This window comes from Lonchura striata, chromosome 3, assembly GCF_046129695.1.
Source record: "Lonchura striata isolate bLonStr1 chromosome 3, bLonStr1.mat, whole genome shotgun sequence".
NCBI lineage: Eukaryota > Metazoa > Chordata > Aves > Passeriformes > Estrildidae > Lonchura > Lonchura striata.
This window is the reverse complement of record NC_134605.1, coordinates 15,363,714-15,507,892: the sequence shown is the minus strand read 5'-3', so window position 1 is coordinate 15,507,892 and position 144,179 is coordinate 15,363,714. Positions and strand designations below refer to the sequence as shown.

General features: G+C 36.8%; 1 protein-coding gene across 2 annotated transcripts; it reads left to right on the top strand.

Annotated features, from left to right (window-relative positions):
* The first annotated feature begins 53,218 nt into the window (after nucleotides 1-53,218).
* LRPPRC (leucine rich pentatricopeptide repeat containing) lies at nucleotides 53,219-138,667 on the top strand. 2 transcript variants are annotated; one of them, XM_021526450.2, is made up of 38 exons: nucleotides 53,219-53,355; nucleotides 63,413-63,621; nucleotides 65,810-65,932; nucleotides 66,629-66,750; nucleotides 66,840-66,898; nucleotides 67,468-67,554; nucleotides 68,043-68,169; nucleotides 69,197-69,341; nucleotides 70,105-70,247; nucleotides 70,533-70,638; nucleotides 70,720-70,827; nucleotides 76,537-76,655; nucleotides 77,251-77,344; nucleotides 80,584-80,653; nucleotides 83,764-83,791; nucleotides 86,026-86,083; nucleotides 87,203-87,309; nucleotides 87,520-87,597; nucleotides 87,928-87,981; nucleotides 88,693-88,806; nucleotides 90,022-90,152; nucleotides 91,579-91,664; nucleotides 93,301-93,505; nucleotides 101,141-101,265; nucleotides 101,890-101,996; nucleotides 113,130-113,198; nucleotides 113,447-113,537; nucleotides 115,802-115,944; nucleotides 116,056-116,137; nucleotides 119,982-120,105; nucleotides 123,769-123,857; nucleotides 127,077-127,281; nucleotides 129,263-129,402; nucleotides 129,565-129,680; nucleotides 132,485-132,559; nucleotides 134,130-134,214; nucleotides 136,747-136,889; nucleotides 138,162-138,667. In XM_021526450.2, the coding sequence occupies exons 1-38, from the start codon at nucleotides 53,237-53,239 to the stop codon at nucleotides 138,216-138,218; spliced, it is 4,143 nt and encodes a 1,380-aa protein (XP_021382125.1). In that variant the 5' UTR covers nucleotides 53,219-53,236; the 3' UTR covers nucleotides 138,219-138,667. The 2 variants fall into 2 exon arrangements, with proteins under 2 accessions (XP_021382125.1, XP_021382126.1); XM_021526451.2 differs by having other exon boundaries at nucleotides 53,327-53,355; nucleotides 63,410-63,621.
* The last annotated feature ends 5,512 nt before the right edge of the window (nucleotides 138,668-144,179 follow it).

Here is a 144,179-nt window from a genome sequence, read left to right as displayed (position 1 = left end):
GAATATCTTCCTAAATATAGACTATCTAATCTGAACTTTCCCTCTGTCAGTTTAAAGCCATTTTTATTCATTCTATCACTACCTGCCTATGGAAAAAGCCCTTCCCCACATCTCTTGTAGCCTCCTTTTGGTACTAGAAGGTGCTATAAGGTCTTCCTGGAGCCTTTTCTACTCCAGGCTGAACAACCCCAGCTCTCTCAACCTGTCTTCATATGAGAGGTGCTCCAATATTGAGAAATTTTACTGTGCTATAAAGTACTTATTTGTACAAGCATCCTACTTGCATTATGTGAAATTTTCAGCTAAACACATTGGGTTTTGCAGAGCATTTAAAATATGTGAATGTAGGTGAGTTGGAAATGAAGACCATTTGGTGTTAATTATATCCTATGTTCTTTCTCTACATATTTTAGTAATGTAATATACATGTAAAAGAATAAAATTAACTGGCATTGCTTTCCTTAAGACAAGGAAGTCCTCTTTCCAGCAGCTCTCAATCTGGCCCTGCAGCTTTGGCTGTCTGCCAGACAAGTTAGTGCTGGTATCATGTAGGCTAATGCAACTCTTGAATCACTCGACTATATTTAGATGCTTGTCTCAGAATTGTCTCCAAACATTTAAATAAACCTCACAAAGATGCTTTTCAGGTTTTGTGGGGTTTTGTTTTTTAAATCAGGCACACGTTTTAATTTGGCTTTTAAAATTTCCTCAGTAAAATTGAATTAATATTCATAGTTACTCATTCAAAAAAAAAAAATTCTAAATAATGCTTTCCTAGCATGGTGTGCATTCAGCAATGTAGATGTTTGAGTGCCTGGGTGCAGGAGCAACATGCAGAGCCGGTAGTTCTGGCAGCCCCCAGAAGAAACACACACAGCAAAAACTGTGCAACTCAGCATTATATAACCCCAAACACAATGGCTGTGGAGGTATTGTCTCTTCAGGGCAGAGATCTACTCATCTGGAAAGGGACTTCAGACCCAAGGGAAATCAAAGGCACCAATCTGTGTTATCTTCTCTCTATCCTTTCCTTCCTCAAAGTGAAGGATGTGTGGGAAGTAGGAAGAGGCCAGCAAAGCAGGTTTGCAGGTCTCACCTCCTTTTTCAGTGACCCCACACTTGGTGTTTGAGCTGCCTTACTGAGTAGTTGATGGTATGGTTGTGTTATGGTTGTGTTATTTGTTATGTGATGAGCTATAACTGTGGACAAGTCAGCCGTGAGGGGTGGATCCCAGGCAGAAATATCCCGATTCACTTTTAGGTGGCAGTCAGGTCCAGTGACACATCTGACAAGCAGAGATTGAAGCTTGATTGGCACAACCCACTCACTGTTGGGAAACTGTGGGCTCACAGAAAGTCCAAAAGACTCACATGAAACACCAGGGAAAGGACATGACTCCAAGGCATTTCTGAACCTCTGGTAAGGAAATCCCATTTTCTGAGCTGAACCCCACACCAGTGATAGTTCTTTAAAGGATATTGAGAGAAAGCTGTCCAACAGAGGGTAAGCTCATGGATGTTTTGGAGTTCATATATGCTGTAAATATTGGTATCTGATTATCAGTGTATAGAAATTCCCCTGCTGCAGAGCTTCAGAAACTGAAAGCAAAGACTATAACTGGTGTGTTTGAGAAACACCACAGAGAAGAATTGGGTAAGCAACCAGTCGAACAAGATTTATGAGAATACATATGAATGCTTCAGTTGTAAACAGCTGAGACAAACAACCCCACAGTTTAATTAGTGTCAGGGATGTGCAGTCCCTGCTGCCATACTGAAGAAAATGATGTGTTTGTGTGAGAAGCAGAAAGTTTGGAGTGAGCTAGAGACTGTGTTGACCTCCTCACACTCCATACATCACTTGGGGTGGCAACAGCTGACTCCACTCATGTTTTGTCTTACAATGGATTGTTAATATTCACTCAGTAACTGTAGCAGCTAAGTTTGGTTTATGCTATATAATTAACGAGTTTGTTCCAGAAATACATACTGCAGCATCCTTTAAATTTTTCTCTGAAGCATCTGATATTGGCCAGGGTCAGATCCTAGATTATTTTGGACCAGCTTGGAAATTCTTCCTTGTTTTATTAAACAAAGTCATAACATTTTCCTTGCATATGGCAAATAGCCACATTTGAAGCTTAGAAAACAGTATGCTAGCAGCATGTACTCCAAAAGAATCTGAACAAACTGGATCTTACAATTCTACATATACATACAGATGTCTATGTTCATAAATATATAACTATATATTAAAAAATATATATGTACATAAATATCTATCTACAGGAACCAGTGTATGAAATCCTGCATGAGGTCGCTAAGGAAAAGCACAGAAACTGTCTCGTGCAAAACTCACTCCATAGCAACAGAAGGAAGGGAAATTTTGACAAACTGCTACAAAAACAGGGTTCCCATTGGTAGCTCCCATGCACAGCATCTCCCCTGCATCAGGCCTCAGCTGAGAGTGTGCAACACTCCACAGAGCAGCACTCCTAAATGGGTGCCTTGGAGCTGAGAAGGGCTGAATTTGCAACAGAAGACTGAAGTGTTCATTCATAGCCAAAAGATATGGAAAGTTTGCAATGAAAGGCATCCAGTGGAAGATGGGGAAACAAGGATCTGCTGAGTCCAAAAGAACAAAACTAAGCCCAGAGCTGTCTGACAAACTGATGTCTCAAATCTGCTGATGTCCATCAGTGCAACACCTGGGTTTTCTGGGTACTGACAAGATCTCAGTGATGTGGCACTCAGTTCAGGGAAAGAGAGGTGAAATGGGTTACTCAGGATAAAGCACTGGGTTTGACAGAGAACAGAGCATTCAGGCACCTTGTGTGAAAACAGCCAGACTTCAAAGACAATCACAGCCATTGGCTGTCTCTGTTTAACTCTATTCATTCTTTATTACATAATTCACTATCTTCCTCCTTTCGGGAAGGAAGGACATTTAGCTATAGTTGAATGCGAACTTGCACCTAATTTTGAAAACATATGTTATCAAAAAGTGTTAATTTCAGTTTGGATCTCAATTTTACTTCTGATCACTTTAGCATTTAAAATTATTTATCTGGAAGAAAGTCCTTCACAATTGGGAATGTTTACCTGTGCATCTGAATTTAAAAGCAAAACTGATGTGAACCCATAATCTATGTATACACCACACAATTACACTTTCAGAGAGATGTAGACTTTCATTTCCCCATGTGGTCTGTGCCCAAGACTACAGCAAAATATTTTCCACATGCCAGAATTCAATTGTCAGCTTTAATAGTATTTTCACCAGGAAAATCATTACACTGTCCAATGTCATTCATGGTTAATTTCTACCATGACATTCTATCTCAGATTGAAGTTGATTACCTCTAGCTTTTTTGACAAAGGGGGAAAAAACCCACACTTAGATAATACTGCAATATGAAAGCTTGCTGAAGCACAGTCATTTTTTGTTCTTCCTGTAAAGTCCATCTCTTTCAGTATCATAAATATCTCTATAGCATGGTTTGAGATTACCTGTATCAGCCAAAGTCACTATTGAAATTAGCCTTTATTCAGTTAGTGTCAGGGGGCATTCAATTCTAATTTTAATACCCTTCATCTCTATGCCTCAGAGACAGCCAAAGGAGTCCAAAGAATGACCTAAAAATCCTTGTTTCAGAGGTGAGAAGGATTCCTGCTGAGCAGGAACTGGAGGGACTACTGTAGGTGTTGTTTGGTGACCTTTCACAAAGTCAGCAGTAGAAGGCATAGAATTGCACTGCTGATGATTGGAGACAGGCATATTACTCTAATTAAGCTGCTTTTCTGGCAGTAGCCCAAAATTAAGAGGGCATAAAATTGGAATTCCTGCAAAGCAAGGTAGAAATGAGACAAAAAATCCTTTATGATATACTTCCCTTTAAGAACAATTACAATTAACTAAAGATGAGAGCAAGAGACTAGACACTAGACATATTCTTTAAATTTGAGTACATTTCCTCACAGTGTTTTTTCTCCTGAACTTCATTCTCTACTGTTCATAAGCCAGGAAACAGTGATCTCCTCATAGACCTTTCTTAGTATCAGTTTCCAGGGAGTGGCTCAGCCTATGAGCTATTATTCCACTCTGTGCTGCCATTTGCTGTCCTTTCCTTGAAGATTAGTCAAAACACCTGCCCTAGCAGTTTGAATTACCTGACTTTGGAAGATACTGCTGTGTACACAGCATCAAGTTCCCCCTTTGGAGAGCACATTGAGAATGAACAACTCACTATCTCGCAGAATATGATGCACAGGCCAGTTATTGTTGGTGAAGGGATCTCACAATTTTTCTTTTCAATGGCAGAGTGTTTTAAGGGAAGATTGAAAGAGATGAATGATCCTTACAATCTGCAAAGTAGTGGCCTGTTCTCAGCAGAAGTGTGATATGAAAAGAAGTGCAAGTCACAAGTGGGAGAAGATGACAAAAGAAGTAGGCAGCAGAAAATGCACGGAACAGATCAGGACTGACTCATACAGCTTTCAAGTCTGTGTATTTCTTTGGAGGACTACTAGAAATCTACTTGCCTCATGGACAATTGCTGCACACAGCCTTGCTTTCCAGTTTTCTGCCATTCTGCAGGTATAAACATCCTTCCTCATATGCAAGGTCTATAGAACAAGCTGGAAATGTGAGGGGAATAAAAAGGGTAATTTTATATTCCCTGATCTGCAGGAAATTGGAATGACCACTCCATCCTTGTACTTCCCTATCCTTTAACTGTATTGATGTCAGTGTTCTCCTCACCTTTCCAATATTTCTTTGCTATTGAGAATAAAGTTCCTAGAGCACACAGAGCTGGCTGGATCCATATAAAAGAAGCAGGGAAAGGATAATCCTCTGCATTTTAGAGCCTTTCAGGGCAACTACTCACCAAACACATGCTGGAAAACCAGATACCTTAGATGCCTCTATGATATCACATGGAGTAAGTGTGGGTAGAGTTCAGGACTTAGGTAGCTAAAAGCAAAAAGAGCTTTCAGCAGAGCACTTGGACTAAACTTTTTACAGCCTGGAAACTTTGACATTTGCAGAATGCAATGCTTAGTTATTCAGCCTCTGTTTACATCTCCTTCAGATCAAGCCATCTGCTACACTTCAGCTGTTGTGTTTTGATGCCAACCTCTCTGTAAGCAGGCTTGCATTGATTAGATTCCATCTAGCAGTGGAGCTGTTTCTCTGAGAAAGCCTAGCTTAGTAGTGCCTTTTTTACTTCAGCTTGGACAAGAGAATATTGCTTTCTCATCGGAATCAAACTGACATATCACACATCTACTAGCTGCCCACATCCATTCTTGCAAGTCCATTCATTCACCAGAAATTCCTATGATGTTACTTCACATTGCACTGCTGCAAAGGAGGAAAGCAGACCTATCCCATACATGAATGGATATCACAGATTTAGCAGTTAGATGTTCACTTTCTTGCACCTTTCACTGGCAGCTATTACATCCTAAGCAAAAGTGGGTCATTTTTAGAGGCTGAGTTGGCTGAGATGCAAAGATTTACTTACACCTTATTTTTTTCTCTGCTTTTATACTATTTCTTCCTCTGCTTTTTTACTTTTTGTTATCCTTAAATCTTGGATAGTAGAGGAACCATTCAGTAAGCTACTAAATCATAGCCATGCAGTGGAGTCTGAGTGGGAAGAGAAAGGATAGAAAACCCCAAAAAAACTGAGACAAGTATAATAGGTATAGATCAGTGGGAGTGAAAATTTTGTCATTCTAAGACAGTAATGATGCCTTCAGAAAGTAATTTTTAAGGTGAGGTTCTGAGTTTCTCACTGCATACCTAGAAACTGTTATTCTTTCATACAGTCAGAAATATTCTGCAATTGTTTCTGCCAGAGCAAAAGGAAAAGTAGGTATTGGAAGACTAGAGATGTGTCTAGCTTTATTTTCACATTTTATCTGCCTTCTTCCCTTACCCTTCATACCCCATTTCATACCTTTTCCAACCATCATACTTTGTGGAAGGGGCTGTGCCTTCTAAGGACAGCATTTAGGACACTTGAGCACACTGGTAACACCAGCAATCAGTAATAATTCTACCCCTGAGCAGTCAGTCAGCAAAGTACGTCCTGCAGCTCAGCCATAGTAGACATAGGATCTGAATTCTGAAAATATTTCACCAAAGTTGTTTTACATAAATCAGCCAGAAAGTCCATGTTGCAAAGTGCAGCACATACATATGAGCTTTTAGGATTAAGGCCCAGGAGCAACATAAATTTTTCATAGAAGGAGAAGGACAAAAGGATTTATTCAGGCTATTTCCTTTACAAAAAAACCCCAGGAATTACAATGCGTATTTTAAACATTGTGATTGGAATCTAGGATTTTGTTATAAAGCAAATATAGTTCAATATGCACTTCTTCCTCCATCTGCCAAAAGCTTGTTAGATGTACCAATCAATCAAACTTGCTGTTAAACATACAATGGGTAATACCCACTTGTTCCCAAGTAAATTCACCAGATTCTGAAAATACCATTTTTATTGGGTGGAGAGTGAAACCCATGGTATTAATTTGGGGATTAGTAGTAATGCTCAGTGATTCTCGGTGAGTACAGAACCTAACCCTCCAGCATCCTGGGTGGCAATCTCTTCTCATGGATTCCCTCAGGGATTATTGTTCAAGTCAGAGGTCCCACATGCTGCCTCTGTATTATTTCCCTCAACTGTTCCATCACAGCTCATGCTAAATTATTATTTTTCAGCATGGCACTATTTGCAGAAATATCCAGTGTTGTCTAAGGAATCTTTATTTAAATTGGGCTTTTTCAGCTCAGGGTATGCTAGGCAAAATTTGCCCCTGTTCATCTGCAGTGAAGAGTTCTGGCCATCTCTTGTTGCAACACCACATGCAGACAGGAAGCTCCTTTCACAGTAATTTGAGATCTCTGCAATTGCACCTATGAGAAGGCAACATTTTTGAGGGAGAGGTGATATACCTTACCAAATCAAGCAGACCAGGTTTTGGTCCCACAGGGTCTGATCCCAGAAGTCTCATACAGATAGAATAAATTTTGTGCTAAGCACAGATTAAGCTATATCAATGTCACATAACAGGATGGGCACACAGAAATTTGAACATTTCTTGCAGACTGCTACAGCTTAAAAAAACAAACAAACAAAAAAACCCTAATAATTTTTAATGCGTTATACCCCAGATTTTATCTACATGGAGGAGACATTTAAGAGTTACAAAACACAAGATATTTTGAACTGAATATGTGCTTATGATGCTACCCATCTTTCAAAGTAAAACCTTTTTCCTAGTTTTGTGTTACTCAGATTGTTTCACATCATTCATAGGTACACAGATGAGGTTTTGCTATGATGAATCAGCTACTCAAGGCAGAGCATAGTTTTGGCATGGGATAGCCAGGTTCTTTGGTCCTGCAATGAGGATAATTTCATTTAATCTCTTACAACACTTGAATTAAGTATAACCAGATTCTTTCCTGTGGTTTATAAAATGATAGCCAATGCAAATAATATTATCTCAGTTTCTTCCTATAGTTCACTGATATTCTCAGTTTCTTTCTACAGTTCATTGATACAGATCAGTGAGGTATTCATTGATGTCTTCTCCCAAATGATATAGAAATTCTATGGAGAACTTCCCACAGAAAAATATTTCTTTACAACTTTGTCGAGAAAAGCTGACCTCTCAGAGAGTAGGATTTTGAAGACAACTGTGGAAAGTCATAAAAGGAAACACCAAGGAAGCCTTTTTTTTCTACAGACTGCTTCTGTTGATCATAGTCCAGAATTTCTTTGCAATGAATCTTCCAGTCTGGAAGACTGTGTGGATATGCAAAGGTCAGGACAGCAAGGGGAAGTTTTGAGGTGTGTTTCTTACCAAGTTTATGACCAGAGAAGAATAATAACATTGGTCCAGGCTTTTCACCTTTAGATGCTGTATGACCTCTTACTTCTACACATTCAAGAGGCTCTAGTAGGGTGATGGAAAGGCAAGTTTTCCTCCTTAAGAGTGGTGATATATAGAAGTGTGCAGGGACTCAGGACTCCCTCTATTTGCAACTTCTGGAAAAATAAATCCTTTGCATTCTCACCCTTACTTTGTACTGACCTTCTCAATTCACATGTTAAGGCAAAGATCCAGAGCCTACACCAACAGGAGAAGAGGCCTGTAAATTTCATGTACACAAATTTGTGTAGCAGATTTCAGAGTGGTCCATGGTTCCTGAGGCAGACCAAAAAAAGTAAAATTCTGGCTATTTTTTAACAAGTATTCCTGACTACAAGTCTATTGAAAAAGCCTGCAAAAAATACTGCTTTTAAATGTCTGTGTTTAGACGAAAAGGAGCCATTTTGCCAAAATGAAAATGAAAATCATTGGCCAAATTAGCATTGTATGATCTTAGCTTTAAAATGACCCTCATGTTGTATAAACAAGATTACATAAGGGTTCAGAGGTATGTGAAGCAGTTCAGTAGTGCCATCTTGAGGGGAGCTTCTTGATGTTATATATAATTCCAGGTCTCAGATCATCAGCATTTGCCTGTGTTTTATTAGTTGGAAATAAGTTAATGAACTACCTCAGAAGGATGAAGTATAGTAGGTTCAGAAATGCATTAAAACATGCCCTTATTAGCAAAAGAGAAGTCAAAGCCAGGACTAATGCATTTCTATTGCTGCAGAAAATTATAGTCTGGGAAATAGAATTGTAACGTTTTCCACTTTTAGCTATTTATTGCAAAGCCATTTAGTCATATGAATAAAGCCCGGCAAAACATTAACACTAATTTAGACCATAAATACCTTTGTGTCAGGAGGGAACCATCAAAGAGTTGATGCCAGAGTTTCACAGAATTATTATTTTTTTTTTTAATCCTTATTTTCATCTGGTATGCAGACCAGGATCTGTTTATTCTAGTCTGACTTTCAGTAGAGTTAGAACCATACATCAGAAATCCGATTGATTAATTTATGAAGTGGCAAATGGTCAGAATTATAAAAGAGGATGCTTACAATTACGATCTGCTTTGTTTTCCATCCATTCTTATCTTCCCCATCACATTGGTCTGGAAGTGCCATACACCATCTGGTAGCGTAAAATCAGTAAATGTCAAAAGTGGTTTTGATTTTTCAGATCTGTCAGTTGGTAACAAGTAGGGCAGGTTAGAGATCATGCAGATTTTTCTTTTTCTTTTACTTGTGAGGGATCTCTTCTTATCCATAAACAATTTGCATTTCCTGACCAAAGACAGAAATAGCAGCAAATGACGGAATTTCTTCCCTCCCTCCCCCATTTCCTTCTTTTAGATTTCCACCACAAAAACAATGCACCATCTTTAAGAGCTTAGATGCTGATGACTTTGTTACTTGACATGCACAATCACCAGAGCTGACGTATGATTTATTGATTATCTATGAAAGGACAGACAGCTGTGAACTTTGATGCTTCTGTAAATATCACCATCGCTCCAGTGTGAATGCATGCAGTGTGTGATCTTACAGCCACACACAATTCCTCTGGGATCTCCGTGTGGAACTAAACACAGAAATTCAAGTCACCTCTTCAAAAGACCCAAGCACATTCATTTATTGCTGAGTTTACCAGGATCAAGGGTATTTAGGGCCTTTAGGAAGCTCTGCCAAGTCCAAGACTGTCATTGGAAGAAGCAGGAAGGCAGAGGGAAAGAAGACAGCTTCCCTTCAAGGAAAATATTTAAAGGAGAAGTGATCATCCCCTTGAATGTAAGAGTAGATTACTTCAGAAAAATCTGATTTCCTGGTATACTAGTTGATATTAATTTCACAAAAGAGGCTCTTTGAATAAAAAATAAAAGTTGTAAATGTCATCATATTGTACTGATAAGACACCATGCTATGTCTTCTTGGTATTTTGTAATTCTTTCAGAGTTGGCAGAGTACTCAGTCCCTGTATGATACCAAATGCAATGATGTTTCACCCACATTGTGGTGTTACGTATGAAAAATACTGACCTTGAATAGTGTGGCCAGCAGGACCAGGGCAATGGTTGTCCCTCTGTACTCAGTACTGATGAGGTCACACCTCAAATGCTGTGTTCAGTTTTGGGCCTCCCCACTACAAGAAACACACAGAGGTGCTGGAGTGTGCTGGAGACCAGAGAAAGGTGATGAAGCTGCTGAAGGGTTTGGAGCACAAGTCCTGTGAGGAGTGGTGGAAGAAGTTGTTCTGCCTGGAGAAAAGGAGGCTCAGGGTGACCTTGTCACTCTCTCCTGAAAGGAGGCTGTGGGAGTCACCCTCTTCCACCAGGCAACCAGAGACAGGACAGGAGGACAGCAATTTCTTCACAGAAAGGGTCATAAAGCATTGGAATGGACTGCCCAAGGCAGGCAGGGGTGCAGTTGCCATCCCTGGAGCTGTTCAAGAAATGACTGGAGATGGTAGTTAGACCACTATGTTGTAGTTGGCATGGTGGTGGTAGGTCAAAGGTTGGACTCAATAAACTTAGAGGTCTTTTCCAATTGAAATGATTCTGTGATTCTGCAAGCAAGCTGAGAATCAGCTGAAAATAACAAATACAGAGAAAGCAATTGTTCATAAATATCCTTGAATAAATTCCTGAAAAAGTGCTGAAGAAGAATACTTTTCTATTTATCCTTTGGAAGTCTAATTTCCTTGAAAGATATGCAGAAAATATGTATTTTTGCTTAAATGAGAATGATATATGGACTGTGTAGGCCCAGGGTATCAGTACATGCCTTCCTTCTATTTTTTCTTTTTTTTTTTCTTTTTTTTTTTTTCTTTTTTTAAAATTTTTCTTCTTTCTCATGTCTTACATCTTTTTTGTTCTTCACCCTGAGTCATAGCCCTAGGAATAAAATCAAATCTGTAGCCTCTGATCTACAGCCATTTATTAAGGTGAGAGCCTGTCTTCTGGCTTCATTGTCTTTTATACCATATTGTTTGTCCTTCTAGTGTCTGAAATTAAATTTCAATATCAATATTGCTATGATAGTGTGAAATTGAAATTTAAATGAAAGAAATAAAAATGCTTATTAGAAGTAGATAAATTTTTCATTGAGAAGTGTTTTCCCCATTTCTGAATTTATTAATAATCCTAATTTTCCTTACTCACTGTGAAAGGGACAGTGAAAAATATCTAGGGCAAGCAATGATCACATAGAAGTATCAAGTCATTACGAATAAATAGGTAATAACATTTCTGCTAGCTTTGAAGTAATGCTATGTTCCTTTTTTTCCTTGTAATTAAAAATTATTTCCATCAATACAGGATACAGATAAACAATTACTCAGATCATGATGCAATATTACTTTTTCACCTGGTCCTCACTATAACTAATAACTCTACCTAATCCTGCTCTGGGAAGAAGTTTTAATTATATACATACACAGAAAGTGTATGTATAGGTTTAATTGTATACATACAAAGAAAGGAGGCTACTTAAGGGAAGGCTGTTTTGAAAATATGTGAAAATTTACAGTTTTTACTTATCCTTTCCATAGCAATTACCACAAAAAAAACAAACAAACAAAAAAAAAAAAACCAAACAAAAAAAACCCCACAAAGTTTGGACAGTGGAGAATGCACTGAATGCTAAAAAAACACTTTAAGAAAAATACACAGAAGAAAGAAGGAATTTTTCTTCCCTTTAGTGTTTTTATGGGTATTCCTCAATGCATTTCCCAGCATATGCTATCCAGACTGCTACAACATTGATATTGACAAAGTATTTATATCATCTTAGTTTTCTTTAGAATTTTCTTTCTGTTCTATTTCCAAGTAAGTAATTTGCCATTTGGCAGTTTCATTTAACTGTATTTCTTTACCTCACCATCTGAGTTAGTATGTGAAATTATTTTTCTAAAGTATAAAGTACAAAGTCCCAGTTGCAAGGAGTTCCCTTGATGCTTCTCTTGCCATTTATTTTTAATTTTAAATGTCCACCCTCAAAGGAATGGGGTGAAGGATGAACATGCCAATGTGTTGCCCTGACCTCCAGTCCAACATTGCTCCTGAAAACTGAGAACCATCTGCTTCATAGTGTTAGTTGCTCCCACCAGAGCATTGTTTCCCAAAAGCAAATCCTGTTCACAGGTTTGCTGTTTCAAGCAGAGTAGGTGTGCTATTGCATCAGTGAAATACAAATCTGAACAAAAATTGCACTGTATTCCTGGGAAAACCATTCTGCAGTAGTGAATAAGTGTAAGAAAAACTTTTCTTCATTGATGTGTCCTATTGAATGTGAAGGTTTGCACTCTTCTTCTACAGGTTTCCTGTAGAACTTGAGGTACAGACCATGAGAAAAACAAATCCCAGCCTTTTTTCAATTTTTACTTTAACTATCAGGACTTTCAACCTCCCTCAAAAAAAACTAATCCACAATAGAATGTTATTTCATTTTACTCATATATTTATGCTCCAATCAGAAATTCATATATGTGGTGGTCATAGCTATTTTTCTGGCATTTAAGTATGACTTTCTCTTGCAATGAAGAAGCTATTTCCTCTAGAAAGGATCCTATTCCAGCAAATTTACTGTGCCGGTATAGTGCTTTGCAGCCATCCAGAAAAGTTTCTGAACAATGAGAGAAGGAAAAGAGAAAACTCATGAAAAAGAAAAGACTGAGAGCCTATTTTAAAAGTACAGTATGATAAACCCTCAGTTTTTCATGGTGAAATATAAAGATTTTTAATAACTTAGAAAGCTCCCTAGGATTTTACTGATATCTGACTATATCCACAACACATAAAGTTCAAGATTTCTTTTACCAAATGGCAAGATACAAACAGACATCGTGGTTCACTGAAGGGAACAGCCTACAAGGCTGTACATAATTCTGAACAACAAAATTACACATGTTTAAATGAAGACTTAATTAGACATAATGTTTTAACTGTCTCCATGAAATACTGTATTTGATTTGTGATTGCGTTTTAACATCAGTTATTTCTGACTCTATGTACATTAAAGCCTTATTCATTCATGACTGGTTGCAAACAATAATCTGATAAACATCAGCTTTAACCCCTTGCACGACAGCCTAAGAAAATAAGACCCCGATCTTGACTAAGGTCCTAGTAAGCTATAATAAGACAAAATGATACAAGTTTCTCCTATAATTTCTGTCAGAGGTCATCAATCTGTATTCAACAAAGCCATTATTGATATTTGATGCCAATGAGTTCCTAGTTCAGTGGCTGAAAAACATATGACACATTAAGCCCATTCTTTTTCTTATGTGAGACCCATAATTAATAGGACCAAATCATTCTCCACAGATAATTAATTCTCATATAATTCCCCAGGGTGACTGACATTTCATGTAAATACTTCTTTGGATAGGAGAATGCAAAGAAAAAGGGTTTACTGCTGAACACAGAGAGCTGCAACAACACACGTTTCTCTATTGTGTCCTCCCCCAGTCCCCTTGCAAATGGCTGGAGAATGAGTGTGTAATTAGAAGGAGGAAAGGGACTGACAATGCTGAAAGGACCTGAAGGACCAAAAGCTGAGATTATGGCAATTTTAAAAGCATATCTTGAAGTGTAATGTCTGTGTAACCCTCCTGTAGTGACATCTTAACACAGTCTTTTGGTGTCTTTAAGCAAGATGGCTGAGCCAATCCTATACAGTACAGCAATGCTATCAAAGTGTTCAATCCTGTTCCTTCTTCCTCATCTTTGGAGGAGGCTCTTTACTAAGATGATGCAAGACTCCATTAATCAAACCCATAAAAATTTTAAAACTCACCTAAAATCCATATGAATCAGTTAAAACAGTGCAGTGCAGGAGCATAAGAGCACCAGAATTTGCCATAGAAACGGCCAGTGTGAGGAGAAGGGGACAAGGGCTTCCCCTACTGCCAGCCATGACCTGGCTGCACAGCTCACCTCCTGCAGACCTGTCCACCAGAGTCTAACACCCACAGAACACCCTGACAACTTCATTTCCCAGCTAAAGAGAAAGAAAAGGAGGGCAAGGAGGACAAAAGCACTCACGTGCTTTCTCATCCCATCTATCTTCAGAAGCAGATGGCAGCACTTTGCACACACTCACAGAGCAGGCAGCTGTGCAATTAGGCAGCTGCTTTTTCCACACAACAGCTTGAAGTTGGAATCCTAAAAACTTCAGGAACATACCCTATGAGGAAGTTTGTATTGGCTACTCTTGCAGGCAGAGAGAAAGATACTTTGCCTCATCTCCTGGGGATAGACACCTCACACATTCAGATTCCTTTAGGACCTGAAGGATTTTAGGAAGGACTTTGTACTGCAATGAAGGCAGCACATAAAAGCTGAGGATCCAAACCCATTTTAGCCTGTTCTGATGGAACAATGCTGACTGGTGACATCACTCAGTTTGTGTGCCTGCATGTCTGTCTCTATTTCCCACTACCACTTTAATCACTTCCAATGACACTTGGACAAGGTACAGAAGTCTCAGGGATGTTAAGTTCCTCTAGCTATCAAGAAGAAACTGTGTGGGTATTGACCAAAGGAAGGGCTGGAATGAACGGACTATTTGGATGAGGCCATGTGAAAGCTCAACCTCAATGTACAAGTGTAAAATCAAGGGTTTGCTGGTTCTACTTACCCCACAGAAATATCATGTGTATAAGACTTGATAGAGGCTGACTATATAAGGCTAACTGCAATATTAGTCATCTTTTCAGCTCTGGAGACCAAATAGTTTAGTTCCCCTGTTCTTGGGAAAACAGGAACAGAAAGTAATAAATTATAATATTTTGTATCTTTGCAGATACATATTATTTCTTGTCCCATAAGATACATGAAGAAAATGCCTTCCAGACAAAATACAAAGGCTTTATCTCAATTGTATTTTTCTAGAGATCCCAGAATATAGCAAAATCCAGGTGTAAATTCCAGCTTTTTTGATAACGCTACCTGCTACTTAATGTAAGGATTTTTGGGGAAAAAGAATGCTGGATTTAGCACCATGCTACTCGATACAGGGCTTTGCAGTTTTAATGAGTTTTACAATAAGTTTTACTTTTTGCCTTTTGGAAACTATTTAAAAATTCATGTGAAGGCATGGAAACAAAAAAATAAAAATACAACAGATCTGTCAGGTTACCAAATCCATCTATGTGCCAGACCAGAACAGTTCTTTTGACAAATTCACCCAGCTGAGTTTAGCAGTCTTAGGCAATTGGACAACCAGCACGTTCCCTTAGATTATAATTTTTTCAGACCGTATGTTGTGTGCTCCATTTCATTAATTCAACCATATTTTTTCCTCTTCCTTTTAAATAAAGATTGCGGCACTCACATGTCAAGCTGAAGAAGACATTATTCTAACAGTAACATCTAACATCTGTTTTTGGCAGGCACTATGGGCAGTTGGCAGCAGCTCTGCAGTTCCCTCCTTATGTAAATGATCATGTGCTGGTGGCTGTCTAAGATAACATTGCTGGAAGACAAAGGAAGCAAAAGTCCTTTTCCTTTTACTTGATGCTTACTGTTAGCTAGAATGTAAGGACTTTTGCATGTTGAGCAGACAGCCTCATTTTCACTGTATGTGGGCCAGATCTGGCTTCAGGGGAACTGAAGAGAGCCCTGTGCAAGCAGGAATATTCACTAAAATATTTATCAAAGAGAAATTATTTTTTAGGGTCTTATTTATGCACAGAGCTATTTACTGTAAAAAAGGAATGCCAGGGAACGCTGCCTGACACAGAAGCAGCAAAGAAATTAAGATGTGCACCCTCCAGTCCACACAGCGGATGGAAAAATCTTTCCAAGACTAGAATACATTTGTAAAAGGTGGGTTCGTTGCATGCAAGTGATTGTTCAGATCTTTTGAATATGCTTGTAAAAGACAGCAAATACAGAGCCCCACTAGCTGGCCTTTGCTGGGCATCACATAGGAAGCCTATTATGTATGTCTCTCTCATTCTATGTATTGACTGATATATGCAATAAACCCAGGATAACTGGGGAAATTCTGCTCTGTGTTGTACAAGAACACAAACCAGAGGGTCCTTTCTCCTTATCTGTATAAATCACTGTCATGCAGCTTGTAAAATCTCAGCATTTTTAGCTCTTGCAGGGATACGGTTTCTGAAGATATCACTTCTCTGAGTTTTTGAAGATTATCAAATTGCCTCTACTCCCAGACTTTGTGACAATATTGCCCAGCCTTAATTCAACTGAAATACTAATAGTGGATGCAGCAAGAGCATAAGCAGACCTATGGGACTATCAAACCTGCACAGTGAAGTTGTTGGTGAGGACTTCAGCTCCAAAAAGCAGGTGTTGGCCTGAGACCAGTTTCATAGTAATTAGCCCAAGGTGTTCTGAGATGATACTTCCATGGTCCTGCTTTTCCCTCTGTCTACCACCTTGTATTTCTGTACTTGTACGGGTGATTTTTTTAAACTGTGGCAGGTAGCTTATATGGCCAAACACTGATTCTGCCAGAAACATGGGCTCTTCAGTCTGTGCTAACATACTACCATTTTAGCAGCTCATACTTGTCTCAGAGCTGCATTGTGCCATGCTGATGCAGCTCACAAGTACTGAGGAATACACTTTGCAGTTTCAGACTCTGGATAAATGCCTCTAATTAGGTCTGCACTGTCATCTACAGGTGTTTTTCCCCAGCTCTCAGAATACATCTCTGCCATCACAAAAAGACCTCAAAGCTGTTAGAACCATGGCTATGGGTAGCTATGTTTAAGTTGTGTCATGCAGTTCAGCCAATCATTTTAAACAAAATTAAATAACCCCAGTGTTTGGCATCTGAGTGACATAAACTTCAGTATGAGAAGCCAGTTGTGATGCTGTGTGGCAGTAAGAGCCCCAAAAGAAAGAACTAACCATGGAATTTGAAGTAGTGGATGAAGATCTGTTTAGATTAGAGTCTTCCTCTTGCTGCTCTTGGTAAAAAGCAAATCAAGACATTTCACAATTGGCAAAGATCATGCTTCCCCATGTTTATACACAGAAATTTTTAGAAAGATAAATTTGATGTAGCTTTAGAGTTGAGGTCTGGGTTCTGTTTTGGCCCAATTCTAATATTCAGGTTAATTTTCAACCCCAAGTATTCTACACAGCAGGAAACAGAATTTCTTTGGTTAAATGGTCAGATTTAAGAGATATAGCTGCCAAATATGCTCTGTTCCCTCAACCTGCACTGCTCTAATAAGAATGCCCAGTGACTTGTAGCACTGGGCTTCAACCTCCTGCAACAGTTAGTTTGCTGCATTAGTAAAATGCTGCTAATTTCTCCATTTTCTTCAGGGATATTAGGAAGCTGCTGCTGTGTGTGCGTTGGAGACGCCTAGACATTTCACTGGCATCTTCTTCTGCATGTTTACACCAAACTTTCTATCTAAATGCCATCCTAAACTATGCAGAACAATAGTGGGGACATGCTGTGTATACTGCTGTGAGAAAAGAGAAAAGAATGAGCAGGACAGTAGGAAGCTGAATGGTGTGTGAAAATGAGAATATGCCTAAGTGACTTACCATTCTAATTGCCTTTTACCAAATGTGTGTAATCACAGTGAGGTAGGGATGGTTAACATTACAAGAGCTCTGATCTTGGATTTGTCCAATATTGTCTGTCCCAAGAAATAACCTCAGATACCTAAAGAGCATAAGCATGGGTTTAGCAATAAAGACTTGAGGTTGGACTACTTCATATTTATAAAATTATTTATTTATTCCCAATTTTAGGCGTCCCTGTCACAATGATTTTATTCTCAGGCAGCAAGTTACTTTTCAGTACTTGCAAAACTATGCTACAAATTTGACTGAAGACTGCACTTTGCAGCAACCGAAATGATACTACTAAAAGAATGTTATATATTTGATTGTATTTGAGTTTTATATAGAATGTACAACAATAATAATAACAAGTATGCCACACAGGAAATAAAACTGTACTTGGAAAAGTCACCATGAAAATGACCTCTTGGTCTCCAAGCTAATTCATGTCCTCTGAAAGGACAAACCCCAAAAACTTTAGATTTTTTAGTAAATAGGTAAATTCCAGGTTGCACTAAAAATGATAGCCCAAACATTTGTGGCTTTTATATTCAATTTAACAGATCTAGAAGATCTATGAGATTGCCACCAGAACTAATCCAAAATCCATTAAATCTGTAACTTTAATTCACTCATAATTTTAAAACTATGAAATCTCCCTTCTGTGGAAGTTTGTTCTTCTTCAGAAATCAATTTCTCCATTCATTATTTCAGCAGAGAAATTCCCACCAGCCCCAATTCACATCCAGAAATCACAAACCTGTCCTGAGTCCCTAAAATAGGACACCTTCTGAGTAATTTCTCATTAAATGTATTTGCATTTCTATCTTGAACTGGAATACCAGAGAAAAAAGCCTCAGGGGCATTTGATCTATCCTGGCTTGTTCCAAGTGAAGATTTATATGAGCCTTCAGCTTGCATATAAAATAGTTTGTAGAAATTAAAGATATTTAGAAAATGTGCTAATTTTCTGAAAAACTGAAATACAGAGGCTCTGAGCCTCTACCAGAAATAGGTATTTGGTAACAATCTAAAACAATTCCATTTATATTAATTGAGTTTCTATTTATTACACTACAAGTAACATCAGAACTTGGCCTAATTTCTGAAGTTGCTTCCAGTACTCAATGCAGAGGGAAAAATCTGTCATTAGAGTTCTGTTAAATGAATTCAATATCATTACATCACAACCTTAATAGCATATGTCTCAATAATTTTCAAGATTAGTGAAAAACATGGGCACAAAAAAGAAACCTGACTTTTCTTATATAACACTTCTATTGCCATTTTTTCTATTGTCATAAGGATCTTCTTTTCCTCAGTGCACTACAAAAGAAAGCTCTTTAGACAGCTTTCTGCTGACTTCTTCTTTTATCTGTAAATGCTTTCAGTGACTAGTTCACATATCTATTTTTTTTTCTCCAAGCAAAATAGTGTTCTATAGCCTCAATGAACCTGACAGTGAAAAGCACTAAGGTTGGACTACACAGGGTCATATCACAGCTTACTGAGAAATGTGGGGCCACCAAAAGGAGATAACTGTAGACAGCACAGGGAGACAGGATAGATCCTGCTTCAGTCCTGCCTCGAGGTAGCATCTCATGAGTACCCACTTTCCATTTCAGTAATCCATCTTCGTATAATACACTTATTGTTCAAGGCCATCAAGTAAGGCAGGCAGCCCTCATCCCATTACTATTTTAGCTCCAGGGTGAGGCTTATTTTTCTTATCTACAAAGAGGATATTAAGGAGTGGAATACATACACATAGTTCTCCCTAGGTTTATTGCGTTCACCCTACTACCCTGCCAATCATGCAATTTTTGTTTTGTTATCGCTTTTCTTAGTTTAGTGCCATAACCTCAAGCTCTAATCTCATCAGATCTCACAAACTAAATAGGGTCAGGCCAGGTCAGTATTCAAACAGGAAACTTCAAAAAAAACTCAAACGTTTGCAGGAAGGAGAACTTTTCCACCCATGCTGTATTTTTCAGCCTCAGTCAGTACCTGACACTACTGAATCAACACCAGTGAATGATTTTGAAGTTGACAGACTTCATGTCTGAAATGAAACTCAACTTGAGCATATTTATTTTAGTGGGATCTTTCATTTTTCAGCTGCCCTACAAGTCTGTGGTTGCCTTCACTGCCTGTCTGCAGACCTTTCTGCCAATACTTTTATTTTTGCCTTCATTGCTAATGGTCACTGAGAGCTCCTAGCTCAGATTTCCTTCTTCTCTAAGCCTACTACAATTCATAACACCACAGGACCAGGCTGCAGTTATCGACGACTGCCTCCCTCAGAGGACATTGGCATTTCACTGTATTGAGAAAACTTCTGCAACTCAGTGCTTTCCCCACAATGTAGTGGACAAGTCAGTTGGCATTTTGGTGATTTATTTGAAACTTAAAGCCATTGTTGGTAATTTGGAAAAAATATACCAACTTTATTCACAAAAGGCATTACTGTCTTCTACATGGGAGTCATGGGAATATTGAATAAAATATATTTAAATATATTTAAATAAGAATCATAGAACCTGTGCTTCTGATACCATGACTTATGCTAGTTATAGACATTATTGTCAGCTTGTCTTTTCAGAGGATAAATAGATGCATGAGAAGTTTATTTTTATTGTTGAAATGCTGTTTTCACTAAAGTTATAAAGCAGGAGGCAACATAATCTCACAACTACAATGGTAAAATGAGAATTGGGATATTTGGGTAGTATCATCATGATTTTGCCACAGTCAAATCACAAATGAACAAATCACCATTTCAGACCATGTCTTCCATGTTTCAGAGCTTCAGTTACTCACAAATAGATAGTCATAAAGTTGTGGAAAGAAACAGACTCAGGGGCACATCAGCCTCAGCCAACATCTTCACAACCTTCCTTTGGTTACATTTAGATCATCCTAAGAAAAGTTAGGTAGTGGCCTCATCTGCCCTCAGTTTTTATGTTACTCAGTGCCCTATTTATAAAATAAGGCTATAGATATAGACACATATACCTTGGAAAATTCTTTGCATACCTTAAATAAACAATTCTATGTAAAGACATTATACATCCCTCACAGATAGATGTGATGTGTCCATGTTCTTATTAGCATCTTACTCTTTGGAAAGCAGTACTGACTAAAAGTAAGAGAGTGAAGCCAGATACAGACCAAAATGCTTCTTAAGTAGGTCTGAATTTGGATCACAGGGGTTAAGCAATTTGCCAAGGATTGTAAATAAGTTTTAGAAAAGAAGCAGGACTGCATTAATTTATTTTAAAGTTTATTCTTTGATTTAGATTCTTTCTCTTGAGTAAACAGTACAATGATGACATTAAAATGTTACATAAATGTAGAAATTTATGGAGTTAAAAACAATTAATTATGAACCTATCATTTGAAAACAAAGGAGAAAAATGGACAAAGTACAAAAAAGCTTTTTTGCATTGACACTATGCACCATGTGCCTTAAAGAAGCTGCCTGTGATTTGTTTTCTTATTTCACATTTACTCAGTATATAAATCCTGCTAGAGAGCTTATTGCTTGTTTACATCAAACTTTTGACCCAATAATGAAACTTCACACAATACCACAAACAGAAATAGTATTGAAAGGCGTGAAAAGAATTGGTCCATTGGGATTTCTATTTATTTTGAACAGTTCTCTATGTCAACATTAATCTAAAGTTACCTATCTTTATTCATTAATAACCACTAACTGATAAAATGTGTCCCAGATTCTGCTGGCTTTTGCAATACAAACACGCTGCTTTCTTTGTCAAGAACCACTTTTAGATAAGGGTATGTGGCAGATTACTGTTTCTACTGTTCCTTCCTCGCCATTATGAATCTCAGCATGTTGTCCTCATGCTTTACAGAATTTCACAAGATCCTCTATGTGATGCAAAATTTTCACTTTACATGGACTAAAGTACCCCATGACAATTCCCAAGGGACAAACCCTCATCAACAGACAACACTTAAATGTGAGATACAGAATGGAGAAAACTAATACAGCTCCCATCTTATTTTCACAGCTGGACTCTTATGAATTTTTGACCCCAGCATGTTAGACATTAACAGGACTGATTTTTGATTCAGCATTTAAGCTTCACTTTGACTTTTTATTCCCACTGCCAGATGATTACTATCTCTGATCCCACTATGAAAGTTTACCAGTCACAAATCCCTATAATGTGTAACCTTTATACTGCCTTGATTTACGTTAATCTGATCTACCAACAAATGGACACATCTGTTTCATTCTGACAAAGTTGATTTATGTTGACATGTTGACTTTTGTACTTTCCAATGCTGCATTCTGTTTATTAGGTTTCTGGCATTGTGTCAGCTAGACAGGGCTGGCTTTCCTGCATTTTTTTTATCCAGCTGAGAGATATTTCAGTGTAAAAATTAGAATGCCGAACTCTTAAAATCAATGCATTTGTTACTCGTGTGGACAGTTAAATAAGGCTTTTTTTCACTTCCTAAGATTTCCATGCTTTGATTTCCTTCCCACTTTGGTTGATATAAATCATTAACAATGCAGCTAAAATTATGTAAATTACAGTGGTTGAAAGGCAGAAATTTAGATGTAATTGATTCCTAATTATTTTAAAACATTTAGAGCAAACTTTGGTACTAAGAGGTACTAGAGTGCAAAAAATACCTCTGCACTGCATTTGTCAGGTCATGACTCCCATCTTCTGACAGAAAGCCATGTTTTGTGTCCTGTTTCCAGCCCTTCAGCAAATCTAGTTCAGCTGAGGAAAGAAGAACAGAACAGCAGAAGTCTGTACTGGGATATCAGCAATGCAGCATCAGGACTGTGTGTCCAGGCCACCTACAATGGAAAAGGATGGGGCAGAAACAACACAGAGATATATGCATTTTCACATAAAACTAAGGTAAAGAACAGCTAAGAATACTTTAGAGAGACAAGGGCTTTAGGAAAGCTTCTATTCCCAGCAGCTAAGTGAAATGCCTTTTTCCACAGTTCAGTGATAGAGAGAAGTACAGAGAAACTCTGGCATTTGCACTCTGAGCTGATGGCATCAAAAGAAGTATTTTCATTCTTAAGAACTTCTAAGAAATATACATGGAAAAGGCAGCATATATTTTTCAAACCAGGTTTTAATGGAGATTTTGTAACATCACAGAAAGCTCTGTCTCAAGAGATCACAGAATCATAGAATAGTTTGGATTGGAAAAGACCTTGAAGATCATTGAGTCCAACCATTAACCCAGCACTGCCAAGCATCACTAAACCATATCCTCCAGTACCACATGTACACATATTTTAAGTATGTCCAGGAATGGTGACTCCACTGCTTCCCAGGGCAGTCTGTTCCACTGCTTGACAACCCTTCCCATGAAGAAACTTTTCCTAATATCCAGTCTAAACCTCCCCTGGCACAGCTTGAGACCATTTCCTCTCATACCCTCACCTGGCTACACCCTCCTTTCAAGTAGTTGAAGAGAGTGATAAGGTCTCCCCTGAGTCTCCTTTCTCCAGACTAAACACCCCCAGTTCCCTCAGTTGATCCTCATTAGACTTGTGTCCCAGACCCTCCACCATCTCTGTTGCCCTTTTCTGAAGCCTCTCCATCTCAATGTCTTGTAATGAGAGGCCCAAACCTGAACACTTGAGGTGTGGCCTCACCAATGCTGAGTACAGACAGTTGGTCAAGCTCTTTCCTGGTCCTGCTGGACCACATTATTGCTGATCCAAGCCAGGATGCTGTTGGCCTTCTTGGTCACCTGGACACACTGGCTCATGCTCAGCTGGATGTTGACCAGCACTCCCAAGTCCTTTTCCATCAGGCAGCTTTCCAAACACTGCCTCCAGCCTGTGGTGGTGCATGGGGCTGTAACACAAGGGCTGGACCCAGCACTGAGCCTTATTGAATCTCTCTTACCTTTGTCCTCAGCCCATAAATCCAGCCCATCCAGAGAACTCCACATCTACTCCCATCCAACTTGGTGTTGTCTCCAAACTGAGTGAGGGGGCGCTATATTACCTCACTCAGGTTGTTGATGAAAATATTAAACAGGATCTACCCCTGTTCTGAGCCTTGGGGAATCCCACTTGTGATCAGTTGCCAACTGGGTATAATTCCATTCACCACCACTCTCTCGGTCTGGCCATCCCGCCAGTTTTTTCACTCAGCAAAGAGTGCACTTGTCCAAGCCATGAGTAGTCAGCTCATCCAGGAGAATGCTATGAGGAATGGTGTCCAAAGATATACTGGTGTCTAGACAGACAACATCCACAGCCTTTTCCTCATCCACTAAGCAGGTTACCCTGCATAGAAGGAGACCAATTTAATCAAGCAGGACTTGCCCTTCATAAACCCACATTAACTGAGTCTGATCCTCTATTTGTCCTGCATGTGCATGTGATAGCACTCAGAATGATCTGATCCATGCACCTTTTCCACCACTGAGGTCAGACTGACAAACTTGCAGTTCCCTGGCTCACCCTTCTCGTAGGTGTCATACTGGCTAATTTCCAGTCAGCTGTGACCTCCTTGGTTCACTGGGACTGTGGGGAAATGATGGAGAGTGGCTTGATCAGCACTTCCACCAGCTCCATCATTACCCTAGTGTGGATGTTGCCTGGCTGCAGAGATTTCCATCTGTCTAAGTGGTGCAGCAGGTCCCCGACCATTTTGACTTGCAATATGGGGGCTTCTTTCTTCTCCCTGCTTTCCAGCTCAGGGGACTGGGTGCATGAAGAACAGCTGGCCTTACTATTAAAGACTAAGGCAAAGAAAGCAGTAAGCACCTCAATCTTTTCTTCATCCTTTGTGGCAGTATTTCACCCTACATCCAATAAAGGACAGAGATTCTCCTTAGCTTTCCTTTTGCTGACAATGTATTTATATAAATGTTTTTTATTGTCTTTCACAGCAGTAGTCAAATTAACTTCTAGATGGTCTTTGGCCATCACAAGGCTAATGCAATTAAACCAGAGATTGAGTTCCCAGGCCCCTCCTGATGTATGGAAATCCAGCCCACAGGACCAGATTAGAGCCAGTCAAAGCAACTTCCCTGAATCTTATTTTGTGTAAACATTGAATCCTTAGACCCTTCCACTTTGCTCTTTAATCCCAATCCCATTATGTCCCACTAGTTCCTGACACAGGCAGAAGTTAAGTATATCACTTCACTTTAGAGACATTGAAAATATGGATTTTTGGTTCAGTGATCAAATCAAGAATTGTAACAAAATAAATTTTTGGCTCAGATCAAATTGACATGAAGCAATTTATTTTTAGGTCGTGCCAACAGTTTTAATCTGCCAGCATAAGAATAATAGATGATGGAGATGGAATAGAGAAGGGGTAAAACAGTGAAAATAGTTTTGCGTGCCCTTTTCTTTTTTTTTAGGACTTTTAAAAAAACTCTACTGTTTGCACTCCAGTGTCTCCTAATTTTTCCTCCATATTCAGGGATTTAAAAATATTTCTTTCAAAATCTGAAGAATGAATCAGTTTGGAGAAGAACACACAATAAAGGATTCCAATTTCCTCTACTAGGGTGGCCCAGCTGTACCCTGTAACTTTATGGACATTTCTTATTAGAAACTGTGGAAAAGAGACCAAAGCAGGAAAGCGCTTGGGGGATGCAAGGACAGGCACAAGTGGCTGTGATCTTGAGGCCAAGCGTGCCATCTAGTGTTAGATAGTGTTCGTCAAAGGGATAGTGTCTGTTCATCTCCCCAAGGTTCTCAATATCCGTAACATATCTTTCATGACTTACTGGACTGGCTACTGCTATTAAATGTTACGCTCAACAATAATAACAACTTTTCACCCTCGTGACGTTTGGGCAGTACGTGTGAATAATTTGTGAACACCTTTTATTTGAAAGCTGCTGATCTATATCTAGTGTGCTCATCCAGACTTGTTCTGAAACAGAGGTGCACAACGTTACAATAAAATACATTGTATGTACTGTGGTCTTTTTGATGATCCCTTATTTCAGGAAACTGCAGGAACTGATAGCCCAGTGTGATGTGGAACAGATTGTAATAACATACTCTTCCTGAAACTCCAGTAAGGAGGACAATGACCCAGTTACCACCCTCATATGATAGAAAAATGGATACAGAAAGCTGAAGACATGCAGGCTGCCATTTTTTGTTCTTGTGGCTTTTTTCAGCTACTCCATATTCAGTTATGAGGTATGAGCAGCAAGAGAGATATCAGTCGAATCCACAGCACCACTGTCATTCCAGCAGTTCTTTTAGCACAAATACTCTGCTACCACTGAGAAAAAAAAGACTTCTAACGTATATTACCATAGAGTTCTCCTAAACAATTGCCAGAATCTCTCATGACACAATAAAGACGTTGTGAACACATGAAATCTGGTGCATCCCCATATATATCAAAGTGTAAATTCTTCGGGGTAAGGTGTCTGTTTCTTCAGTTGTTCCATTTCAGGCCCCTCAAGCAGAAATGCCAGGAAACATTGGGGATGAGCTGGATTGGAGTCAAGAAGTTGTATTTCAGTCATAGAGATTAAGAAAAGACTGCTTGTGGAAGTCTGTGGAAACACTCATTTTAAGCATCTCTCATCTCCTTGATGTACTGCTAAAATTAAGCTGACATGAATGCAGGCACTACCGTGGTGGGCAGAGTAAGGGGAGAAAAAGGAGGGTAATTGAGATTTGTTGAGTCACATTTCCCCTGTTTAGTGTAATAAAACAGCACCACTATTAACTGCAAAGTGGCTTGATGATACACCTTATCTTGTGTAACTTAAACTGATGCCAAAAATGTCACTCTCTTGCCCCCCTGGGCTGCTATGCTCCCACCACTTTCCTCATGTCAGATCAAGTGATCCTGTAGCATCAGATTTTGCCAAGTCAATGAGTTGATCCAACTGAAAATTAACTGGGGGTAGAAGAAGTTTTCTATTGGGTAGCCACCAAAAATTACATCCTTCAGCAGATACTGGGGCAGAAAAAGAAGCCTGATCCTTCAAGAAAAATCACTCCTTTTAGCAGAAGCCCTTTTATCAGTGACTGGCTTAAGAATAAATGAAACCATGCCCAAGACAGTACTACAGACTGAATCAATACTAAAATTAGTATTATTTATAGTACAGAGTGATATTTTAAAAGTTTTAACTGTATTTTTTGAAGACAAAAAGTTTTCTTCTTTACATTAAGATCACATCAAAAGTAAAAATGTTTTCCTTCTCAGCAATTTTTGTTTTCATTATATGCCTAAAGGTTTCTTTGATTGCAAAAATGCATAGAATATTGTAAAGGTGAGCAATTAGAAGATTTCTTCAGTGAAAGCCATTAGATGTTTTCTTCAGTTCAATGTTACTCATAACCATTCAAGACTTTGAAGCTGAAAGCAACCAGAAACACTGGGAGACACCATGTTCGTAGTGATCTTCCTGGATTTAAAGAAAACATGCCTCTATACAACTAGGAGAGCACCTACACTAGCAACAGCCCTAATTCTTCTTCAGGAGTAGGCTGGGAGCCCAGATGACTCACAGAGCAGGCTAGAAGTTCCCATGTATCCTTTTCCCAGTCATCCAGTTTGGAGTTACTACTTGTGGGGAGTCTGCATGCCAAGGTCAAATAGGCAATGCACAGCAATTTGCAATGTTCCTCCCAGCAACTATTTTTGAAGAATGTTACAACAGGACAACTCTTGTGAGCAGCACATCTCTTGTAGGAAGCACTATTTCAGACTTTGATGTGCAGCAAAGATATAGGAGAAATATAATTTCCTTTCTCAATTTCAGCACCAATGATCACAGTAGTAATTCAAAGACCAAACCGAGGACTCATTTGCACTGAATATTAATGCAGGTGTAATAGATTAAAAAAATGGCAGGAGTAGTTTTCAGAACAATGCATCTGTCAGCCAAGATCTTTGAAACAAATCCAAGTTTAACAGAGCAGCTTCTTTCCCTTTCTTGAAAAAGGGATTCAATATGATCAGCTACATCTTCTCAAAAGAAAACATTTAGACTCTTTGCTTTTACAGACTTTGATCCAATGTCAGAATGGCACTGATTTCAGTGGAGGCAAGATCTTAAATAAGGTTGGGGAATTTAGCTGTCTTTGAAGCTAGATGTTCGTTTTTGTCACAGGACTTACTTGACAGCCTAAAGACAAAAGCCTCTTTTCATGCCAAAAATAGAATAAATGTACCATTTCAAAAAATTGCTCACATAGTCCTGCCAGCTTGCCTTGACATTTTGGTGCAGGAATCACCTTGAGCTTCACAGAGGAGCTATTTCCCAGGTAGTTTGTCTCATAACCTCTGCCAAAAAGTCTAGTGCAGGTGCTTGAATTATAGTAGTGGTGGGGAGCTGCTTCAGATCCAAGTGTCTGCTGGACAGAAAACAGGCAAGTGAGCCATTTGTTAGATATCACCAGTCACTACTGGTTTATAACCAGATCCTGCAAAGGTGAAACTCCACTGAAGTAAACAGAGTTCTGTAAGCAGAACACTTCATCAGAAGACTGATTTTATCAGTGAGTATAAAGTAGTCTGGTATTGGCAGTCATTCAATCTACCTGCAAAAAACAGCTTTTAACCCAGAGAAACTAAAGGACTAAACCTGCTTGCGACTTCAATTTTCATGTGAAGGTACATTTAAAACTCTATTTTGAAACTGCAGTTTTCATAATAAAATAGTGAGAATTAAATGGCCACTTTTATGCATGGATCCTTTAAGAGAACACTTCTGGCAAAACAAGACACCTTTTCCTGTCAATATCCTGAAGTACCCTTTCTCCCTCCTGTTATACTTTGATGAAAGAATACTTCATGTCATCTCCATTACTTTCATGCTTAATGGCATTGCAATGAAAGAAATGACACCTTACAGAATTAGGACCCAGACTAGCATCCCTTGGAGGCTGAGTTTCAGATCATTATTTCTGCTGACACTGTGCAGCTGTTGCAGAGGGGTGTTTTGTTTTTTTTTCTAGGAGCAACTTCGGGTGTTTTGTTTTGTTTTTCTTTATTCTTTTTTTTTCTCCACAGTAATCTTTAGTGGGAAGAGGAGGGCACGGCCTGTTGGATCAGTGATGTAACACCAGCTGACAGGTGGGTTTCAGGGAACTCTCTGGGGCCATGGCCTCTTTAGTGGTTTTACCACTCTAAACTCAATTACAGTGGAGTTTCACGCTCCACAGCAAACTCCAGTCCTTTTTTGATAAAAACTCTACAAAGTAAATAAGTCATGATGATGATATGGGTCTGCCATTTAATATTCATTGAAGTACATATGTTTGAAAATTGGAAGCAGAGTTTAATCCATTTTCATATTTATATCAACATGCAGCTTTAAAAAGGATATATTTCCTTTTCTCAGAGAATCTTGACGATTTCTGGTCTGACAAGATAAATAAAGATGTAAAAAACTCAGAATATAAGGAGAAGACCCGAGGAGATTTAAAATGCAAATATTAAAATACATATCGTCGGTCTACTCATTTTCAATGGGGAACACACCTCCCTTCTACATGACTTTTCATTTGATTGAAATGATATACAATACTTTCAAGGATCCATAATTCTTGATGATATATGTATAATTTGATCACGATTTACTCCTTATTGTAAAGTGCACTGACAATATAACGTAATATATTTTATAAAGGGACTTTTACACTTATGATCAATTTCTTCCCTAATTTAAATACTAGCTTGATGTCAATTTTCTATCTTTGACATAATTAAATCACAGTAATATTCAGAATTTGGTTGTGCATAGCTATGACAGTTAAATCAAAACACACAAGGAGTAGTCTCTGTGAGAACCACACATTAAACTGGAAAAGTAAACAATATATTGCTCTTAACTAAAAAATTCTAATTTGCAAAATCTCACGTCATATAGCGCTAAGTTTAATCATTATTTTGTAATATCAGAGGGGTTTTCTTGCCTACATTTACAAATCTTCAGAAGAAATTAAAACAAAGGCATAGTAAATTTTCCTTTGCCTTGGTGTTTTATTTTCGATGAGTGAATGATAAATGAAGCTGGTGAAAAAAGAGTTAACCTAATGATGTCGTCTTTTATTTGAGTGAATGTTTAAGCATGGTGCTACGGCTGATGGCACCTTGTTTAATAATGCAGTACAGAGCTTCCTAAGGGGACAGGGCTTGATCTGAAAACTGAATATGGTGCACTCTAAATTCTCTTCCCCGAGGAAGGCTGACTAACTGATAAGTGCCATGAGCTAGCGCAGGGACTGATTCTGTCAAATCAAGCTCAAATGGAAGGCACAATGTAGACTCTTCTCAAGTCTTAGTGAAGTAATTTGAGCAGACATTTGTGACATTAGACAGTGCATCAACTATGGAATGCTGTAAAAGTTCACTGTCTTACTACAAGGTGGTCTTTAGATGACAGGATAAAGAAATCAGTGCAAATTTGTTAATGTAACAACTTGGAAAAGCATGCTAAAAATGTCACTCTATTGGGATATGTGATAAAATGTATAGGGAAGTGACTGCCAGTTGGGTTTCCTTGTGAATCCTTTATTAGAACTCATGTAAAAGGCATAAAAATGGGGAAAGGCAATAAGTACAACATTTGTATAAGGTTCTATCAGCTAAATTTCCATTCTTCCTGAGATAAAAATTTCCAATTGACAACTGAAGCAAGAAAATCCACTGTTCAACTGTTTCTCACTTTGGGATCATATAGTCATTCAGTTCAAACTTCCCCTACTGACGTCCTTGAATATCTTTTCTAAATGGGAACTGAAAAAAATGGTCTTTAAAGTCAGGAAGAAAATTGTACAGGTTGAGAAGGAGATAAAACCTGTTAATCAGACATAAATAATATGCTAGCATACAAGGAATGACTTTGAACATATCAGCAAGAAAGACTGTAAACTAACAGAAATTCCTCAATAAATAGAATGGAAAATAGCAGGAAAAGAAATTTTTCACTACAGTTCACATTTGTCTAAGCTTGTTTGTGGGAACCCCAGGCTTACTCTGGGGTCCCATGTGATGGTGAAATTTCTCCTCTAACCCGTGCTTCCAAAGAAAAACTGTGCAGGCTCTTGCTGTTTGGTCTCAAGGCAGTTTATTGTGAGTTATCTAAAAGATTGTCTTCTCGGGCTGCGGCTGCTTGGTCAGCGGCCTGGGCAGAGGCACACACACACTGACATCCTCTCTATCTGCTGTCTTCTTCTTCTCCCCCCACCCAGGGCTGCTGCTATCTTTTATATTATATATTACATATTACATGTTTATAGTTTTCCCCCAATACCTACTACCTCTATTACAAAGTGCTTTTCTACTCTAAACCAATCTGTGAGTGCCAACATCACCAAGAACATGGAGGCAAGGAAGAAGAAGGAGGAAGAACAGGATCAGCCCACTTTCCTCCATCTTAGAACTTCTGACCCCCATTTGCAAAGTAAAAACCCCCCTGTACAAATGTTAAAACCCCTGTTTTGTAACTACTTTTACTATACTATCTAACCTTTTGTGACTGCTTGTTCCACCTCCAAAGTTGATAACTCATTCCATGGCTCAAACTCAAAATCACAGCTGTTTCCAGCTGCCTGCCAGGGTCTAAAATGCTTCTGACCAAGGCCTGGAACCTCTAAAAATGTCTGAGAGACATTTTGAATTCCAACACTTGTTCTTCAATAATGGTTCCCAGTTATAAGAAACGAGTAAAATGTCTGCCAGCTTTCCTGTGAAAAAATTGACAAATTGCTACCTGTGAAAATTGAAGATGAAATTAATAATCTTGTATACAAGGAACTGATCTAAGAGGATATAAGAGCAAATAATGTTGAAAATAAGCATTTCAAGTTTGAGAGATTTATTAGTGGGTATATTTCAGGATAAATTTAAGAAAACTTTTTCAAAAGTTCTGTGACCTTTACAGAAAAATGCCAGTGCAGTGATGGGATGAACTGACACTGCTCAGCTAAGAGGTAGAGCAGTACAGAGTGAAGCAGCGTTTCTCAGAGAAAGACCTGATGGCTGGAATAATAAACCTGTGAAGAAATGGTTTATGATACAACACAAGATGGTGCATTTGGAGACTAATAACAAAATCTATGTTGCAAGGTGGGAATCCATCAGCTGGGTAAGGAGCAAGATTCTAGCATAAGGAATGATGACTGAAGGAGTTGCAGATGGCAATCTGCTGACAGTGTGAGAAAGGCAAATGATATGAAACTGGTACCAAATGAGACTTTTCTGTTGAAGATCTATTAATGTCAATGTACAACACAGCTGGAAAGACCCTTTAGGTGACATGCTACTAAGAAGCTTTCATGTCACTTAGTTTAGAAAATAATTCCTCAAACCAGAATGGTTCTGCAAGAAGATGCTCTCTGATGGGATATGAGAAGAGTGATATGTTGTGGCTGATTACAGATAAAAAATTATAAAAAAATAAAATTATATATTAAAATATATAAAGGATAAGAATTTCCATTTACTTACCATGACTTCCTATCTGTAAGGAGGCCAAGGAGCTGCTGCAGGAAGCTGCTGTGGAGCTTCTGGAAAGCAGCTTCTCATTTGAGCAGTGAAAGCAAAAAGGCTGCTCCTGAGACAATGATTTTTGACAAGGTCAGGAAAAAGGTTATAGGATGTGGTATGTATAGTCATGTTTGGGGTGAAGACCTAGAGGGTCCTCTCCTTATGTTATCATGGGCTGCATGGAGCTCTCTAAATCCATTTTTATCACTGGTATGCTCAAAGGTACAATTTAGGCCAGTGTCTGAGAAGTGTCCTCAGCTCAAAGTGCTACACAATTAAATACATTAATAACCTTGTATTAATGGACCATGGGGAGAATTTTCAAAGGCCTGTAGAACTTTACAACCAGTGATGTTAATGGCATTAAATGAAAAAAAAAAATGGAAAGAGGGATCCTCAGTCACCTTGCTATTCAGCAATTAAGTAAAAATCCAAGCAGGCTTCCAGAGCAGGTAACACTGAATATAAGCAATAAACTCATATTCAACCTATAAATAGTATAATTCTACATCTCTGATACACAAAAAATTCCGTCTTTCACTTTAATGAATTCCACAGAATCACCAGGTAGTATAATTAGACCTTACTACAGGGATCAAATTCTGCTGCCCAGCTTTTATTTTAATGCCTCCCTCTTTTTAGACCAACAACCCAGTGGAAATGTCCAGCCAGAATGGAGGATACTCATCAGTAGTTTACTTAGGAATATAAGGGAAAAAAACCACAAGGAGTTTTCTGATTAAGTAGGGAAAAAAATAAGAACATTTTTATATTCTCCAATCATAGAAAGAAGGGTAAAAAAAGACATTCTGATTTTTCAGAAACTGAGGCAGTGTCTCTGTGAAGCAATATGAGTCAGCTGTTATTCCACATCTTGAAGTTCTGAAGCAGGATTCACTAGAAGTGATATCACTGCTTCATGGGTAAAACCTGTTCTGCAAGCCCCAATAGCATTATAGCATGCTCCCAATAAGAAAACAATAAAATAGTCCTTAGAGATCTAATATTTAATCTAGCAAGATTTCCTACTCTGTAAAGCTGACAGAGCAACTAATTACATTCACACAGAGCAACATTTAGGAACACTGATAGAGAAAAAAATTCAAATATATCAGAATTGCTTGTAGATAGACCTCTGCTTTATATTTTCTTTAACTCATTTACTTAATTCTGTTAAATCCTTGAGACACAATATATCAGTGGTAGTGCTCAACTCAAAAGTAAATGCTCAGTTTCAAGTCGAACATTCTGAATTATATCTGCAGTAAGTCCTGCAAAATGAACTGTAAGTTCACTCTGTTTCCTGTGTCAGGATTTCCAAGATAGTTATATTTGGGAGTACCTACATGGCATTTGATATTAGCTTGGATCACATTTTGCAGTTTGATATTATCATTCTACAGCCAAGTAATTTATTTAACTAACTTAGAAAATAAATTGTGAAGTATCTGAAATAAGGATTAACCATATAACAATACTGCAAATTATGAAATAACACTAATTAGTAGATTAGTGTTAGATTAGATTAGTGAGATTTCCAAGCTCTGAAAAAACCACATTTTTAGTCTCCAAAGACTTTAGATCTTTCCAAACTCTGAAAATAAGCACATGATGAAATAAGCACATGATGAAGAAGAAAGATATGTTTGTAAAGAACAGGTTTGTTTTTTTTTCAGTTTGATATTAAGTTTGAAGTAATTAAGTAATCAAGTTTGAAGTATTTAATTAATAACTTATACATATTACTTTCCTTTGTTATTTTCTGCAAAGGAGGGTGTCCCATGGGGCACAAGCAGAATTCTAAAGAAGCAAGTCTATAAACACTAGGTGATGAAACCTGAATTTTTCTAAAATAAAGATATAAGGCTTTTACAAACAAAGTGTAAATTTGGTATGTAACTATGCCAGAGATACTTTCACTAAGAGTTGCCACTCCTGACTGGTTTTGATACCTGTTCTTACACTATCATGTAAAATCTTCTGGTACATAGAATTGCGGCAGCTTTCTGCTTCTGTCAATAAACTCTACCAATAATTTCTTCCACAGCTAATTGAAGTAGAAGCCACAAAAATAAAGATGGTTAGTATCATTATGTTATAGATATACCAACCCTTTTATAGCCAAAGGAACTTTCCATTATTGTCAAGACCCAGCAGTTTTCATTAGCTCGTATTTGTGGAGCAGAGTGTAGATCAAATATTGGACGCACCTATGGGCTACTGTCATAATGGAGTCCAGTGTGTGGTGCTAATTGCTTATTATTGATCAAGACTGCAAGATTTAACATTTCATGCCATGTCTCTTCCTTGTCTTTTTATGACTTTTCCTATTGCATGAGCAAAACTGAATATCTGCAGCAATAGAGAGAATTCTTCTATACCTTTCTGTTTGTAGTACCACATTGGAGGTATAACAATAAGGACATTTTGAAATATTTCTTTGCCCATTTAAGATAAATATTTTTAAATGTGCGTCTAGAAAATCTGGAATCAATTTATCATCAAAACATAAAATGTTCATAATATATTTTAGAAAGTCATCTAGAAGTCATGTTCACGTACAATTGTACATTATCACAACTTGTAAGGTCACAGTATTTAATGCATTTCATTATGCAAAAGACCTGATGATGTTCACAACAGCTCTTTCTTTCCAGATAATCTAATCTTCTTTACAATATGAACATTCTTCTCAACTACTGCTCATTTGCCAAGGACAAACAGTGCAGAAGTGATAACATCATCACAAAACTTTTTCCTCACACTTGCACCAATTTGATAATGTATTGTTTGACAATGTGGTGTCATTTTTTTCACTGAGAGAGAATGGAAGCATCTCAAAGTAATGTCAGAGGCTACCCTTGAGCCATTTGCTTAAATATCTCTATGCCTCAGTTTTCCTATTTTTAAAAAGGTTCATAATATTCATTCACACCAGCAGGGTGTTGTGAAGCTAAATTTATTATTGTTTGTTAGATGCTTTTAGAGCATCCAACTGGAAGAATGATAGATATGCAAAACAGAACCTGATGTAGCTATTATTCTCAGACAATTTCTGTTGAATTTATATAAAAGGAATACTGATTATTCCCAGACAATTATTCTCAAAGAATATATATTGAATTTGTATAAAATTGAATGCTATTTTTGAACAATATAAATAAATGTAACCATTATTCATTAAACTTGTTTTGCAAATTTGCAATAATAAATGACATTGAAAATACATCTGATCACTCAGCTTCTGCTAAGATGCACTGAACATTTATGTCATACATGAACACATGCTCCCAGTCTTTCTTGCCTCTTTTTGTCAGTAAAACACATACAAAGCTTCCTAAGTGTGTGTTTGATTCCGATGTGCAACTTTCAGATAAGGAAAAATACTGCTTAATACTTACTAAAAGACACTACTTACTAGTTTTTAATTCTGGTACTTGTCTATGAATCCTGTCAAATTCAGACTTTTAAAGGTTCTTCTCAATACAGTTCTCAGAGCATGATCATAACTCATTCCTGTCATATCCAAAAAAACTAAAACCAGGCAAGAAGTTCTCTGATGTACAAAAGTAGAAGTCAAACCAAGTCTGTGCTTAGCACTGCAATCCATTAACTTTTCAACTTCAGCCACAAAACTGAATTTTCATTCCTGTGACCATAATTTTACTGCTGCAGCTCCCATAATGCAGCTCAACCTCCTTCCATTCAAGAGTCCATTCCTCTCCTCATATTTTGACATCGAAATTACTGTGAATTAGCCAACACCTGAGTTCTGCTTTTCAATGCTTTCACCATCCATTCTTACCACTTACAATTCTTCACAGAATGGCTACAGTTTGATCAAAACTGAAATTTAATGTGAAGTTTTTAGTTCCTTGTAGGCCAGTGTATAAGCAGGTCATTCAAACATACAACATAAAATACTACCAACATTCAGAGTAACATATGAGTTTCAATAAGGTGGTATCTGGACCAGAGCTACTTGCTACTATAACATACTAACCCAAGGAAATTGCCAGAATGAATATACACACTCACAATATTATGAATAAAAGTTACTAATCAAAGGAAAGCGTGTTACTCAGGACCAGAAAAAGGAGTTGTGATATTATCAAGAAATCTGAGTTTAGAAAAATCTGAATAACCTTATATTTATCAATAAACGTGATCATTAATGTAAAAATAAATCAGTGAACTAAAGAGATATTTTTTACTGATACACCATCATCTCACTACCTACATCTCTGAAGACCTGGCTTAGCTTTTTTCTAAACCACAACTCTTTCAGGACTCTTAATATATTTCATGAACCTGAAATTCTGTCCTATAGAGCACCAAATCTGCTGGGAAACAGCAATTATAACACGATCCAGGATTATCCCTTCAAGCTCTCACACTAAGCCCTCCCCCGGCTGGGTACAAGATGGCAAACGTGTGGGTGGGCACACATGTGCACAGATGTCCCTTCCCATTCTTTTCTAACAGACCTGTGCTCTGTGCAGGTGACAGGAATGGGCAGGAGCCCACCTGTGCCAGAGACACCCTTTCAGTTTACAGATGAGAGACTAATCCCTGGCAGATTTCTTCATTTAAACAATGGGGGGATGAATAAAGAATCAAAAGAAAGCTAAAAGAGAAACTATCTCTTTGTCCCCAGTCTTTTTATATGTTTACATGGTGGCGACAGGCCATGTGGGCTGTGAAACCTTGAGATCTGACCCCAGGCTATATTGGCTTGGCACCACACTACCTCATTTTCCCCAAGACCAAATGAAATGCCTAAAAATGTCAAGGCTTGCCAAAACATTTATGTTTTTAGCTTCGCTTGGTTGTCTTCACATTCAGACCACTTTTCTTCTTCTGCCCTACCCCTCTGATTAGATTACATTTCTCTCAGTTGTGGGAGCTGGGATTACGCCTGAGCTGGGAACTGGAGGGAATACAGCAAAGCAGTCTAAAAGGGAAGGGGGAATATTTCTGACATTCCTCCCAGTGAAAGCAAGCTGCAATTGACCAAACACGCTGGATATCCACACTCAGCACTTACACACTGGGTGAAAGGGTCAGCCCTTGATCTCTATGTTGCCTTATTGCATTTCCCACAAGGCATTACCTTTGTTGACAGATTCCACCCTTCTCATCCATGAGGACTGTCATCTGGTCCCTCAGGCTATGCTTTTGACTACTTCAATTGATCCTTTAGTTTGCCTTTATTTCTGGATGTCATTGTTATCACTGTTGCTGAGATTTTATTTGTGCAACTGAGTATTATTGTTATTCTAAATCATAGCTCCTCAATTTTAAAAATACAAATAATTTAAGAAAGAGGATGTCCAAATTCCTCTAGCTTTTCTTTTGATTGTATTTAATGTTTCTCAACATTAACATTCCTCTTTCTCTTCATTCACCCCAAGTTAAACAGCTCTGAAAGACTTTCAACCTCACTGCCAACTATTACAAAAAGACTAAATCAGGTAGCAACTGGTTTCAGCCAAAGCCTACAGTGATTCTTACTGGCATTGCAAAGCTTACTTGAATTCACAAGGGGCTTAAAAAGCACTGAGATGGCAGAGATTGTTGTGGCAGAAGCAACTGGAAAATGTCCTGAGATTGAAACACAGACATATTAACATCACCCTTGTGGACGCTAATGACTTGCACTTTAAAATGCCAGAGGCTCATACTGCCAGCTAAAACAAAGAAAAAACCACATTTTTAGTCTCCAAAGACTTTAGATCTTTCCAAACTCTGAGGGCAAATTCAGCCATAATGTATTTTTGCAGTAGAGCAGGGCAGCTCATGCATGCCACTGGGGGAATCATTGCCTGGAGTTGCTGTAGGCAGTGTAGTCAGTATAGCTAAATAAAACAGCAGCTGAAAACCTCTGAGAGGTTAAACCAGTAATGAAGCATTCTATAATGCAATGCAATCAAACCTAAACAGTCTGAAGGCATATCTTGCTGACACTCCCAGCCCTTGCCTTTCTCACTGGGATGCATTTAAGCAAAAGACCACCAACCACAAGGATTTCTACACGAGCTTTACAACTTAAATTGACACATAATTAGGAAAAAAATACTTAAATCTTTTGATGGAATAGCAATGTCCTACTTAGACACTTCTAGATGAGGAGTTCCTTGCAGAGTTTACTAGTAATGGCAGATTGGAAACTTTCTGAAACTGTTAATGTTTACAGAGCTCCACTCCAAGAAATGGAAAGGTAACAGGAAAGGAAGAAAGATGCTGACAATAAGGAGAAGGCTAGGAAAAGGCTTAGAATCAATATGTGGGAAAAAAAGTAAAAAACAAACTGGCTTGAGTGGGAAGATATCTCCCACTCAAGGGAGGAAGAAGATAGGATAGGAAGAATACAGAAGCCAAAGTAATCTCCAGTAGAAATCTAATGATGATCCAAGCCCAAGAAATTGTAATTGGACTGAGAAAAGATTTATTTCATTCTTTTTGATACTACTTAATACGCAAAAGAATTTCAAGTGATCTTTGCTTACATTAAAAATGTGAGCTGCATGCACTTTCTTCTTCACAGAGTCCATGGATGGCTAAACAAAGAGTAGGGTAAGATTTTTGTGCTATACGGATTGCATTTAACCTGAATAGCTGAGAAAGTAATTTATACTTTGCCTAACTGAAAATACATCTTCTGCTTAAGGATAAAAAATTCAAAGTAATGTTACATTGCTTTCTTGGTGACCTACCCTTACCTGCAAAACTTAAACAAAACATGTCCTTTTAAAATTTTTGTAAAATCAGAAGAATTAAAGTAAAAGGCTTTCTTTAATTTTCAAATTACATTTTAAATAATCCTTAGAATGAATCTGAAAAGAGAATGCTTTGTTAAAGCTGACAGAACAAAAGTTGTAAAAGAAGTGAAAATGCAAAAAGTATTTGAAGAAAAACTTCTGCACCCCACAATTTTTTAGGCACATCTCTTTCCTTACATACCCCTCAGTAAAGATATGCCATAAGCACATTTAGGCCAATGGCTAGCATTGTCAAGTGAGCTATTAAAAAATAAATGTGAATTTTGAAGGTTACAGGCAGAAATTAAAATTAGAACCAAACTCAGACAAAAGCAAATAAATTCCTCACAAAAAAGAGGAAATAAAAATAACACATATTCAAAACTAAAAACCAGAAGAAAATATTTAAATTCTGAAGGCTTATATTGGGAAAAATATAAGAAATTAATTTGTTCAGACCTTCAGTATAAGAGACACTCTCCATTCTTCTTTTGACTTATCTCATGGATAGGCCAAACTTTTCCTATTGCATTCTCCATGCATTCCAGTTAATTACTATGCATCTTCGAAATTCAGATTTTGATGCAAAAGTGTTGGAAGTGTGTTTATAGTGGTTGAGATTCTATTTGTTCTTGTAAAAATGTTTTCTAAAAGTTTGAGCTTCAATTTTGTCACGTATGAATAACTTTTATTAAAAAATCTGGGAAGATGGAGAGATCAGATAATGAGAATTAAATGTAAATGAACCTCCATGAAAGTGGGTGCGTTAAGCTAAGAATGAGCAAATTATAAAGGATTCAAACACAACTTGGCCAGAAAAAATGTACAGCAATCAACTGAATTGGAGCAAGTGAAGCAATTTAAACTAATATAATTGTTATGACGCTTATCCATAAATCCTTGCACACCCTTAAATGCTATTGATTAAGTCCTTATATTGAAGCTCCACAAGAACTAGAAACACAACTTTGGGCTCTGACTGTACAGATTTTTCTCTACCTTTTTTTTTTTTTTTTTTTTTTTTTTTTTTTTTTTTCTTTTTTTTTTGGGTGGGGGGAAATACAGAATTTAGAATTTAGAGTGTCTGCATCAGGCATGGTTTCATGCCAGTTTAATTTTCATATACTTCAAAAAGTTCTTCGACTACAATAAAATTTAAACTTGCTGATAAATTACATCAAGCTTACCTCCAGAGTTGCATTCAATGCTGAAAGAGTTGGATTCAATTACTGAAGATCATGTTGGGAAGCCAGGGAATATCTAATACAGGAACCTAGGGTATGGATAGCTAACAGTTGTCACCAGGATCCTTCTCCTTCTCCTAGCTTCCACTCCCACTCCCTAGCTAAATCAAATAGTAAAATATGCTGCTTGGCTTGACTTCAGTTAGAACACTGTGAAGCATTGGAACCTGACAGCAGCATTAGAACCAATTCAGTTGTAGTCTACTAAATTTTTCACTTAAGTAACACTTAATAACTCACTAGACTGCATTTTAAAAATGGAAAGGATACTTACAGGTAAAATAACATCAACACTAAAGAAAGACAGGCACCATCATTCTCTCAGCTTCCCATTTCCGCACGTGCCCAGTCCTTGTGATCACCTTGTGCTGGAACAGACAGAAGACAGACACAAGGATGACCAGAAGGCTGGAGCACCTCTCCTATGCAGACAGACTGAGAGAGTTGGGGTTGTTCAGCTTCTGGACGAGAAGGTTCCAGGGAAACCCTATAAAAGCCTACCAGTTCCTAAAGGGGAAGGAGGCCTCCAAGAGAGCTGGAGAGGGACTTTAGAGAAGGGCATGTAGTGAAAGGACAAGGGGGAATGGCTTTAAGCTGAAAGAGAATAGTTTTAGATTAGACATTAGAAAGAAATTCTTCACTGTGAAGCTGGTAAGGCACTGGAACAGGTTGCCCGGAGAAGTTGTGGATGCCTCATCATTGGCAGTGCTCAAGGCTGGATTGGACAGGACTTTGAGCAACTTGGTCTAGAGGATGGGGAGTTGGACCATGATGGTTTTTGAAGTCACTTCCAACACAAACTGTTCTACGATTTGTGTGGTTGTGCATTGTAAAAAGCCAGGGAGATGAACTGGGTTAAAACTAATCCAGACTGATACATCCATGTGATTCATCAGGAAACTCTCTGAACACTCGTTGCCAGAACAAAAGGATGGTGTGGGTGAGGACTCAGAGATAAAATAGAAGTTGAAGGAAATATTTTTAATATATCCTTCTTGCTACTTATCTCAGAGTGTTTCTCAGCTCCTGGTGACACACTGATTCCCCCACAGACATCAGACTGTGCTCACACAACAGCCTCACACTTTGACACTTAATCCACTGCTTCAAAGAGAGCAACTACTTTTCAGGGTATAAAGATCAGGTCAAGCTTATTTTATTGAAAAATCAAAATTTTTTCAAACTTTTATATATTTCCCTAGTGCTGCCCTGACCCACACAAAGGACAATCACAGGCAGGCCCCACACAGGTAATGATGCACCTCCAGCGAGCTTCCCTTTCTAATAAAGTCCTCCTGAGCATTGACCACTCATCCTAACACATCTGAACTTACATGGGCTAAAATAATTTGATTATTGTTTATCTGTACCTCCTGACTTAAATAAAATAATTTTGTGTAAGTGAACCATTTCCATCACTTACTGCTCCATGACTTTTTTAACTAATTCAAATAGTGACTTTTCTTCAAGGCTTCAAGTAAAATACTAAGCTAAGAACTATCTACATATAACCTCACTAGATTGTAATTTATTTTGCTAACCATTCCTAGCAAATACGATTTGTGTGTTAGTAGTTAACTCATGCTGAATTTACCATTGTTGAAGAGCAGTAATTTTTAATTGGTCAAATGCTTTCTAGAAGTGTGTCAGCACAGCTGTCACCTGTATCAAGCAGACTTGTCCTTCAAAACAGTAACAATCTTATCTGACAAGACCTAATTTCTATGAAATCATGTTGGTTAACATTAAGTGCATTCTCAACATTAAAATCTCTTGTTGAAGTCCATTATCAGCCGACCTGTTACTTTCTTGAGGCTCTGTGCCTAAATAGCTATCTTATATTATGTTTCCCAAATCCCATATCTCATCAGCTACAGCAGAAGCAGATCCCGTTTCTCTGAAATTCCTCAGATTTTCGTTCAAAATCAACATCTTGGTACAGACAGATTTGCTAAGAAACTCTAGGGATTACCTGTTTCAACCTGCTTACATAAAAATCACAAAATCAGACAACAGTTTGGGTTGGAAGGGACCTTAAAGACCAGCTGCTTCCAATCCTCTTGCTGTGAATAGGAACATCTTGCACTTAGGTTTCTCAGGGCCCCATCCAACTCAGCCCTGAACATTTCCAGGGATGGGGCATCCACTTAATCTCTGGACAACCTGTTTTAGTGCCTTACTACCCTCATAGTTAAGAATTTCTCCCTAACATCTGTTTCTTCCTTGCCTTTTCTTTTTTGCAAATGTTGACTACAGAATACCTGCATAACATCAGGACATTATATCAGATATGGGAGCACCGAGAAATTCTGAATGTCTGAAAATTATAAAGTGCCTAAGCTTAAAACAGGACTCAAGACACCATAGCATGATTTTCACTGATGCTGCAAGTCTAGCATGATGCATGTTGGAGACAGCTGGTCTCTTGGATCAAAGAGTTTTCCAGGCACTCAGATGTAGCCAAAAGCTCCTTTGCATAAAGCAGAAGAGAAGGAATAATCCTTCAATCTCAGTTTGTCCTGCAAGATTCTAAACTAACCCATGCCTTTTAAGAACTAGGTTTTTTTGTGTGTCAAGTTTTTTTCCCTTCCTAACATTTATTCAGCTCAAATATGACAAATACATTGGAAGAAATTCTCACTGTGAAAGAGTGCAATATACTCTTCCTTCTGAAAATAAGCAAAGCAGCTCTTACTGGTACTTTCCAAAGAACAGCAACAATCAAGAAACAAAATGAACAGGGACAATTCTTGAAATTTCTTTTTAAGCCAATATTCAGTGTACAAAATCAGACTTAGTGGAGCATGAAATTCGTGTCCGAGTCACTGAGTTAGGAAAATAATCAAAAAGTGTTTCATGGCTTCATCAAAACATATATTTTCCAATAATAAGCAGAGGATTTTGCAGGGCAAAGCCACATTTGAAAAATTTCTTTCTGCACTGCTAAAAATACTATCTATTTTGCATGCTTTTGATTAATGCCTTTAAAACATGAGTCTACAGAAATACACAAATACCTTTATACCACGAAGTCATGTATTTAAAATAATTAATTAGACACAACAGGGAAAACTAAAGTGGATTTTTTCACAGGAAATATGTTTAAAATGTTAGTAATTTCTTCTTTCACAGAGCTAATTTGTGCTGGATAGCCCAATACATGGATAGTCCAATATATTCAACTGTTCTTTTATCTTAATTTATCCAGACAGCGTCTGCCCCAAGGGAAATGTTTGAACTTTCCAGCCTTCACACATTACAGCAATGGGAAAATATTAGCACCACAACCCATGCTGCTGAAACAGGTTACTCTCTCCAGTCAAATGATACCTATTCCAGTCATCCTAACTGAGTTTTACGGAAAAAAAAGTTTTATAGATTTTGAAGTATTTAATGATAAATGCTTAAGTAGTATAAAAGCTAATTAGTTAGAAAAATGTAAAGTACTCACAAACCACAGAGGAATTGAAGCTATTAAGCAAATTTGGAATTCACACTTGAATTCGACTTTCTTTAACTGAAATTTTATTTCAGTTGAGCTGAAATTTTGTCCCCAGCTCACTGGGTGCATACACAGGCCTAGCTAGAAAGATGTTTCACTACAAAAGTGCACTTCTTGTTGGTAAAAAATACCCACCATATTTTGTTTTTATGATACAACATGAAAAAAGTATAAAATCCATTCAAGGGCCTAAAACAACATGGAAAAGACCAACATTGAATACTGTTTATGGCAAGTATATCTGTTTGGATTTTAAGGTTTTAAAATTCTGGAGTTCAGAAAGAAACAAACATCTTCAAAAAAAAAACCAAAAATGAAAAACAGCAACAACAACAACAAAAAAAAACCCCAGGGAAAAAAAAAAAATTTAGAAACCAACTGACACTTGAGTTCAAAGTTTCGTTTTGTAAGACAATCAGTACTTGCACTGGGAAAAAAGGTAAAATACCATTTTTTCTACCCTATTGTCACAATTGGTAATATTACTCCTCAGCTAGAGTACAGCCATATAAACATTTAATTTGGCATTTGACTTAACCAGTGGGGCAGAAATGTCCAACAGGGATGATGGAAAAATTAGCAAGAGAATAAAAAAAATTCTCAAAGTAGATCAGCTGCCAAAAAAATTAAAAACTTTTTCCAGTAGTGACTGATCTGTTTTAAGAGATTCTTGGTCTCTACCTTTCAAAATGCTTGTTTACACCTCTCTTGATATTTCTGTCTTCTTGGTCACTCAGGGCTGTCGACCTACAACATGAGGGAAGAGAAATAAACATAAACACAAGTCTTCAACACAATGAAAGCATATCTGATTATTGCTCATAAAGAGAACAATCCAAATGCCATTTTAGACAGCCACCTCAAGTTTGAAGGACCTGAACGGAACTAAATTGCTACTCAGGTAAATGAGCCATACAAATAAGCAGCATGCTGTATCTGCCCCTCGTGTGTGTGCCAGTGAGGCAGACGTGTGAGGTACACACAATCTGCATGTGATTTAACATTTCTTGTAATGTTAGTGGATCAGGTTTTGCAGAGTATAAGTGGCCTTCGGATTAAACCTGCTACATCCTGTAAGATTAACTGCCCAAGTCCTAAACTATATCCAGCAACTATTAAGATAAATTTTAACACTTGTGAGAAAGTCACAATTACTTCAAACTAAAGCAGATGTCTACAGTTTAGATGCTCTTTACTTCATCTGTCTTGTATCCAGAACTATTAATTCTTTTTATTATTTGGGATAGGAGGAGATTTGACAGAGATTTGGTCAGTGTGCCCAGCAATATAAAAACAGCATCAGAATTCTTATATAAAGTAAAACCTGAAAGCATAATAATGTTTTATTATAATTTCCCAGTCCAACTAGCAATCTGTATAATCTCCAAGTCATTCCATTTCTGTTTCCAAAAAGAACTAAACTATGAATCAAAATCTGGAAATATTTTATTACATACTGGAGCTACAGGCAGCTGAAATTCACTTTTAATGTTCCTGAAACTTGTTTTGCTCCAACTACTTCTTCTCCATTACTCATAGCAGCCAAACCCTGGGAGTTGTAAGCCAAACCCAGTTTAACATGTAAAACAAAGGTAATGACAGAAGAAATGCAATGTGTGGCACTTACGTGCGTGTATGTACATATATATCTAAATTCTTACTTTATTATTATTTAAATGAAGAAGATTTAAGATACTGAAGGGCTAGTAATTGGTTACAGATTTATGACTGGTTTGCAGTTTTCGGAAACAGTACAATATGCAAATCTCTGAGCTGTATGATTCACTACAGCTCAAAGAATATACCTTCTGACAAAAGCAGCTACCTCAACTTCTCATTTTATGCAGCTTATAGAAAAATTTCAGAAGTGACCCAGTTATGTCATAACCATTTTCATATAGTGATCCTCTGAAAAGTAACTCCACAAAAAAAGCACCTTCTTACTCATCAGATCTACTCCCTGTAGATAGTCAGGACAAGATCTGCTGACTTGGTTACAAAAATAAAGACACTACTACTTATTAAAATTTCTACTAACCTTGCAAAACTGACATAGCTGAGGAGCCGAGGGAGATAAATCTTTTTGCAATTTCAGTGGAAATAATTATTTTACAATGCAGTACAGCTCTAAAAGAGTTCATCAAAGATTTTGAGTGGGATCACACAAAAGCAAACACATAGTTTTGCCAGCAGAAACATTTTAACTAACAGATACATACAATAAGACATAACTTTAGCATTTTGTTAGGGATTAGGTCAACACTACCCATTGGACAGGAATTGTTTTACATGAAAACCAAGCATTCTTTATGCAGAAATGAACAGAGCTCTGAAGAAACAATTTTCCATTCAAATTGTCTCTTATTCATCTTTCTCCACTTCTCAGGTTTGCCTTCTTGCTTGTAATTTCAACAAGACACTTGGATACTATTCTAAAAATCCTAAAACACGGCTCTTTGATTTTTACTTGCTACTGCAAGTTCCTCTTTCAGTTCCTTGGTTTGATTTTACCACACTGCCAGACTGAGCACAGCAAACCAATATGCCAAAGCAGTATGTCAACACCATCAAAGCTGTGCTGTCAGATCTCCATAAAATCGGAGATTGCCTTAAACTTAAGGAAATTTACAGAATGGATAGGGAAATTTACTTTGGGGAAAGAGTGGAAACAATTGACACTTGAAAGATAAACAGGCTCCCAAAGCATCTGAGCAGCAAAGTGTAAACTTAAAAGTCCAGGAAAAAAATCTTCTCACCATCTTCCTGAATGTGAGCTGTGGTTTCTTGCACCTTGTTTCTGCATGTAAACAGCAATCCTTTTTTGTCATGGTCTAATCCCAGCTACCAATTAAGCACCATACATTCAGCAGCTTGATTTATCCCTAGCAGGATGGGGGAAGAGAACTGGGAGGGTAAATGTGAGCAAACTCATGGGCTGAGAACACTCATGGGGTTTCATTATGATGAAAAGAAAAATAACATAGAGAAATAAAATCCAAAAAGGAAAGTGGTGGAAATTAAAGCAATTGCTCACCAGCTAGTGGTCCTGCAGCCAACCTTGCCCCTGGTTTTAGTGCTGGGCATGATGCCATATGGTGTGGGATGTCCCTTTGGTCAGTGAGGCTCAACCCACTGTGCAACCCCAACCTCCTTGCTGGTGGGGCAGTGTGAGGAGCAGAGAAGGCCTTGACTGTAAGCGCTGCTCATCGATGCTCATTGCATCCCATAACTGCTTCCTGCACAAATCCAAAACCCAGTCCCAGCCAATAAATAATGAAATAAAATACTAGTGAAAATTAACTCTGTCCCAGCCAAAACAAACACACTTTTCCATTCAGCAACCTTACCAGCTAATCAGTTACTCCCATCTCAGATTTTTTCTTCCTTTCTGTCAAGCTATTCTGTGTTGCATTTCCCCACTTTTCATCTGAACATGTATGATTGTACCATCTCTACCTCAACTTCTGTAGCTCTTAAATATCTCTCTTCATTTTTATCCTCTCAAAATAAAACCTGACTGGTGCAAAACTCTCAGTGACTTCACTCTTATTTGCAGCTAGAGATTTTTCATCGAGCACTTGCTTTGCTATATGTAACACCAGCTACATTACAAGACCTGAAGGACACTAGAGTAATAAAAGGAGGGAATCTGGGAATCTGGAAAATATCCAAACAAGGAAATCACATTATTTCTAGTATTAAGCAACTCTGAAAAACATACATTTGTTTAAAAAAAGCCCACACTTTTAACATATTTTTTCTCTAAATTCATCAGACATCCTCAGTTTATGCTTTTTTCTTTTTTTTCTTTTTTTTTTGCAAATGGAGCTGGAACATGCATTTTCATAAGATCTGAGAAATATTAGGAATTCAACGGGGAAAAGTGAGTTTGAAGTAACAAGTGTGTGAGTACTTTAAGCTGCTCCTACTTTGTCCTAGAACAAAATGGAAATGAGATATTAAAAGTGTACAGAAACCTCAGCAAGTATGACTTTCACTTAGATTTTCTTTGCTGTCAGAAGAGTATCTGTATATTATTGAAATATAGAGCTATCTAAATCTATATATAAATATACCAAGCATCACAGAAAAACACATTTGTCATTATCTTTTATCTTGAGCTGGTTTGAGAGTCACCTCTTCCAGAGTGCATGCCTGAGATTAGGCAAGAGGCTTAAGCCAACACTTTTAGTCAGGTTAAGAGAACAAGCCATGAGGAAGGGTCACGTTACCTCAAGAAATATTAAGGATGCATATCCTTCATACCAGAACTCCTAAAATAACACATTATCTGAAATCTAACCTTACTCAGCCATCAAAAATAAAAATATTATTGATACTAACATTATATGGATGTAAGTATCTCACCACCCTCACAATTCCTGTTGTAAATGCAGGCAAACCCAATGGGAGAAGATGAGGATGTCTGACTCAATTCAGAAGGCTGAATGATTTCTTCATTATAATTATGCTAAAATACATTAACATGCTATATAAAGGAAGATACTAAACTACAAACCTACCTGTTCTAACTATATCTCTAATTCAACTCGAGAGCCTCTCGCAAGGGTCCAGACACAGGTGGATCTGATTGGCCATCAGGATCAAACAATCCTCACCAGAATCCAATCAAGCAATCACCCCAGGTAAACAATTCTCCAAACATATTCCACATGAGAAAAACAAGGAGAAGAAATAGAAATTGTTTCCTCTTTCTGTCTCTCTGTGCACCTCTATGAAAAATCCTGAGAGAGAGAGAGAAATGGGCTGCCACAGCCTACCTTCCCCCAGAGCCTCAGATAAAGGCTGCAAATTACCCTCTCCATGGCAAACCTTCCTGATAGTGCACTTCTCAAGAGGAATGCAGCCACAAAATGAGTTCTGGGAACTGTGTTCCACTATGCTCCCTCTCCCCATTGTGTAACGTGGATCATGCCCCACCTTGAATTAGGACCTTGGTAGGGAATGGATGTCGTACTGCAGTGGTGACATCTGCACAGGGCTGCTTCCAGATGAGGCCATTTGAATCTAGGGAATGGGATACAATGAGCCAAAGTATGGGGAGGTTAAGAGCACAACATCTTCCCTACACACCACAGCACGCCTTGTCCTCACCTGAAAACTTCCTGCCTTGAAAAATCTAGACAGGAGCCCCACCTTTCCAATAGGGACTTGATGGCCCCACCACAGCTCAAGTACCAGTAGAAGACACATCTGAGACTGCTGAAGGACCCCATAAATTCACCCACACCCCACTGTACAGCCTATGTCTGACTTTTTCAATGGTCAACCTCTCAGAAACCTCCTATATGAGAGAAGTCAAACAGCCACAGCCCTTGGTACCATCTATGCTCTGACACACACCAGCCACATCCAAACTGCCTACAGGCAACACTGATTCTCTTCTGCATGTCCTCTTATGTTTCCTTCACTTTGACATGACTTGGATCATTCACTCCAAAAGTTTTACACTGAGATTCTGGGGATGCATTTATAGCATCATTTTAACTTTGGATTTTCCAAGTTTCCAAAGAGAACTGTGGCATAAGCTAGGTTTTTTAGATGTTTTGTACACACATGGTTGAAGGACAGAACAGTGAATGAATAAAATCTAATTAACCATGCCATTATAACTCTTGTTTTGGAAATTTATATGACACATTTCAACTAAATTTTAAAAGCTAATAATAAGTGCTTATGATAAATTTTCAATTGAATTTGCAGAAATCTTGAGAGAATTGATGAGTTTCAGTAGACATAGTATGAAGATGACTGAAAGAATTTCACTAGAATCCTTGTTTTTAAATCCTCCCACTCTCCAGCACAGCATGGCCATCTCCAAACCACCTACTGGCAATGGTCCAAGCTCATTGATGCTAATTCCTCAAACTTTGACAGGCGATTGTCTGGCATAGGCTGAAACTATTATAGAGGATAGGAATTCAATACCAGAGACATAGTTCCAGAGTCCAGGAACATAACCTGGCACTGTTTAATTATTATCCCCAGGGGTAACTATCTGAAGGATGGGAATAAATTCCTTGAGCAGAATGAATCAGGCCAAGATTTTTAGTCTATGGCATGTGTCTGCAGGGAGAAAAACTTCTCATCAACTACTAGTGACACAGTGCTTTCTCTAGATTTTTGCATAAAAAGGCTAATATTTTTTCTCCACAAATAACATTCCTAATTACACAACTCATCTTCTTCATCCAAAGAGCTAAAACTCTCATCTAGACTCCATAAACACTATGTCTCAATTTACAAAGTTTTTCTTATTTTCAGATCTTGGTAAATGTGATCTACATCCTCTCATCTAGAGAACTTCAGGCAATATAATTTCTTAAGTCTACTGTTTTAGCTAAATCACATTTTGAGTTAATTTCCCAGGACATCTTTTCCTTTTCACATCAACCAAGCAGTTGTCTTTACCTGTGAAGCAGAATCATGTCTGTGGCTTCTCAGTCAGCAATGAAAAGACAGAACGTCTCTGAGCAGCCTTTCATTTCAGATCCAGTTATCCACCAACTGGATTATCAAAGAGTTCTGCTTTTTCCTCATCCTTTGGAGGAATTCTTGGTAAGTATCTGTCCCAGTGCTCTCCTTCTAAAACACTTCCTAAAATGCTCTTTACTGACTCAGCAGCAGTGAAATCTCAGTAACTTCACTTACTATTACAGAGAACTTAGTAATATGCTAACAAATGTCACCTCATTTTTTTTTTTTTCCTATCTTCCAGTCTGTTGGAGTTTAGGGTTTTCCCATTTGTTTCTTTCTCCCAGGGAATTTTCTCCCATATGTTGCTAAGAGAGCAATACTTAAGACAGACAAAGAAAGTTGTCTCAGGAAGGGTGCAGCCAGCTATTCTCTTAGCTGGGGGGGCTTCTCTTGGAGGGGCAGATACCCAGATTTGGGCTGGAAGAAAGGGGGCTGGGGCAGCTCCTGGTGTTCTTGCTCTCTTGGCATTTGGAGGGGAAACAGGCTGCGTTCGCTGTGGGGAGATTACACCACCACTGCTGGGTTCCACCTCCTGCTGCCTTCTTCTACCGGGAGTGAAGCTCTGCTTGAGGGAGCACTCATTGCATTGGGATCTCGCTAAAAAAGGACCTTTTCACCATCTGCTCGGGTGCCTCAGCGGAACCCCTGGGACCACAGACCCTTTCAACCCCCAAGGAATCCTCTCCTGGCCGTGTCCGGGAGCTGGGCTGCCGCTGCCCAGCGCTGCTGTTTCTCTGCCGCTACTCTGCGGATTTTGCGACACTGTAGCCACACACCCGCTACATGCTGGGACACCCCAGGGCTCCTGAGCTCCTGCCACAGCTACTGAGTCTGTGCTGCAGTTTCTGCTGAGTTCTGACGGGGTCCGGGCTCCTGCTGCAGCCCCTCTCTGCCATGCCGCCCCTCTCCGCCATGCCGCCCGTCCGCGGTACCGCGTGAGGGAGGTGCGGCCGCGCTCGCACCGCAGCGCCCCCTGCAGGCGCGGCAATCACCGCACCCGCCCTGCCCGGCCGGGAGCCACCAGCGCCCCTGCTGGCCGCGACCGGAACTGCAGCCCGCTCTTTGTTGCTGCTCTTTGGGAAAAATGCGTATTTTATGGTTGGCTTTTTGCAAATATTACAATGACTAATATATCTGTAATGTTAGAAAGTTATGCTGCATTAATTCTCTTAAGTAGGGTGTTAAATATATTTCTAGGTTATAACATAGAAACTATGTATGTGGGGTTTTTTTTAAAGGAATGAGATACTCGCTTCGAGATAACAGTCACACCTATATCTTCCAGAGAAATTTCTGGTTTTCTTATCAGAAGAAGTTAACTTCTTCAGGCCTTGCTCAGACCTGAAGATGCCGTGGGGATTAAGAGCAGCTGATATATACCAGACAGAGTTTCTTGTTTTAAATAGAATGTATGCATAACCATGAAGTATATATGAATATGCAACACTGTATGGTTTTTTAAGGGTTATTTCTTTGTTCACAAGGCATGTTTTTGGCAGCCTAGTGTCCAAAAACATACGGATGTCCGTAATTCTTTGCTTTTTTATTGTCTTGTAATTGTCCTAACTCTACATTTTTATTACTCTAATTGTATTACTATTTTTATAACCATTTTATTATTATTAAACTTTTAAAATTTAAAAAAACAAGTGATTGGCGTTTTTCACAATTCCAAGGGAGGTTCCCGCCTTTCTTAGCAGACACATGTCTTTCAAACCTAGACACAGTCCTTCACTGTATCATTTCTGGTCCTTATTGTAAACAATGTTGGCATTTTTTTATTGTTTCACTGAGTTCTCAAGGGGTCTACCACAGGGTTTTCTCTCTCAAGGTTTTGGAGGGCACAGCCCCCTTTTATCCTAACTCCTGGCCACATGTTGCCCTCTTTCTTTCCCCATTGGCTGTGGCACTAGTAAGGTGAAGCCTTCCCAAACTGTCTACCACGTATTCCCCCCTTAAACCTACTATTTTACCCCAAAATTCATAAGTTCAGTGTGCAGACACTTGTCTGTTTCAGGAGCCAAGCTGTCTGGGCTCTGCAAGGAACCTGCTGTCCAAAGTTAGTAGAGACATTAAAATCCATTTCAAAGATGTTAATGCCCATAGCTTCACCCAAATTATCTGTAAAGACATTAGCTTTCCTCTCAAGACTGAACTCTTTATTCCATTAAACTCTGTAGTACTGATACAGCAGAAGCCAGGATAAGCAGTAACATTGCAAATACTGTTTTACAAGCTGCAACTCATTCCTCAGTGAGCAATGTTGAATATCCAGGACTTTGATAAATAACAAAAGTTAGTGTATATAACATTTTAAAACTGAGCATTTTGCATCTTGATGATGAGACAAGCATCATCATCAACTCTCCATGTAAATGGAGAATGGTAATTGGAAATGGCTGGTCATAGTCGATCTGTCTTTGAGTAATTATATGCAAGTTACAGCAAAAATAATGACGTGGTTTTTGCATGAAGATATGCCTTTAATTTCTAGGTGCTTCAGTTAATATTTTATGTTATAGCAACCATATTGACTTCGATGCTAAAATGAAACAGCAATTCAAGGCAGCATCTTAGGAAATATCTGCAAATTCAGGCAGAGATTTACTATTCAGTTTAATGAAGTTCTTCCCTCTGCCCGTCACTCCCAGGCGATGATAAGATTTCGGAAATAAGATCGGATGTGACTTCGATGATAAGATCGGAAAGGCTGATAGCGACCAGCAGCTTTCCCAACCCAGCTCCCCGTGGCTTCCCTGGAGCACACGCCGCCCCGTTACGCTTTCGGCAGGGTCTGGAAACCCTCAGGGGCAGCGAAGAAGCGACGGGCACCGCCAGGCTGCAGAGAAGCAGCACTCGGGTGGGCAGAGCGGGAGGGCCGGGGGGCAGGGCCAGCAGATCCTACGGCCGGGCACGGGAGAACTCCCAGGAATGCCCGCCCGGCGGGAGCCGCACGGCGCTTCCCGCCGCCGGCCCGCGCGCCCGCCCTCCGCCGGCGCCGCTCCCGGTTGGCTGCCGGGCGGCCCAACCCGCGCCTGCGTGAACGGCCCATCGGCGGCGCGGGGTGGAAATAGGCAGCGCTGGCAGCTGAGCGGGCGCTTTCCGAGGCCGGGCTCAGCGCCTTCCCCCCCCCGAGAGGAATGGTTCGCCCCCGTCACGTGGGGCCGGCGGCGGCGCAGCGCCGGCGCGCGGCTCACGTGCTGCGGGCGGTCATGGCCGCGCTGCTGAGCTCCGCCGGGCGCCTCCGGGCGCTGCGCCCGCGCCTCCCGCCGCTGCTCCCGCCGCTCCTCCGCCCGCCCGCCGCCACCGCCCCGCCGCCCGGCCCCGCCAGGTGAGACCCCGCACCGCCGCGCTGCCTGGTAGGGCTGGCGGGGCCGGCTGAGCTGCGCTCCCCACGCCCAAGGGCACTGCCGGCCATGCCGCCGGGCCCTGCGGCGCCGCCCGCTGTGGCAGCCCCGGGCGCTCCGAGGCAGCGCTCGCCTCAGGCGGGCCCGGCGGCCTCACCGCGTGTGCGCGGCCTCGGGGTGAGGCGGGGCCCAGGCCGCGCGGGAGCCCCGCTGCCCTCAGGCTGGGCGGCCTGGGCTGCCCGCGCCTCCGCCAGGCTGGGCTCAGAGCACAGCCCTGACCTCCGGGGGACTCGCCGTGTACAGGGGCGTCGAGGAAGAGGGGAAGGCTGGAGGAGATCGATAGTGATGGATTGGAGTTACTGTCCCTGGAGGCGTTCAAGAAACGACTGGATGTGGCTCTTGGTGTACTGATTATAGCTGACAGGGTGGTGATCGGTCAGGTCGGAGTCGATGATCTTGGAGGTCTTTCGCCACCTAAATGAGTCGGTGATTGTGTGACTGACTCTGGGTGCCTGCACAGGTGGAATCTGGGCTTTTTCTTCGTGCCCTCAGCCTCTGCTGTGTCTCCTGTGAGGAGGCACAGCTAAATTTCTTTGCCATGTTTTGCCTCCCTTCTGTCACGCAGGTAGGGGGGAAAAACTCAGCCTGTCCTACCCACCTGTGTGCATCCCGGCAGTTTTGACAACACTTACGTGTGGTTGGTGCCCTGCAGGAAGTTTAGAGACTCAAACGTTAATTAGCACAACTTCAGGCACATAACAGATTTATGAGCTGATGTAGGGCTTAATGCTACCCAAGTTGTTCTGTTTCTTGTGTCATGCTATATCTATCTATATTTATTGCTTCCTTTAAGTCACTGTAGCTTAATTCCTAGTAGAAAACCATAACAGTTTTCTGCCACTCTAAACAGATAAATATGTTCAGTGAGTTGCAGAGCTCCTTCACAAGAAGGGATGGGAAAAGACAAGAATCGGAAGTGGAGCCCTCCTAGAGGGAAGTCTCACTCTCAAAATAGGGACATTGTTGCTAATTTCCCTACTTTTAGTGCTTATTAGTCTTTGGGGCTGTTTTATTGATAGCCTAGCCAAAATCTTACTTAAAAAAATAGTTTTCTGTGCTCTTTAATATTTTGAAGTGTATCAGACACCAACAAATGCTAAAGTTGGTGTGAAGGATGGAGTAGACCAGTTTGGGAAGGACCAGGAATCAGGGCTATCTGGTTTATAGTTGGCAACAGAACCACACATTTACTTATTTACAAATTATCAATAAACATTTCTTCTTTGTAGCAACTAATTTTTGTTCTACTCAACTGGTAGCTTATTTCTCTAAATTAATTTGTTGCGAGAAATAATATTCACTGAAATTAATGTGTGATTTGGTGAAGGACTGTTTTTATAACCTGGAACTCCATTTCTAGAAAGAACTTTAGAAGTGCTTTATGTGATGATATTTTTTTCTTACAGCTGAGGGTTGTTTCTCTCCCAGTACTTTTTTTCTCACACAAAATTATACTTAAATTCAGATAAACTTAATTTCAGATATAAATTAAGTGTAAATTATACTTAATTTCCCTCCCAGTACTTTTTTCTTACACAAAATTATACTTAATTTCAGTGGGATAGTTCAGTGATCATGCTGAAAACTCTTTTGATACTTTTTGTACATTCCTCTTTTCCAGTAATTTCATTCCTAAAATAAATTTTCACTTAAAATTTCCCTGTGTGTTTAGGCATCCTAGTGCACAAGTGGTGATACAGAGTCAAAGTATAAAGCAAAGGTAATACAAACTGAAATTTCATGTATTAAGCATATAATCTAAATTAATTTTTTTACCTTAAGTAACTATTTTTTGGAACTGGACCTCCTTTGAAGAACTAGAACTATGGACAACATTTGGGCTTACTGTGTTCAGGTCTCAAGATTATTTTGAGAATGAAATAAAGTCTGTTTGGAATAGTAGGGAAAGACACTCAGTTTTAAGATTAAATAAATAAACAGGAATAATCTAGCATTTTGCAAGAAAGTTGTGTAAATAACTATTATGTTCAATGCTAGAGTAACTATACCAAGCACATGGAAATATAAAGTCAGTTCAGAGGCAAGTCTGTGACTATCATTGCAATAATGGTTACAGAAAAGTTGCAAATCTGTGAACTTTGGAGATGTGAAAGCAAGCATCACATTCAAGCCAAGGTTTTTTCAAAGCATTGCTTTGATTTTTAATCTAAACTTCTTTGAAAAATGAGTTAGAATAGTAGATGCAATCCTAATGCTTAAGGATTTCATAGCAAGTCAGATTTAAGACAAATTTACTCTTTCACTTGACCACCTCTGCTATGAAATGTGAAATAAATTGAGCTACCTAGTCACTCTCCTGCTATGCAGTTTCATTGAAGATAAACTTCAGCAGACCAATACAACAAACTTCAGATCTACAGGGGCAGACTTCAGCAGTGCGCTGATTTACGTGGTACAAATAGTTTACTGGAACTTACAGAAGCTTTACTAGGGGAAAAAAAGCTTGAATTTGCTGTTAGTATCCGACTGTCAAGAATAGTGTAGCAAACCTCTCCACTGACAAGTGTTTGGAGTGGATTTTTGAGTTAACATCAGGATATTTTGGGGCACTTTATCCTATGTACCGTAGGTGATGATGCTGTGATTTGATGTTGCAGCTTTCTGCTGTGGGAAAGTTAGTGCTCAGAAATAGGGTCTTGGCTCCATTCTTCTGACACCCTCCTGTTGCTGACCACCTTGTCTGGCTCTAAATCAGGGAAGGAGAACAGTTAAGCTCCTAAAGCACATAGATCATGGAAGTATAGCTGAAGATGAAAATCAAGGAGAATCAATACAATAACAAAACTAAATCAAGCTAGCAAACCTGCTCCTGTTTGGGCTCTACTCTGTGCAGGCCCAAAGGTCCTGCCAGGGCCTTGCTCCTTCATGAGCTTGTCTCTGTTTTCAAAACTGAACTTGGCATAAATCCAAAAGACAGCCCCATACATGCTGCTTTGAAGAAAATTAACTCTACCCCAGGCAAAACCAGCACAGAAGGTGTTTGGAAGAGCTCTTTGCTTTTTGATCCATTTTGCTGTTTCAAGTATGTTGGTAAGATGGGAGAGTGAATATCCTTTTAAAAAAGGTTTCAGACTGGGGGGGGGATGGATTTGATTAAGTCATAAATTAAACACCTAAATGATTCATGGCTTAGTGAATGGTGCATCTTAATTTTCAATTTTTTTAGATTAGTTGGAAACAAGTTCTTTTTTGCTATTCACTATCATACTCAGCAATCCATTACCAATGGACAGAAATGTATGCTTAATGAAAGCATAGAACTGAATGCTTAATTACATAGCAAAATAATAGAAGGAAGGGTCTTCAAATGCAGAGGAGGCATAGAGTAGACTTGCTTTTCATAATACTTTGTTGTAATAAAGTTGCACAAGCTGTGCTGTTGTAGTTAAGTGTTTTAGTGATGGATATAAAATACCTAGATACTTCCCAAGAAATCACAGAATCTTAGAGGTGTTAAGGTTCTAAAAGATCTCTAAGATTGAGTCCAACAGTTGACTGATGCTGCCAACTTCACCACTAGGCCGTGTCCCCAGGTACCTCACCTACCTGTCTTTTGAGCACTGCCAGGGAAGGTGACTGACAGTTTCCTGGTCAGCCTGTTCCAGTGCTTGACACCCTTTTCAGTGATGAGTTTTTTCCTAAGATCCTAAGTGTAGTACAAAGCAAAGATTTTCTCTTTTACTTCTTGTAAATCACTTAGGGAATTTTTTAGATATACTCTGAGAAACACTAAGTTCGTCAGTGTATATGGAAAGACATGAATTTTTCTGTCTGGTAAGATCCTGCTGTATCTTATTGAAACAGCTGTATGGTGGCCTTTTTGTATAGTTGATCATGGTTAACAGTACAAATACTATTTTAACAGTGGTGTGAATCATGCTGGGATCTCAGGTGGTAAATTTAGTGTTATGTTTACTGAATTTAGTGTTAGATCTGGAGTGCTTTTATGTACACTAATGAATTCTAACTCACTTAAGTTTGCCATTATTCTGCTTTGAACATGACTTCATTTTGAGAACTATTTAATGCAGTTTTTGCCTATTTAGTTTAGAAAGAAAATATTCAATACTTTCTGTATAAAAAGCGGAGCAACTACCTTATTGTGGCTCTGATAAAGGGAGGCAAATGTCTAATATTTTAGATATTGTGGCTCTGATAAAGGGAGGCAAATGTCTAATATGAATAAACCTGTGGTTATCTTCATATATTTATACAAATATATAAATAATGTATTAATAAATATATAGCTGAATATGTAAATATATATTTTTTAATGTTTGAAATCGGTCAAATTTTACAGAAAGTAACTGTTCTGCTGCTGTGAGGGGAAAACATGAACTTCACCTACTTTTTGAATTTTGGGAAATATGGGACTTTTTTATTCAGGCTGGTGTGTAAGGTATGTTCCTATAGGAAATTAAAGGCATTGCCTTAAGTCTGCTCTAGCAATGTGGAAGACACAAGTATGTGGGTACAATACTGGGATTCCTACTTAAACCCTTGTAATCAGAAGAATTTTACTGGTTCACTTGATGTAAATTTCTCCATGCACACTTCATCTCTACATCAGTCTGTGAGTTTATCTTAAGCTGCTTTCCCAATGTTTTAACCTAAACTGGAGGTGGAGTTACCACTTGTTTTGGGATTACAAATGCACAGTTAAACTTTTCTGTGTAGGTAAGGGTTGCAGTTGTACAGACAAAGCTGAGAATGGTGTAAAGGCTGCAGTATCTGAAGGCTGCTTCTAATTTTGTGATTGTGGGAGTTGGAGAGAGATGGCTTTATAGTGCTCAGTATATCCTTTTGAGCTTCTCCCAGTTCTGAAGTGTAGTAGAGAGAAATTACATGTTTTCGGGAAGAACCAGATTGCTCATTCAAACAGATCTGAAATTTAATGTGCAGCTTTATTTACTTTGCAAGCTTTATATGCTTGCAAATAAAGTGTTTCACATAGAGAAACTCATAAAATGCCATTTGGAGGTAATAGATGAAAGTAAATACTTTCATTGCAGCTCTTAGGGAAGTATGTGTTTTGTTGTGTAGCATAGCACTTAAGTCTGAAAAAAGTGAATTAAAATAATTGGGAAAATAAGATTACATCATAAAACTGTGTAATCAAACATCTAGTATTGAGGCAGTATCAGAAATATCAAGGTCATGCATAATAATTTTTTCCCCATTCCTAATCTTATTTTAGAAGCTTCCAAATGAGAAAGCTTGACTGAAGTATCCTATTCAAATATTTCATTACAATTAATATTACAACCATTAGTATTGGTTCCTGATGGATCAGTTGCTTCTGTGTTTGGAGAGTGGGATGGGATAGATGAGTCCTTTTGGTCTTTCATAGCTGTTTTTCTTTTTTCCTGAATAAGCACACTATGATGAAGAGATCATTATCTGTATTTTAGCTATGTTCCTGTGTTAGGGGCTTAGATTTGAAGTCTTTTTGCTGTGGGACATTTCATGCTTAGCAGTGCCTCATTTTCAGTACCCTCTGGGCTGCACTGCTTAGCCAGTTGTAGCCTATCTTAAATTCCTGCATTTATGTTTTGTCCAAAACATACAACTTCTTGTGTTCTGTATTGAAGCTATTATTGCACATGGATTGTGCCAGTCGTTTCCTAGTTGGGTCAGGAGATAATTTCACTTGGACTCCCCCACAGTATTCCCAGTTCTGCAATGAACCACATTTTAATTTTGTATACATATTTAAAATTTTTGTTTACACAACGACTGGACCCATATTTTGCAACTAGAAGTACATTCTGTCTCCTTGTTTTGCATATGAGCAGTTGTCAGGTAAAGTGGTGCCAAAAGCCTGTACATCAATCTGTATTTTTTTGTTAGGCTTCTGTTTTTCCCGCAGCTTCCATGGATTTTTCAGAGTAAATCCAAAGGACTGGAGTTTGAGTAAGATCCACTAATTTGCCTTCAGTATATCTTAATGTTTTCAGGAATTATTTGAGTCATCCTTCCATATTCTCACCTACACCTCCATCTCCTTGCTAAAATTAGTAATGATAGTTAAAATTTACAGATGGTTGCAATTAACATTTCTTGAAAGCCAAACAGTGTATGAGCTGTCATTTTTTCCCTGGGAAGAGGTAATTTCTAAAATCATCTTTATTAAATTTAGCAACCTTTCTGGCTGCCTTTTTAGGCCACTTCCTGACAGAAATGGTTGATGTGGCCTTCTTGATTTTTATCCTTCCTTTTTTTTTCTATTTGCCTTAATTGTATATTTTTTTTCAACTTCTGAAAATTAAAGATTCCTGATGCATGGATAACTGCCTCATTTTGTTAGCTTCTTTTTGTGTTTCATAGGGAGGCTGTCTACTGTGTTCTGCCGTTTGCCTGGGTGCCTGAAATCAAACCTAATGCTGTGTCCCTTGATTTGTTAAGTTTGTATCTTTCTTTGGAAGCTCACTTTATGGTCTGCTCAATCTTTCAACTTATAAAATAGTGAGCTCTTTTTTGGTCTTTTTGTTTATTCAAATTTCATTTTGAGTTCTTCATTGATTTGTAATGCTACATACCAGAATCAAACCAGTAGATGCTGCAGCTTCATCCAGCTTTTGAAGCCACAGTTATTTTTAACAAATTCTTATTATGGGATTAGCTTAACATTACACAGTACCTTAGTGCTAAAGGTGTAATTCATTCAAATGCTGAACACCTACATATGGTGAAGTACACCTGAGTGTACCTTATCTGAACTTATTTCAGATTGATGATGATAGTTTAGGTGGATTCCAATGAAAGTTTGAGTTCCTCAGGTTGTTTTATCATCTCATACTGTTGTCACTTGTTTGTATCAAAATGAAACTCAGACTCCCATATTGCTATTCCTTAAAATGTCTTATAAATTAACAGAGGCAGCAGTACCTTCTTTGGTAATATTGGGGGGGGGTGTAAATAGAAATGTTCAATTCTGCTCACCTTTCAGAAGGTGAAGTTACTGTATAAAAATAACACTTTCATATTAATGTGTAGTGTTTTGCAGTGTGCAGCTGTAGCAGTTGAAATTTACCTTATAAGTTATAAATAGTGTCCTGCTAAATGCTAAGTAGGAGAGTTTAGTAGCAAATGAAACTTTAGAGTGTTCTTGTGCTCTTAACCAGCTTATTTTGAGCATGCACATAATGTTTTTATCTTTACACTTCATCTGATGGTGCCATGCAAGAGATTTAAAATATTTGTGACTTCTGACAGATGGAGACTATTACAAAGATGGGTTTCTTAAAATGGTGCACTTAAGAACTGTAGATACCAGTTTGTTTATGGTTAAAAGTGTGCTATATGTCATAAAGTACTGTTCAGTGATTTGAAAAATACTACAAAACATTAGCAGATTTTTATAGGGAAAAGAGTTTAAATTCTAATCTGAAGCACAAGAGTTGTGTCCACTTCTGCTTTGATTGTTATTGGAAATTAAAGTATAAATTTCTGTGTTGTAAATGAAGCCCTGTGTTGCTACAGCTTCCAGAGCATTTTTTTAACCTTTCTGGAAGTATTCTGAAAACTTTCAAGTAGCTCTTTTAATGGGCATATAAGAGTGAATCATACAATTTTCTTTTTTAATTTATATCTTTAAGAAAAAGATAAATAACTTGCAGTCATTACTTTCATTCTTCTAGTTATCCACTGGCTCAAAGTTGAGTATTGCTATTTATGTGTTATAAGGAGTTATTTATGTTCTAGGTATCTCACTTGTTTGTTAAATCCTGGAAGAGTTAAAATTTACTGTCTTACTGTTGTTCTTACCTTGTGTTACTGGATTTTGTGCTAATTAGTCTGATGACTTCTCTTTTCCAAAAGTATCCTGTGTCTGGTTATAGAAGGCAATAGAAGAAGAAGAGAAAAAGGAGGGAAAATTACACCCTTGGGAATACTTTTAGTGAGACATGGCATTACTAGTAGCAACAAAAAAATTTGTTAATCTGGCAAGGTGCTTACCATGAAAAGTAGGGTTTCAGAGCTTTTTTCCTTTTATGTTTTTATTTCTAATTTTGTTTGGTTGGTTTTATTTCTGTTTTATTTCTCTGATATTAGGTACTTTTTCTTTCTTAATTTCTTTTTATTCCTGGTTAATTCTGGTGGGTTGTGGACATTGTGAGCTGTTTCCACTCTAACCTGATGGAACAGTAATTTTACTTTTTTGTAGAAGTGGATAAATTGGTATTGTGCTCAGTTACTGAGTGAAATAAACTCACAGAGGGATCTGAATAGTGTGAGAGCTAGCCCAAAGGTATTAGTGGGAACTTGCATCTATCAGGAATTGGAATTGAGAGTGAAGGAGGGGATCTGTGCTTTGTCAGCCTTTCTTCCTTATCTTTTCCCTAGTGAAATACAATGCAGATAGTTAGCTGGGCTCTGGAATATTCTTCATGAGGAAACTTTAGAAGATAAGGCAATGTAAAAATCATGTTCTTAAAAAAGATAATGCCAAAAAGTGATGTTCTTCATTATTGAAGGAATTTTTAAAAATCAAGTATAATCTATGAAACTGTTGTCTTGGCTCTATTAGGAAAGAGATTCTGCCTCAGGCTACTAAAATTTATGGCCTGCTGAATTACCAAATCAAGATTTCAAACAGCAAGGAAAAAGTTGGTCTTTTGGGCTACTTTCTGCTCATAAGAGGCAACCACATGGTAAACCACCAGTCTGTATTTTGTACCCCAGTGATGATTTCTCTGCCATTTAGCAGCTTGCTGCCAGTGCTTCTGAAACATGGAATTGCCACCAGCAAGCTTTTCTCCTCCACTGGACTTGTCTACTTGGGTCTTCAGCTATGACTGTTGAGTGAGAAACCAGCCAGCAGATAGACTAGTGTAAAAGCTTCTGGGGCAGGAAATTATTTTGTAGAGAATGTCATCACTCTTGGCTTTTAGGCTGCCATTTCACAAAATTTGGAGCCATTACTCTATAGTAATGGAGCACCTGTAACAGCAGGCAGTAAAAACTTGGGGTTTTGGGTTTTTTTTTTAACTAGTTTAGAAAGCTTACAAAAATTTAGCTGAAGAGTTGTTTAAAGAGCTAGAGATGAGGGAGGGCAATTTCAGAAATTGCTGAATCTTGTTTTTTGCCACCCAGAAATTACCTTTTTTTTGTATTGGATTCTGGTGGAGAATCATCTGGTTTATTTTATGCAGTTGTAAGCACAGTTGAGAACAGACTTCTTGAAATGCTTGTATGTAATGATAATTTCACCTGCACAGGCTGTTCATAACCCTTTGTGTGGCACATACTCAATTTTTTTATTCTTATGTATATTAACTTGTTCTTTTATAAACTAAAAGGCAAACTTTTTTATTTTTTTTGCTGGAAATGAGAACACTTTCTCATTCAGCTTCTTGTTGCCATATTTTATTTTGAGAAAATAAATGTTTAAACAAATGTGCTGTTGATGTCTGGTTTACATGGCAGAATGGGTGGGGGCTTCATGCTGGTTACTGTCAATTCTGTAAAATGTGGAACGATCCTGTTGGTGTTCAAACCATGGCTGTCTAACACACTAACCTCTGCATTAGTTCTTGGGCATTTTAATTGAGGAAGGTATGATTTGCTGCCTTGATTTAGTGTCTGTAACTGCTCTTGAGATTTTTCAAAACCTTGTGAAAGCTTTAGTGAGTAGCTGTAATGGGACAATAGACTTTTATAGCACTTGGATGACGTAAAGGTTTTATTTTTGTGGGAATATTATTTGAACCATTCGTGAGGTGAAACTAACTGAGATTTCAGAGAAATTTGTCACTGTGACTAAATGTATGACTGACTTCTTAAGTAAAAAAGACACTGAAATGAATAACTTGTATTTGTTTATTTTAAAATGGAATGTTTTTGAGACTGTTCATCAGCAAGCAGTGCATTATCGTTTTGATATTATGTGACTAGTCTAGATCCAAAATGACTCACAGTAATGTAATTTTATATTTTTGTTTGTTTCTGTTCAAGCAGAAACATTATGAGCCAAATAAGGTTCCTTACACTTGCACCTCAAGAGGAAGGAAGGAAGGAAGTTAAAGAAGAACCAGTTGCAGAAGTGCGAACCAGACGGACCTGGCAGTTTGACTGGGCATTAAATAAAGTGGATAACTCTGTCAGAAAAACTGGCCGCATCCCTAAAACTCTTCTGCTAAAAATCTTCCAAGAAATAAGCAAAGCAGGTAAGTTGCTTCCAATTAAAACAAAATAAAGCTATATTTCAGGCTGCTGTTTAACCAAGAAAATTGAGTGTTGTTCTGATCTGTATTTTGTCTTTGAGTGTTGTTTGATCTGCTGTGTATGTTGATGGACAGGCTTTAAATGGTTTAGAAATATTATTTTACTTTGAATGCTCATGTTAATTTTTCAAGGTTGTTTTTTTTTTTTGTTTTTAAGAATTTATAAGTCTTATAAAAGTGTACTTTTAAGGTATTTTTTATTGTCTTGCTTATTGTCAGTTTTTAATCTGGTAATGCACTTTCCTCATGTAACTGTATTTTGCTGTCTGAACAGGGATCATATGTGTCTCCTTTGCAATGTGTATTTTTGAAGTGTCTGTAATGAATCATACTGTCCCTTAATCTGTCATTTGTTTTAAAATGTGAATCTCCAGCAGGGAAATGTAGATCCACAAGTTTGCATGTTCCCAGGTGTTTATTCATTATAAGAAAGCTAAATTTTTTTTTGAGTAAAGGAAAACCAAATAGCTGAGGCATTGTCTGTTCTGATAGATTCAATACCTCTTTGGCTATAATATGTGGACTACATCAGTATTTTGCAAACCAGCTGTCTCAATTGGTGACGTTTGGTACCAGTTAGGATGAGTCAATGGAGGTATTTAAAGAATATAGTTGCTAAGTACCACTGCCAATATTTATCAATGGCAGCATGTATTGTTTTGCTTAAGTTTTGAACTTTGCTGTGTATTGCTCTGGACTGTAAAGGCTTGTCTATCTGGCATTGTGCTTTTAAAAATTTAGCATTTTGTTTAAAGACTGAACCTTGAATTCATGCTCTTTCTGTTGAATGTAGCTTTTTCTTTTTTGCTTGGGACATCCTTTTTGATTGTAACTGCTTTGTTGTTTTTTCCATGTAAACCTGTAATTTGCAAATGTGGGTTGGCAAGAATTTTGTGTCTCTAAACCTCTCTGCAAGTAGTTTTTCATGACCTTGACTAGCTCCACAGTTTCTAACTAAGTCATCCTAACAAAAAAAAAAATCCTAATTGCTTACAGGTTAGTCCTTAGGCTTTGGAATTGTATATAAAAATAAAAGCATAGAACCTCACAAATTATTTAGCTATTAAAATAAATTGCAAATATTACCAAGTGAAAAATTTAGTCCTTCTTAATAGTGAAACTAGTTTAGCAAAAGTGTGGGAAGTTAGTGTTGATTTCTGCCTGTTTGTGTTATTTTTCCATTTCTAATTACAACACAAAAAAATACTTGAAAAAGGTGTTTGCAGTAGATCTCATGCATTTCTCCATGCTCACACTGCCAAAAGTTTTTGATTTTCTTTTCCCTTTCAAGGTACTATGAAACTGAAGATATGCTGGCATTTTCATTGCATGAAGTAATTGTGTGCAGGGATTTAAAAGCTGGTCAATTATGGATTGATGATCAAACTTGACAGCATGCTGCTTTCTAAAGAAAATCTTATTTTTATTTGAAATTGCTGGGTTTACATTTAAAGATGGATTAGAAAAAATAATTGTCTTCAGCTGATTGGGTCATCTGAGATAGATTCTGCAGTTCTGCCTTTGGCTCAGGAATAGTAGTGGAGTGCAAGAACAAGATGATTTTATAGTTAACTTTTGTGACATTTTATGACTAGTACAGAAATCAGAAAAAGCAGATAATCTTACAGTTTCCTTCACTATTCTCTAGATGTAAATTTTTTCATTTGTTATGTATTAAGCATAAGCAGAACTGGAAATGGAAGTTGACTTGTGGAAAGGTCTCTGAGTACCAGTTGTGGAATTATATTGAATTGGTATGAAGTATTTTGACTTTTTAGAAACTTATGAGAAAGTTATGTCCCTGCTATGATGAAATTATCTCAGGGTCTTGAGTTAGGAAGTTGAAAGGATTAGTTAACCTAAGTTTTTGTGTTGTCTTCTAACAATTTCTGCTCAGCTGAGCTCATTATTATACTAAATGGCTTGTTTTGTCATTAATCTTTTTAGGGTAGTGCACAGGAGTGCCATTGTTTAATCATTTGGGTATCCTGTTCATTTAAAATCTTCAGTCTTGGAGAAAATTCTATTTTATATAAAATGTTTAAATATTTCTTATCAGTCTCTAATCTTCTTTCTTATATTGAGTGCATAATTATTTATGAATAAATTTGTGGTTTTGTTCCATCTGCAGGGTGCCCAGGGAGTAACCACACCTTGCTTTTGTTACAAAGCTGTGGTGCTGTCTTGCCAGAGGTATTGTCACCTGAAAGAACAGAACTGGCCCATATGATATGGGACAAGATGAAAGAACTTGGTACGTTGTGTTTGTTAGTCCTTCTTGCAAGAGCAGCTCTGTGCTTTAGTTACTCTTTGTAATAAGAGACAATGTATTTTAAAGGTGTTTAAAATGGTGTTTAAATGTTAGGTTATACCAGGTTGTATTTACTACCAAATGAACAGTGGATTTTATTATTCAGGTGAGAGACCTGTTTCTAATTCTGGGGGTTATAGTGACATCTAGGGGTGTTAATCTAAAATTCTAAAATCTAAAGTTTTTTTTTTAGATGCTTAAATTGGACTTTTGCTTGATTTCCATTATTGAGTTTACTTTTCTGTTAGATGTTGCTTTCATATCTGGTGGGCTGAGTATTCCTAGTGCTACCAGCTATTTTATCAGATGTTTTTTATTGTGAGTAATTTATGTATAGATAATGCATAGGTGAATGCTTTTTGATAGCAACATTGCTGAATCTGTAAAATAAATACAGCTGTAGAGACTGTAGAATAGCATGCACATGAACATTGCTGTTACTGTACTCATTTTGTTTTAGCCTTTTTTAAACAAGTGAGCTGTTAAATAAACGTCTCATACTTAAAAGGTGAATAAAAGGAAGCTGTCTCCTAAGTTCATACAGAGTAAAATTGACATAAAATGAATTACCTGAGAAAGCTATGAAACTATGTTGAATTTAGAGAATTTATGTTGACTGTGGTTAAAATATTTCCTTAGGTGCTGTGTATGATACAAGCCATTACAATGCTTTGCTTAAAGTCTACCTTCAGAATGAGCACAAGTTTTCTCCAACAGAGTTCTTGGCCAGAATGGAGGAAGCTAATGTTCAGCCCAATCGAGTAGGTACCTTTTTAAAGGACCTTCATTCTTAATAGTAGTCTCCATTTATTGAATGAAAATAATAACTTTCCCATTTTGTTTTCTGTAGGTTACATACCAAAGGTTGATTGCTGCTTATTGCAATGAGGGTGACATTGAAGGAGCAAGGTATTCTTTTGCGTTTATGTTTAAAGGGGTTTCCACAGAATCTGTTTCTTGTATTCCCTACCATTGATGTTAAAACTGATTTCTGCATAATTCATAGAAATTGAGCAAAGCAAAGAAGTGTTTTATATAACTATATTTTATCCAAGCAATGAAGGGCAATTTTCTAGAGTCTGCCAAAACCTACACAAACAAAAATAAGTGATAGACCAGTTTGTTCAAATCAAGTTGTATTCACGCTGCTCAGAAATAACTTGGTTTTTGTCATTTCTGAAGCCATCATGAAAAAGTGTGAGGTTATTAAGGCTTATTGCCTTTGTAAGAAAATGGCTACTGGGAAAGGCATTTGAAAATCAAGTGGGCTAAAGAGCAAATAGTAATAATCCTGGTTGTTGTTGTTACACAGGGCTTGCTGGATATCTCTTAGCAATTTCAGCAAGGTTAAGCTGTAGCAGTGTGATTTTGAGGGGCATGAAAAAGAAGTAAAAGGAAGATAAAAATAAAAAAAATCCCCAGCCCCACCTTAGTGTCTGCATGTTCCAAAGTGGCAAATACAATTTTTTTTTTTGCAGTAAGATTCTTGGATTTATGAAGAGCAAAGATCTCCCCATCACTGAGGCAGTATTCAGTAGTCTTGTGAAAGGACATGCAAGATCAGGGTAATGTTTAGTACCTTTTATTCCTTTTGTTTACTGTTAGCTTTACTAAAATATAAAGTGATACTGTACAGAAAAAAATTACATGCTGCAGAATAGTATGATGGTTTTGAATAATAATGTGTAGAAGACTGTCTTTACATTTATGAAGCAAAAAAGCTATTTAACAAAGGAAGTAGATATTTTTCTTGTGTCTGAAAATCTTGTATTTCAAGATAAATTACTGTACTTTTGTAGTTTTTGAGAAGAAATTTGCTGCATTTAGTTCTGAACTTTATAATCTGTTAAAGTTGAAAGTGTATTTTAAGTAATACAATTATTAAAAAGATTTGCACTTTCACCTTTCAGGATTTGCTTAGTTAAAATAAGTTTCTCTAAGCTTGTTGCAGTCTTTTTTTCCAGTTCTAATTAATTTAGTGAGGAAATGCAGAAGTCGCAGTAAACATCATTATGATTAAATCTACTGAGGGTCTTGCTTTGAATTCTTTCAGAGATATGAAAAGTGCAGAAAACATCCTTTCAGTGATGAGGATGGCTGGTGTTGAACCAGGTCCAGACACGTATTTATCACTGCTGAACGTGTATGCTGAAAAGGGTGATGCTGATAGCATCAAAAAGGTATTGCAAATTTGAATTTAAATACAACTTGTTTGATCTTTTGTTTAATGTAACTTTGGAATGGTTTCTGTCTGAACAGGAGGAATAAGAAAAAATTCTCTGATTGGTTTCCTCCTGCTTGGAAGTAATTAACAATTTTTTTATTACAATTGAATAGTTGGTTAACTGAAAGCAATGTCCAAATTTCTGGAAAATACTTGTCTTTAGATAGTGGCATTTCACTCTGGAAAGATAGATTTGTCAGTGAGTGATTTAATAATTTAGGGGTTTTTTTTTAAGACAGTGCATGTGAAATATCTATGTATTTATTTATGAAAATAAAACATAAACCTTGGTTATTCTGTTCCCATTGAGCCATCCTTTGTCCATTGAAATTACAGGATATTTCCAATAAAAATGAAATTTTTTTTTGAGAATTCATACGAACAACTTAGGTATTTGTAAGGTGAAGCTTCCTTACAGCCCTTTGTGTAGCTGATTTTTTTCAAGTGTTCTCTTATTTTTTTTTTTTTACATCAAAGAAATACTCATGAAACAATGAGAAGATCAAACCGATTTTCTTAAGTTTTATTAGGAGTTTAATCAGACATAGAGGACCTAATCAAGGAAGAGGGTATTGGAAACATAATTTTCTTTTGTAACTTAAACAAATATTCATCAACCAACATTCTTCCAAACAGTGACAAAATGTCTGATTAGTCCTCCTTCCCTTTACAAAGTAATTTCTTTTGAAAGTCATCTCACAATAAGAATACTTCTGGTGTTTTCATATGTTATTAGATATTAGAAAGAAGCTATATGTAATATCCCTTTTAGGTGTCCCTTTTTCTTTTCACAGTCTAAAGGTGTTTGAGTCTCTCTTAATACTTCTTGCATATTTTTTTATCTCTACCATGTTCAATTATCTATATATGTGGAAATTAAAAAGGAAAAAAAGCTGGGTTTTTATGTTTGTTTTGATTTAAAAAGTATTGTTTTTTGAGTCACTTTGGCGTTATTTAAAGTTAAATTTCTTTTGGTTTTACAGACTCTAGAGCAGGTTGAGAATACTGAAGGGTACCTTATGGACAGGATTTTGATGCAGGTGATTTTTAGCCTTGCCAAGGCTGGATATCCGCAGCACATTGAGGATGTTAAAGGACGCATAAGATTTGAAAGGGAATTAATTCCAGGTATGTCCTTATTTCCCACAACAGGGTGGAGAGAGAGCACTTTTTTCCTTTTTTTCTCTTTTTTTTTTTTTGTTCTTTTTTTTTTTTTTTTCCTTGTTTTTCCAAAAATAGGTAATTTTGATTACTGAGGAAAAGGAATATTTTTGCCATTAGTTTGTGGATTCATTTGTGTATTTGTGTGGTTTAGATTGTATTTTATAAAATCTAAATATGAAACAGCTTTAGTAATTTGCATACCAAAATTAGTCTGACATTTTAAAAAATATTTCTAAAATGCATTATGCTTTTATAAGAAAGGACTCCATGCTTGCTGCTTTCTTCTAACACCACTGTTAAGGTTCCTGTTCATGAGAGTTCTTCAAGACTGCCATAAAAAAGGCATGCTAAATACTGAGTACAGTTTTTTACTACCTACCTTTAAAGTTGCTTCTGGATCCCAGTATGTTTAATCTGATTGATAACTGTTAATTATACTTCATATTTTGGTTTTTTTTTAACGTGTCTAGAAAGTAGTTTCTTTTTTCCTTACCCTTCTGTCATGCTGCGGTGGTGATACTTCTGTAATTTTTGGCCTAGTCTTCTTATGAGAAAAGTGAATTTCATTGATAAATATAAATAATTCTGGAAAAGGTAGTCTCAGATTTGGGTTGTGAATCTTGTTTAAAAGTATGTTAATGGTACTTGTAAAACATTTACAAAAATTAAAAAGTTGTGTGCACTTTGTTAATATATTAATATTGTTGTTCTGTTTTTCAATTGCTAGATGTAATAAACCTGTGTTTGACCCTGGTAACTCATGGCTTTGAAGATATCAGCTTCAACATCTTGAAGTCTTTGAGTCATTTATCGCGTGAAGATATGGACCAAGGTAGCTTCTTCTTGCAACATTGTGTAAATAGAGATCTGGTAAGCAGAATAGTAATACTTTTTTTCTTAATCTAATAATAACAGTATACTTATTTAGTTTAATGCAACTGTGAAGATTGAGAGTGGTGAGTTGTTGCACAGTTCTTAAAGAACAAAAAAAGCATTTTATTATTTTGTATCTACTTGTATAGTAAATTGAAATTCACAAAGGAATCCTGTTTGGCTTGTGTAATATCTGTTTTACAAACATTAGAAATAGCTGCTATTCATAACAGTTTGAGAAATTGATAAATACCTTAAATTAATTTTTGAAATTGTTTGCAGCCTCTGAACAAGCTGAAGCAATTCTGTAACGAGTTAAAAGAAGCAAAGATGCACTCGGCACCGTTACCATTTATCTTGCGTTGCGCTTTGGAGGCCAACAGACCAGGTACTCTGTTTTTTTACTTATTTTACCTGTGCTCATTTAGAATACTTGGTCACTGTTTAATTATTTGGTGAATGTTTTCAGCCTTGGCCATTGCTGTGATGAAGATGATGAAGGAAGAAGGCTTGCCACTCAGACCTCACTATTGCTGGCCACTGCTAGTTGCATACCAGAAGGAGAATAATCTTAAAGGTGAGTTGTCTGAAAAATGTCCTGAAAAATGCATACCTAGTACACAAATCCTACTGCTATGAGATTGATCAGAAATTTAACAAAGCCCTTGCTGTATGTCCCTGTTTCAAAAAATTTTTCCTTCAGAATGATTTTTTTAAAACCTCCTTTCTTGCTTGATTGTGATGCAGTTCTACAAATTTCAAGTCTCACTTGATATAGAAAGATGTGACAGAGTGTTTAGTTATCTTTTTAACTCTTCACATTCTTCCTGCATTCCAGCATACTTTATGCTGCTCATTACTATTTACAGTTTACTCTTGAAGAAGCTGCAGTCCAAGTGAAGAATTTAAAAGTAAGGTTATGTTGTTACAGCTCTCTTGGACTGCAAAGCCAGTCCTTTATTCAAGCCAGGTTCTTATGATTTGCCTCGTGAACCAAATGTGAGTTTTGTTAGAATAATAAAAACTGCAGGAGAACTTATATTGCTGAATGTATGAGCCTGACCTGACAGCATACTGATTGAAGGACAAAAATGCTCAATCTTTGGGATTCTTAAGTAGGTTTAAGCATTTAGCATGCTTTCCCCTGTTACACATGGGGATGTCTACAGGATATGAATAAGAATTGAAAAAAATATTAAATTTTAGAGTACAGTATCTAATTCTTTGGTTTGCGTTATTGGTAATTCAGAAAGAATGGTATTGTAAAAAGATGCTTTTAACAGAAGTACTTCCCCCTTGGGGAAACAAAAAACTGTCTTTTTCATCTTATCTCACAGTATAATGTGCTTTAGAATGAGATGCAGAGTTGTTAGTGTGACACTGGGTGACAAACAAAATGCACAAACAAAAAAAAAGTGCTTTTAGCAGACTCTTCCATATCGCAATTTTATCTTAAATATACAGTCACATTCCAGTTTGGAAGAAATGCTGAAACAAGTATTCCCTAATTGTTTCTGGCTATAAAAATGTCTCAAGTCTTTTTCAAAAAGCCTTTGTGAAAACAATATTCAGTTTTTATTAACTCCTTAGTCTCTGTTCCTGCTAGGCTACTGTCCAAGTTTATCTTCTCCCAGGTTTTCAAATCCTTGAAAGTTCTATGGTATTTTAAATGTCTGGCAATATTGTTTTAGTTGTGTCCTTTGTGACTTACTTGAAACACAGTGTTGCCAAAAATAAGTAAATGGAAATCAGTGCTGTACTTCTCTGTGTGGATGCTGCCTACTCAAAAAAGCTGCTTTCTTTTACTCCATCAAAAATTTCACCTCACTGACACAGTTCTGAGAGATGTTGGAAGTATTTTTAGATTCAGACTTGACTCCCAAAATTAAAGCAATATTTGAGTATCAAGAGAAACTTAGGTTTTTATACTTCTTCTGGTCCTTGTCAAGATCAGAGATTGCCTTAATTTGGACTCCCTGCTGTAGAAATCAACTGTGCTTTGGCAACTGTAGTTGCTGCTGGAGGTCAGGTAAGCAAATTGAGAAGAGAACTGATGATTGATCCCTCAATTCCAGCATTTTTAGCCATTTTCCATGCAATCTTTGTTTTTCTGTCTGCAAAGGATTTACATACACATACCTCTGTATGGCTGTAAGATAATGCTGTGAATTTGCAAACTCAGTTTTGTAGCCTGGTGCTCGCTATCCAAGTTGATATTGTCGAGTGGAAGGACTGTACATGCCTACACAAGCCAGTGATTTTTCAATTCTTTAAATACCTTTGGTAAGAGCACGCCTGCTCAGTTGCTTCTATAGGGAAGAGCCAGAGTAAGTATTCTTCATGAGTAGTGACACAAGTTGTCTTCTTCCCTTACGTAAGCTTGCATTCAATTTTCTCAGAGTTAATAATAAAAAATTGAATAAATAAGTTCCACTATCGAAAAATACAGCAAAGACACTTGAAGAAAGGTAAATGGGGGGGGGAAACCTCATCCAGCTTGGAATTGTTTCATAGAAATAATAGAGCAAACAATCATGCTGCAGTGAGAAATCTAAGGGTGACAGCAGTCAGGGTAGTAAATTAATAGAATAGTGCTTTCTAGGAGCAAAAAATAATGTGAACAGGAGTACAGACACAGTGTCACATCTCATACCAAAAATAAGGTAATTAATTTCTCAACGAAGTAGTAATGCCCAGCCTGATGTGTGTGGTTTTGTGTCTTGCTATAGGTAAGGCTGGTAATGGAAGACGACTTTGAGAAAAAACTATTAAAAATATGATAGCATGTAGACTGGACTAAATAATTAGAATAAACAGAATAAAAGCAACAAGTTATCTAGAACTGCAGTGTACAAATGTTTAAATCAGTACATATAGTGTGACCCAAATAAATAACAAATAGTAGTGTTTAATTATGTGTTTCTCTGATGTTTATTATAGCAAAATATGACACTGGATATCAAAGAAAATTCTGTGATTTCTGTATTAGAGAATTGTATTTGAAAGAAAAGTAGCAGTGAAGTAGTGGCTAGGAGGTATGAAACTAAATAAGTCCATTTTTAAATATACTCTTGACCACTCTTTTCACTCATTTTACACAGGCAAATAATTTCAGGTGGGGCATTGCCTTTCTGTGCATCTGATACATGAATTGATAAATACTTATTTCCTTAGTATTTATTAGGCTTTTAGGAATGAAAAGTGTATGGAGGGTTTAAAAGATCAATATGCAGTGGATCTGAAACTGTTACTGGCACTGAGAGTAATTTTTTATCAGATTATGCACTAAAATCTGGAGGCCCTAAGCAGAAATGTTCAATTTAGGCTTATTCCTGAATATTTTATAGCTTCCCTTTGCCTTTGAATGATCATGCTATTTTTAAAAACACTTGTAAAAAGTGTTGTTGAACTATTGTATAAACTATTGTTACATACAAAACCCATAGTTAGCGAATGGTAGTTCAGTTTTTACTATGGAAAATGTGAGGCTGGGTCCAGAAGGGGATAAGGGTGGTGATTTCACAAAGTTACTGCTTAAAATCTTGTTTTACAGACAGATTCTTCTGGCAAATAACATTCTGAGTGGATTTGAAACTACCACCACAGCAAAAATACATTAAATACTATGCTTTCCTGAATGTGACCTTACTTTTTGAACTGAAGTTTCGTTTTTTGTTTTCTCAGAAAACTGCTTAAAGCCAAATTTATCTTCCCTTGCTCATGTAGAGCTGTACATAGCTGCCTTAGAAATTCCTTCTGTTCTCATGGGACTGCTTTAGGGAGTAGGCATGACTTAACTGTGAGAACTTTAGGAGAGTAATGGTAGACTGAAATGCAAGCCTCACTTTTCAGTTTTTAAAAAGCTTCTCTACCACATAAATATTATGACTACCTCATAGTTAATCTCTTATATTTGTTCTTAATATACTGATTTGAGGTTAGAACCTGTTGTAAAACAGATCTGATGTTTGAGTGCTGTTTCCATTATTGACAAAAAGGAGTTGTTTGACTTCATTTGGCTTTCTATTTCTGTCTTCTTTCTACTCAATTATTTGATTTTGTATACTCAGCTCCTTTGTACTTACATATGTCAGCCTAAAAATCTCAAAAAGCCTGTTCTCCATCAAGTAGGGAGATGACCAAAAGACTTTACTGGGGGTTTTAGTCATGCCCAGTCTTCTGGATCAGTGGTCTCCAGAGTGGGGTGTGCAAGGCAATCCATTGGGTTGTGAGTGGACTGTTAGCAAATAAATATTTTATCATTTTATCATTTTTGGCTCTCTATTTTCATGTATGTTTGATAATGCCCACAATACATGTGAATGTATTCTGTACACGTGAATGATTTCTAAATCAATATACCTGTATATCTGGGGGGGGTCCCCAAAAAAGGTTGTGAGACAAGTGTTCTGCATGAACATTACTGCACTTTTGTGCCTTTATTTTTTAGGGTTTTTTTTTTGGTAGGGAGAGAGAGAAGAGGTCAGTGTTTTCCAGTATGAGAAGCAAAGAATTTATAAAAGTCCATGTACATAATGCTCAAATCTTTTAAACTGAAATGGAAATGTTTCATTGCTTAGTTTTGTGGAAGATGTTTATTTGACTATAAAGTAGTTCTGCTTTTGGTGAGGTAGAAAATATATGCAAAACTATAGGACTCTGTTGGTTTCATTAATCTTCTGTCCCCCCAAAAATGGTACATAAGCCACCTTAAAAAAAATGCTGCTACATATGTTTTCATTTTAAGTTTGTGATTACTTTGGCTGTGCAATTACTTTGGTGTAGTATGATTGTGGTATCTGCATCTTGCTGTTGTGCTGGTGTTCTGTTTCTCACACCTGCCTTCTCCTGCTCAGGAAATGTGCTCTAGTCTATCTGCTAGGGAATAGGGATGCTTAACAAGCCTGTTTTTTGCACTCTTCTGCATACAGGCTTGAGTTCAAACCTCCTGAGTGCACCACACCTTATTCACTATGGGATCTCTAGTTCTTGGTCTCCAAACTACTCTTTAGTGTTATAGTTATTTTTGAAAAGGTTTCAGCATGAGAGGACTTATATTTTCTGGGATGTTGAAAACATGAAGTACAAACTAGCTGTCAACATTTGAAAGGTATGAGAAAAGACTTAGTGTAATTAATTCTTTATTCATATTTTTGCAGATTCTGGTCCAAAAATCAGAGTTTTGTTTAAGGCAAACTCGAACAGATGATGCGACTTTAATCTAGTGTGACTTGCCTGCATGTATTTTCAAGTGCTCAAAGGGAATTCACATTTGATTATTTGCACCATAGTGCACTGCATAAAATATTCATGGAAGTGTCACTTTTCCATAGGTGGCACTCCAGGGCAAAGACAGGGACTTTGGACATTTTTAAAGTAATAAGTATGAAATGCAAGTTGAAAAAAACATATGCTGTTTGGTACTGGTGTCCTGCAGCAACTGACAAATCATTTTTAGACCAGCAAAAAATGATTATACCTGTATTGGTTTTGACAGGAGATCAGAGTTTGGTAGCTAAGGTTACTGGAAGAAGTTTGTGCAAATCAGAAGAGTGTAAGCAATTTAAAAAAATTACATACTCTACACTCCAATTGCTGGACTCTTAATATTGGTGTCTGGTGTCTTCAAATGTTACTCTACAGAAGTGATATACATTCTAGTTGTGTGACATGATGTGAATCCTGTAAAAATTAACATGTAGCTTCACTGGGCTTGGGAGACTCCTTTTTCTGAATTTCCAGTTTGAAGTTGATGTCTTGTAATTTATCAACTTAATTATAAACATCTTACTATTCTAAACAAGTCCAGAGAAAAGTCCTGTATACAAGCCCTAATCAGAGTTGGATACTGGGAAGAAAACTAAGAATGTTATGATGTGTTGAAGAATATTTTTGCATCTTGAGTTTATGTACTTTACATCAAATTTCAGGTTTGTTTTTTATGCACAATAGTATGGACATTTTGATACATAGCTCTATAAGATGTTCTGCAAACATGAGTAAGTCCTACATTTGCTGCGTTAGAAAATAAATTTGTATAATAGCAATTTCCAAACGGAACTTTGATTGTTTTTATAGCACGGCACAGAATGTGAAGTTTTGTGAATCTATTTAAAGTTTCAGAGTTCAAAATTCTATTAATACCTAAAATAGTACTGCAGGATTTTTCATGGCAATTTCAAGGAGGGAAATTGCGCCTTTTTTGTAAAGCAACATTTATTTTACATGTTGATTCTCAAGTTTTCATTTTTCTGAATACTTAGCCTTATTAATTTTGCCTTGATAGGTATCTTTGAGGTCCTCAAAGTGATGAACAAATTGGGGGTGGACCTTGATGCAGAAACATATACAGACTATGTTTTTAAAAACTTTGCTGATATTGAAACTGCCCATGCCCAGCTGAAGGTGAGTTTACATGTAAAATTTGTAAAAATGACTATTACATGGCTTCTTATAGTATGTTTTCTGTGAAGACTTTAGATCCCAGTAGTGCTCCAAACATGAACCTGGTATGATGAAGCCTGTTCAGAATATTTAGAAAATTTTTCAAATAGTTGTTGCACTGATAGTTTATTGTGTCTTCCTCCTACTGTTTACTTTTTCTTCTTCAGAGCTAACCAAAGTATTTTGCTCCAGACCTTGTAGCTTTATTTCCTGAACTGGAAAAGCAGATGATTATTAGTGCCATTTTTTTTCACAGAGGACTGGAAGTACTACAGTTGTTTCTGGTGAATAGTTTTTTTACTCACTAAAGAATTGAGAATTGGAGACAAAGTATAACTATCCCAGTCTTTCTGCCTTTGATAACTTTGTCTCTTTCAGTTGATTTCAATACAAAAAAAATTTTGGTCAGTAACAACTCATTTGGCTGCTGTATGGACTTCTGAAGAGCACCTTCTATGTTCTCTACAGCTACCTTTGGGAAGGAAGTGTTTAAAAATATGAAATATCAGAAGGTCTTCTCTGTGTAAAGTTCCATGGTTGATTGCATTTTCTCTAGGAAAATGGCTGCCTGTTTGAAAGTGTTGGGCTGTATCTGGCAGAACTGAGAAGTGAAGCATCTCAGGGGAGACTGGACAAAGTTCTTTCTATAAGTGAGTATTTTTTATGTTTCTTGTTACTGTGTACTTGGTGATAGTGTGGATTGATTGTAGGCTGAAAGATTTACTTGTATTAATATGTGAGGTTTCAACATATGTGGGAAACCTCACATAAGCAAAGTGCTTATCATGTGAGGTCTTCTGTGATGACTTGTCAGAGTGAAACTACCAATTCTGAACCATAAATCATAGTTTAATTCTTCTTCGGTATTGAACCTTGCCATAAGATTTGTGTAGAAGTTATTTGCAAATAACAGCTTTACTGTGATTGTGACAGGAATGTGACACTCTTGTACTTGGAGAGCTTAAGAGTTTGTGTATCACAAGGCCTGTGAGGTGGTTGGTGCTTGGATTGCTTTTGTTTGTAGCATCAATGGCTATAGAAAGCAAGGAACGATACAGCTCTGAAGTACTACAGTTACTCATAAAAGAACCTGCTTTAAAGATCTGATGGTCACTGACATTAACCTGAGGGGGTTCTGCTGATCTCTTGGTCACAGAAGTTGTGTATAAATGTGATTGGTTAATTAGGCATTGAATTGTGGCATGTTTTAAGAGTTTTCTCCAAAGACTGTTCTGATGCTCAGTGCTTGCACATGTTAATTTGTGTCATTGACTGAATGTAGGGGATGGGATAATTTGCTTGGTTAAGTAAGAATGTGATTGTCTTCAAAATTTAAATAAATAGTTTTTCTAGTGTGTGTGTATATATATATATATATATATATATAGAGTATATATTCCTAGTATAATGATATATTAATAAAATACCTAAACTTGGGCTAAATCTGATACAGAAAAATCTCTTTGTAAACAACAGTTTTATTTGCCTAAGGCTCAGGGAAAAGCTTAAGCAGTTACTTGCTGTGGTTGTCATTAACTGTTTTATTTGATAAATACAGAAATAAGTAGTCTATAATCCATGACTCTGGGAAGCTGGTGTATTGTAGATGAGAAAACTGAGTAGTTACTAATTAGTGATTTGATTTTGGTATTGGAGAGTTATAAATTAGTGAATCCTCAAGATTCACCTTACGTTTTGCCAGTATTTTGTTTGGTTTAATAAGAAAAAAACAAACCCAAAAAGCATGAACCCAGCCATTGACCCATAACATTTAAGTACCTAAAAAGAAACTTAGAATTTTTTTTTTTTTCAAAGGAGGACTGTTTATTAACAACAATGTGAAATAGTTTGGGGAATTTTTTTCTCCATGAAAATGTAGACACCCTCCTTTCATTCTGGTTAACTGAAACAGGCTGGCTTTAATGTGTTGTAAGACACAAATACACGTATGCCTGATATATGGTAAATGTCTATATCAAACATATGACACAGGCGCATAGAGTAAGTTGAATTCTGTCTTGTTGTCACAAAATTAGTATCAATTAGTATTATTTACCCATTGTTTGTGAGTTGAATTTAAATCTTGTAGTGATATTTCTGTTTACAAAGACCAGGGTTAATAATTCATGGAGACATATCAAATTTCTTTGAACTTGAGCTTTAAAGGAAACTACTCTGTAAATAGTTTACCAAGCTGAAATGAATGCTAGTAAATCCAATTAGCACCTATGTGATGATAAGGCACAGATATTAAACAGCTGATTTTTTTTTTCTTTTTGACTTGTCTCCTTTTGCAATATTACAAAGAGGGAAAAATAGATGGAGTATGGAAAATAGTTTGAGATTGTCTCATCAATGTAGTCAGAGGAGGCAAAGGTTGGTTTATTAATGCTGGCTGCTATCTAGGTGTATTGATTCAGCTTCTCATGCCTTATAATGTATAGATTTCTGCTACTGACAAGATGAAAACTCCGAAGCATCAGCTGAGGAATCTGGGCACATAAGGCAGTGTACATGAGAGCTGCTTTTTCCCTTTATCATGCCGTTCCATTCCACTTCATTGTCAGCCCCTTGATTTTCTCAGACTTGTTTGTTGCTAAGGAAACCAGGTTGCCGATTGTCAGCAGCAGCTGAGCATACTAAGATGCTTTTCTGCTTGCTTTTTTATAAGCCAAAAGTTTAATATACTGCTGGAGAATTTGTATTCAGAGTGTCTTGAAACCAACTTTACCTGAGGTTTTCAAACAAAAAGAAATGTTCCAGCATTTAAAACTAGAGTTAGACTAAGGAAGTGCTCTTAGCGTGTTCTTGTCTTTGACTTCCCAGGCTCCTTTAGAGCTGGTGTTTTTATTTTATCTTCTTCATGGTTATCTTCTACCATATTGCAGCCCTTGCTGAAAGGGCCCTGTGCAGTCAGGGTTTTACAGCAGTTAATTCCATTGTGATGCTGAAGTGAGATGATGATAACTTCATACAGGACATAAATGCACCCACTACTGTATTTTTTTCTTTGCTGGTCTACGATGCTGGAGTGAGAAACAGCAATTCTCTAGGAAGAAGGTAGAATGTTATGGAATATTTAGTCAAGAAGTGATGTAAAGATGAGAACATGAAGCATAGCTGTAAATTACCTCTCAGGGACATCTAATTTTAAGTGATTTTGCCATTTACTTTGTGTTCAAATATTATTGTATATAACAACGTGTAGAACTGTATATTTGTCTCTTTTTTTCCCCCCTTAGATTTAATGTAATTCAGTGGATAGCACTTTACATGGAACTGCTTTTTCTTTCTGGTCAGGGAATTTATATGAGCAGAAGCAAACACTTAAGAAAGCATTGTGCTATTGATTTTTGCTTGTGTTTTTTAAATTTTATTTTTATAATTATTTAAAAAATAAAAGACAAAAATTGAAGCCTATTTTAAGGCAGGTGTTCAGTCTGAAACAATTAGCAAACCATTTGCCATCAGTGGAACTTTTTTGTTCCAGCACTAATATATCAGGTTTTCTTGATTAATATAGTTTCAGATTTGTTTTGCTTTTTGGAATTGGTCTTTTACTTTATTACAGACAAAGATGCTTTATGCAATTAATAATTCATATAAAAAGCTGATTTATTAACAATTAACATTAAAGGTAATATAGAGGGAAAACTTCTCACTCTGAATATTTGATTGCTTTTGAAATGGATCAGATTTAGAGCTGATAAAACCAGGACTGTTTCAAATGCTTTGATATTTTAAATCTTGGTTTATAAATGTTTGTCAGCATTTAGTAAACTATCAAAATATCTTTTCAAGTGATGGTCTATTTACATGATTTGCTGAGTTGTTGCAGTTCAGGGACTTTCTTACAATGACTATTGAGAAACATTTCTTTCATTTACAGTGTCTTCAGCAAACATACCTGCTATAGATTATCGTCTGTTTAGAAACAGCCTCATTTTTGGTTTTAAAAGGTAAGGTTGTTATATGAATACTTCCTTTATCCTGTGTAACAAAGTTTCCTCTCTTTTTTGTCTTGTTAAACACAAGTCTGTCCAGTCTTTTGTCCCCTGGTCCATGTTTTAAAAGTAGCATTCCACGTTTAGTAGGAGATACTTTTGTTCCTCCCTGCTTTCCTCATTTTCCTTGCCTCTTCTATATATGAGCATACACTTGAAACATTTTATGTAGTAGATGAAAAAGAATTTCATTATTCTTTGTTCTGCCTATGTGCCAGTATATAAACTTAGGGTAGTAAACATTTGGGGGTTATCTTTATTCACTTTTCTTTTATAAACAGCTATGCTACTGTAAAATATCCCTAAAGATTGTCACTATTAGCCAGTAAAGTAATAGGGTGCTTGATGAAGATGAACTACCAGTAGGAGCCTGGCTTATTCTGCTACATCTGCTAACTTTCTGTGCCCTCTGGGTTAATATGGCTCCTGAATACTGACATGTAACACCTAGTTCCGAGCTACATTGCCAGGACTTTGTGTTCATAGTCATGCTCCCATTCTGCAAGGAAGGTTCCTTGTGTATTTGCAAGATTCTCTTAAGTTCATGAAAGTATATGTGAATTAGCAGGCACTTCTATCATGCACTGCTTGCCCCAGTCAAATGTTTAGGACTGGGAATGATAGGGTTTTTTCAGCATGCTTTTGCTGTAGGGAACAAGAGAAGTCACCTAATATTACTCAGGACCAGGGTTTGAAGGCTGATCTTGTTATTTCCTGGAATTTTGTAATGAGTATGAATTAGAACTGTTTTGGTTGGATATTAGTAAAACGTAACAGATGAATGTGACAAAAATAATTTCATAGAAAATTGCATATTCTATCTAGCTGGACCTGTTGTATCATGGGAAAAGAGGAGAAAAAGCAAACCAGTTTTGAAATTTTTTTTGTTAGCTAGGCCTAGCTGGCTTTGTTATCCAAGGGATAAGTGAAATAATATTTTAGATCCAGTAGGAGTATACTGCTATTCCTTTAATAGTCAGCTGCATAATCATCTGTTGCAGATGCATTAATTAAAGTAACAGATTTTCTAAACACATTTTTTCTCTATAAGTATAGATAAATATCCAACTGAAATAGGATTTTCACTAGAAAGCAAACTATGCCAGTTTACCATACACAGTCAACCCTAGCCTGAAATGTACCTATCACTGGGGAACTGTGCAGGTGTGCAGAATGTGATTTAAAGTATCTTTAAAATGTCATCATCTTTCTAGCAAACTAGTTGCTAAAAAACGTAGCCTGCCAAAGTGAAACAGTTACTCTCCTTATAACGGGAAGAATTCCTGCTGTTCTGATTACAAGTTACTGGACATCTGGGCTAAAAGCTCAGAATTCTGATAGAAATTAAGGTTAGGGATGTTTTGATGTGATTTTTTTGGGGGGGTATGGGGTGGTGGTGGTTTTTTCACTTTACTTCAGCTTTCCTTGCCACTTTTATACACTTACGTCGTAAGTTTTGTTTATCCATTTTATATTCTTTTGTTTGCCTTTCTTTCTACCTGGTTTCAGACACTGTGTTCAAGACTGCCTGTGCTCTGATTTTACCCTTAAATTATTTCTAAAAGCATACCTAGTCACGTTGCCTTTTCTGTTTTAAACTTAATGGCTATAACAGCCCGAGCATGAAACTTGATGGTATGATAGGAGAGAAGAAAGAATATTTGTAGGTTTTGTAAAAACGACAGCAAAATTTTATGACTAAATGCAGGTCTTGAGTGTTCCAATGAACAAAGTTCAGGTTTGGAGTGCAAAAGTACAGGGTAGGGATGCCAGGGACACATGAACAATGTCTGTGGCAGACTAGTTTATGGATTTTTGTTGAAACTGCTCTTCTCTAGTAACTGCTTCCAAGTACTCCCTTCTATTTGCCTGATGTACCATTACTGTTTCAAAGTCAAGTACTTTAGGAAATTGATGCATTTGATATCTGCGGTTCATTGTCATGCTGTCAGTGGTGGAGTGAGTTCACCCAACAAAGCTTAACTAACCTCACAGATAGCATTTTCTTTTCCCTCTGTGTGGACCTGCATTTGATTCATTTTCAAATACAAGTGGCAGTTGCACAGAAAGAACAAATGTTTCATACACTTGAACTTCCTAAATAAAATCCTAAATTTCTGTGAATGTGTTCAAGTTTTTGTGCGTCTGTTCAGACTGACATCTTATTTTCCTCTTATGAGAATAGCAGGAAGATAAAATTGTCCTAAGTTTTTATTCTCTTACCATTGCCCATGTTAATAATATTTTATAGTTGTTGAAAAGTTACAGTTATTGGAAATTTAGAGCTTCTAATGAGAATTTTGAAGTTGTATGAATTACAGGAAAGTAGCAGGTTTTTATTACTTGAGACAGCTGGTTTACATCAAGATGTCAGGGTTTTTATACTTTGAACAGGTTGACATGATTTTTGGTTGTAACCTCATGATGTACAGAGAAGTGTTCTTTCTCAAGTTCTTTTTCAATCTGTGGCTGGAGAAACTCTGGTTTGTTTTCTGCTTTTTAAAATACTATGTGTTTCTCTCACTATAATGATCATTATACCTTAAGAGATTTGATTATATTATTTTATTCATAGAATAAATGCATTAATCAATTTAATTAATTACTTTAATTGCCTGTAGTTATCTTGGTGTATAAAAAGTCTAATGCAAAGGAGAGTTAGATTTTTTTCCCTAAAAAATTCCATGTATAAAGTGCTTTCTATGTAGAGTGTAGCTTGAGTGAAGTTTATTTTCTTGAAATTCTAAATAGAGAAGTATAAAAAAAAAATACAATTAGGATATGTTAAAAATTTGAACTGAGACCAAAACTAAAACACTTTCTAGTCATAAGTGATCTGTTTGGAATGTTTATTTTAAGTTTTTTAGCAGAAATTATGACCATATTGAGTATAGTGAAAAGCTATTATCCTAAAGTTATTATGTACAAAATTGGTTTAAACAGTACATGGCAATTACTGTATTTTAATTTCATCTAAATAAGATGTTAATGTTCTGTGTTTTAAAGAAAGCGACAAGAGTAAAATCATTTTTGTTGCTTTTGTTATCCTTTGCTGCCCTCTTCAGCTCAGATGATGTACATCTATGGAGCAAGGTAAGTGGAGATAAAACTGTAAATAAAATCAAGATTCTTTAGGCATTGCATGTTTATGGTGCATTATTGTAAATCTGAATTCTGACACTGAAGATGGTAGACCTGCTGATTTGAGCAAGACTTCTGTCAGTGGCAGATCGGACAAGTGTATCAAACTGAGTTTTCAAATCAGACAGTTAAGTGGAATTGTGAAAAAAAGTGTGGTGTCACCATGTCATTTAGCTTATTCTACTGCAATTTCTAGCTCAATGTAGTTACTGCTGAAGGTGGTCGTAGCTTCTGGACCAAAGTGTGCCATGACTGTGCCATCAGGCATCAATTCACTTTCCTGCCCTCCTTAAACTTTCTCCCTGTCCTTACACTGGTGCTAACAAAATAGTAATGCAGACTTAGTTTTTGAGTTTCTGTTATATGACTTAAAGCATCAAAGTCAAAGCCAGATAAAAGAAATTACCTGGATGAACTCAAAGGGAAATTACTGATCATCTTGCATGACCCTACGTTAGGACTACATTAGAGAGACACTGGAATATAACTTAGTTGTTGCATTTTGCACAGTATTCGAACACAGTAGATTAGTGCTTTGGATGTGGTTTCAGAATTTGGGAAGGGATGCACTGTGCTTTTTATTGTTAATCTTCAGTATTGTGACTGCTGATTAATAAAAGTACATTTTAGATTTTGCAAAGAAATCTTGGAATGAAGTGGAAATTGATATTTGAAAAGTCACTGATCAATGATTTGTGTATAATCAATTCCAGATGTTTTTGCATTTTACTACCTTTTAATGCTCTGTGATGATTCTGCTAAGAGGATATTTTTGTCTACTGCCTCTCTCATTCCTTTTTCGCATTTATAAAAAAAGGGAGAGCAGGGAAAGAAAAAAGGGGGTTCTCTTATTGGTCCCATTATAAAAATAATTTTGAAGGACAGAGCTGAAGTAATGGTGGTCTGCATGTGAAGTAATATCTAGAGTTAATTCTGTTTTTCATCACAATGGAAGAAGAATGTTACTGTCTTCACTAAGTTTAGGAGTAAATACATGTATTGAACTTCTAAAATAAGAAATGCTAATTTGGAAAAAAAATAGCCATCTAGAAACAAAAATAATATGATGCATTTTTTTCTGTAATTCATTCCTTTTCATACTCTGATATTTGATTCAAAAGAGCTGTTATGACTTCCTTGGATTTTATTCCAGTGTGTATTGATTTGTAGGAAGATGAGGGGAAAAGGGCAGAAAGAAGCTGTAGTTTAACCGTGAACAGTGTCTATGGTGTTGGTAGAAAAGTAATAGATAAGATATTTAGTTGTACATTTGGTCTTTTCTGTCTTTATTTATCCATTTTCATCAACAATTGAAGGTGAGGGTTCCTTTTCTTTTGTCATTACTTAAAACACAGCACTTTGGCAGTGAAAATGCATCTCCTGACTTCTTTGAGATTGCATTCTAGAATCATGGGAGATAAAACAAATATTCTTGATACAAAATTTCAGCTTTTAACTGAAGATTTAATTCATAAGAATGATTTAATTTCCTTAAGAAGAGTCAAATGATTTTTAAAGTGATGTTGTTTGGGTTAAAGTATTTGTATGTAAGATGTGGGGAGCTTTTGGGTAAATGCTTCTTTTCTTTCAGAGGAAGTAAAATCTATATATTTCTTTTGTTTGCATGATGGATCAAATGAGTGCTAAATGTAGCTGAATGTAATTAATTTTTATGAACGCATGTTTTGTCATTCAAAATTACAATTATTTACAACTACCTGTACTAGTTACTTTAACTCTAGCAGAGCATGATAAATGTTCCTTTTTTTTTTTTTTCTTTTTTTTTTTTTTTTTGTATTTGCTTCTGTCAAATATAAAAAATAATAAGCTTTTTAGGACAATTTCAGCCTTTTGGTAAATTTGAACGTAATTGTAGCATCTTCAGGAGTGACACAGTGTCTTAGGATAGCTAACTTCCTGTAGAACGATATATAAACAGAATACTAGAGTGTTCTCTGTCTTAATGCTATACCTCAGAAAGCATTTCTGTTGCAATATTTTTTCAAGAAAGCCCTATTATTTACAAAAAAAAACCTCCTTTGTGTTTCTTAGAGAATGACTATGATGTGGTAAAGAATAATACTTTAACAGAGAGATGCTTTATTATTTTGAGAATTCAATTTCAGATACTATTTGTCCTTGCTTGCTTCTTTTGGCTGCAATGTACGATTATTCTGTCTCACCAGATAACAGAACTGTTGTACAAGGATGAACGTTATTGCCTGACGCCTCCAGGACCAACTGGTAGAGTTTCAATTTCTATGATTGTAACTTATCCACAAATCCGTTCTTCTGTGTAATGATGGGTTTGAGGGATTACAACAGTAAACACTGATTGCTTCTTTTTGAAAGTGAAATTTGAAAACATGTTGGGTAAAATCCTGATTCAAATAATCAGAGCATATTCTGTGAGAGCCACGAGATATTTTTTTTAGAATTATAAACAAATCTTACTGATAATTATTTATTTTTCTAAATGTATAGATCAAAATGGAGAAGGAATACAGTGCTTAAATACTTTTAAAAAATGGTAGTTTTTCAACCTACTTTTACATTTAGTAGTAAAGGTACTGATTTTGTGAGGCCAAATGGTACTTAGTATCCCAAATCTACCTTGAAATAAGTATGCTTTTTTTGTTTAATGTGGTTTTTTTTTTTAAAGGTTTGGTTTCCCCCCTCCTTTCAGAACTAGAGAGGCAAGGAGATATGGGGACAAGTAACCTTTGAGAAGGCAGTACTTGATACTCTTGCTGTTCTGGGAGGAGCTACAGGACCCCACATATTTTTACACTGCATAGATAAGAAACTTAGCATAATTTGATGAAATCTGTTCATCTTAATTTTCATTGGCTAATAGGCAGTTTCTTCAGTGTTACTTGCTCAAATTGTTAAAATATTTTTGCATGCTTTTATATTAATATTACAATATTTAATGTAACTTGGTAATGGAATATAATGGGTAAAATGTACAGAATAAATATGCAAAGTGTTAGAAATCTGTTTTTTCTTTTGAGCAATGACAAAATATTTGTGGCAACTATTTGGGGTAGCAGGCAGGAAAGGGGGGGAAGGCCTTGGGCAGTACCACTTCTGTCACACGGTAGTGGAAAAAATAGATTGAAGTAAGATTCTGTACTGAAAAGCTGTCACTAGGTCTGAAAATAATTAATATTCCTTTCACTCACCAGTTAGATATGTGCTCCCAAACCACATAATCTCTATGCCTCAGTGATCATTGTTGCCATTTCAGAGCCTCTCATCAGGGTGACATCTCACACCAAAATGATTTCTTATAAATTAATCTTGATAACATGACAGTCTCGGTAATTTTAGTGGAATGCTTTCTCTTGTTTTTTTCCACAGAAGCTGTTGGCTATTTTCTTTATCACTTGATTGACAGCATGAGTGACTCAGAGGTACAGGCCAAGGAGGAGCGTTTGAGACAATACTTCCATCAGCTGAAGAAGATGGTACCATTTCATTTTTTGCTACATAATGCCTGTCCTGCCTGACATGTATCTATTAGGTTTGAAATTGCTGCTTTTAAGTACAACCAGACCACTTCTCAATGACATGCAAGAGCTGCAGACTTGAATTACATCTGAGATAATTTCTGTTAGACAAATTTCAGTTTGGTTCTGTTTCAAAACTCATAATTTTTTTCCCACCTCTTGGTACAGAATATAGTTATCCCTACAAGCCACTACAGCGGCATTTGCAGACTGCTGGACTCCTCTCAAGTTCCTGAATTAATTAAGGTCTGTGGTTCTATAGCAATTACTTTGAATCTAAAAAAAAAATCTCTGAATATATTCTCCTTTGCAAAATAAATATCTTCATGCAGTGATTATATGTAAGCCTTTTAACCTTTCTATGATTTTTCACTGTTGTAGCTAGTTTAATTTCTAATGTGAAAGGGATACATTTAATAAGTGCTGTTTCAAGTCAGTATAATAATGCTGCAGAACACAGTTTTTTTTTTACCATTGCTATTATATAATTATCTTGAACCTTTGGAGTATGATATGCTTACTTAGAGATTGATCTTTGGGGGAGATCAGTGATATTTTTGTCTTACTGAATTTCAGGATGTAAGGTTACTGTGTAATAAAAAAACCCTGTCTACAGACAACATTCCAGAAGTAAGTAAATTCACCGTTCTTACTGTAATAATACTGTTTGGATATGGGGTTTTCATGAAGTGTAATCACTAGCTTTCAGGTCATGGAAGAATATTTATGTTATTTAAATCTACCATTTGAAGTTCAGAGGTTACTTTCCAGAGTAGGAGTAAAGGCTATCCAGATTTTCATAGAGACCTGATACTTGACCTTGGAGTTGGCTGAGGTCTCATGCCTCAGTTTCCCTGCCTGGTATATATTCTTTTGAAAGTTCTAGTTAGTTAACAGTAGTGGTGTGAGGCTTAATTCATGCTTGTAAAATTACAGTGATCCACTTGAGTGGCAGGAACCATATAAATCCATACTGCTCCTAATGGTCAAGTGTCAAGTCTTTACATTTCTGATCTGAGCAAAGTGGAGATGGAAAAAGAAACAGGCTGCTTGCTCTTCCCTACTTCCCTGAACACAAAGAACTGAGTGAGAGAAATAGTAACGTTGACCTTTGTAGATGTGTGACTTAATGTTGGGGTTTTTTATTTTTACTGTATTCTGACTCAAGTCTTCAATTAGTATGTACTATTTAAACAGATAAAAGCACCTTAAATGATTAAAAAAATTCATCAAGTATGAAGGAAGAGGATTATTTTGTCTGTCTTTTATTAAAGTGATCCGACAAGTTGTTCAGGGAAGGGTGTTTTCACAATTGACATTCTTTCTGTTACCTCCATTTAGAGTGCTAAATCTGACGTGTCTGCTTTGGAGAAGAAACTAGAACAGCGAAAAGCTGAAAACCAGCCTATTACAGATGTCTTGAAACAGCTCATACTTGCTCTTTGTGAAGAAGAGGTATCTTAAGCAATGCAGAGATAATTGGAAACACATAGCTATATTTTTAAAGGGACATAAATGACTGTGTTATGGAAAGACACAGTTAAGCAAAGACAAGTGCAGTGCTTCAGGTTTCATGGTTTGATGCTTATAAATCAAACATAAGTGCAAAAAGCAATTAAATCAAAAGGTTAACTAATTTCAGCAACACCTTGAATGGCATGTTTTGGGGTTGCTGAAGTTTGTTTACAATAATCTGCAAAGTGAATGATAGTAACAGCTGTGATAGGTTTATCATACATGCCAAATGTCCTTTCAAGCCATGGCTCCGGTCTCTTATATCTAGATTGTCAAGCAACTGATACATGCACTAGTCATTTGCAATTCAAATATTACTAGGTTGTTAATGCAGGGATTGAAATTCCATTTTCCTGCAGGAGGAAAGCTCTTCTGAGATAAAGGGTCTCTTGCCTTCATTCGGCAGGCGTCCAGCTGTAGTTTACATTCATTTAGTGTGTGTCTGTAATTTGTGGTGGGGTATCACCACACTTTTGTTCAGTTTCTTGTTCAGTATGATCCTGCCTGTAAAGCTGGATATATAGGAACAGTAACAGTTGTGCAGATGATAGCACAATATTCTCTGCTGCTACGAACACAATTCAGAAAGAGTTGTGTATCTCGGCTGTGTATCTCTACAGTTTTGCATATGAAATAAGCCTAGAATGCAAACACCATTGCAAGTTGAAAGTGGTCAAATGTATTAATAAGAATTTATAGAAAAACAAGCTTTCTATGGAATTATTAAGTGGTTTCTTATTCTTTAGAAAGTAGTTTTGTTATGCGTTTGGCAGTGTACCAGGTGAAAATGGCTATGAATTCCAAATAAGTAAGAACTGTTTTAGAATATGAGTTAGTCATGTTCATGGTTTTGGGATTAAAAAAAAAAAAAGAAATGTTACATTAAAAAGTGCAGGAAATATAAATACAAAGCAAGAAAACTTATTTAGAAGTCTATTCTCAAATTAATGTAAAAGCTGTTCTACAAAAATGTTTGCGAAACAGCTTTCATTCTTAAAATTTCCTAAAGCATTACAACACTGTGTGTTCATATATATGGTCGTACACTACTAAAAGCACTAAAGCAGTCATGTAACTGCACACTGAATGTATAAGATTCATAATGTCAGATTGACTTTTTCTCTTGTTCACATCTTTGCTTTGTTCCTTTTTTAGAATATGCAAAAAGCCCTTGAAGTGAAAACCAAATACGAACCGGACATGGTTGTCGGTGGCTATGCAGCCTTAATAAATTTGTGCTGTCGACATGATAATGTAGAAGAGGCAATGAACCTGAAAGAAAAAGTGTAAGTACACCGGCACTGAAACATGTCACAGAGATTTATGCTGATACACAGACCTTGTTGAATTAAGTAGGTTGGGTATTAACCCCCTCATCCATTTTTAATTAGTTTTCCCCAACAATGTATGTGCATTTAAAACAGTCATGGGTGTGGTTTTTGGAAACAAAAAATTTGCTTTGTGTAATTGAACATTAGAAGCAGCTACTTTGTGTGGTCAGTAATTTTATTTTATTTTTATTTTGAAAAAGGCAGATTGCTACATGAAGTGTGTTTTATTTTTATTTTAAATATGCATAGTGTCTAAATTTAATTTTGGCTTAATTTTCAGTTAAAGATGGGTACCTGTACTGTGTGTTACAAAGCACCTAGAATGTGTTTAGAGTGCAGGACACCTATAGTGTTTTTAGAATAGCAGTGTTTGAGTAGTGTTACTTTAAGACTGTCAATAAGTATTCTATTTTAAATTTTTATATTCAGTTCTTTGTATTTTGGCAGTAAAAGTTAGCTCCCAGCTAAAACATGCCATGCATGACTTAGCCCGGAGCAAATTCTTACAGATGGTCCTTCTATTTGCCCCTTTCTTTTTTTCCCTCAAAAGACTCCTTTTGATCTGGTGCTGTAGTGAATAAAAAACAAGTTATATGTGACTTTCAGGGTATTTCTCACATACACCCACAAAGTACTTGCTTAGGTTTTGCAGTAGGTTGGCAGGCAGGTGCTCATTATACTGTGCTGGTGTTAGAAATTTTGTGAAATGATTGAACTGTTAATATAAAGAATTTTGCCACTCTACAAATAGGGGTTGTGTATTGGCTTTGGCTGTAGTTCTGCTCTCGCACAGTCCCCAGTGTGAGCTTGCAGGAAGTGAAATTCAGTCTTCTGCTGGATTTTAACTGCGGTAACACATTTTTACTGATCTGCCTCAAGCGTAGCCTCATTGCAAAGTGCCTCTTTGGATTTTTATACAAAGAAACAGTGGTGAAGGAACTAACTTTTAGTACTTCAGAGGAAAGAAACAACGCAGAGCAGAAACTTCAAAATAGGGGCTTGTAACTTAGGCAAATAGTTTCAATCTCTCGATCAAAAAGAATATAGCCCTGTTCCAGTCATCTGCACTGTTTTCTTCCCTGGCTTCTGAAAAATACCCTATTTTATGCAATAACTACCACATAATTAATTAAACCATATGACTCTTTCTCAGAAACATAACCTTTGGCTTTTGAGGGTGGAAAGGTGTGTGGATTGTATTTTTAAATCATGTTCTAATGATGCATCTTTTCCATTCTATCATATTTTTCCTTTAAGACTTACTATAATTTTTAGCTCTTAGTGCTGTTGCTGTGTTATATACTTTGAAAAATAAATCTTTAAGCAGAAGCTATAAAATGTGAGCCTCTGTTGATAAAATTCTTGATGCTTTAATTTCCAGCTTCCCTAAGAATTCACCTGTTGCTCTTGACAGTGGAAAGTACGTAGCACTGGTAGAAGTCTTAGAAAAGCATGGTAGACTGGAAGGTAATCCATTTGCTTTCATTGTGTGTTTCTGCTATATAATAAAGGTATCTTGCCTTGAGAATAAAAATGTGACTTGATATTAATGGTATATCATGTCCTGAAAAGTGCTTGAACATTTTGCATACAAATTTGCATGTGAATTCAACCAGAGATGCTTGGACAGTGCAGGCCATTAGTTTTAATGGATTGGCAAGCTTGTCATTTACATTTGCACAGCTCAGTGCTTTTTGCATTTCTGCAGCTAGTTTTTATTAGCATTGCTGTTTGGATTGAGTTTGAAGATCATGACTTATGGCACAAATTGCGTATGTGCCTAGACTAATGGCTTTGTTTTTGCTTAAGAAGGTCTGAAGGCTGAACATAAAACCTATAAACATAACCCTCTCATAAGAGCCAAGTACTGCAAAAAAAATTTTTAACTTTTCATAAAGTATATATTTTTCTGTTACTATTCTTTTTTGTGTTTGCTCTTAATTTTATGTTTAATCTGTAAACTTCCTGGAAATTTTGGCTTTTTAATGTGTGTTCTACAAACTGCGTATTTTATATTTCTAGATATTTGCATTAAGCTGTTAGCTCTTTCATTTTTGTAATTTAGTCTAATATAATTCTGTGGTTTACATGATTTGGTTGATCTTTAAAAAGAACTCTAGACTATCATTGGCTTTAAAAGGTAATTCTGAATATTGAGTTCTATGATTTTGTAGAGTAACAACTACACTAACACTATAAAACATGGTCTAAGCCTAGACACAAAATGTAATGGTTTTATTTAAAACACTGTAAAATAAAAAAAAAAGCAAATACAGTTTTTTTCATGTAAGATCTTCCTTTGAAATTTGTCTTGGCCTTTTATGAAGCTTACTGTTACAAAAATAATAAACAAAGCTGATGTTGCCCAAATCATAATAAATCAGATCATGTCCACCTCTACATTAAGCAGTTTGAAAATATGAGCTTGCTTTTAAGACCATAAATGTTCCTCAGAAAATAAAATAATTCAGAAATGTAGCCAAACGTAAAGTGGTCAAAACATTCTGTCTATGCAGTAATTAAGAACATTATAAAAATGCACTTATTCCATATACAAAAATGTTTGTTTCCGCCTTACTAATGAAGCTTAATGAACCTAATGTTTTAACATGCAGTCTGTTAGAAAGCTTTCATTGGCTCTCCTTGGCTAATTAGTATCGACACAGCAAACAGGCCCTATCGGTATCAGACCATTAGTCTGGCTGTATATACAGTGTAAACATATCTTTATTATCTGGCCTCGTGACAAGCCATCTGCTGAAGAAACAATGGAGTGATTTAGCAGATGTTAGCATTGAACGATAAAAGCATCCATTTAGTAGAATCTTGCAGCTATAGGGCAGGCTGTACAGGGTTATGTGGTGCAGAGTGGGCACACAGTTCCTATCTATAATTTGTAGTCAAAGTTGCAGGAAAATGATAAAACCATGCTATTGTGGATTTATAATTGTAGTCTCGTTTAGAAATGCAAGTAGTAATTAACTTGAAATCGGCATTATACACCAGAATTTACATTCCTGCTGGGTTTGAAATGCTGTTTTAATAGCAGTTTGTTTTCCCTACATGAAATTACCTAAGGGTCTTTTGTGTTGTTTCATTGTAGATGCTATTAACATTCTAACGGAGATGAAAGAGAAGGATGTTCCTATCTCGGGCAGAGCAGTTGCATCTTTTCTCCGCATTCTTAATGCCGCTGCCATGCGAGGTGAAGTTGAAACAGTGAATCGATTACATGACGCCATTGCAAACCTGGGGTTGGTGCAAACTGCTGCCCTTCATGCCCCTCTGATTACAGTTCACCTTGAAAAGTAAGCTATGCCTGGGCTTCAGATGAACCAAGTTATGATTTTTATATGTGTTCTATGACCTGTGTATGCAATTCACAGCTGCGCGTATATGTCTGGAAGTGCTCACGCACGTGCAATTACTGAAGTGATCTTAGAGCAGTAATGAACTAATATGTTTTCTTCATTTAGCTAAGTCTCTTTTCATCAGCTAGACATCATGTCATGATCTCTGGGAGCAGCAGCTGTGTTTTATGGGCACATCAGAGATGAAGTGGCTATATGTTGGAATATGCTTATGAATTAGTTTGTTCTAAAGTCTGTTTGACAAGATAGCTATTCAGAACATGATAGGTGCAGTCTCAGCTCTTGTGGTTAAGTGGAACATGTTTCCACATCAAAACAGCATTATTTTGCTGTGCCTTCCAGTATATCTCAGGTGAGTTGCAGGGTGGTTGTTGAATACTAAAGTATTTTTAATTCATGTAATTCAAATAATTTTATATCATTGCCAGTAGGCTGCTATGTGGCTGAATTGAAAATTCAAAGAAAATACTGTCTGGTCTGTTATGTTTGAAGGGTTTTGCCTGTATATACTTGTAGTAGCATTTATTAGAGAAAATGTAAATTATTAGAGAATTTTGTACAGGCATTATGGTGGGAAATATCTTTAATTCCATGTGTTTTATTCCTTTGCATGAGTTTTCATTATGAGGTGTAGGATATTTGAATTAACATGTATATGAATTTTATAATAATTTCCTTTTAAAATTGAGGCAAGAGTCACTTTTCCTTTACCATGTGCACAGTCCTTTTATTATTCATTTGTATGTCACTTATCTAGTTCCTGTATTTTCAACACTTGTAGCTAGAGTTTATGAATCAATTTCTTGAGATTTGGCTCATGTAAACAAAATGTTATTGGCATAAATATAATACCTATGAAATAAATGAATTTTTCCTAGTATCATATAAGTCAGCCATGTAGGGGCTTTTAGTTCTTGTAAGTATTCTGGGTATGCAAGGTCTGTATAACATTTCTGTACTGAAAATTCTTGAGCAAGAGCTAACTCTTAGTAGATGTGTGCATATTCTTTTTTAAAAACAGTGTTTTAGCAAAGTGGTCAACAGTTAAGAATATAGTGTACATCTTCGTAGTCAGTGACTCTGCCTTGGTTGCATCACAAGCCAGGCAGATATTTATGAAAGTAATTTAACTGCAATCATATGTAACTAATGTGTCGGAAAAATATCTGATATGCTTTGCAGTGTGCATAAGAGCAGCTGCATTTTGCATAATTGCTTTATGCACATTGACATGCGAGTTGTACCTGGTGCTACTTCAGCTCTTTTCATTTGAGGTGTAGTGTATGATGATGTAGATAAAGGTGTGATCATGTGCAGATGAAAACGGGACAGTAATAAGTGTTAGTTTATTTTGATTCCTCTCTTTTTTTGGAGTATAAGTTTTTGGGAAAAATTAAGTTGGAGCTTTATTATTAATAAAGGAACTAGATTGAGACTAGATTGATGAAGGAGAAAGTAGTTCCGGACTGTGGAATTGAATGGCTTGAAGTCATTGGTTCTCAACTCCAGAGGTGCAAATATATTTCATGTATATAAACAAAACACAAAGGAAGCCAGTTTCTTATGGATTTTTCCCATCTTATGGGTGGAGACTTGATCTTCTCTGATGGTAGGCAGAATTTGGAAGGTTTTTTCCTACATAATTTGCTTAGGAGGAATAACAGCATTTTCAGTGGGGTGTTTGTTTTTTGGCAAGGGGGAGGTGCTGTGGTTTGGGGTTGGTTTGTTTTTCTTATATATGCCAAGAGTATTTTGAAAGTTATGAGTGACTGAAGTGTTAGTCATTTCTTTCAGTAGTAGGGCTTATTGTTTGCCATCCTGCAGCTCAAGTATCATGCTGAAATGTTGTCATTTAGCTGCAGGTCATCAGTATGCCTCTGAAATAAGCTCTGGGGTATTTAAAAATGCTCCACAGTAGTGGTTATACTAGTGTTTTGTGTTCTTAATTTATTTCACACTTTTTAATTGCTTGTAAAGGAGTCTTTTGAAGATTTCAACAATTACAGGTATAAAATGTTTTCATCCACACATTTTTTCCAGTCCTGAATATTCTTAAGTTCTTACTAAGTCCTAGTGCAAGTTAAAAGTTTTAACATGGAAATGAAAAAAATGTTGATGGTGGACAGCATAACTTTACAAAAGCCAGCATTCTAGTAGAATGGACATTTTTGCCTTTAATATTCCGGGAAATATTTAACTGAAGTAACCAGAAAAAGAACCCATACTTACCTTACAGTTTTTCTGATACTGAGTAAGGGAACTACCCCCTGCATTGAAATTTCTGATTTTTATTTATGACCTTGAACAGTTTCTCAAGACGGAAAAATCACATTAAAAATTGAGACAGTCCATATCATCGTGGTCTAACATATAATGTGATAACCTTCCTTGGACTGTGTGACAAAAATCTGCAAGGATATAAAGAACTTGTACTTTGTCTTAAAATATGTCTTACTTTTGAAGTGGTTCTTCCACCTGCTGATAATTAGAAAAACTTGTGATACCTACATAATGTACAAATTATAAAGATTTGTAAGGATTGTAGTTTTGCCTTAAGTTCTCTACAAACTCACCTTTGAGAAAAGAAACAAAATTCTTCAGGGTTGAAATTTACTAATTCCTGAGATATAAGAAGTGCTCTTAAGCAGAGGGAAGAAAATTTGCAGGTAAACTATGAAAGCATTAAGTTACAGCCCATATGAGTAAATTATTTTGTAGTTTTGTAGTCGGGGAACACAAGCTGTTAATACCTGTATTTTAAATGATAAAAGGACTATAGTTGGATTGTTTTTCTTTAAAAATGGTTAGTGTATTTTAATACAGCATTGCCCAGTAGAGCATTTTGTGCTCATTTGTCATTAATCTCATATAAACCCATTTTGATTAGTTTCTTATGTAGGAGACAGAGCATGAATACAGTGGCTTGACGATTTTCCTTCTGTTGTTTTCACAGTTAAAATCAACTGTGATTCTTTTTGAGATAATTCTGCAGCACTTACAAGTTATTTGACTTATCTATGCACTTTTTAAAAATAGGAATCTTGGTAAATTAAATGGTGTTTTTAGTGGGGGACACATGTCTCTAGTGGGGAGAGGTTTTTTCCCAAGTTTTAGCAGCATTATTTCAAATATTTTATTTTAACTCCTTAGGTGTTGCAATGAAATTAGAGATGTTTGGCTCTCTTACTCCATTATTGCAATTAGGAATTTAGCATCATCGATGCCAAAGGACAAAAGTGTCTCATTTGCCCTATGGGGACAGGACAGTGATAAGATGATTTTTCGTCAAGGATCATTGGGTCGTAATTAAGTTACATTCATGGCTATTGCTTTTTGAAGGATGATTGGTAAATGACAGGCTTCATGTGCTTGCTATGGACAGTGTTCACTAGGGTTTTTTCTCCCTCTGTCAGAAAATCCTGTTGAGTCTGATAATGTAAATGTGGCATTTTATTCTGAACAAAAGAGCAGGGAAATGAGCTATCTTGTCTAATCATTCAGTTGTTTAACACCGACTTCCAGTTTAGACTCAATTGGCTGGAAAGCACTTGACATGTGAAGTTAGTGCTGTTCGGAACGCATGTTTGAGTAAATTTTAAAGTAAGTGACAGCTAAATTGTACCTAGGGAAATTACAAAGCCTTCAACACAGTTAATTTTTTGGGGAGGATTAGTTGTAATTGCAACACCAGTCTCCTTGAAGATTCCTTAGTACAGTAAATGAACAGAAACACATTTAGCTCTTTCAAGAGCCTGTTCTCTTTTTACAGAATAATTTTTGTAAAGCTGATTGTACCTTGCTGAATTGACTTCCCTCTACACTAACATCTGCTTCAGATTTGTAGAGAGGGATTTGTTTTACCAGGCTACCCTCCACCCCCACCCCAGAGAGTCCCTTTTTTCTTTTTACCTCTCTAGTGATTTCAGGTTTGAGAGCTTTTCAATCAGTAAACCCCTTAGGTAAATTGCCACTTCACTAAAGCTTTATGCATAATGTTACAGCACTTCATTCCAATTAAAATCAATATTTGGAGTCTTATTTTTATCAGGCAGACTCTCTGGTTGGGAAAGTTGTTTATTACAAGTAAAAGGGTTAGATTTAGTGCTATATTCTTTAAGCAAGAGGGGAGTGGCTTGTTGAAAGTGGGGGGGGAGCTGAAATAGGGGGGAATGGTATAGCTAATCCTGGTACAGTGTGTCCTATAAACCTACCACTAACTGAGTCATTTTGGCTCTTCAGATAGCTTTGTGTGATTAAAATTGCCCACACAAATATTTTGGAAGATTGGACCCATAATACCTTGGACTTCATAGCCATTCTAAACAGAAAAGAATAAAAAAACTTGGTATCTTAACCTGAACTTCACTTTGGCTGGAAAATAATGCCAAAACAGGACACTTCTGGGGCTGCATAAAGGCCAAACAAAATGTACTTGTGGCTGAGGCTTCTTTTGTAATTCAAAAATAAGAGTATATGTTCTTTTTTTAAAAGAGCAAGTTTCGAAGTGCCAGAAAAATACACCTAATCTTTAAGTGGAACAGGTCTTAGTCTTGAACAGATAATATTTGTGAGTGACTTAAAACTGTAGTATCTGGCCAACTCAAAATGAAGCATGGATGGTCTATGTTCGTGCTTTAAACACTATTCCAAACTGATGCTGGAAATACAATTTTTCCAACATTGCTATGAATACATGGGCTTTTTTTTTTCCTTTTTGACTTGAACCATATTAATTAAATAGTAATTTTAGACAAGGCTTTTAATGTTTTAGAGTAGTAAGTATCCTTTGGGAGGATAAAAGGGTGTTTGACATGAATAACTTCTTACAGACAGACTCCCAAATACTTTCACATGTACAGCTGTTTGTTAGTTTAAAATCATTATGTCTAAATAGCATTTTCTTAAAAATGTAGAAATTCTCTTTTGTGCAGTTTTTTATTATAATTGTTTCAAGAAACACATTAAAATGTTATGTCTGCTTGAAATTTGAAGCCTACAGTGAGTTCCTTTTTTCATTTTCTAAAAGGACTGTAAAAACTGCTTACAAAAGTAGCTGCTGGTATTTACTTGGAATTAACTGCTGTTTGTGACAGTTAAAAAATACTGCAGATTGTTAAATTATAGAAGCTCAAGTACAAGCATAAGCTTGATAATTTTTTCTTTCCAGTAGTGGTACCAACAATTTGCTGAGTCAGAACTTTTCTATGTTTTATTGCTTTATATTTGTCTTTACCAGTTTTAGTATTTGTATGTTCTATAAACCCCGTTCCCAATAAACTATGGATGACTGGTTAGTTGATTGAATGCAACTGAGCAAATATATCTGATTTTTAGTAGATTAAAACCAGTTATAACAGTACACAGTGTGTAAGATACAGTACTCCTTAAACACAAACTTAATCAGCCCCTTTGAGCAGTAGGTCCCAGTAACAAGTACAGTATTTAAATTTATTTTGGTTTCAGGTCTTTGCTGACTTTTTTTCCTCTGCATGTACAGTATTAATGCTTTCAGCAGTATACATGTAGAGACTAGGAAACTGTTAATGCTACTGCTTGAATGACATTCCAATTACTCATTCATTTATTGATAGCTTTGACCTAAAAACAGTCACTTTAATCCTTTAGGAATAACACCAAGACAATACTATAGCTGTTTGAGCATCATTCTGAAAAGCTAGATTTATCACTGAAAACTTTAATTTGAATATATAAATGTTGTTGTGCCTCCTTAGAAATTGAGTAGTTTTCTATAAAACTGTTTTTTTTCTAGATGTTAACTGAACTTGCATCTAAAGCAGGAGAAAAATACTGATTATATAAATCTTTATATCTGACTATGGTAACTACCATAGTATTTCGCTTTTATGACAGTAATCTAGCCTGCAACATCTACTTGCAGTTTTGAAATTAACCTGTAATTTAGTCTTCACCCCAAATGACAAAAATTCAAATGACTCCATGGGGTGCCAGAAGATGCACTGTAAACAAGGCTCAGTAAGGGGGATAAGGTAGAAATCCATTATCTTAGGTTCTTTTAAAGAATGCCAGTATTACTGAATAAAATTAATTCTTCTTCTGTGTTTTACTGTTATTTTTTTTTAAATATTAGCATAGATAATGATAGTAGCACATGGTAGTTTAGTTAGTTATTCTTTGAAAAAGCAAAATCTGTGCTGCACAAGAAACGCAGTGTGAGGAGAGGACATCTGAATTTGGCTTGTTTTAACAGTAATGTCTTGATTTGTTAAGGTTTTGTTGATGAAAAATAACATTTTCATCATCCTTGGGAATGTTGCTTTGGAATGTTAAATCATTATTTCGAGTCAGCCTTGCAGCTGCTGTTGTTAAGTGATATTTTAATTTTTTTTTCTTTTGGTAACTTAGATCATCCATATCAAATAAGGCTCTTGAAATCTAAAATGCAGTCTTATTGACTGCCTGGCTACTTACATTTTGTGTGTGTGTGGTCTTGGTTTGTTTTGCTTAAACATTACCCTTCAAATAATGACTTGACATACTGTTTTACCAGTGTGTCTGTGGTTGTCCTTGGTTATTTCTGGTGGTTTTGCTTTCTTTTGTTTAGTTTTGTTTCAATATTGGGTTGTAATCCTGTGAAAAAAGTTTACAGCAGATGATTAAGTACAGTTAGTTATACAGTATGGAAGGTTATTTTATCTTTGTTGTTACTGTGATTGTTTTTGACTTTCCAGTTTTGCATTTTAATTATGTATATTTCTGAAGGTGTTAACATGTATACATAGGGGAAAATTCAGTGAAGGATTGAGGTACCAAGAAAGGAATTATTCTGTGTTTTACTTCCACTTGCTGCTGAAAGGCTTCTGACAAAATGCATTTAATGCCGTCTTGTACACTTATTTACCATTACACAGATTTACAGTAGTATCATGTCTCTGATGTGGATAGGCCAGCATACAACACATTTGGTACCATACTATATTGTTGAATTAACTGCAAAAATTGTATTTTTAAAGTAGAAAATATCTGTTGGGTTCTGATTTTCATATAGAATAGAATAATGCTATAGTCCTTCCATTGTGATGGAATGGACATCAACAGATTATTTACAGGCACTCTGTTAAGGTGTAAATCAGTATAAAACAATCTAGTGAGCTGTGGTTATCTTAACTCTGGTGATCTCTACTGAAACAAAATATTGTGGAATAATTTTGAAGAAATTGGAAATGCCTAAACATAGACATAGAGGTAATAGAGTGTACATGGTATTACTTACAAATGAGAAAAATAAAGGTGTTGAACACTTAAGTGAATTTTCCATGGAGTTTGGGTTTTGTCAAGATAGGACATAGCATATCTTAAGAATATTGCTCAAAAATTAAGTGCATCTGATGCTAAGGAACATTCACACCTTTGGTTAATTTGTAGTGAACAGTGGTCATAGAATCAAAAACAATAAGACTTGAGGGGGGAATAAACACTTGGATTATAGACTGCTAAATGAATTTTCTCTGAAATTTTCAAGATTAAAATGGTTTCAGCATGGATTGCTCCTGCTCAGAAAGTTTTTGTTCTTGTTTTGTTTCATTCCACAAGGGATGACATGCCTGCAGCTCTGGAAGCTTTAATCAGCTGCTACAAGAAGTATGGTAAAATTCTTCAACTTCATAACATCTGCTGTAAACTGGTAGAAAAAGGAGATGCTGATCTTCTGCAGAAGGGTTAGTTGCATGTAGTCAAATGCTGTCTGCTAATATGAAGTGTTTTCTGGGGGTTTTTCTTCCAGGATTTGTGTATTGTTTCTTTCAATTGAAAGGAAAAAAAAGTTTGTCCTTATATGTAAACTTCAAAGCACTAATATGATGTCTGCATTCTTCAGATTAAAAAATTGATTGTAATTTTAAACACAGAACAGCTCTGTTTGTATAATACATCATTGAGCTCTCCAAGATTAGTGCTAATACTTGTTCTAGCTGTGTATGTTACTATTAAGAAACAAATTAATAGTAACACATCACAATAACAAAACAATACATCTGTTTTTCAAATAGCTGTGCAGTTCACAAACCATATATCCTCACTTTCTATGAGGAGAGCATGCCAGTATAGTCTGTTTTGTTGAATATAGTTCAAAATGTAGTGCAGAAAAACATATAAAATATGCTCAACCACAAAGCTACAGCAAATTGTGTCATGTGTTATAATCATTCTGTTTGTTTCAAAATTATCCCACTATAGCTTATCTTTTATGAGGCTTGGAAAAGATTTGTGTTAGGAATGTCTGACATAAATATTGAAATGCTTTAATATATTGAGTAAATTAATGAGTTTTATTCTGTCTTTAGTTTCAGATTTTATAAGCAGAGAACATGGTGACATGATGGCTCTTTATGATCTCTTCTTCGCCTTCTTGCAAACAGGAAAATACAAAGAGGCCAAGAAGGTCATTGAGGTGGGATTTTAACTATAGTACTCTAATTGTGCAGCTATTTAGACTCTTAATTAGAAACATTTAAAGTTTTTAACCTTTAATTAGTCTTGTTCTGATTCACATTAATAGAATGCAATCCCAGTAATAAAAAACCCTTGGCCAGCTTTATTTTGTATAATTACAGTTCAGAAGAGAGACAGTTGTCTTGTACATTGAAATTGTTTCCTTACTTTTTCAAATTTGCTCTTATATATCAAAATGATATTTGCATATTAAATATCGGATTGTGGAACAATTAAATTAAACTGGCATTCCTGGGTGTAAAGTTGCTAATCCTCTTTCCGAAGGAATTCTTTGTTCTTAAAAGCACTGGAATTTAATTTGCTGCAGACCATGCTCAGATTTATTTGTAATGCTTGTCTACAAGTTAATCAGCCAAACAAGCGCTGTCTGCTACTGTTTGGCATTTAATTTAGCATTTCTTCTCTCTCTCCCTTTTTCAGGATAGTAAGCAGCTTATAGGAAGTGGTAGGTGACAAACTTGGTCTATTTAGGATTAGTATATTTTATCTAGACTTGATTGAAATTGTGCTTACTGAAATTGATAAGTCAAAGGGGCAGCTGCAGAGTCTGCCCAGATTGTGATTTTTTTTTTTCTTCTTAACACAGTTGTAGGCTTTTAAAATGCTGCATAAGTTTTTCACTTAATGTATGGGAGCATCTTGCAGAAAAGGTAATAGTTTGTCCTCCACATTTGTGTTGTGCTCATACACAACTCTAACCTAATTTTTGGGATTTTTTTCCTTTCTGATCCAAAAAATGCATTTTCTTCTAGTTCCCCTTAGAATATTTGAAATACCAGTTATCTCTGCTTGAATTATCTAATGGAATTCTTGCATTTAAAAAATCTTAACTGAAGATCTGTTTGTTTGTCTGTGGTGGAACAATACTGTCCTGCTGTGGGGTGTGTGGATATTGCTAAGCCAAATGTAGAAACAGTGGTATTTTTGTTCCGAGAGGGTGTTTTGGAGCTCAAATCTGATAATACAGAAGAACAGAAATATCAGTGTCTGACAGCAGATGACACTGAGGAGTCGAGTTCTTTTTACAGTGATTAAAGCATATAGGAGGTGAAAATATGAAATCTGAGATTTAGAAGTAAAATTAAAGCTAAATGAGCAAAACTGTTATGTCATGTGATTTAGCAGCTCTTTCTTTGATATTAGCATTTAATTTCTCAGAGTTCCTATTGGTATCTGGAGCTCTGTAATGGTGAATAGGATAATAAGCAAGTTATCAAATTGTAGGGGCACTGAAACTCTTGTTGTTTTCTTAAAACATGCCAGATTCTCTCTGCAGGTATTCAGTATTTGGTGATTAATCATGAGTCACCAGAAATAACCACGAATGTTTAGGCATAAATCTGAACACCAAATATCTGGAGATGAAATGAAAGTTTTCCTGCCTTGTCTGACCCTTGTAGAACAACTAGACTGAAGCATGTGGTAGTTTGGTAGTGGGAGTCTCTTCTGAGGCGATGCTGACTGGAAGAGAAGTTGTGTTTGAGAAGGCTGTGGGGGAAATGCTGTTCATGAGGCATCACAGGGTTCATGTGATAAGGTAACAGTTTGTTGTATCCTTGAACTGCCTTGTTAAGCTCTTGAAAATCTTGTTCTCAGAGGCAGTAGCTACAGGTAAGGTAGCCTTGGCTGCTCTGTAAAGTGTAAATCTACTTTATTCTAGCTGCGCCTGGAGATTCCTGAGCCCCCAGAGTTGTGCTGGTAGATGTTGTTTTGCTTTACACTGACAAAAAGTTCTACCAATGGGCACATCAGGACATGATTTAGTCTTCTTAAATGTACCTCAACTGATATGTTAGCTTTTGTCTTGAGTCCTTCAAAGATGATCATGTCAACACAGTTGGCGAATCTCTCTTCTTGCCCTTTACCACAAGGTCACATACTAGCTTGCTTTCCCTTGGATGGGCACAGCATGACTTCTATGTCATCAAATCTAGCTCTGGATACTTAAGATTTTTTCCCTTACTTAGAAAGGCAGCTTAATTGCCTTTTGTCCTTGAATTTTTTTTTTCATAAAGAAAAAAGGAAGAAAATTAGGTCAATATGTTTTGCCTTTAACTAAACTAAACTACATTAAAACTAATGTAGGCTAAAAGAAAGGGATGTGAATTTTCAATAAATAGGATTAGGGGAAAAGTACTTTCTAAAAAAATATTTACCTATCCTCTGAAATGTTTTCTTATTTCAAAAATATTTAATCAGATCTGCTCCTGGACAGAGGTCTTAAATAATTGTGTGGAGAGAATCTAGAAGAATTGTTTGGCCTTATGTTCTTCTAAGTCTGGTATATAAATGGTAAAAGAGTATTTTAGAGCCTAGTCTGCCAGATCTCTCAACTGGTTACCTGTTGCCTGTACTGGACAGTTAAAAGTCCCTTTTACTCAGCTGTTGATTGCCACTTCATTAAGCAGGTGCTTAGTATCTCCAGTAATGGGAAGGTCATCCAGAAGAGTAAAGTAAAAAAAGGGGATGTTATACCACCTTGGAGAAATCTATTTATTCCCCTATTCACCTGTTACTCTGGTTGTTTTCATGCTGCATGGAGGCTTACAGATTTCAATACTTACAGTAGTTAAAATATAGTTGATGGCTGCCATTTTTGTTTGATTTAGTGTTTTGCTCATCTCTGAATTTTTCACCAGGATCTCATAACTTGCAGCTATTTTGCATTCATGATGATTGGGTATTTCTAGACTCACCCTTTTCCCTTCATTTACACATGCTAAATGCAGCTATTTCAATACCCACTGAATCAGTGTGTTTTGCAGCCCAAGTCCACTCTTGGCTTTTTCTGAAAAGATTTGTATCTCTTTCAGTACTCTAACAATTCTGCAGCAGAGGGTTAAGCAAAGGCAGTCTATAAATCTGCTCACTGAAAGTCTGAGCCACATTTTCATGGAGCAGAAGTGAACACTTCATTCCTGTGACTGAGTAGGCAAGGTGTTAAACTGATGTTAAACCATTTCTGCACTGTATCAATAAAATGTTTGCACCTTAAATGAAGTTTCATTGCACAGCAAAACACTTGCCTCAATAAACCAAAACAAGCACCCTGTTCAGAAAGGTATTAGGTCACTTGCATTTTTCATTGGGAGATTACTGATTCCTCTGATAGGAAGTAGGAGTTGGTAGCAGTGTGCCTATGTCTTCGTGGTGTTTGACAGATGACTCTTGACATCTTTCTAGATAAAATCACATGGGCTGTTAAAATAGCAGCTGTTAATTTGTTCTTTCAATGAAAGAGTAAAAGCTCTCATTCCTGCTTTGGTTTAAGTTTTGCTGGAAGTGAAGGCAAAGAATATTGGAATACAGGGAAACTGTCAAGAGTTTTTCAGTAGAACTTCAACCTGTGTATTTTGTTTCCACTAGAGGAGCCTTCCTTGAAAATGGCTATGGATAGTGCATGGTTTCAGAATTCTTTTTACTGAATTTTAATCAAGTGTGATACTATCTTCATCTACTCTCATACTAAATACGTTGTTTATATTTAATAATTCAATTTGTCATACCGTGTCCCACATATCTCGAGACATTAGTGTGAAGAATTCAGGAACAAATGTTTGTGAAATAGCTTAACGAAATGTGTTCCATTGTGAAGAAATGTAAGAAAAGGCATCTGCTGCTGCAGTCTGGGACCTGACAAAAGAACTGGTTTGAGCGAGTTCAGTGTGCAGGAATATATCTATCAACAGATGTCAAGTTAATTTAAGAGGTAAATAGATTTAAGCAAAGAATTGTAACACTCATTGCCAGCAGACCTCAAGATACCGGTAGCCATTGGATTTAATCTGCCATAAAAACAATGAGAATGTTTCTACATGATATTGAGAGATTACAACCTTCTTTCATCCAGATTGCTTTTTTTAAGAGTCTGCATCATAAAATTGCATCCTGCTGATTTTATGCTGGAGATGAACTACCAGGAGAAGATGCTTTCTTGATTTGTGACAGCAGGGTTGGGGGAGTGAGGGGGGGTTCATCAGTTATGTGTAATTTAGTGGTGGTTATATCTAGTGTCTGAATTTATTTACAAAAACTTAATTTTGGTCCTGTTGAGAAAAGAGTGGAGGTGATTAAAACAAAATTTACATGTTTGTGAACAGGGTTGTATTAGATAATGGTGGTCTGAGATTTAGGAATAGTTTGTAGGAGGTGTAATAGCTTTTATTAGAGTAACTGTATACAACTGAGATGGAGGGGAAAGAGCTTTTAAGCATGCGAGCCCTATAATTACAAGAAAAGATTAATTTTTTAAATTATTGCTGTTGAGTCCTATTAGTCCAATAAAATAATTACTTCTGCTTCTGAAACTGGACTCTGATGCAGTTAGTTATTAGTGAACTTGGATTTTCTTTCCATGCATCAATGTATGTAGGTAAATTTAAGAAGGGGTGTTTACTAATTCAGTGCAGGTTATTTAGAAATTCTTAAGTATTCCTTTCTTACAGGGAAGGGATATATTTCAAATAAGTAAATTTGGTAAAGGAGATGACTACTGAAAAAATTCCTTCCCAAAAGGAAGACAGTAATGTGTTCAGAATGTCAGATTATGGCAAGATCTGTGCATCTTTTCTTAGCTCCAGGGACTTTGTGTTAGAAGGAAGATGTTTATAATGCTTTTTTTTCATTCATCATACACTGTAAAACCACATTACAAGGCCAAGAGCAAATCTTTGAGTCTAGGATAGAGGACTTGTTGTTGGGGACTTTGTTTTAAGCAAAGTTTTTATGTCCTCTTTTCTTCCAGTGTGGTTGTTATTGGGAATGTCTGCTAATTTTTTTTGTAATAATATTTCACCACATAATTTATATTGGAAAACTTAATGGTAAGTGTAGAATATTCCAATAGTGATTAAATGTACATCAGTTTCAGTTGTCTTGAGGAATGATAAAGTTGTATTACTCTATCCTACTTTCATTTTGGTATTTTTGGAAAATAATGAAATTGCCTGTCATTTTTCTCAATGTTTGCCTAAATAAAGCTGTGGATATTCCTCTTTCAAGTGAAATAAATAAAATCATGAGTATTTACTTGACATATATTTGCACTGGTAAAATCAGTGAACTGTGGAACTGACAGAAGCTTTGAAGCAAATATGTATGTAGGTAGGGAAAAGCCACAAATCAACAGTACAAACTTTCCCAGTGGATGGAGACTGTAAGCTTTGTGTTTTCTGTGAGTTACTGCTGCTTTTTACAAGTACAAGTTGACTGGTTGCTACCTTGTGTGATTGTAGAATAGGCAGAAAGGAGAGCATTAGCTTGAATTCTCATCAGTCTCAGGAGAAGTTAGCGAGGATAGATGTGTAAACAAGTGTCCCTTTGTCTTTGATTAAATATCTGGTACTGCAAATGAAATACCAAAAGCACTTTAGCTAAGTAGGCTTGAAGGCATGACTTGCAGTGGAGCAGCTTCTAAATTTCAATATTCCAGTACTGCATTAGAATACCTGCCCTCATTATCAAACATGAAAAGTAGACATATTGAAGGTACAGATATAATTGTTTTCAAGCTTACATAGAGTTATTGCTTGCCCAAAAAGTTGAACGAGAGTCCACATATTTTAGATGTGCTTCTCTTTAAATAATTCTGTATTGTACGGGAGCTGTATTTTGTTTAGTCATATTTACTTCTGGACAAAATTGCTCATAAAGAAGAAGAGAAATTATTTTTTTAGATAGTTTGCAAGGTCTTCTTTTGTTTTGAAAGAGTAAAGTGAGTGAGGGTATCTTTCTGTGCCATCACCAAAGAAACCATTTTTGAAATCATTGAGATCTAAACTTCTTTCTAAGTGGAAAATGAACCTGTAGAAAAAGTATTGCTTCCATTGCCAGCCATAAACAGCCATAGCTGTAATGTTATGCTGGTAGTACAATGACTTAAATAAAAGCTGAGCTAAGAGAGTGCTAATATGTTTTATTGGACAGTTGATATGATTGCAACAAGAAAGATAATTTTTCGTGCACAGATGATTTTTAGATAACTCAGTCTCTAAAGCTGGATATTTTGTGAGCTTCTGGACTATTGCATAAAAGTTCAGAGCCAATAATCAAAATAGGGGTTTTTTCTTGTGTATTCAACAATGGTACTTCACTTAGACTTTACTACAATGACTAGTGGGAGAAATACAGCAGAGTGGTATACCTGCATACATATGAACTCAAGATGTAAGATTATTTTTTAAAATAATGTAAATATGTTAATTGGTATTTTTAAAAAACTAGTGCATTGCTATTTGAAAGTAAAAATGCTTAGAAGGAGAAAAAGATAATACTGTAAAATAATTTTAAGCATCTCATTCAATAACTATGCTAGGATGGCTACAGAAGGTACAGAAATTTTATATTGTTGTTCTAACTTTCTGATTAAGAAGTGCACCTACAGCTTAGTAGAAGTGAGGACTTCTGCTACAAGTTTTAACTTAGGGGAAGATTCAAGGAAAACATCCAATGTTTATGTTGTAAACAGCTTTGTTCAAATAACCTGCCATGCATAAATATCCCAGGCCTCATTAAAGCTGCATGGAATTAATGAGATTTTCATAGACATTTTTGTGGAATCAGGGAAAAATCTACCTTTAAATGAAGAACTTCCCATCAAGTGTTCTATTTTCTGTGGTGCTTATGTTGGAGAGAGCTGTTAGGAATGACACACATCAGTTCTTATAGCTGTCTGCCCAAGTCTGTCTGCTTGGAGAAGTAAAGCATTTTCCTGCAAAACATTGCTTTGGCATCTAAATCTCAGTAACTGGTTCTGGTACTGGTAGCATAAGTCTGTTATTGCTGCTGATGTAACTCTTCATGAAATGTTCTTCTTCCTTTAGCAGCATTAGCTGTCTCTTATTATTACTGGCTTTTTGATCTGCAAAGAGAGGAATTAATGGATCTATCCTTCCAAAGAATACCAATGGGAAGTGCAACATGGGTGGCTTTTATAAAATTTGGCTGTTTCTTTCCAATATGTTTGAATTAGCAATTATAGTAGAACTGTTTCCGTAAGAAAAGATTTAATTTTTGCAAAAAAAAATGCAGAAATTTTGAAGTAAAGGTAAAGTAGATAGGGTGGTTGGGGTTAAACTTGAATATTTAGAATTTATATGTTATTCACAGTGCAGTTATGAAAGGCTAGAGTAAGTGACTGCTATATGTAAGAATTATTTTGCCAAACAGGTGCAGTAGTCATTTGTGAACGTGCAGTGTTGCAAGGTTAAAACAGAAGCTCTCCATCTCATGTCACATATATGCCAAATGAAAAATGCTGCTGCTGGTTTTTAAGCAGTTATGCAACCTAAGCCAGCAAAAGTGGCACTATTTTGGGGCAGTTCTCAACTCTTAGTTTGCTGAAAGTCATCTTTTTGAATAGAACTCGGGGCTTCTGGTCTGTATGTTGTCTTTTGTGGTTTTTCTCTGTAAGTTTTGTGTTTAAAGAGATGGTTCAGGCAAGTGGAGAGGAGTAAAATATTTTCATATGTCTTTAATTTTTTTAACTTTTTTGTTAGAAAAGCTTTTTTGAAAGTAAAAAAACAGTATGGGTCTATTGGTTGTAGCAGTTATAGAATACTAATGTAAACAGAATTTGAGTATTTCTATCATTATTTTAAAATTGGTAAAAACATCTAGTAGTTTCCTCTTTGACAGGTCAGTATTTTTCCAGACAATCTGTTTTCTTTCAGCTGTAAAGATAGAAATTAGCTCAAATAAAACTGTTAGTACAGAAAATCTGCTGATTAGACCCCTTCAATCACCTGAAGTGACTGGTTCTCAGAAGGAGGAGAACAAATCAAATGCTTTCAGTGTGTTAGAACTGTTGCATGATTTTTGAGTGCTGCTTGACAAGAGTTCTTCTAAAGATGCAGCATATTTATCCCTTTCTGGTTAGTGTCCCTTATTGTGTGTGAAGGTGTAGAATCAGTGAGTAAATTGGTGTGGGTATAAGTGTAGAATAAGTGTAATTGTTACAGAATCACAGATTATGCTGAGCTGGAAGGGGCCCATCAGCATCATCGCGTCTCACTCCTGGCCCTGTGTAGGTCACCCCAAGAATCACATCTGGTCTAAGTTTTGATCAAAACTCTGGACTGATTTCTATAGGAGATACGACAAAATAGCTGAATTCTGCTTAGCCTAGAGAAGAATCAGGGAATGATTTTATATACTGATCATTAAGCTAGTATGAAATTGAGATAATAAAAATCAATTGTATATTGTCTTCTAATACAAAATCTAAGCTAGTGAAAATAATCAAAAGTGGTAGTACTTTGGTTGTTCTCTGCAAAAGGTGGTAGAGGCAACCTATTGCCAAAAGATCTTCTGAATGTGATGAGTCTTAAAAGGTTTCAGGGGCAACTGGAAGAGCTTATGGAAGAGAAATAACTTAGTAGAACCAGTGTGATCCACTGAACCTCAGGTAGTTAGAGAGTAGAAGAGCACTGAAGGGAAAGTATTGCTGTGTTTTATGTATTTTATATTCTCCTGTAGTTACTGTTACAGAGAGGATAACAAGATTTGATCTGGTACAATACAACTGTCTTATATTTCAAAAGAATGTAAAAGACAGACATCAGTGTTCAGTTTATATGCTGGATGAATTGCATGAGACTCTGAAACAAATCCCCAGCAAAACAAAAAACCACTAAGACTCGATATAGGTTTTTTTATTACTTAGTCCATTGAAACAAGCATGATCAAAATTGTAAATGGGAATTTGGAAGAGTAATTATAGTTTTTTTATTTAATTTTTCTTTATTCCTTGCATTCTGTTATTCTTTTTTTCAGTCTGCTGTATTGTAGAAACACTGCTTGCTGCTAAATGCAGTGTTTAAAATTCCCTAAGATTGTAAAGGATAAGCTACAAATATGGACTATCAGGCAAGCCCTGGAGATTTAGTTAATCTGACCTAGATGTTCTTTTGATGATTGAGACCTGCAGTATGTGAAAACACTTCTCAATTTCAAAATGAAACACAAGGATATCTGTTGTATAACTCAGCTGTCCTTGTAGTGACAGACACATCAATCATTTCTGAACAGGAAAGGATTTACTATAAAAAGTTTGTAGCTTTCGAGCTGTTGAGTTCATTGGCATTCGGATCAGCAGTGATATTGGAAGTTGTAAGTGAATTCAGCATTTGAATTTTACCATGTCCTAAAGAGGATTAGCTACAAATGCAGGCAACATACTTCTTTCTTTTTCATTTTCAAGAGCCTGTTGTGTATCAAGAGCCTGTTGTGTAAGATGTTAATTCTTGACTTAGTTTTTAGCATATTTTATGTGAAACTGCTTGGTAGATGTTAAATAAGCACTGAACAGGTCCCTATAAGTATAAGTAACTGTGGGGAGGGGAAAAAACCCAAACAAACAACTAATTGGAAAAAGCATGTACCTGGAAAGCTGTGTTTATATATACCACTTTGAATATGTGGGAAAACACAATTTTTCAGTAACCTTCTGGGCTGAGACTATTCTAACAGTACAGCTAAATACCCAGAGATTATTCATGTTGAGGAGCTGTGGGATAAGCATCCTGTTTTAGCAGACCCTTATGTTGACTTCATAGAATGGTTGGGTAATTGGTAGGATTATATAGCCCAGCATTTACTCTGCAGAACGCTGTTTGCTATATATTTAGCAAAATTTTAGAGTTTTCACTGAAATTTTGCATGCTGGTTCTCTGGTGTATGTTGAATTATTTCAGAAAGATGCAAGGGTAGTAATTCTGCGCTTGGAGAATACAGGAGAAGGAAATTATCTGTGTTTAAAAGAGAAAAGGTAAATTCACATTTCCAATAGTAATTGTTTTTACTGTTTTGCAACTGAAACTTATTATTTCTCACAGCATTTTGTTCAAACTGCCTCTTTTGTGCAAACTGGCATTCAAATTTTTAAAGTTGCACTTCACATTTAAAATGTAGAGATTTCATACAGTATTAAAACTTAAAAGCCTTCAAGAGTCAAAACACCACCCTGTAGGGGTGAACAGACATTTCCATGGAATTACTTCAAGCTATATTAATGTGAATGGACATTTGAAATAAAAAACAGAGTCCACTCTCTAAATTATATTTGTGCTAAGACAAGATAGTATAAAGCCAGGAAATCCAAGTATCTTTGGGAAGGAAGGCCAAGAGCTAAAAATAATGGATGCTTTACACACATTTTGCTGTAACCTTTTTTGGATATGTTGGACATGAGTAGGTAGAATGTGTGACATGGCTCTTCAAAAAATTTGACTTTTCCTATCTTTATTTAAGAATTCAGTTAAGTTGAAGAACTGCTGTTTTGATTGTCATATGGTGCTGGGAAGGCACAATGTGGTTTTCTACACCAGTCAGAGTTGCAAGGATTGAAACCTTTTCTTTGAGCATGTGTAGCTACCATGTTGCTGCAGTCTGCTTGAAATAACAAAGGAATGAGTAAGCAAAGGCTCACAACCTGAACAGTCAGTAACACAAAGAAGTGTGGCATGCTGACAATTGCACATCAGTTCCTCTGTGTACACACACATATGGGCAAGCCTTAAATGTCTTAGCTTTAAGAGTAAATATTGAGCCGTCTGTTCTGGAATAGGAACTGCCCTGCAGTTGCTATACCTGCCATCTGTACACTAAGTATATTGGCATCACCAGATGGTGATGGTGCAGTTCAGAAATGCGTTTCTCTAGCTGCTAAGTTGCAGCAGTGCTGAAAACAATTATTTAGTTGTGAAGACAGTTCGGAAAAAATCGGTTTTATTCTTTACCAGGGTAATACAAAGCATTACTATAGGTAGCAGCAATAATACCCAATTAATGTGATGCGAGAAGTTACTTAACATTTCAGTTCATCTGAAGTGTATTTTAAATGAACTCTCTCAGCAGCGTACAACCAAAAAGGAGACTGTCTTGAATAAGATGACTGCAATTTTTGTTTCATAAATGTAACTTAACATGATTATTTGTGAAGGGTCTAGTTGCATTTAGATTTCAAAAAACAAGCAATAGCTATGAACTTTCATTATGAATACCTGTATTATGTTTATTTTCCCTTAGAATGTTCTATGTGCAGTAATGTATTTCTTCTGAAAATATTTTACAGACTCCTGGCTTGAGAGCACACTCTGGAAGATTGCAATGGTTTGCAAAAAAGTGTATATTAAATAAACAGGTATGACTCATCTGATGTGCTCTGTGGAGCTGTCATTTTATTCCAAGAAAAAGTGTTTTGAAGTATTTTCTCACTTGATTTTTATGTTTGTGAAAGGACATGTGACAGGCTGGTGAGGTGAACTTAATGCTGGTGTATACTTAAACAGAGGTACTATTTTAGCTGAATGTACACAGCATGTATGTACACATATACAGAAAAATAATTGCTTGGCTGAGGTATAAATGTGTTCTTCCTTCTTTTTGAAGATGGAAACTTTGGAGCAGTTGGTAGAATCAACTCGAAATCTGTTTGAATGTGATAGAGATGAGATGTACTACCACCTGCTTAAATTGTGTGGTAAGTGAGCTTGAGATCTTACCCATATTTGTAATCTGTTTTCCTTTGTGGTTGGAGATGGGACATAACCCTGGAGAGAAGTTATATCTTGATAGACACTTAGTCTGGCTAGCATTTTTGTGGGGGAGAGGTCAGGGGTTTGGTTATTTTCATCTGCAGACCTGAACACTTAGCATAGTATGTGTGGATAGATGGATGTAATATATAGACTTATGTAGTGCAAGTTTTCCAATCCATGCTGTTGTCTGGTGTTACTATTTGAAAGTTGATTCTGTTTTGGCTTTCAGTGTGCTTAGAGAAGAAAGTCTGCTGATCTATTATCTTCATAACTGACAAAAATCAGGAGTCCCCTGTAATTGGCTCTAGTTCTGCAAAACACATATATTTTTTTGGATTACTTAGTTTTCACCAGCCACAACCTAACTTCTGCATCATTTATAGCCATAAAACAGTCTGGAAAACTGAAACTTCATTTCTGTGCTACAGACTTAGTGTAGGATGTATCTATGAGGTTTTCATTCCTCTTTCTGTGTTCTTCAGTCTATGTTGGTTTTGTTATTCAGTGATTAAAATTTTGGAGATTTATTTTAAAAATACATTGAAAAAATACATTGTGTTAAGATTGGATATGGAGCACTAAACAGTAAATTGGGACGTAGAGCATTACAGGGATTTCTATGTATTTTGGTAATGTATGTATATATATCTATATATTACTGGTGTTTGATATATCTGGAAAACTTGCTTTTGAATTTGAAGTCATTTTAGGTGTTCTCCATGTGTATTTTTGATGCAGGCCTCTTCCCTATTGCACTTAGCTATAGCAGGAGAAGACATGAGTACTTGCCCAAAAAAAACATGACTAGAGACCCCATCAGAATTTTGCTGCTTTTCATTTCCTGAAGCCTTGGAAAGCTTCAGAGAAAACTGTAGCATTACCTAATTCTGGCTTTATGCATACTGGTTTACCAGCAAAGATCAAGTAGGCCTGAAAATCAATCTTGTCTCAACAGGGAGAGAACCTTCCTATTTCTCCACTCATCCTAATCACCTCTGGCCATGACTAAGTCTGACAGTGTGCCTGCTAGGAAGAGAATCTAAGAAGATACAATTCATCAAATTCTGTCATGCAAAATTCTCAGTCTTCTTTCAGAAGACAGAACCAATTTCATCTATTCAAAGAAGTGGAAAACATTTGTGGGTTTCTGTCACCATGAAAGAGAAAAGCCATGCATAATCCTGCTTTCAACCATTTTAGATTACCTGTCAAAGCTGCCCCATGCACAACTACAGTAGGACTGTCATTGTGTACCAAAACCATAACTTCAGATCCATTTTAAGCATAATAAAAAATAACCTACCATCTAGTCCAAGCAGTAATCAAAAATGTTGAAAATAAGGCATTTGATTATCACAGAATAATTTATACTGGAGAAAACCTCAGGAGTCTAAGCCTGGGCTGTTTCCTGGAGGTGGGATAGCTCCAAAGTCAGATCACATCAAAGCCAAGTTTAGTAAAGGTTTGGGTGCCTCCAACAATGGAGATCAAAAAACCTTTCTGAACAACCTGATCCTGGATTTGTTCATTCTCCAACAGTCCATTGTTGTAGCTTTCAGATGTCACCTTCCGCCTTTTGCTGTGCATTTGTGAGGAGAGACTGGCTCTTGAAGAGTCAGTGAAGAATTTACAAGCTATGCATATGTAGTAGGAGAGCAAAACCTGAACTAAATGAAATTTGAATGAAATGCCAAGGCAGTTTATTGAGAAGGATATTTCTGCTTTAGAGAGTTCATTTTTACCAGGGTGTAAATCAGTCGTGTCTGAGAGTCATAAATGCTTCACAAGTGGTGACTGCAAAGCTAGAAAACGTAAAGGCAACAGGAGAGCACATGCTGTAGGTAGTTAAATGGTAGTGAACTGTTTTATTTCATAAAGTCCAGATTTCTGTACATAACTGCAAATAGTGATGCATATTTAAATTTCAATTAACAGTCTAGAAAAATTGAATTGATGAGCTGGGATGATCACTTCTGCACTACTTTTGAGCTGATTTCTCATTTATCTGAATCCTATAATCCTTGGGGTTTTTTCCTGGTATCCTCTATGTATTAAAATAGTTTAAAACCTCAAATTGATGATTGTATGAAGTAGAAGTACATGATTAATTGATGTATTATTTTCCAAAGACATCATTTTGATTCACCTTAGATATGGACGTGTAGTCTAAATCTGCTTTTATCTGAAGATTTTGATCTTGTTTCAGAGAGCAACAAGGACTGGGGAAAGGCTGAAGCTATTTGGACTAAAATTCAAGAAGAAAATATTGTTCCTCGTGAGAAGACACTAACTTTGCTTGCTGATATATTTGAGAAAAATGGTCAGGTTGTTCCATTTGAGGTACCTAAGGTAAGTGGAGTTTAACTTTCCTAGTTAACAACACTTATGACTATATTTCTTCTTACTAAAAAATATTAACAGGTATTATTACAGTAATTTAGATGTTTGTTTCTTTTAAAGGATAGGACTGAAGATAGCAGAAGTGATGCTTCTGGGGAAAAACTGAAAATACAGATGCTTTGCAAGAAAAATAAAGCAAAAGGTAAACTGGAGTCCACTGTGGGTTTTTCCCCTGCCATGTTGAGGCTTCATTTAACTGCAGAACTCTTCTGTGCAAACTTCCCAGCCTCTGCTAAAAACAGAGTTAATTTCTGCATGGACGTTTGCTTTTGTATATGGAAGAGCAGAGTGTATTTCAGTGCCATTCCTTTGATTTGGTCTGTGATTAATCTCTGGAAATCCATTTCTATCCATCTCATCCCAAAGCAGGGTCACAGAAGAAGAAATACTAGTGGGGAGGAATTCACATAATCACAGAATGTGGCAACTTGGAAGGGTGGATCATCTGGTCTATCATTTTTGCTCAGTCTCATCCTTGAGCACATGGGACAGGATCCTTTGAATATCTTTATTTGATGAGACTTCACAACCTCTCTGGGCAATCTTTCCAGTGTTCAGTCACCATCACAAATCATGCTTAGGGGGAACCTCCTGTGCATCAGTTTCTGCCCATTGCCTCTTGTCCTGTTGCTCTGCACCACCAAGAAGAGCCTTGGTCCCAGTTAGTTAATTTCTAGTGTTTTCCAAGGTGCAGAGCTTTTCAGTATTCTGGGAAGACATATTTTCTTCATTTATACTATAGTATAACTAGATACCTCACTTGAAAGCAGTATAGAAAATAGAATTCAGTAGGTTTAAGAATTAATTTTGGTGAATGAGAAAGATTTATAAATGCAAGACACCTAGTAATTTACTTCCCTAAGTGTAATCAGTATATTTTATGGGTTGGACACAGATTTTTAAGCTCTGAGTCTTTAAAAGAAGAATGTATCAGTCATTCAGACATTTAACTTACATTGTTAGTGAAATTGCCATCATCCTAAATACTCAGTTTATTTAGATTAGGAGTCCAAAGTTGAGTCTGGATGTTCTGCAGACTGAGAGTGCATTACCGTGTTATGTGTATGAAATTAAGAATTGTGTATTATGGCAGACATCATGTTTTCAGGAAATTCTTCATGCTGGTTACTGTTTGGTATCAAATGAAGATATGTTTTCATTGGAAATCAGATGAAATCAAGGGAATGTACTTTATTACATTTTCACTAGGAAAGTGCCCTGTGCCTTTGGTATCATAATTAAATCATAAATGATCAAGTGAAGAGCAGGAGGAAACTAAATAACTGCCTTAGACTTTGCAGGGAGATCAGTTTAAAACAAAAATATAAAATAATACTTCTGTGATGACTTCAGATATTGAACTTAGTAATACATCACTTCTGCATATTCTTTTATTTAAAGGTGCAATATTTGAGAGAAGGTGGTCTAGAGCTATTGGGAATGAAGGGGAAAAAATGTTCCAACTATGTTGGAAAGCAATTTGTCTTCTTGGAGAACTGTTCTCTTGGCCTTAAAAAAAAAAAACCTAAAAAAATGAAGTTGTTGCTTCTTTTAATATAACAGTATCATGTAATTTTGGTGTGAATGTAATGGGGCAGCATTTTGATGGGAAAAATATTAACTCAATCTAGTTATGTAACTATTCAATTAACTTTCCAAGTCTGACACGTTTTGATAATCTGTTCTCCAAAGTGCTTGATTTATGCAAAGTCATATTTTCATCTTTGTCGTGATTCCTCAGTGTGAGAACTTGACTCTAGGGGATCATGTAACACATATCCCAAACAGTCACAATTGCTGAAATAGATTTGACTGTCTTGAGAACTGAGGCTTTCTTGGCAAGTTGTCACTTTTCTAACAAATCTTGCTACATGAAATAGCTGGTATAACACAATATGATTTTGAAACCAAGAAATTTCTCTTTTGAATGCTAATATATTTCAATAATTTTAGATGCCATCTGAAGAAGTAATAAGCTGGTAATACCTGATCAGGGGTATGTCTCAATTGAAGATTGATCTACATATACTTCAAACATGCTTCTTGCAGAGATGGAAAATGAAGTTAAGAAAAAAATCTGAATAGGATGATCACAGGACTGACATACACAACAAAATTGATAGAAATATTTTTAATTCTTCATTGAAGTAGTCATTACAAAAAAAAATTTGGGTATATTTTCTTGTAAAATGAGATCTTATATGTTATGGACTATGATAATTGATGGTAATATATGCTACTATGACTAGTAGCCAGGTCCATTTCTGTACCCAACTGATGAAAGTAATATTTAAAGACAGGGTGAAATCCTAGTTCAGTCTGAAGACAGCAGAGCTTTTGTAGGAGTCTCTAAACATAAGAAATTTTTTGCCTTCAAAAAATAGAATTCAAACAGACATTTATGAGCAGAAAAACCTGTTACTAGTCAGCTACATTTTTATAAGTCATTAGTTGCACTTCTAGCAGGTTATACTGGAGGGGTCAGAGGGCTGTTGTTCTTGTTGAATGTGGTTGCTGGTACCTCAGATTTCAGAGCAGTGGAAAGAAAAATGTCTTCCCACTGAATTTAAACTTGAAGACTGAATGCTGGTGATCAGCATCTGAGCAGGCAAGAGAGTTCATCACATTGCTGCAGGCCAAACTAACTTCAGACCTCTGAGTAAAAGTGGTGGAGGATGAGGATTTCAGGACCTTTCTTATGTGGTCCTATTGTTGTTTCATTGCTCTTTTGGTTGACAGTGCAGTCACTCTTCTAATTTTAGACTCTCTTGTATACATGAAACTGAAATGCACAGAAGTTCATTTCATTTTTACTAAGATCCTATTACCTTTTATCTCTGTTCATATATATATTTAATAAAGTTCCAAGCATACAAAGTAGATTATAAATGGCTATGGTAATTCTATTTATTAACTTGGTGTAGGGGTCTGTGTGATGTAAATAATAAATTTTATGCATAGCCATTTCTGTGCCTACATTTCAGGGGGTTTTTGTGTCTATTTTTTGGCTGAAGAAGTTTAAGATGCAAACTGAAAGGCATACCAACAGTTTTGATTAAAATTCCTTAACACACTGTACTAAGTGCAATTAGTGTAATGCTTCTTATGACATTAAGATTCAAATTAGTTGTCTTCATCTTTACTTTCAAAGTGGAAGAAAAAAAGCTTAATGCTTAGCTGTGAAATTTGTGGTGATAGTCCAACTATTTCTGGTAAGTTTTAAAGGTTACTGTGGCTGTGATTGGAACTAGCAAAGGGATTATTTAATGAGTCATTAGAAGAAATGTGCAATCTCTGTTTAGATGTAAAAGATCATTTGTGGTTCGTAGCACAGCTTTCTAGCATATGTTACAGTGTGGATGGCAGTTCTAGCTGCATGTTTATAGCTGCATAATCTTGTTTCAGAAAAATAAATGACTGAAAACTGTGCTTATCATTTTTTCCCCCTTTTTGGTAACATCTTTTCATACACTGACAGTTATTGTGAATGCATGAAATAAAACTGTTAATCAGCCAAACAAATGCAGTGTAGCTTACTTGCTAAATATCTGTATATTTGTAAATTGTATGTTTTGTATAAATCTTGTCGTAGCCAAATAATTTGATCTCCCCATATTGGAATTTCCTCCTATATTATTTGTTAAATGCTTTTGTGATCATGCATAAGACACTGTAACTGTATACCCCAGAATTAGGTGTTGCTTTAAAAATCCTGAGTCTTCCCCTTGTAACCAGCTCTGTTGATATTGAAGCAACAGCCACATAAAAAGGAAGAGCAGTAGCAAACTTTTTCTTCTGTAGAAGTGTGTGTTGATTGTATATAGGCAGTTTTGAGCAAGCTGTGATCCAAGCTCTGGGCTTAAAAATGTAAGCGAAGGCTACATAGATTTAGGACAGACCTTTTTCAGTGAATAGGTGACTTCTTTGAGTGATCAATGTTCTTACATTTTGACATTTCCTTTTGGCTTTCTTGCTCTTTTTTTTAGACGCCTACAATATTTTCAGGAGAATGCAGGAGATGGATGAGTCTCATTATCGTTCCTGTGAGATCCTTATAAAAGCGTTGTTAACACAGAATTGTCTTGATGAAGCCCTTGATGTGAAACGCATGTAAGGCTTTTCTTTGTTTGGGGGACATTTATTGGCTCTGAGAGAGGGGTTAAATAATTTCTGGATCATTTTCAGGAGAGTCCTTGTCTTTTAATGTGAAAACAGGTCATGACTAGTGATGATTAGGAACTGTGGTAAGAAAAACACCAGTGTTTCATAGGGCGATATGCCACATTTTTAAAAAGGTACTAGAGTGACAGTGTGTATTGCTAATAACTCATTTCAAATAACAATCTGAACAAATGTACTTGGCATCAGAGTTGAAAGTCTACCCTTCTGGCAGTCTGCCTTTTCCTCTTTAGAGCAATATCTAAACAGACAAGATTCCTTCACTTAGCTGTCTGTGAGCCTTCCCCTGAATGCCTGTCCCTGCTGCTGTCTTAACTCTGCCCACACTCCCTGGCAGCTGGCTGGCTGCCAAATGCAAAATGGTACATTTGACTGTGATGCCAGTGGCTAGAGATGACCATAAACCTTAGATCAAACTCTTACACTTCTGAAATAAATCCAACCTGCTGTCATGAATTATTAGAAGGAAAGGAATCAAATTAACCTTTAGTGAGTTGTATGATACGGCACTTGCTTTAATTATTGCCTGTACATGTGTTATGGTCAGGTTGTAGGCTTTAAAGTGTTGTGACTTGTCAATGTAGAGTTCAGAAGAACAAGAATTTAAGTTTAAGGGTTTTAAGTCTTTCCATTTAGTCAACTAAAACAAGACTGGTGGTTGTCATCAAGTGTGCTCACTGAATGAATACAGTGGATTTGAAAGTGCCTGTAGGCAAATTACCTAAATCATAGAGTACTGTAAAAACCTCATAGTTGTTGGAACCAACTTAGTTTCTGATGTCCAGGAACAGTTTAGTATAAGATTATATTGATTATTTTACTGTTTCCTTTAAAAGTATTTAGACTGGACAAATGTCTTTCATTGAAAAATTGTTGGAGTTCTGCTTTCAATAGAACAAATAGTCCTTTTTCAAATAGCTCTCAGCAACTGTGCTTTATGATAAGTAATGTTTGTGTCTGCAGGATTTATGGCTTATATTGTGGGAAAACTAAATCAGTTTATCAAATTGATCTCCCTGTAATGCTGATAACTGATAAATCTTTGCAAGTAGAAGATGGAGGGAAGATGTTTCAGGGAGTACAAGGAACATTGCTAAAATTCAGGTAGTTTGTTTCAGAGAAAATACTCAATTATCTGAAGATGTATTGGAAGGTTCTTCAGGGAAGAAGCTTGAAACATTGTGTTTCAATACTGACCATTTGTACATGGATCCACTGCTTCCCTGCTCTGTAGCTCAAACACACTTGTAAGGAAGATGCACAAAGTAGTGCATAATACCAGCAGTTACTGGCAGATTGGAAGAGAAGAAAGAAGGTGGTGGTTGTTCCTAGTATTTCAAGGATTCAGAATTGTCACTTTTGATAAGTGTTGCAGTATGTAAATTCAAAATTCAAGGAAAAAAGATAATTTGAAATACTGAAAAGGTCAGAGATGTGTTAAGCCTCTGAAGTTTGAGATGTCTAGGAGTAAAGTAATAGGATTTTATAAATATTTTCTTCTTGGTTACTGGTCAAAGCCAACGATGATCATGACCCCTGTGCTTTTCACAACTCTCCTACTCCGTAACATAGAAATGCCAAATAATGACAATCTGAGAAGCTTCTAACAGCTTACTGTTGCATCAAGACAGAAAACACTTCATATTGATTGTGTTCATTGTGTATCTGTGTGGCTTTTTTCCTAGTAACAAAATAATACTTATATGAAGCATTTTTAAAAGCTTTTAAGTTCTAAGTAGTTCACTGAAATAGAGAAGGTGATGGTGTGTGTGCCTGTGAATGAGGCATAACACATCTGTGTGTTCAGCACACATTTCTGGGTGCTTCAGAATTTTTCCAGCCTCATACTAAAAAGAGATTTCTCCTACAAAGCCTAAATGTGTGGTGGCCTGAAACTTGTGCAGCTCCTAATATTTTCACAAAATGTAGGAAAGCTACCTTTATTTAGATACATATTACTCATTTTACTGTTTGAAACCAAATTGGAAAGGTAAATAATATGTGGATAGTCTCACTGTGCACATTAACATAGACAACAAAATAACCACTTTTTTTTAAATTTAAAAATGTCCAATAACTTCAACCTGAACTGAAAAACTTCCATGAGAAAGTGATGTGGGAGAAAGTAAATAGCACTCCTACACTGCCTTGGAAAGAAGCAAACACCAGACATCCTGGAACATTACTGATCCGTTGGTCAACCCAAGTGTAGTTGCTTTCACATTCTACAACTGTTTTGAGGAATATTTACTGTGTTTAGTCCAAGGAGTTTTGAATAGAAATTTAGGAGTATTGGAATGATGGATTAGTTCTGTAATAGTAGCTAACATCTATTTAATCACACTGAAGATTGGAAGATTGGAGAAAGTAAATCCTTTGTTATATGTAATTTACAGTCTCATGCATGAATTGTTGACTTAAGGGCTTTGACAGATGGGACAAAGGGAAAAAAAAAAGGCGGAACTGAGCAGTGGGTGCTTAGGCAGGGATTAAGGGGATTGGTTGGGAGAGGAAGAAAATCCTGAGTCCAGTGACAGCATTTGTGAGCCTGGGAGGCTGAAAGTGACTGAGAGGATAGTCATATTGTGTGCAATGTGAAGGATTTTCTTGGGATTGAGGAGAACAATTTAGCAATGACCCTGCTTACCTCCCAATCCGCTCAACCCCTAAGTTCAAGTAGGTAGGCTGCTCAGTTGTTTGCCACAAGATGATCAGTGAGGTTTATCTTGATTGCTGATATGGTAAATGGCAATGCCCCCCTTTGCTCTGTAGAGATTTTGTAATCTAGAAATGAACATTTGTAAAGTTATCCTTATATATTAAAAATGGGGCTTGGCTCTATGTCATTTAGGAGCAGGAACATTTAGTAGTATAAGACCAATGTGATTGCTGGTTAGTCTCTCTTGACTCATTCCCAGAGTGTTAGAAAAGCTTTAGCAGGGTTACTAAAGTAAAGGCTGTCTTTGCTATACTTACATGAAGTTTTGTATTACAGGAGATGAGGAATTGATAAGCGAAATACAATTTTAATGTGGCTAAGGCAGCAAATGTAGGATGTTCGCTTTAAAACCTGTATACATCTAGATGACAGAAATTTGAAAATTAATCAACCAAATGATATGGTGTTAGTTCATAATATGCTTTAGTTTATATTTAAAATATACAGTGCTGAAAATAAATGTTTCATTTTTATTGCTGAAAGAATAGTTTTATATTTTATAATTATGGTGACTATTGAAAAAAGAAGAAAAAGTATCCAGCTTAGGATACAACAGAACAATGCAGGGCATGCAGTTATTTTAGTCATCTAATATGTCAGCATTCAAGAATCTGAACCGATTGTTTAAAAAAAATCTTGTACTTTGTTTCTTTTGTTGCTCACTTCCAACTTTGTCATCTGTCAGAATGCAAAAAAAAATTATCCTTCTATAACCATTGACAGGATAACACAAAAGCTGTCTCCAGGTCGATATTTTGCAGCAATATTTTTAACATACGAACAGTAGTTTTTATAATTTCACCTTGGTGCTCAACCATTTATTATCGTATCAGAAGCATGTCAGTAATTCCTTTCTAAATGTCTGCTTCTTTTAGTGCTGAGACCCACATCAAGGGCTTCACACTGAACAGTGCTGCCAGCAGCCTCCTCATCATATCGCAAGTTAGGCGGGATTATTTGAAAGGTATGTCACAATGCTTGACCTTTACGTCACATTAATGCCTCTGCAGATTTTTCTTGTAACGCCCTTCGAATACTTGGATAAAGGAGTCCATTTAGCAAATTACCTGCTTATCAAGAGCCTTTTGTGGTAGCTGAGAGACGTAAATTACTGTACATGCATTTATAATACAGCTTGAATATGAATGTACTTGTCATTTGACCACTTAGTCCAGTTTCCATTCCATTTAACACAAGATGGGTTTTCTTAAGATGAATCACAGCTCTTCAGACATGCAAAATTTGTGCTCCAGAACGAGAGAAAGTACATGCTTTCAAGTGTGTTAAAATTCACAGCACAAGTCATTTTGCTTTGGAAATTAACATACTTTAGAGCATCTGAAACAATTCCCAGCAGTTGTTTCTTGCATATTGTGTTGGTTGTGTGAGATACCAGATTAGTTAAATGGACTGTTAAATGTGTGTGATTGTGAACTAAATGATTATAATATTGATTTAAAAACTTAATCAAATACTTTTTAATAGTTCTCAATAGCAACAGTAACAAAATACTCTGGTTTTCTTTTTAATGTAATAATGATGATAGTGAAGAAAATGGTGGCTGAAGAGTGCGTGGGGGTACCCAGCAAGATGCTGCATAAAGTTTACAGTTGTTTTATTTTAGTTCTCAGCCTTGGCTGCTTTGCAGCCTAGAGATCAGCTCCAAAGTGTTATGTCCTACTTATTTAGTTGGGCTGTAGAACTCTTGTGAGAGAGGAAAACTCTGCATGCAGGGAGTTGTACATGCAGGCCAATGTCCTTTATCTCCATGCAAGTCAAAGTACAGTGCTGCTACGTATTTTTGTCAGTACCTTTAGGCATTAAAGCAGCTATGTACAAATTCAGTGTATTATTTGAGTTTATAAGGCCTACCAAAAAATCCATTTTTTATTGTGCCATCATTACATTTCATTTCATTCTGTCATGCATAGCTGTGCGAATAACCCATACCCATAAAACATCAGCTACATTAAAATACTCAAGATGAGCATTTAGACACATCTTCTCCCTTCTACTGTTTGTTTCCTGTGGCTGATAAACCTGTCTTCTTCCTCATTCAGCCTCCAGTTTCATGTCATTGGCAGTTGTCATCCACTGAAGTATTTGTGATGAATGCCATTGCTCCTTCTGGTCTTTGCAGATATTTTTTTGTAGTTTTCAAGGCCTTCACCTGACTTTCCTGTCTGATTTATTAGAATAAGTCTTCTGTTTTCTTCTCTAATATGCCATGAATTTTACCAGCTCTTCCCGAATGTTGCACACCAAAATTCTTCCCTTCATCAGAACTTCAGATGTTTCTATATCCTGCCAGTCTATTGCACTAGCTAGTCGGGTTTTTTTTAGCCTGCATATTCAGTTCTCTGTCACATTAACTCTCTTCCTTGCTGTACTCTAAAAATCTTACTTATTGCACAATGCAAAGTTTCTCAAGTCTGTGGAATAACATTACTTTGCAAAATTATATTTTTTTTATCTTGTGCATTGAAAAAGCTTTATCTGACAGTTTTATTGACTAGTCACAATTAACCTTGTTTCTATTTTAATTTGAGAGATACTGCTTGTCTTTGTCTAAGTGAAGCCTTGAAAATGCAGGCTACTAAGTAATTCAGCCATACTGGTCATTTTCTAAGGTTCAGAGATTACTCAAAGCATTTTGGGGCATGGTGTTTTTTGTAGTCTTTTGTTGCTGAGCTCCATTTGACCTACAGTCTATGATGGCTTTCACTTCTGTAAAACCTGCCTGCTTTACCACTTGCATACCTCATTTAATTCATCAACATTCTTGGCTGTGTAATGTGGTACAGTTAAGAAGTTTTATGGAGGCCCCTAAGAGTAGTCCTAAGAGCTCTGATAGCAAGAACTTGGTAAAAATCAGGTTATTTAAAAGAGTCACAACTTGAGGTAGGAAATTTGCACAGTTTATAGGATACCACTTTGAAAGATGCATGGTTGGTTTTCATATAGTTACCTGCAGATTTACCCACTATGCTACTAGTACCTAACTTCTTGCAGTAGTTCTGCACATATGCAGGTTTCAAATCTTTCTCTGTCCTTGTGCTTGAGAAGGCTGGTTGTACTCTGCTAGAGGGAGATCCACACCTAATTAGGAGAGAATTTAAACTTTGCATGTGTTCTGAGATTGCTTTTTAAATGTTGTGAATCTTGCTCCCACCATGTATTGCTCCTTTTTTTTCCCTAAAAAAAAAGAGTGTGGGGCAGAAAAAAACTTCCTGTGAAGGAAGACTAAGCATAGAGGATGTTTTTTGCTTCCTCCCATGTGAAGGGTAGCACTTGGTTTCTGCGGTACCTGCATATTGAATTGGAATGGCAGTGCTGTGGGGTTCATGTGGGTGTATATTATGCTAGAAGTGTTATCCCTTGGTATTATAATTATCATCTGTGATTAATCCTGCCTATGCTGGTAAGGACTAAGAGATTTTTACCAGAGGGGCATGTCTTTCTGTGTGTGTTTGCTCATGAATACCATACATTGACAAGAATTCTTCTTGGAGAAATGAGGGTGACTTCATCAGCTGTGGGTTTGGAGAATTTGTGGCAGATGGACAGGAGATTGACCTTGTGTGTTTTTAACAGATGTAATTGCTGTAGTCTTAGGAGTTTCTGAGGTAAGGGTTGAGTTCTCGGTTTTTATTCTTGCAAGGAGACTTGTATCCCATAGTTCTATTTAAAAATTAAATTTTGGGAAACAAAGCTTTCATGCACACTTAAAAAGAGAAATCTCAGTATTATAATTCAGCAGTTTCTATAACGAATACATTTTTAGGCTATATTTATTCTTAAATATACAACGTTTTTTGGTTTTTAGTAAAGGAAATTGTTGTTTGGAGAAGAAAATAGTCAGGACTTCAGAATCATAAGAGAGAATATTTATGGCACACCTGCTTTCCTTGAACTGGTTGCAAACATTATTTCAATCTTGAAAGTAGCTTAATACTTCTTATTATGAGATATTACAGCCTTTCAACCTAAATTATTGTTGAATTTTTTTATTTGTATATATGTATATATATATATTCAAGTTAGAATTCACTCTAGTGATTGCAGGGCTTAAAGAAATTTTTTTTCTCTACATATTTTAAATGGGTAGGATTAATGATACCAGCAGCATGGTGCTTTCTGAACTTTCTGATTGCTGTTTCCCTTATTTCTTTACCATTGTTAGATGCCTTGGCTGTTTTAAAAGGAATGCTTGACAGTGGCATGTTGCCTTCTAGACCAGCAGTTATTGCTCTCATTCAGGCCCTGGCAGAAAAAGGAGATGTAAAGAACCTGCAAGCACTTGAAAACATCCTGGGAGACGTCACCAAATCAATTAATTTATCTGCCTCACTAATGCCTAATGCAATTGCATTGGCTCATACAAAAAGGTAACTATTTCTAGGACTATGTATTTAATATCTTCTGCAGTGTGCTGGGAAATCTCTTGCATTATCCATTTAATTCTGTTTCCATTTTTCCATTTTTTTTTAAATTCTAGTTGAGTATAGTGTGCAGTTCTGTTCTGGTATTGTCTCCCATACAAATTTGGGGTTGAAAATTTAATGAAATACAGGGATAATAACTGTGAAGCATTAAGGTCTTCTTTGGTGTTATAATTTAGCTTTGATACCTTTATTCCAGTATTCACCTAAAGCATTTCCTTGGTGTTACATCAAAAGCTCTATGAAGTCTGAAGGTAAAATGAAATTACTTTGTCAAATGTAGCATCCAGAGATTATGCATATATTTTTTTTTTGTTCTTGTTTGGAAACAAAAATATATTACCTGTTCCAGCAGTTGAAATGGCAATATATTCTTGAAATATTACTGTCTTTACCTTCAAAATATGAAAACTGGATGTGTACCTGTGGAGTGAGGTCTTTCATTGGGTTTTTTTTTTGGTAAGAACTGAAAGAGCTTGGCTGATGCTTTAGGCTGCAGTTTAGTTATCCTAGTTATCCCCACACTTTATAGTATCCTGTGATTCATCTGTTTAATTCAGTACTGTGCTCTGTGTGCATTTCTGGTTTAGTTGATACATTGGTATCAACTAGTTGATACATTGGTGCTGGTTTCTCCTTTGTGTAAAACACCTGGAGGAGAGAGGGCAAAGTCGGCTTCTCAAACGTACCAGTCTCCAGGAATCCTACATAATTCCGTTGCTTTATTTCAAAGTAGTTTTGTTGGGTGGACCTCTTGTGCCTGACCTGGCAGGAAAGCTGTAGAGCTCTGTAGTACATACAGATTCCTGGTTGCCTCAGGCATGCCAAGCCACAGGGAGCAGATCCCAGTGGTCCTTGGCACACAGTTCTAGTGCATGAACTTGAACATAAATTGAATGCTTCAGATGGGAGAGATACTTCATTATCTGTGTTATAAACTGCTTATTTTCCTGTGATTCCATGTCCTAAGTGTTGCAAAGTCAGGCTGTGCTCTTAAGATGGAGATTGGTAACAAGAATTATTAAATAAATAGTTGTATGCATGTAGAGCATTTTCCCATACCAAAACTAACAAGATGTGCGAAAAGACTGAGCAGTGTAAATAATATGCACCCTATATATACTTAAATACCTTGCAATCTGTACCTTTATAACTGAAAAACAGATTCTTACAGATGTTTTCAATACAATGTTCATTTACTGGTCCATGTTTCTGATACAGTTTTCAAAGCATTTTTCATAGCTTTCACATGTGCTGCATTGCTGCTTCACCTAAAAGCATTAATTGTGCTCAGTTTTCTTTTTCAATTTAATTAAATTTTAGAGTGGACTGGTAAGAGATGTTGTCATTTGATCTTTTTAAAATGCTGGAAGTAAATTTACACTTTGGTGAATACTACTTGCATTATTTTATTAGTATTAGCTATATTTAGGCCTTAAGATTAAAAGCATATAGATGTAATGACCAAATGACATTTAGTATTGTCTTTTGCATCCAAAAGGGCAGGCATGGGAAAAATCAGGTAAATAATTAATTACATTGCATAAAAATGCTTAAATTGCATGCATTAATTATTCAGATACTCTCTGTTAATGTTTAGTTTTTGCCTTCTAGGATGCATTTTCGTAGAGCAGCAAACTGAACTCTTCTTTCTTAATGAGGAAAAAAGTGTGTCCCAAATACCTAAACTTTGTATGGGTCAAAGGCCATTAAAAATTATTTATTAATTGATTTATTAATTCAGTCATAAATTGTTTCACTTTTACAATATCTGAGTGATTAAAATGTTTTTGGTCAATGTTTTTTCATCAACCATTCTTGGTTAAATACAAGCTTGATGTAGAAAACACAAATTTTATTGTAATTGCTTCTTTAGGTTTAGAAATCTTGATTTCAGTAACTGAGCCAGTTCAATCTCTTCTCCTAGCAATGACCTTGATGCTGCTGTGAAATACCTTGAGCCTCTGCTTATCTCTGGTGCACAGAATCCTGATCAAGCTGTCAAAAGTATTTCCTATTTGTTAAGAGTGGTGTCTGAGGAAGGATTAGAACCAGCTTTGGAAAAATGTAAGTTAATTGCAATGATATTTAAATATTCTGACTCGACAGAAGTGTTATGAAACAGCTATTACACATAGAACCTTCTCAGTCAGCATAAATCATGCCTGTGAAGTTTACAGAAGAGGCTTTTCAATCAAAGATTTTCCTTATGTACCCATCATTTTGCAGTTGGTGCGATGGCAGAACGATTGGCCAGTCAGTGTGGAATTTACAGACCTGTCACAGATCTGTTCCTTCAGTACATCAGTGCAGACAGAGTGGATGATGCCAGATCGTTGATACAGGTAATGACATAACGAGAGGTACAGAAATGCTTACAGCTCTTCAAAGGTTAACTGAGAAATTGTCAGAAAGAGATGTTGTGCAGCATAGGCTGCTACTGGGATGCATTTGAATTAGTGTGAGTAGCAGGGCACACTTTGGGCTAAACCATGACTTCGTGCTTTAGTACTGAAGAGTAGCAGTGCATGCCAGAGTCAGGGGCATTTATCTTCCAGTAACATGAAGTAAATAAAAGTATTTGTATACTGCAGATATTTTTCTCCCAAGTTCTCTGTTACATGTCAGTTGTTTCTTGCAAACCATTTCCTTGCAACTTCTCACCTAATTTCTTAAGTGCTGTAAACACGGTATCTTACAGCTATACGTTTTGCAAAACAGAAGCTGGCAATGATTGCTTGTCGTGGACTTTACTTCACTTGGTTGCTATAATATTGTATATCTTTTATTTAGGGTTTATTAAGAGCTACATTTGCTTTCTATTTGACTGTCACAGATGCATTAAAACCCAAATGTTGGTCTCTGGGTCACAGTCTCAGCTGAGTTTGCAGGAATTCTCAGGAATTGAGACAGCTGCATTTGTGCCATTTGTGCAGAGCTAAAGACAAGCCAAGCAAGAGGTGGTATGAACTGTGGATGCTGGAAACAGGCTCTGTCAAGTGGCTCATGCAAGCAGGTGACAGTCCAGCAGTCAGACTGATGTGTGCATAGGCTCCTGCCTCAAACCAAGGCCTCTTATCATCTGCTGATAGTGCATGCTACCGATTTACCAGTTCCTAAGTATTTTAAACTCTTAAAGAAAAAGCTCTGCTTCATCCATGGCATATTTCATCATATTTCAAGACACTCCCAACAAAGCTGTTCAGTTACTTCTGCTGCAGTGTGAGGTGTACTACTTGTAATTCCTTTACTTAGTGTAGGGCTGTGCCTAACTGGTCATCTGAATATTAAATGAAAAGGAGACTACAATTTTGCCATAAAACCCTCTTGCTATATAGCTTGACATGAAAATGCAAAAAAATTTCTCAAGTTATTCCACTCTTCCTTATTTGTTGATTGATCTTTGATGTGGAATGAGTAAATGAAAATTTGGTATGGGTTTTGCTTTTGTGAAGATAAGGGTTTTTTCATTTTTTAAGCAAAATCACAGTATTCCTAAAATTTTCCGGAATATGGAATAATATCCATACATCTATTCCTGAAACTTGTTAAAACAGCATCCAGCTGTTAGAATTAAATAAATTCATGGCTCTATGGCATACTTGAAATAACATTGTATACATTGTATCTTAATGGACAATTTAAAAATACCTCGTTATAAGTGAATATTTACGGTAAGCTTGAGTTGGAACTTCTGTGTCTAGGAGAAAAATAGGGGGTTTTATGGCTCAGGAAAAACTTTGAGCTCTGTTAAACTTTTGACTTCTATGTGGATCAATATAGGATTCCTGCTATATAGGAATCCACTAACTGAAGGATAGGAATAGTCACTCTCCGTTGTTATATTTTGGAAAGTAAACAACAACCTAAATGAACTATTTTGCTTGTAATCTAACATATTAGTATATACATGGAGACTCCTTGCTTTCAGAAATGCATTGAAGAGTATATTTAAAAGTTTATGAGGCTGCTGCAGTGTCTGCTACTGTCTTGAGGGAGAATGCTTTTACTGATGAGAGTCAGAAGGGATTTGATATTTCAGCATGAAAGGGAGCTGTGGGTAACATTTCTCAAACTAGACTCTTTCCTCTCAGAGCAGTTACTGATAGTAGGTGAGAATGGCTAGAACTGTTAATAAAATATTGCAAGTTTATCTCATCAGTGCTTTGTCCCTGTTTAGCACCATAAAGCCACTTCTTGTCTGCTTACCTAAAGGAATGAACCTTCACAGCTTTTCACCTGGACCTTAAAGAGCTTGTGTACCATAATACTTATACAGAGTACTCATCATGGGCATAACCCAGAATTTCTTGTTTGCATATGTTTACAGTACTAGTTGAATGTAGGAAAATCATGGCATGTGTTTTCATATACGCAATATTCTCTTTTTCCTGTGCATTTTGGTACTGATATTGTACAGCTGTTAAAAAAAACCACACTGTACATTTTTAAGAGTTCTAAGACTGACATCTTTGAGGAACATAAACTTTATATTGTCTTGTATATTTTATCATTTTTTTGTTTCTAAAGTAAAATCGATTTTTGATTTCTATCTGGTCTGTCTCAAACTTCTCTAAGTTTAACTTCTCTCTCTCAAACCCTGTCTATTGCAGTTAAAGCCTTTTATAAAATAGAGAGATTGAAATCAGTCCTTTGTATGCATAAGTGTAGGTAATTATACTTTAAAGAGAACTTGCTTTGTACATTTTAATTTTTATAAAGAAACGAGCAGTTATCTCCCTGACACCTTATTAAATGTATAATTAACCTTATGATCCCTAGCTCACTTGTGAATGCTTGGCAGTATAATTGGAGAGGAATAGTGTTTCTCTTTTTCATTCTTTTGCAGTCCTAAACCTCATTTTTGTGGTGTATTGAAGTATTAGTTTAATTCTTTCCCTATTGTTTTAAACAAACTTTATCCCTACCATTTTAAAAACATTTACCAATGAGGTATATAAAATGGAACTTGGTCTGCGGTTGGTTTTTTGGTTTTCTTGTCAAACTAATATTCAATTATTTACCTTGCAAATTGGTAATATGTTAGTAAATTGTTTTGAGCATCTGTAATTGAAAATTTTCATCTTAGTAATTTTGTTTAGCAGTTACCTACTCATGTCTGCTACATTAATAATTTCTTTGTCTTCAGAGGTGGGATGCAATAGTTCAGGAGAAGAGAACTTTAGGACGTTTTGTGGCTAGATCAGCATCTCGACCTGGACAGGTACAATATTTTTTTCATGTATACAGTTTTATATGCCACAAAATCCTATTTCATCAACCTTTGTTAAAGTGTTTTGAACTTCACAGTTGACAGCTTTACTGGGTTTCTTGGAGAGGGAGTAGGTTAATTTGCAAAGCTGGTTATATTTAAAGAGCAGTTGACATTATGGAGCATGATGGAAAGGAGGGTGTAGTTAATATTTTTCTATTGTTTCAGTTCTTTCCTGCATTTTCCACGTTGCACTATAAATCCTACAAACATTGTGCTTAGAATGCTTTACTGCATCATCCAGTTCAGTATCACAACTTGAAAGTCCTTCTTTTATTTGCTACATTGTATGAATACAAATGAAAGTTAAAACCTCAGCCTCTCTCTGATGATAAAATGCCTCTGTGTTTACATTAAAAGACACATTTTGTATTACTTGTGGTGGTTGGCACATGTATCTAGTTGGAGCATCTGTTTAGATGCCTGGCTTTGTCTTCATTCCCTTTAATTTGAAACGCTCTGTTTATGTACTTGTTCTACTCCTATCCCTCCCTCTTCCTATGGCCCCTTTAAAGTAAACAAAAAACCAAAACAAAAAAAACCCAAAAAAAACCTAAAAAACCTAAAACAGATAAAACACAAATCCAAAGGCCAACAAAGAAACTCCAACCCACACAAAAAAGCCTTAGCACACACACAAAAAAAATCAAACATCCCCCCCCCAAACCCAGCACTGAACAACAACAACAACAAAACAACCCTGAAATACACACCCAAGCAAACCCATATGCATTTCTCTTTCATAGAGGAGCAGCATCAGGAGACATCTAGTACACAAACTAGAATAAATATTTTTTCAAATGAGCCAGATGCACATTTATGTTTTGTGGAAATTGCCATTAAATACTAGTAGATTTCAAGTTCCTCTGTTGAAGTGATGATGATAAATATGATGTGATAAACACTATTGTTTGGTGTCTATAAGAAGGAACGAAAAACATGTAAGTTTCCCAGCTCATCAAGCTGAAATTGTACTAACACATCAAAGTTGGTAGTGTGTGATAAAGATGTTCTTAATTTCAATAAGCTGCTATTAATTTAAAACCTAAGAGTTTTTGAAGCTGCAGTCAGAGGCTGAGGGAAGGAGGTTCCAAATTTAAGCATGTCAGTTAGTGATCTGACTCCTTTTAAGTATTGATCATAGCTGCCATTGACCTCTGGGTCATTGCAGGATGCTGAGTGTTTTGCAGTTTTCCTAAATTGGTTGAAATCCTGCCATATTCATATTATTGATACATTAATTACCTACCTGAAGAAAAACCCCACTACTGTTTAGGATTCTTGAGTATGGATTTTCATTAATTGCATTTTGTGCTTAATTTCTTTTACTATTTCATATCTGCAAAATTTTGCGAAGGGAATTACTGTATATACTTCGAGTCACACAGTCCATTCTTTGTTACCAGTACAGTTTATCTCACTTGAAAAATGTGCAATCACTGTTCTGAATTTAGTGACTTTATTTTATTCTTTAGGATTTCAAGTTCATGGGGTTTTTTTGTATGTACATTAAATCTCACAGGCAAAGAGGATTGAGGTGCTTCTAGAACTGATTCCTGAGCATCTCGATCCAGCAGCGGCATACCGGTACCTCTTGAGATCTTATGGTAAGCAATGCTCCTTGGAACAGTTTTAGTAAGAGCTGTGGGGACATTCAGAAAGGTCATGCAAACCCTTACTTGCATTACAGTTTGAGTCATAAAGAGGTGCAGAGGTTATTTGAGGTTTTTCTTGTTTCAGTCTATTGGGTCTGTATGCTGTTGTGGCTGTTAGGAAGAAAGAGCAACCAGCTGACACAAGCTGTGAATCCTTTACTTAGAACCTAAAGCAGGTACTTCGTGGAATAAGAAAATCCATGCTAATCCACGGGGAAAAATGCTGTAGAAATGAATGGTTTTTAACATGAATTTAGCTTTTTTCCCCCCAAAACATGTAGTAATATTGATTCCTTTTATGTGTGTTTGTATGTTTCAAAATCATAAGTGATTTGTTCTATCAGTAATGTGAAATGATGTTATTGTTATTAGTGTAAATTTATGCATCTTGTAATGTAGCCAAAAGTTAGTATTCCAGATGCCTTCACTTGAATTTACATAAATAGTTGAACTACTCATCAGTTCTCTTTATAGCTGAAGTCAGAAGTGAGCACCTCTAAAAAAGTCAAGTTTTTAGTTTAAGTATGTTTGTTTACAAATTCACTCTTGAAAAACCAGGACATAGAGCTCCTATGGCAATACTCATTTGGAAGCTTGCACCTCTCTGCTGTAGAGTCCTTTGCCTTGTGCACTCTGATACTGTTCTCCAGTTTCATTACAGCTAGTAAATCCTTTTCACACATATTGCAAGCAAAAATGGAGGACAGAAGTCTTTGTACACCAGTCTATCACAGAGAAGATAAATAGGAATAATTAGGTGAAACACTTCAAACACAAATCCACGATGTGGTGTTAAAGGAATACAAAGTTACTTATTTGACTAAAGTTGTAGAAGTGCTATAATGTGTTACCTTAGAAAATTTGCTTGCTTACTAACATTGCAAAGAGAAATCACTACCAAAATTGTTTAGCCCTGTAACAGATAGCTTCAGGTTCACAGCAGGGTAAGTTTTTTAACATGTTTTTATAAAACAAAAAATTGCCCTTTTGTCACCAGCACTGTACTTGCTGCTTTATGCTGTTGTTAGTCCTCTGCTGCTGTTACTTCAGTAAAAATTCTGCAAGTGAATCAGGTTTTTCACTATCCTTCCTAACTACATGATGGTATAGCAGTTGCATAAAGAGATTGGAGAGAATCACTCAGCCAGCTATACCTAAAGCAAGAACCTACACTCTGTATGAACAGATGCTTGCTGTGCTGTCTTCAGGCAGAGATGGACCTGGCTCCTAGCAGGTTCTAGAGGAGACACTGAGGACCAGCATGAAGAGTTTTAAAAGCACAGGTGCAAGCATCTTACTGTATGAGACACTGGTCATTTGACTGTTAAAGGGATCATCAGCAAAATATTTAGCACGACTGAAAATGAGAAGGCTTAGATTGTGCTCTAGCCATGAGGGGTAGAAATAAGATCTTTTAAATCAAAGTTGGGGGTTTTTTTTAAGTTAGTAGTAAGCTTTCAAACATAATTTCTTGTTTTGGGCCAAATCCAAGCTTGTATTTGCATAATTTTTGAGACAAGAAATTGTTTTCCTATCAGGCTGTTGTTATTTTTAATTAGAAAAGGCTGTGAAAGGTGTCAGAAGATTGTTATTACCACAATTGGTTACTGTTTCTAATTAGCAAAAGAATGGACAAGTAAAATTATAATTGTTTGTGTTTAGCAAAGATATAGTAGAATATAGATCGCAGCTGAGACAAGTTTGATCATCTGTCAGGCATCCATGATGGAACAAATAAAAGGGTGTTTACTCCTATCCTTGTCCTGAGATGAGATCCACTGCCAGGGCTAACTTTCCTTCAGTCTGGTGAGATGCACAATCCTTTGCTGTATACCTTTTAGAAAAAAGAAATATGTAAAATCACGATTGTGTGGTCCATTAAATGCAATCTAAGTATTAGCTCTTTTTGTTGGTGTTTCCCATACAATAAACCTATTTTAAAGTTCTAGAAAGTTAATGATTTCTGTGCTTTCATTAAGCTGTCATTTCATGCAGTTTTTGCAGTAGCCTCCCACATTCAAAAAGAAGCTCAGCCACTTGCCAGATGTGAGTGGGAAGCTTTTTCTCACAAAAAAGGGACACAGGCTATCCATTTCTGCACAAAGCTTTTTTTTTTTTTTTTTTCCTTTATGAACCATTGCTTTTATAGCTCCTGTGGTTGTGAAGATGATGTTTCCCAATGTGAACAAGTAAAACCTGAGACAGCTCCCATATTGCAGGTGTTAATGTTCTCCCTCCCAGGCAACAGAATGAATTTAACTGGACATGATGGCTTCCTTGATGTTTACAAGGTGCTAGGAACTGTTGTACTGGTTCTAGGACCCTGAGGACAGCAGTGAATCTGTCAGGGGTTGCTTCAGTTTCATCCCAGTGCTTCTCAAGCAAATATCTGAGCAGCAGTCGATGGTTAAGCATGAGTGAAAACAGGTGGAAAGAGAAACAAGTAACCACTGAGATTTTTTGGGTTCTATTTTTTTCCTTTAGAATTGGATGGGGATGTTGCTTCTGTAAAGGCTACGTATGAGAAAGCAAAAGCGAAGAATGTAGAGCTGCACGAGATCGCTTTGAAATCTTTAGCAACTTTTCTGAAGAAAGTAGGAGAGCCTGTCCCTTTCACTGAACCCCCTGTGAGTATTTCCTAATTAAGAAATAGAGCTGCAGAGTTGTGTATGTTCAATATTAATAAAGCAAACTGCATGAATAATTACGTAGGGACTAGGTCTCTGCAGAGACTCCTCAAAGGAATGTGTGAAGTCCTGGGTTTTGTGGGAGCTGTGGCAATCTTGCATTGGATTTGAATTGAGGAAATAAAACCTCTCAGGGCTTATGATATTTTAACTACCTCCTTCTTATCAGGCACTCATCTACAGGTGTACCTTTATCAAATTTCCTTGGGGCATTTTTCTAAGCAATTGGACTTGAAAAGGCTTGTAGAATGTGTGCTTCAGTAGCAATTAATGGCTTCTAGTTTTCATTAATTAGTGTTTTGTGTCAAGTATAAGTTGCTGCGCTAGTAGGATGGAATTTTAGAATCGTAGGAATTATTTTTCTGTTGCACCTTTGCTTCTAGCTGCCCTGCCAAGATACCTATGCAACTGTGCAAATACACTTTACTTGAGGGTGACAAGCAGCATGATATTAAATCTGTGAAGACTGCAAATAGATCTCATTCCTTTCACTAATAGTCTACTAGTACCATTTTTGCTAAGCAAATTTAGAAGACATTCTATTTTTCATTCTCTAAACGAACGTTTTATTGCATTTTTTTCACCACTAAAGAAATGTTCTGTAATTCTGAGAAGACTGGCTATATATTGTTTCTCTATGTTGCTTCATGATAAATGTGATTTTCCTATTCTAATTTGGAAAGAATTGGAGAGAACTTTGGCACAAAATATTTGGTTCAGCCTTTCAATGGCTATGGTGGGTTTTTTCTGTAGCTTTACATACTTTATAATCTGAATTTTTATTTGGGCTGTAAATTTAAAACCTAGAATGTCTGTTTCTTATATGTAGCCAGTGAAAATAAAGAGTGTTTTTTCCAAGTCACTGGGATGATTCATTTCCCTGTTCAATTTTTCTCTAATGCAGCTTGGTCTTTAAAAGCGTTTCAATTTTTTTGACACAATTACAGATTGAAGTTAAAAAGTATTTTCATTTTGAAAATGAAATTGATTATATTATTGCATTTAGTAATAGAAGCTTCATTATGCATTTTTGGCAAGGTTTTCCTTTTATTCACTCTCTGTGGTATTTCTCCTAATTATACAGACTTCAATACAGATGTAGCTTTGCATGACAGAGAATAATAGATTTTGTCAGGACGTAAGACTTTGTTCAGAATTAGTAACTTCTCAGTTGGAACAAGGTTGAACTTGTTTATTCCACTCTGTTTGTAGGAGAGTCTCAAGTTCTATGTGGAAAAATGGAGGAATAGAAGATTGGAAGCATCATGAACAGACAGTTTTATGATTTAGTTGTTTATGAAATTGTTTAAATACTACATTCAATAAAAACTTTAAAAAGCATGTTATGTGTAATTTTTAATTTAAATCTGTGATTAACATCACTTTGCATAAGTGCAGTTGACAGAAACATTTAATAATAGAAATGCTGTTAAATTTGCTAATGAAATATCAAGGTGCAGCCCTCGGAGATATTTCCATTTTGATGTATCATCTGCTGTAAACTGAACTGTTTTTTTCCCCTGTTGATCTGCCAGATATATGTATATCAAGAAAGTTGCTAGAGGGGTACAGAACTGTAACTGAAGGAGACTGTTTTATCCTTGTTCTTTGCCTGCTCACTTTGGGGTGGAAATGTAAGGGTGAAGAACATGATCTTCAGGTTTCAGCTGTATCTACACAGAAAATAAACGTATTTTTTAAGTTTTCTCTTAACTGAACTTTTCTTGTCTTAAGCATCTTGATAGGGTGTTGGATATTCTATGTAGACAAAATACTTTCACATTTTACACTAGCCTTGTGTGTTGTGTTTGTATAGCATCTTCATTCTCATAACTGTTAGTCCAGTTAATTTTATGGATACAAGAAATCCATATCTGTGAAAATATGCCCTTTAAATAAAGCACTACCTTTTATTTGCAGGGGTAGAAATTTTTACTTGATAGGAAACTGGTGGACATTCTTTATTTGAAAGAATGTGAGATTACAGCTACATTGAGATGATATTTTAGAGCCTAGAGTTGTGTGATCATGAAAGTAAGACATGACTAAGTTACAAAGATTAAATATTAGGTAGAAAAGACATCCGTTATCTCTGTGCATAATGATGGAAACTCACAAATGTGCACGTGGGTATTGCAGATGGAACACATTGCTTACTGAGTACTGCAAACAGGTTGTAATCAAATGAAAGATTTCTTTGCATTTCAGCTTTGTTTATTAATTTTTATGTTTTTCAGCCATGTCTTAACGTACATATCTTTAATAGGTTTTCCCACATAGGCAAAATTGTAGTAATTAAAAATTCATGTGTACGCTCAAGGTTTTGGCAAAATTTTGCAAGACTTGTATGGTCAAAGAAAGAAATTAGGACTTAATTTTTTTTAAGTTTAGCTTCCAATTAAATTAATTATTGTATTAACAAATACACAGAAAAATCCTGCTGTACTTTAAAAATGAGGCTTCATTGATCAGGAAGGGGGAGAATGGTAAATTTTGTTCTCCAGGCAAGCTGGATGAATGCAGGCAGTGTCTGCCTCCTCAGTGGTGTGGTTTTGCAGTGACCTTCATGACATCACGAGCGTCGACTCGACAACATATGGCAGCTACGTGGCTCGAACTGTCTCGCACCCTTTGTTCCTGCCTTGTCAAGATAAGGCATTAACGTTTGAAATTTCATTCATAGCCTAATGGTTGTGTGCCCTATCTGAAAGCAAGCCTAGGCAGGACTCAGTTTATTTCATTTCACAAATGGAGATGGTTCTTTTTTCTAAAGCTGCAGCTACATTACATGTGTTTCAATGTAATAGCAGCATAATTGAAGACTGTGTCAACTAGTTGGCAACCCTTTCTCTGGTGCCACAGCTCTTGTTTTTAGAGGTCATCTCGTGAATCTCTCCATTTCACAGCAGTAGCCTTGTTCGTGTAAGTGGAGTCACAGCTGAGCATAACTCAAAGAAATGGGCACAGATGCAGCTGGAACTGAGCTAGCACATGGATTAAGGAAGAGAATACTATTTGAAGCAAACACCAGGTCATCACAGAGGAGGTTAACAGCAGATCTGTGGATCTCAACTCCCTTTTTGACAAGGAGGTGAAGTCTCATGAGGCTGTGGATCAGGTACTGCACCTATCAGTAGTCCGTGTTGTGATGCCAAGGGGTCATGTTTGCTGGCTGCTGCCCTCTGAGGCAGGAGAGCAGCACACGGGGCCACAGCCAGATGCAGGACTGTGTTGCTGGTGCCCACGGTGGGGTCTGACTGTGCAGGATTGGTGCCATTTAACATCTGTCCATTTTTCTTCTAGCTGGTTTGCCTCTCAGCCGGAACCATGCCCTGTAATTGTTGCAGTTACAGAGATAATAAATACATTTGATAGCCTGTAACTGAGGAGTGTAAGTTAAATTGTTTTCAGCTCCAAAATTGCCTTTTGAGTGACCTCATGTAAAGTCATGGGCTGAGTAAGCCAGCTCTGGAGCCCATTAAACATCAGCTGCAGGAACGTGAGACCAAACAGAACCAGGGTTTCATGGCAGCAGTGACAGGGAAATGAGCTAAAGGACATTCAGGATCCCATTGGAATAGCCTGGATTCATGAAGCCCAGCCCATCTCTGTGGCAGAGATGAGAAGAAAGAAAATTATTCAAAGGATGGGCTGCTGTTGTGTGATAATACTTTTGATTTCCTGTTCCAGTGAATATTTCATGTGCAGTTAAGGGATGATTACACACAGAAGTGCAGTCTCTCCTGTCTTTAAAATGTGGGCCAATGAGGGAGTTGTGCCACTCTGGGACACAATCATCTCAGTCTGAAACAAGGTTATATTGGGAAGGTTGTGCAGAATCGGCATTTGTGCCGACTCTTCAAGAGCACGCTTGAAATGATAATATTCCTTGTGCGTCGTTGTGCTGAGACTCGGTCATTTCAAGCATGAAGAAAAGTGCAGTTTAGAAGGTTGGCATTTCTTTACCAAATAAGTAGGTGGTTTCATTATTTCTTCCTCTTCAAAGAGAGAAACCTGTAAGATGACAAAATGCAGAATGGCAGCCTTGCAAACTTGTCACGGTGATTTACTGGTCCTGAGAGCAAACGCACTCTGGCACACTGACCACAGCCTGCTCCCTTTTAAAGCAGGATAGAATTTGCCACTGGCTGGTGGATAACTGGGATTGTGCAAGATCCAGACCAGGTGCAGTGTCTGTGAGATGGAAGCATGCCTTTCCAGAGGCCTCCGTGGGAAGCAGAGAGCCTGCTGACATGCCATGACCTGACACGTTACTGTAGAAAGCAAATTGTGGGAGTGTGTATGTGTTTGCATAATCGTGTGTCTTGATTGGGGTTGAGAGGACTGGGAAAAGCTTGCTGCCTCAATTGAGATGACTTAATCTCACTTCTGTGCCCTGCACACCACATTATAGGCTTGCCTCTTCCCCCACTCCTCTTGAGGCAGGGGCAGGAGCAGGGGGCTTTGAGGCTTTTGAGATCAAGATGGGAGAAGTTTCCTTGTTAGCTATCGATGTAGTCATTTGCAGTATGATAATTGCATGCTATGGTTTTATCCTTATCTACTAAAACAGTTCGTTCAACTCATTGTCTCCTGAGACCTTTTTTTATGGCAAGAATTGCAGCTCAGTAGGTTAGTAGCTGTCTTCACACTTTCTTAATATGTACCCAGTGTTGAAAATGGAGTAGCTGAATGGATTGTGACTCTGGCAGTGAGAGTCAGAGTTTTTATAGATTGAATGCCTGAGTCAGCAGGATTCCAGCTGCAGTTTACATAACAAGGGAGAATGACTAAAAGGAGGATCCTGAGTGCACATACTGACAGAGGAGTAGACTGGTAGTGTGTTCACCAGGGTACTACTGGATTTAGTGCATTTCTCTGAACATGTGATGCTTCTGGACTCCCCAGGAGCACAGCAGAGAAGAAAGTGACAGAAGTGATAGATGTGACCAGGAGGTCTCATTGTTCAGTGTGAGAAATCTGTCAGCATCCAGAAGGAATGTCCAGTTTTCTGCACCAGTTTATTTTTACTGTAAAGGTGAAAAAGGTAAGTGTGTAAGCAAAAGCTGAGACTGCCATTGAATGTAGCCTGGTTTTTTTAGCAAATATTTCTCTGCATTTCTTAAAATTATTCTCATAATTTATGTGTAAACTAACTGCCAAAAAGTATTTCCTTTCCAGAATGGCTGCAGCCTCTGGTGGTTTGCCAGTGCTTCAGTGAATCAATAATCAGAGGAAACCCAATATCCTTCTAAATTAGTGTCTCCAGCTGAGATTGTAATTCAATCTGAGGGCATCTTCCTGAGTGTGCAGATCCTGAGCTACAAGAGCAAAGTGCTGGGTTTTCCATTAGATATGGAAATAAGATAAGGAAGTTTGAGGTTTAAGTTTTCTCTACTGTTTCCTGTAATTAAGAAAATGAGATAATAAAAACTGTCTTATGCAGTGCCTGCTATAGACGGGGGTTCCACGTTGATCTACTTTTAGATAAAACTATTAATGCAAGGTTTCTCTCTGATACTCTTAAACCCTTTTATTGCAATTGGCTAATGCTTCACAATTTCTCATGTGATTACTCTTGAACACTGGTAAAGCACTGGTATCTGTGGAATTTCTATTATCTGGAGTGATTGCTACAAACCTCTTTGTAGCTCTGTGTTTCTCACAGTTATTTCCTTCAGCTCTAAGTGCCAGTGAACTTGGGGCTTAGAAGCAGCAAATTTAATTCTTGGCTTCACAAGTAGTTGACATCTGCTGTTCTCCACATAGTCCATGAGACCAGGGCAGATGTGAAAAGTGGCTTTTGGGAGGGCTGTAGATATTTGGAGATGAGTCTTGAGGGCAGGAGTGGAGGATGTACTTGCCAGATGGAAAGTGGTTTGGGCTGAAGGGAAAGCAGGGGAGTGTGGACAGGACAGGGTTGTTCTGGTTAGCCTCCTTCCAGGCTGTCAAAGGCAGCTCTGAAAGGCTGTTTTGTTGGGTGCTGGATTTTTATTTATGGGACATAGGCTGGGAGGGGTGGTTGTCAAAATACTGGATCAGTGCAGAGGAACTCCGAAGGGATGGGAAGTACAGGGAAACTGGGAAGGATGGCCGATTGTAGGTCTCGATAGACAAAACCAGCAGCTTCAGCATGATGCCTTAGGCCTGGGATTTGGAAGGGATTGGGAGTGAATGGCCATGAGGGGAAGGAGCAGCCTGCAGCTTGTTGGCTGCTGTGGTCCATGACACACCACCATGGACCTTTGCCTTTTGCTTGGCTCCTGCTGACTCCTCTTCAGCAACTTCTCCTTGAGGTGTGCTGCTGTGGCAGCAGCAAGGGCTGCTAGGGGTGTGTTGGCTGCTGAGCCCAGCTCAGTGAAGGAGGAGGCCACAAAGGAGTGGGCAGAGCTGCTGGGTCAGGCTGGCCCTCATGCCTTTCCCCCACAGGGAGCTGGGAGCTGCCACTGGCCCTGTAGTCACAGCTGGGTGACTGAAGGGAGAGAAGCATCATCACAGGCCAGAAATACCAATTGAAGTTTGTTTCAGCAGCAGCCTCTTCAACCTCTCACTTCTCAAATCCAAAAGCAGCTGTAAGAGTAAAGTGTGGTGTTAGTATAATTCAGGGTGGTGCTGAACAGGAGTCTGGATACAGGACTGTGTGTAGCATTGGGGCTGTCACCATTTCTTTGCATGTTCTGATACTGAAATTACAGCCCCGGGTGAGGTTGTAACTGAAGTAACTGTGTCCAATTTCTGAGGCTGCTACTGAGCCATAATCTGAAAAACTTTCTGCCTACACCAAAAGTAAATCGTGCAATTGCCTTTGTTACTTGCAGAGGTCCCTGGGACTTCCCTCCATCAGTTTAGTTAGTAGATGGAACGGTTTGTTGTGGGGTTAGGTAACTGTAAAGCTTGATCATCTCTAGCAATTGTCCAGTTCTAGGGCCCTCAGAACCCTTTGTAAGTAAAATTGCACTGTAAAAATTAGAAATATGATAATGGATTTTCCAGTGAGTGTACACTAGGAGCAATATATCTATAGGCTTTGCTTAAACAGGGTTTTTGCATTTCTTCATGATATTATTGACACAGCCTACATTTCAAACATTAATGTTCAGCAAGAAAGAGCATTGGTAATATCATGTATTGTACCTAGTTAACAGTTCAGCATTGCAGAGAGGAGGAAAAACCCCCTGATCAAGTGTGTGATAACTGAAGATACATATCTATATAATTTGAAATTAATTA

Excerpts from the sequence above, each read along its gene's own strand:
- LRPPRC (XM_021526450.2), top strand. The coding sequence starts at position 53,237 with ATGGCCGCGCTGCTGAGCTCCGCCGGGCGCCTCCGGGCGCTGCGCCCG. Across the intron at positions 63,622-65,809 it reads CCAAGAAATAAGCAAAGCAG|GGTGCCCAGGGAGTAACCAC; the intron begins GTAAGTTGCTTC and ends TTCCATCTGCAG. Across the intron at positions 76,656-77,250 it reads CTGCCCATGCCCAGCTGAAG|GAAAATGGCTGCCTGTTTGA; the intron begins GTGAGTTTACAT and ends CATTTTCTCTAG.